Below are 144179 nucleotides of genomic sequence, written 5' to 3'. Positions count from 1 at the left end.
CACTTGCATATAGTAATTTAAAGAGACATCATAAAGTATTTAGCAGTATGATTGCTATGTGGAGTTGATCATTTTCAAATATAATACAGAATAATTGTGATCAAATTTGAACAGGTCTTTTACATTAGGCTTTGGAGCGGCAGTTGGCTGCTATCCACAGCAGCATAATCTTACAACTACCAGGCTTTGTGATTGTGTTTGTCTTAAATTTGAATTGAGTTTGCCTGCTAATGGGATTTTTCTGCCCATGTGTTTTTCCAGATGGTGAGAGCTCCAGCTGCAGGAAAGAGCCTCCCCAGCGCCGCCTCATCCAAACAGGCCACCATCTCTGACGACGAGATCGAGAGACAGCTCCGAGCTCTGGGAGTGGACTAATTGTCTTCTCTGTATTAATGTTCACATTATAAACCATGTGCAACATTAATACGAATTGATACGGACTCTTTTAGACACATTGGTTTTTGTTAGTGTTGAAATGCTACAGGTGTGACAAATGGTGCGCACACACACACACACACACACACACATTAAGACATTCAAAGGCATGCAGGCAGACATGTATATTAACACGCACATACTCACACTTTTTTTGGCAGGTTGCCTTACTGATCATTAGGGGCAGAACGTCTGATCTATTTATGCGAAAATAATATTTATTATTAAACTGGAGTGGCCACAGCCTGAAGGTGGATCAATAATAGATGTTTGACCTTAAGAGCTCTTAACCACCTACGCTGTCGTTCCCCACCCATCTATGTCTTCATAAGGGCTACAGTATATGAGACCATGGGACTGGCTTTTACCCGTCTGATGTTTTGGTAGATCAGCTTTTACGTGGCTGATGATTGGATTGTCTTTCTCCTGCAAGTTTTAATGAGAAAAACATGGTAATTAAAAAGAGTTTAGGGGTTGTGGGTAACCAGATGGAAATCTATACTTCCTACTCACACCATTTACGCGATTCACTTCCTCTGAGGCAAACTATCCTCTACTCCATGTGGATGTTCTTCATTGTGATGTGGGTCAAATATCCTGTGGTGTCAGAAATGGGACACAACTACCATGCAAGTGAAAGGGAGAAAAAGCCTCAACAACTGATCACTGTCTCCACACAAATGGCGACAGTGGTCAACTAGCTAATGAATTATCATGTTTTTAAAATCCTTAGGTACGCTACCAGTTACTGGAGGTGATGTAACTCAGACAAACATATGCATGTGAAATGTATAAGTGACTAGGGTGAGACCTTTACTTCATCATAATGCATGAGATGGTGAGATGGATTGATCATTTAATTTGCACCTCGGAAGATGTGATGCTGTACAGTTTGTGTGAGAAAACATAATCAAACACAAACTAGGACTAACGTAAGACTGGCGTATTGAAGAGATTTGAATCGATTGTTTGATGCTACTGAGTAATCAGTTCTTTTTACGATTCTTGGTTGATCTGATTGTGTATCTTAAATTGGACATGGGGTTAACAGTGATTGTAGGATGGTACTGGTCCTGCAGTCCCTCCTCTCTTTCAGCTGCTGTGCAGTTACTGTCATATGTTGTTTTAAGCTGCCTCGCTCACAAAAATACACACACACACACACACACACACACGCTACAGCAACAAAGTGATGGAAGTGTTTGCTAAAATTACACTGTGATCCAAGAGATGTTTCTCTTCTTCAGAGCTGAAGCTGGCTCTTCTATACAGTCATAAATCAGTGACAGGGATATATTAAGTCTTTGTTTTTCTCCCTCTGACCTTTTGTTCCCACATTGATTTCCATTGCCAAAAGAAATTGAAAATGTTTTCATTCTTGCATGCATCTGACATGTGCGATACACAATTCATTGGCTTTTTGTAAATCATTCTTTCCTCTACCTTTTTAACAGTCTATAGTTAGTGGAAACAAACACATTTCCACACTTTTTAAAAGGCGTATGTATACTCCTCTTTATTTGTTTGGTCATTGTAAAGTGACTCTGTAAAGGGTTTATGGCTTTTGTAATGAATAAAATTTCTTCAGGTACATGTTGATGAACCTCTGTTATGTTTTTCTCTTTACAGGATTAACTACAAATGATTTAGGCTACATCTCTACAGACTATTTTCAAATTCCATTTTTTTTTTTTTTTTAGTTATACAGATGTATTTTCATCACCATGCCAGCCACGTTATTGGCTCCAATTTATTGTAACAGTTTTGCCAAGTTCTTGCAACTTGATCCAGTTCCATCACAACGAGCATCAATCTACAAATACATTTTCATATCATACAGAGTATGTAAATAGATGCAATCAAATAAATAGGAAACACCAGCATGGCCACTGCAAAAGCATTAGCTGTGATGTAAAGTGCGTGTGATTTGTACTAAGTATGTAAGTAAGTAATTAACTGATGCAGAATAAAAGTTATATTGCTGTGTATATATATATGTTCTCTTAATACATAAAAAGTAAAGTACCAAGAGTCAGTTGTAAATTTAAGAGCTGTATCTTTAAGAGCAGTAGCCTTAAAGCATCTGTGAGACCAGCACTAAGAAGCTTCTTAGTAGTTTCATCCCATTCGTCATATCGTCCCTATAACTTTCCACCGTAGCGCCTCAGAAATGTGTCGGCAGCCAATGACCCTGCTGCGTTTATTTCCCCTGACAGCACTCCAGGGAGACAGCTGTACATGAATCATGGTGGAAACTGCTTGTTCCTGAATTAAGATGTCTCCCAGCTTTATTTATGAATCCCAAGTGTCATGCTGTACATATAACCTGACTCTCTCTCCTAATGTATGTATTCATAGGGTCATAAGATGACATTAGTAAGAATGAGAGATGGTACGTGTAGCACGGCGGGAAAACACAGTTCTCCTTTGTTGTCAGAAATTAATTAAACTGATTTACCTTTCATTGCCTGGGAACTGAAAGACAATAGGTCAGTACAAGTATAGTTTTTTGTAATAACCAGCTATGTATTTGGCATATTTACTGGATATTTTCAATCAAATGGAATGAAGGCATTTCATATCTACAATACATTCTTATAGCATATCATTTTCTGCACTATTAAAAATGTGGCAGTCTGCTTTCCATCGCTTCCACGCACCAATTAATGGTATCTGATGTCTGAACATAAAGGCCTGACAGGGAAGTTGTGTTTGCTTGTTTCTTCACTTTAATAAGACGTTTCACATCAGTCATCCCAACCAGGTCAGAGTCGTGACTGGCTGATGTTCTTCTTTGTATGACACTTTGTCAAGGCAGTGACAGCAAAAACATCAACAAATATGAAAGATTAAATCGTTCTTACAACAGGGAAACAGCAGACCTCAGATCCATTTCCTGACAAAAATGTCAGGAAGTTTCACATATCCCTGAATTCAAACCATGAATCAAAGGTTGCACTGAGCAAAGTAGATCAACATAATATATATATATATATATATATATATATATATATATATATATATATATACAGTGAGGAAAATAAGTATTTGAACACCCTGCTATTTTGCAAGTTCTCCCACTTAGAAATCATGGAGGGGTCTGAAATTGTATCGTAGGTGCATGTCCACTGTGAGAGACATAATCTAAAAAAGAAAATCCAGAAATCACAATGTATGATTTTTTTTAACTATTTCTTTGTATGATACAGCTGCAAATAAGTATTTGAACACCTGTCTATCAGCTAGAATTCTGACCCTCAAAGACCTGTTAGTCTGCCTTTAAAATGTCCACCTCCACTCCATTTATTATCCTAAATTAGATGCCCTGTTTGAGGTCTTTAGCTGCATAAAGACACCTGTCCACCCCATACAATCAGTAAGAATCCAACTACTAACATGGCCAAGACCAAAGAGCTGTCCAAAGACACTAGAGACAAAATTGTACACCTGCACAAGGCTGGAAAGGGCTACGGGGAAATTGCCAAGCAGCTTGGTGAAAAAAGGTCCACTGTTGGAGCAATCATTAGAAAATGGAAGAAGCTAAACATGACTGTCAATCTCCCTCGGACTGGGGCTCCATGCAAGATCTCACCTCGTGGGGTCTCAGTGATCCTAAGAAAGGTGAGAAATCAGCCCAGAACTACACGGGAGGAGCTGGTCAATGACCTGAAAAGAGCTGGGACCACCGTTTCCAAGGTTACTGTTGGTAATACACTAAGACGTCATGGTTTGAAATCATGCATGGCACGGAAGGTTCCCCTGCCTAAACCAGCACATGTCAAGGCCCGTCTTAAGTTTGCCAATGACCATTTGGATGATCCAGAGGAGTCATGGGAGAAAGTCATGTGGTCAGATGAGACCAAAATAGAACTTTTTGGTCATAATTCCAGTAACCGTGTTTGGAGGAAGAAGAATGGTGAGTTCCATCCCAAGAACACCATCCCTACTGTGAAGCATGGGGGTGGTAGCATCATGCTTTGGGGGTGTTTTTCTGCACATGGGACAGGGCGACTGCACTGTATTAAGGAGAGGATGACCGGGGCCATGTATTGCGAGATTTTGGGGAACAACCTCCTTCCCTCAGTTAGAGCATTGAAGATGGGTCAAGGCTGGGTCTTCCAACATGACAATGACCCAAAGCACACAGCCAGGATAACCAAGGAGTGGCTCTGTAAGAAGCATATCAAGGTTCTGGCGTGGCCTAGCCAGTCTCCAGCCCTGAACCCAATAGAGAATCTTTGGAGGGAGCTCAAACTCCGTGTTTCTCAGCGACAGCCCAGAAACCTGACTGATCTAGAGAAGATCTGTGTGGAGGAGTGGGCCAAAATCCCTCCTGCAGTGTGTGCAAACCTGGTGAAAAACTACAGGAAACGTTTGACCTCTGTAATTGCAAACAAAGGCTACTGTACCAAATATTAACATTGATTTTCTCAGGTGTTCAAATACTTATTTGCAGCTGTATCATACAAATAAATAGTTAAAAAATCATACATTGTGATTTCTGGATTTTTTTTTTTAGATTATGTCTCTCACAGTGGACATGCACCTACGATGACAATTTCAGACCCCTCCATGATTTCTAAGTGGGAGAACTTGCAAAATAGCAGGGTGTTCAAATACTTATTTTCCTCACTGTATATATATATAAAAATAAATAGGATGTTGTGAAACTTTAAATATATTACTTTTTTTGAGCATAGCTATATTAATTTAAATAAAACAAAAAATGTTCATAAGACAGTTAATTAATGAGAGAGCATCATCTCTAATCACAAATACACAAACAACTACAAAACAAAAAGTCCTGCAGTTAAATGCAGACAAATGTAAAACATTTCATCGACAACAAAGTTTCCCTTCTCTCTTAAAAAAAGGAATGAAAGTGGAGCCAACATCTGTTTTTAGAAAGGCACAGGGCTGATCTAAACGAGTGCTCACCTGCACTCTGGTGCTGGTAGATTACATTATATTTGATTTGTGTAACTAATATACTTTCAGCATGCATATAGCAAACAAGGCACAGTGAAGATCTAAATGTCAGGTCATGGTCGCTGCAGCGTCAAACCAGCAGATCATATGTGGTTAATGAAAGCCTTTTATCTTCACAGTATCAACTTCCAATAACAACAAAAAAAACTTACTGAGCTGCTATTTGGCATTCATATACTTTTTTTATAGTGGATTTTTCTGGGACGTGGAGATTAAAATACTGTAAAGACATATTTCTGGTAAAATGGCATTAAGAAAACTGCAGCAGATTGCAATAAGGGATGTCTCTTTAGATCAAAACATTTGTCACTTTGGAGTCAAGTTACAAACTGACAATGACGCATGTTTTCTTAGAGTTGGATTGTTCTCAGTTGTTTTTTTGTCAGGCTGACCTTCACAGAATATAAATTATCATGTCATTGTTATAGCAATGAAATAGTTTCAAGTGCGTCAGCAGCTGCTTAATGCAGTGTGAGGGCAGTTTTTATCATTGGGTGTTCCCTGATTTAGAAATAATCCATTTTCACTGGCTGTGGTCACGAAGGAGGCTCCATCAGACTCGAGGTGAGCGACACTAGCTGAATCTTCAACTATGTCATTGGTCTTTGTGTTTTACTCATCTGTACAATGCAGTGTGGGCTGAGTTTGCTCAAACAGGAGCTGAGGTTGAGGCTGGTTTTGACCCGTTTCTCTCTTTGGCGTCTGTTGCAGAACCAGACTCTGACCACCTCCTTCTCCAAATGGAGGCCTTTAGCTATCCGGGCTATTTCCTGGGAGGATGGCTTACTCTTTTCCACAAAGCTGTGCTCCAGAGCCTCCTTAGCTCCCAAGCTGCAGTGGGGAATAAGGGAAAGAGAGGAGAAGATAAACTCTATGACACTAAAACATCATTATATGGTATGCATTGCATCTTTGCTCCTCATAGTTAATACCTGATAGTTGTTCTCCTTTTCCTCTTCCGCTCATTCATTCCTATTTTATCATTGTACAATGCTGCAGGAAGGAAAACAAATATGCTGTTACTGTTGTTACAGATAAGAGAAAATCACTCTGCTCACAGCTCACAGGTGTATGCATCATGTAGATATTGGTTATTGGTTCTTTTTTTAAAGGGGTCATAAGGCAAGAAGGTTGGGAACCACTGTCCTAGACAATGTACAAGCCAGTGTTAGATCTTCATAATCATGCAAGGTGTCATGTCTATAATACAATGCATATGATTTTCTTACCAGCAGATTCTATCACACTGACTCAAAAGAGCACTTACAACTTCGATACACATTTTAGCTCATAGAGTAGACATCACGGTAAAGATTATACGAACAAATGCTCTAATTTGGGGTCGATGGAGTAGAGTGGATGTGTGTGTGTGTGTGTGTGTGTGTGTGTGTGTGTGTGTGTGTGTGACTCACCACCAGCCAGCTCAGCTTCATCAAGCCATTTAGCCAGGATGGCCTTGAGTTTGCAGGCGTTCTTGAAGCTCAACTGTAGATTTTCAAAGCGGCAGATTGTGGTCTGGCTGAACTCTGAGCCGTGCACTGCTGCAAGAGCCTCGCCTACATTAGTCTGTGTGTAGCCTAGAAGTCACAATGAAACAGAAATACTTCATAGAATAACCACGAGCAGAGAAGCAGCAAGGCGAGCACAAACACACAACAGAAACATTTGTGGTAATGTCTCTAATTGGTGCAGTTAGTGGATAGTGGGTCATTTTCATCAACATCATGTTAGTGATAATACTCACCAAGTTTGATCCTCCGTATTTTGAAGTCATTGGCAAACATTTCCAGCTCTCGTATCTGCGGGGAGTCCATGGCAGGGACATCTTCTGGGTCCCGCATGCTCTTCCTCTGGCCGTCAGTTTTCATCTCTCCAATACTCGGGCCCCCAGGAGCCTCATCAGTGGAGAGGAGGGCCGGTGGCAGTGAGGAGAAACCATGACTTAGTGCACACGAACCACTACTTAGACCATGGTCTGGAAACTTGTACAAGCAAGGAGTAAGAGACCCTAGAGAGAGAGAGAGAGAGAGAGAGAGAGAGAGAGAGAGAGAGAGAGAGAGAGAGAGAGAGAGAGAGAGAGAGAGAGAGAGAGAGAGAGAGAGAGAGAGAGAGAGAGAGAGAGAGAGAGAGAGATCAAGGTTGACCCTCAGACTGTCAGAGGGATGCCGAAAGCAGCATGGCTCCTATTCCCACCTGTATCCTGACAGCATTTATTTCCACAGCACAGCTAATGTTTTTGTATTGTCAGAATTTTACAATAACCACAATTTAATATATTTTTTTCAATAAATGTGACAATTTCCACCCTGTCCTGAAACTAAGGGGTATGCCTATTGAGATCTTTTGCCCCATAATTTTGTAAATGAGAAAACCACTTACAAAAACCTAATGTAGACCACACACCTGAGGCAGCTCCATTCACTGATAAATACTTAATTTAATAATCAAATTATTTGAATTATTTTCAACATAATATATTCTAGATATTCTACTCTGCTTTTTACCTGTAATTTAAATTAACATTTACCCATTCACATTTTTTTGCAGGTATTATCTCTGGCTTTAGTGTTCAGTGCCACACAACTCTGAGTTCACTTCTTTGTTTTAAAAGGTCTCTATTCAGTAGAAACAAGAAGAAAAAAGCACATTGCACAACCTTTTCAAACAGGTTTGTCATACTTTTAACACGGCACTATAACCCTAATATTAACATTCAAGATTAGGCTCCATTATTTCTACAAGTGGTTGTTATTATTTATTGGTTAGCTGCAGTGGAGCTTGTGGCTGCCAATTTCTGGTTTCTTCCTGTTGTTAGTATTAATGGCAGATTACTGCCAGAGTAACAGATGGGTGGATGACTAATTGTAATTTGGAATGTGATGCTTCTCAGTGCACCAACTGCATTGATTAATTTTACTACTGTAGGAACAGACAATAGGCAATACAATCATAGGCAATTGTGATTTATAGTCTGATGGTAACCAAATGTTGGCTTCAATCCACTCTGAACTATCCCAAGTTGCTGAAACTGTACCTACAATGAGCAATGCAACACTCCCCTCTTGTGTCAGGGGGATTGTAGTGCAGCGCTAACCCTGTCATACAACCATATATCATACAACTGATGTTACAGATCCAGTGATACGGGAGATACAAGACAGGAGGTTGCAGTGTGGTGACCATATGCTGCCAGTTTATCATGTACACCTGGCTGAAACTAATAGTCTAACACAACACCCCCGCAACAAATCCTACCTGAACTATAATGTTCAGTTTTTAACTTTATGAAGGCTGTAGTTTGTGTTGTTGTATTGTAGCTGACCTATTGTTGAGTTTGTATAGTGCCATACGGTTTGTAATATTTTGTATTTTGTTGAGATAACAACGTTGCCATAAAAGCTTCATCTGAAACTCGGACTGCTAAATATTGCCTACCAACAGCAGTGTTTGAGTCATTTTGGAGTCTCTCTAGAGGAATACACTGGCAGGAAATATTAAATGCACTAACAGCCCCCAAACCCCATTTACAAAATGTTTGTGTTTCCAAAAGTGGAGTGTCATTGACCTGCTAAATTGTTCGGCTCTATACACCAGCTGGAGAGCAACGTGGCAGATTTTGCACTAAAACTGTATGCATCAGTGATTTTCTCTTATACCCAAGGTGTCACGGAGAGGTTGGACTCACACTTTTATAATCTCTCTGAGGTAATATCTAGAGACAGTTGCCTATATAGTTCTCAAAGCCTTTTCCATAGAGCTTAATTGTCAGATGTCAGACTGGACAGTAAGCCCCATAAAAACACGTGTGGGTTCAGGGCATGTCTTTGCCCTGAACCCTCCAGCAGCTATACATGTGCACCATCCTAAGAGTGTGGCAGCATCAGCAGCTTCATGCTGAGCAAAGTTAGAAAGCAAACCAACTGGCAAGCACAATAACTCCATACTGTTGTCATTAATACATGTTTTTGCCCACTGAACAAGCTGAAAACACAGCACTGACCTTTTTCTATCAGCCTATAAAGAAGTCTTAGCAAGCAGTTGTCCAGTTACACGTCCAGCAGATAGGGAGCATTTGTTTGGGGTCGTGTTTTGGTGATGAATGTAAGTCCATATTAAACTTTAGTTTTAGCTCTGTTTTGGTCTTCACCAACAACTGATGAAAATATCTGACTGGCTCTTTAGCTAGGAAATGTGTGTGCTATTTTGTGCTGGACAGGAAGCGTACAGTGGGTTTAACAGTTGCCTGCTGAAAACAAGGTGGATGAGATAAAGGACGCTAAAAAGCTCCATATAGCTGAGAGGAACTCCAGAGTTGATAACTCCCTGTGGGTTCATGAAGTGACACCTTTCACATTACACTTAGTCATTTGAGCCATTATGAAGAAATAGATTAGTGCAGCTTTAAAAATGATAAATTAAAGGGCCAGTTTCTTCTGTGACCTTGTCTCATCCAGTTCCCATAATTACAGACTTTTGTGTAATGCTATTAACTCTGTTTCTGCCCTTTCCTCTCAAATATCCCTCTGCTGAGTGCTGTTGTTGACCACTGTGGAACATACAATTTTATTAGACCCTTTACAGGAGTGGATCGATGTCACCGGGTCTCTACTCCAGTAGTTAAAATCCTATAAATCTTGTCTGTTAAAAGACAAGCAGCAATCTAATTTCCTCTGGAAATGTTAATTGTTCTGTGCCAGCAGGGTTACATTTACCTCATATTCTTTTTGGTCTATAATATCACCCACTTGGTTATATTAAACACAATTGTACTATAGATTTTGTTTAACCAAGACATTAATCTGATTTTATCTACTCCAGACATTGGAAGGATATTTATGTCTTTCTAGTATGTGTACAGTAATAATTACTACTTTAAAGTGATTTCAGAGAAGAAGGGACAATGCTGTTATCGTAATTTTACTTGCATATTTATGTCTTTTGAAAGGCAAAATCCAAACTGGCGCATTGCAGTAATTATATTTGTCCTGAGAAATTATGATTTGGTGCAAAATGTGAAGGTCTGAGTTAAAGCCCCTGAAATTTTTTTTAAAAATAAATAAGCAACAATCAAAGTTAGTGCATGCATCCTTTGTCCTTGTTTGTTGGGATTTGATCAGATTTGATTGACAGCAGCCTGGCAACATGAGCATCACATCACATTTCCATTCCTGATTGGTGCTTAGAGGTATGTGGCATACCCAGAAGAGCCAAGACAAAAACAGAAACACAGAAATCTCTCTTCCAAATATCCAAAACTGTTTTAACTTTGCCAGAAAATGTTAAAATTGAAATTTAGGACCACATCACTCGTAGTAAGAAGCGGATTGAGAGCATATGTTTTCAGGGACTTAACCATTCAATACAACCAAGTTAGGTTGGCAGTATCAATAATTGGTCTGGCATGTTACCTTTAATATGAAATATTAGAAAGGCTATAATATCAATATAAGTGTGTGTGTGTGTGTGTGTGTGTGTGTGTGTGTGGGGGGGGGGTCTTTTTTTAATTTTTTTTAACTGTTGTTAATTACAAAAAACACATTCCTTGTTCAATCCATTTGGTGCTAAATGTTGACTGTCAAAAATATTTTTTGGCAGGTATAAAAAGGCTGATGACTGACTTGAATTTGATACAAGCATCTTGTGGCATGAAAACCATTTCCCGTATAAATTTTCACATATCCACTTCTACATTTATGTTTCTGCTCTCTCTGCACAATCGGGAGAAAGTGGCAAGACATCTTTGACAGTTAAGTTTAACAATCATTAGGTGAAGTAATCAAGTCTGAACTTGATTTTAACTGGTAGCAAATGTATGGGGATTGACAAAGTGTCTGCTAAATTTACTGTATTTAACTGCAGGGCAGGAGTGGGAATTATTGTGTGTGTGTGTGTGTGTGTGTGTGTGTGTGTGTGTGTGTGTGTGTGTGTGTGTGTGTGTGTGTGTGTGTGTCTGTGCATGCGTGTGATCATTACCTTGCAATGGGTTTGCACTGCCTACCATGTTGGGGTGAGGGACACCACATGTCTGCAGGATACGAGTCTGAGAAATACTGGCAGAAAGCATCTCCTGAGCTACAGAGAGAGAGAGAGAGAGAGAGAGAGAGAGAATCCTTTATTTTTGTCTGCACAATAATCATTTTATCATTGATTAATCACCATTTGCTCGATAAATAAATGTATAAAGGCTTATTTGACTATCAGAATTTTCAATGATTAATTGTCTTTTGACTGACTATTCATTACAGCCTTGCAATAGTTGTCACAAATACCATCACCACCACTCACCTGCCATCATGCCGTAGGTGGCCTGCTGGTTGCTGTAGTGACAGGGGGTGACTGGGTAATGTAGGCCGGGGGGGGCGTTGCCGAAGGAGGATGTGGACAGATGCATATGGGAGCGCTTGGTGGGCTGACCCAGGGACAGTCCAGATGATACTGATGGAGACAAATGTGGTTACAATCTGACCGGAGAACAAAAGATTAGTGCGTTTACTCGGATCTGATCTGAGTACAGGTCAGCTTTAAATACAGTTCAGACTAGCTAAGACTAGTTTGACTAATATGGGGTTTTGAAAGCGATTATATTACATTTTGAAATTGAAACAGCTGCTATGTGTTGGCATAAGCTGCAATAATATATTTACATTGGATTTGAAGTGGGTTCTTAAAGGTGGAAGTGTCTCTGAACATTAACACCACGGACATGTAGATTATAATACACACAAAAACCTTCCAATGAAAGCCCATTAAAGATAATCTTTTACTTCTCTGTTCAAAAATACAATGTAAATCACTTTGGCTAGCTTAGTTTGCTCATGAAGAAAGTTCCATCACATCACGCAGAAAGAGAGAGAAAGATGATAATGACTGCTAATATTTCAGTTTTTACCAAAGGCCAATATCACCATGTTACTCTGTTCTGTCTGCTAGTGCAGTTGGAACAGAGAGAGAGATGTGAGTACAGTCTGAGTTGAACACATTTACACTGGAGAGAAATAACAGCTACCGTCAATTTGGATGCTGGTACAGCTTCAAACTGCTCTGTAAATCCAGTCAAACGTGACAGATATCTTTCAAGACCTTCTTAAAAAAGTGGTTTGAAATGAACATATGAAGTGTAATAGCAAGCCAAACAAAATGCTTCTAAAACCAGAGACTCCTCTTTAAAACCTTTGCTTTTGTGGATGCTCTTCTCTGCTAAGTGTATTTAAATATAGTTGAATATTGCTCTGGCCATGTCCTCTGCTAATTACATAATTATTCATGTATTCATCTTTTTTATGCAACTTGATATTCACTTTAAGCACTAATGTGCTGGGATGCACTCTTAAGTTGGTACAGTACCACCAACACATTTATGTAGAGACTGTTGCTATGTTCTCTGTGTTATGTTTGATGATCTGACCAAGGCTTATGAGGTCTTAAAATAAAAAGACTGTGCCACTGTTTAGGGCTGGGCGATAAAATGATCTTGAAACTGGATTGCAATATAATTCCCGTTGATAACGATGATAAGCTTTGGACATATTTACCCGATAACACAACTGACAGAGTCTGTTCTGCCATTTCTGCTTGGATGCCGGACACGCCCACTTCCAATTGTGGGCATTTGTCTGAGTTGCCGGTGTTGTGTCAAAGTGTGTTCCCCCGTTAAATAGTGTTTTCCTCCCTGAAGACATTGTTAATAAAAAGGGTTACACAACGTCAGTTGTGTGGAAATGGTTCGGATTTCACAAAAGTGACAATGAGATTAAGCCGGTCTGCGAAAATATGTTGGTGGTGGTGCCAAGCAGGACACCTAAACAGGTACCATTCAATGACCACACCGAGGGTATTCAAAAAAGAATAAAAGTATAACCAGCGCTATTTCTTATTGCATATCGAAAGACACTTGATTACACATGCACTTGTTTACTTTGTTTGGTTTTGTGCTACCTCAACAAACATTTGAGATGCTTTTTTAGCAGGAGTTGTATTTACATTTAATATGTTGCTTTTAAGTAGTTTTAGGTTATTTATAAAATCAAAAGAAATTTAGCCAAAACTGACTATTCAGTTTTCACTTGTTTATTTTGCAGACACAAAAAAGGCAAACATAAAGGTGCTCTAAGCGATGTTGGGTGATGTCACTTCTTGTTGACGTTCGAATTATTGTCAAACAAAACGGAGGCTAGCTCGCCCCTCCCTCCTCCTCGTCCCGTCCCCTCCCCCTCCCTTCCATGCACTAACCTCCCAACCCCCACCCCCAAATCCTTCTTGTCAGTTATTGGCTGGAACACTGGTTTATTGTGCGGTGGTGCGGGTTGGTGCAGTTTGTTTTTGTTGCCGTTTGGGGAGCCTGGGCTGCCTACAGAGACCGCATTTTTTTTTACAGTGTTCAGGGGACAGGCAGCTCGCGGATAGTGAGGAGATGTTTGCTGTATGTGACAAAAAATGTTGTAGCCTAAAAAACGCGTGACATCGCTTAGAGCACCTTTAATTGTGAGATGACTGTAAAGACGGCTACGCTTAGTTTTCTTTTGCCAGTAGAGGGCACTACTGCTCTGTTGACCAGTGGGGCATCTCATAATGTGAACGTGTAATGTGTCATCAACAAAAACATTGTGCTGAATACTGTAATGGCATGTTTTTCATTATTTATTTTATATGTTAATAAGCTATTCTAAAATGTAATGAAACCTCTGGTTTATTTAGGCCAAAGGATAAACGACGATCAAAATGGGAAAATATATCGTGATCACATTTTTTGCCATATCGCCCAACCCTACCACTGTTGACACTACTACTAATTGCCAATTGTACTTCTTTAATTATTACAAATTGTACCTGTTATTCCATTATTTAGGTGATCACATTTCGTTCATAGACTCATTGGGAAGACAGAAAACAAATATAGGCCAGCAAAATTTCACAAGTACACAGTACTGTCTCAGCAGAGAAATCTATTTGCAGGATATGTTTAACCTGTTGCTATATTAATGTATTGTATGACTCATGTTCTGCTTTATCTAATCCAGTCTATTCTATGCTATAACAATCAGCAGGCACTTAAACCCCCAGGAAGTTTTCTCTGTGACGCTTCATCGTAAAAAAGACCTTGGGGAGTTTGCCATACTGATAACATATCCTCAAAGCAATTATCCACTGAGGAGAGACAGCTGGGCCAAACCAGCTGATTAGAAACATTTACATAATTTGAGTTGGCTTTGAATAAATGTACTTTTCAATCCAATTCATCCTCCCCATTCCCTAAAAACACAACTGTGTGTGTGTGTGTGTGTGTGTGTGTGTGTGTGTGTGGGAGGGAGGGGGGTCGTCGTCTATAGGAGAAACTTATAGCCCTACACGAGACATCACTCACCTGCAGCACCCATGGGACTTCCTATATAGTCAATAGTGTAGTCACTATGAACACGAGCACTACCACTTTATCATAGCACGAAACGACACAATGCCAACACCCTCTCTTCCTCACGAGGCTGAAGTAGAAGATTGAAGTAGTTGTTAGAGGTCTGACTTCCTGCAGCTGGGATTTAACATCACGACAAAACTATGTAGGTCATGGTCCATATCATTTAAGCCTTATGAACTCCCACTTTCTTCTTACGGTACTTTGCAGTAAAAGCCTTATTTTTTGACAAATTAACAAAGGTAAAGCACACAAGAGGAGAATTATACAAAGAAAAAAAAAATATATTTAACATTACAGGACAGAAGACCCAGTTTACCTGCAGAAACCATGCTGTGAGCATGGGAGCTGGCTGGCAGGCAGTCACCGGGAGAGGCGTGGTGCATGAGGATTGGCAAGGGTGAATCGCCTGAAAGTGGGGTGAAGGAGTCGCCGCTGAATGCCTGGCATGCCATTCTTCTCTGGCCTCTCTCGAATGGTCCCAATGGTACACTGAAGTTTGACGTGATCCCTTAACTGGTTTCCTTTCTTTGCCTTGCCCTCTCTTGCTTTAATTGGTCTTGCCTCCCATCGTTGCTTTCCTTGTCCTGTGTCTTTTTATCGTCCTCTTGAAATATCTTCTGTTCCCTTCCTTTCTTGAGTCTTGTTATGTCTTGTCTTACCTCGTCTTACCTTTTGTCTTTGTCTCGTCTTCTTTGGCCTTCTCTTGTTCTGCCTTGTCTTTTTCTAGCCGTGTCTTGTCTTTGTTCACTTCTTCTGTCGTCTTCCTTGCTTGTTCTTTTCTCCCTAATTCAGCCAAGCACAGTTCTCCCTTCAGTCACTTGGGAATTTGCAGGTAGAAAACTGTCAATGGTTACCTTTTTCTCTCTAAGAGACATAGATGTCAGCACTTCAGCCAGAACTCAAAGATGAATAGCGATGAGTTTCCGGTTCAAGTTACTATCACTGATGTATCTGCTCAAAGGTGTTTCTCAACTATCTAGCTTTCTCTCACTAAGGCCTCTGCAATGCATGTCCCTGTCTCTTTTTCTCTATTACAGATGCAGGTAAGCCAGTGTCTGTCATGCCCTCAGCTTTTTGCCGCCCCTGTCAACTGCAGGTATTTATATCCCACCCACCTACAACTAACCACCCCTCTCTCGAGGCCCCCTATTTCCTATCTAGCTACTCACCCCCCCACCTACCAATCCCATGTCAGTGCTGTTATTACTTGTGTTTGTCGTTCTCCTCATCCCGTTTCCAAATCCAGGATTAGGGTACAGAGCGGCTGAGAAACCAGATCCCCTCCTCTCCTCTCCCTCTCTCCCCCTCTCGCTATCTCTCTGTCCCTCTCCCTGATTGCAGGGTTGTGTTGTAGTTGCAATGGGAACGTAACGTTAACCTTTAGAGTGCTCATTAAAATAACAAAGACTCAGTTTAATTGTATGTGACAATACAGGAGCAATTATGGTGTGGCATGGAGCATTACCCGCATGGTCTCAAATCAATTGCTTTGTTTTGCGTGTGTGTACCCTCAAGTACGCTAACGCAACTTGAAAAAAATGAAACTGGTTTTACCACAGACATTTAATTGCCTCGCAGGGGCCTTTAGGTGTAAACCTGGAGCATTAGCTCAGAGTGAGCAGAAGAAAAGGTTAGTATTGTTTCCATATGGTGTCCATAATGTGTTGTATACAGAGCGCTCCAGGTAAAGACAACAGGTCTCATCTGGGAGGATAAAGGTTAATCTGAAGAGTGTGGCCACCATGTGCACTCTGTTGTGTCTGTTTGTGTTTGTCCTGGGCTCTGCTTCACTATTGTTGATGTAGGTGGGCAGCAGGTGGAAAATAGCTTGTGGGTGGCCGGCACGATTCAACTTGCTTAAGCAGGCAGTGTAAATTTGGACTGGATGCGCTCAGTCCTTTTGACAACGTCTCTCCTCAAAACAGATTTTAAACAAAACATTTTTCAGTTTGGTTGCTGAGTTGATTCATTTACTCATTTGTTAACATGGTAATTGTGTTTAAAAAAAGGGGGACACATTCCCATATTGAAATAATCATAAAAGACATGTATGTTAATTGTGGCTGGCATGTGTTGTAGGCATCAAAATCCAAATATAAATCCAAATGCTGATGCCAATTCTTCTCATCTCCCTTCAATCTGCAACCTTGATAGATGTGAATCCTAAAATCAGTTGTTTGATTATAGACATCACAACGAGCCTGAGCACTGATGAAGAAAGTATTTGTGACAAATTGCAAAGCAAATGAAAATGGACTTTCACAAATCTCATTTCACCCGACCAGGTTTGAAATGAACCGACACCGAAGCCCTAACATTAAGAACACCGCTGAATGTAATGGTGTGTGACAATGGAGAAAAAAAATCCCACCACCAGCACCAGTACTATCTTTAAAATACTTCTTTCTCTTCTTTTATTTCAGCCAACAACTCCCACTCAGGGTAAGGACCATCTTCCCAGCTGGCAAATGCAGGCTTATTTTTGCACAAAGAGACTGAACCACCGCTGTTATCAATCTGTAATATCAATCTGTATGCTGGTGTAACTCTCCCAAAATTTAGCAGCAGACAATAAGATGATTCTTCAGCAATTTAGACTTTACATTAAAAGATCAGACTAATATTTTCTCATAATTGTTGAATGTGCAGATCAGCCTGTGATCAGCAAATGTAGCGACAACATAAATACAGGAAAGTAGACTAGATCTAACTTTAAAATATCACCTTTGGTTTTAATATTTGACTAATTAGTGTGTTTTTTGATACACAGGTTGGATAATGGGTATTATCGCATCCTGAATTGGTTTCACTAATACTTTATTTTGCTGCAGACAAGCACAACATGTTTTATTGTTATTACTAGAAATATTGTCTCTAGTTGTGTTGGAGATGGTTGTTGTCCCACGATGTTCCAAACTGTTTCAGAGGTGAGTCCGCTAAAATTCAGGAAGAAACACACAAACCCTTGCCTATATTGGAACTACTGTATCTGGGAACAAATGTCATGATATATTGAATTGTGACATTTAAAAAAAACGCAAATGAAATTTGTTTCAAAGAGCTTGGATCAGAGTCATTTAGACTGAATGTGCTTTCAGACAAGTAAAAACTAGGCAATTAAAGGGTGAGGGAGTGGAAAAGGCAAACCTTTCCCATGGATAGATAAGTACACACACACACACACACACACACACACACACACACACACACACACACACACAGCCTACATTATGCACATAAATAGCCTAAACTTAATTAGTGAAGAGACCATGAGTCAAAGGGGTTCTCTTAAAGCACCTGTCCTAGATCCCCCTCCTCATCCTCCCTCCCTTTCACACAACACTTGATGAATTACAAACACACACACACACACACACACACACACACACACACACACACACACACACACACACACACACACACACACACACACATATATAGATACAATGTTCCAATGTAGACAAATGGACTACTGGATTACTCTAATATCTTATACAGATGAAAAAACATGCTGTAACAAGCACAAAAACAGAAGTAGCCAAGCACAGATATATTCCCTTCCCCACCACACACACACACACACACACACACACACACACACACACACACACACACACACACACTCTCCAAAGACCAGTGATCCATCCACCGATGCAGTGGGAACAGACTGCAGTGACACATTCTCACAGGTATCACATCCGTACATACAGTGTACCAGGTGGACTGTGTGTGTTTGTGTGTATGTGTGAAAACGAGATGGCACATCTTAAGGGTTTAATCTGATGTGTAATGTAATTTGCCAACATGTGTGTGTATGTGTGTGTGTGTGTGTGTGTGTGTGTGTGTGTGTGCGTGTGTGTGTGTGTGCATGTGTGTGCATAATTTCTGTTAAGACTGATCCCTGTGAAGAAAGCTGAAAAACTTAATTGTGTACAATAATACAATTGATTATTTGATATTTAATTTAGTCTATTACAAAGTGTTACCATACATGTATAATTTTAAGCTGACAATGCTCATAAATTATTACAAGAAATTATACACTTATTATTTAAATCAACCTTCACATTCCTTGGGTTTGCAGAGAAGTAAAAAGTTTGGACATGGCATTATTGAGTGGATTGCACCAAAGCTATTAACACACCTATAGTGAATATTAAAATGTTAAGCAGCTGTGTGAAGCAAAAAGTGTTTTCTAGGTTTTTACTTAAGAAATAATTTCCATAGCTGAGGGTGTGTGTAACAATACACACTGAATTGTGTTGATTGACCCTGCACCACTTTAGCAAATTCTTCAAATAGCCAACCTTCAATAAAAAACGATCAGCACACAGGTTTGTTCTACAAACCTTCACAAACACTGAAACTGAATTTTGCTAGAATATTCCTGTTTTTACCAAACAAACCACGAGAGAGGGGAAGTGGGCGTGAAACTGAGAGCTGAAAATGGTGTGTATGTCTTGTTTTTGAATTTCTGCACCTATCCATTATGCAGGGATGAACTCTGAGTGAGGTCTGTTGGATGCTTGACTACAATCATGGCAGAGGTCAGCACTCCTGATAAATATATGCACCACTCCGACCACCATCTGCCCGGAGCTGCGCCTGATTCACCAACCACAGCACAAACACTGCCCGAACGCACCCGGGAGGGCTAATTTCATCAACATATTCAACAAACCTTGTTCCAACAGCAAAGGTTAACCATCCAGAGGAGGAAACAAGAGCGGGTTCTGAATCTGCTCTCCTTGTCTCTCACAGATTACTATCCCTCTTCATTAAGTAAATGTCACATCAAATATTTGCTGATTGAAAGACATTATCCCTACGTTAATTTACAGCTCTCACTTTGTATAAACGTACCACTTCACCTTGTTGTGAAGTGTTTGCTGTGATCTTCTGAGATCCTGTTTCTCAGGAAATGTTTTTGATTTCTTTTCTGTATTTTTCTCATATAAGAGCAAATACACTAATACAAGGTCAAGTAACATCCATTTGCCCCATAGAAAAGATGTTGCAGAGCAAACAAATTGTATTATGCTCTCAATAGCTCCTTTCAACAAGTTCTCATTTCCTTCTGCAGTACAAAAATAAATAAATAATAATCACACAATGTCATCTTTGACCCTAACCTTTAGTTTTTTTTTTTCAAACATTCATTTTAAATTGGCAACTAACCTTTAATCCACAATGTGTGCACCAAGTCATATCTCTTCACCACTCACAAGGTTAAAATCAAACACATGCAACATCTAACATCTCTAATTGTATTATAGTAAAGGGTTAGGAATGGCTGCAGTATAAAAAAAAAAAAAAAAAACATAACATAAACCTACTGTGAAATTCCAGCTGGGAACTCCAGTTTCCTCCATTTCTCTTGAACCCAACAGCCACATATCAGCCACTGAGCCTCAGCAGTCAGCATACACTGTCCCTTTGTTCCTTCTGGAAAACACACAGACATTATTGGACTTGCTTAATACATTTATTGCACAGCATGCTGCATGTTTAAAGAGACTTTTATTTTACAATCCATATACAATTGTGGCGCCCGAGAAGTTACGGCTTCTGTCTTTACATAGTCAACAGTGCTGCTGCTGGCATACTGCGCTTTGCGACTCTGTTCTTGTCACTTTTCTCCTCTGCTCCTTGCAGTGCTCACAGTCTGAAAGACAAATCAACTGACAGGAAAAAGGGACAATTGACCAGATGTAATAAAAAAGAAAAGCATAAAAGAAATGGCACTGAAAGTGGTGGCTGTATGGGGGTACTGTAACACTGATTTATTCAGGACATATTTGAAGGTAGCACTTGTTGGTGTCTCAGCTCTGAAGTGGCAGTTGAATCCTTACATTTGAATTCCCAGACTTGTGTTGTTTTTCACTGTGAGAAATGAGTCTGAATATGTTATGTTAAGTTAATAAGTTCATCATCATTAGAAAAACTAGCTTGTCCCTGATGCACAGTGCCATCACGTTAGAAAGGTTGTTATGTAAAATGTTTAAATAAAGTATAGAGTGGAACAAAGAACTTGGTAGGGAAAGAGAAAAAAATAAGTAAATATAATTAAGTCATACAGGATGGATGCAGACGGTAGCTAGGCAACAGGCATTGAGGCTGGGCAGTTTATTCATGTGCCCTGTAAGTCTACAAGCTATATTTCCATCTATCCCCTCATTTGCTGAATAAGGGCTGTGCCTAATGGGCGCCCCCCAACTAGGGACGGTAAACCATCTTTATCTGCATGTCATGTAGGTGGGGTCTGCATGGAACAAAAAAAAAATAATTTCTGTTAAAACTGGATCTACCTGTATAGAGCCTTGCCCAATCAGGTTTTTCCATGCCGATTAACTACTGGTGCTGTGGCTCAATGGCCATGGGTGGATTCACCTCATTGGTCCAGACTGAAGTATCTTAATGCCTATTGAATACATTGAAATGACATTTTGTACAATGATTTAATCAATAGTCCCCAGAAGATGAAATCTCAATAACTATGGTGACCCTCTGACTCTTTTTCTAGCGACACCAGCAGGTCAAAGTTTTCACTTAATCATTGAGATATCTACAGTATGGATGTAAACAAAATCTAGTACAGCCATTCATGGCCCCTAGAGGATGAATCCCAATAACTTTAGTGATCTTTTAACTTTTTATCTAGCGCAATCATCAAAATTTCAATTTATCCAATTTGGTTGGTTTGGTTAACCGAATACCTGCAAAAAAAATGACGTTCCCATCTTTGTGTTACTAATTAACAGATGTCAGCATGTTAAGCATGCTAGCACACTGTAAACCCAGTTTAGTTGTAGTTACACTTTTTAGTGGTCACTACTTATTCTTTCATGTTTTGTTAAAAACCATATTCATTACTAAATTACATTAGCAGTTTGTAATAATCAGCTTAAGTATGCAGTGCACAGCTCATATTGAAGCAGAGATAACTAAGGATGTTAAGTTTCTGGATGGGAGGGGGGGTCATTTGAACTGTTCAGCGCTGAAGCGATGCAAAGGCTCATGGGAAAAATAATATATGTTCTGAATGGTTTCTGTCCTGGTTAAAGTGTGTTTTAATAATGTTATGTTAATGTTTTGGGTGCACATTAATGTTATCTGAGTTTTAGTCTTGTATGGTTAATTTAGTATTCATGTTTCTACATTTATTGTTGCACCATGACCGAGACCTGGGGGGGGGGGGACTGATGGATACATCTTAATAGCCAAGAGTGTTGTCTAGTGGGCAAAACATCCCGCACAGAATAACAGATTGGAATTATTAAATAATGTATGATAATTGATTTCCTTTCTGTTAAATGGAAGAATTTATTAAATACAATGGTATTAAAATCATACTGTTACAAAGGAAAAACAATATTTATATAAACATATTATTTCTTTGATAGAAATAGGTAGTTTAATGTTTTATATTTATAAATTTCTTTATATATGTGATTGTTTCATCACCTTATTTTAGGCAACATGTCTCCAGAAAAAAATTATTTATGTTTAGTTATGATTTTTAGTAATGACTACTAAAGTAAACTGGATTTGTCTACTGCATCAACTTACTGCTCTGTGTTAATACAACTTGATCTGTTAAGTTTCACCTTAGAAAATAGACGGTTTAAGGCAACGGGTTTCCACGCAAATTCCTAGTAATCAAAGTCAACTAATTTGGGATAACAGTGCATGATACAGACTTTTAGTTTTGTTTATCACCTTTGATGACACATTTGATCAATACAATTGGAGCTCCTTTGAAGTTCATCATCAGAGGAGGGTTTTAGGTCTAATGATTATTTTGAGATTATAGTTTTTTAAATGACAAGTAAACCATTGGACGCACTATTTTAATCAATGGAATGTGACAGGTTGTAAAAGAAAGTCATGCAAACACAGTCAAAACTTTGAAAAGAGATATTTTTCCCAAACATAACGTTGAAAATGAATGCCATACAAGCCAAAAGAATAACACTTGAAATATGTTTTTCTCTTGAACTCCAGAGCATGAAATAAATGTCAAAGCATAACGAAGGCCCCTTGTATCCCTTTAAACATAACCCTAAATAGATCCAGATGATAATTAAATCAAGGCAAGTGACATTTAATTTAATTAAGTCACACAGCTTTGCATAGGCAGCACTATATAATCCAATCCATACGTAAATCAAGTCAGAATATTAAAAATCTAAATATAAGATTATTTCACTGAGGGCCTGCTTAGAAATAAAGTTTTTGCATTGCATAATATGCAGTTTGATCAATAGCCTGAAATTCACAAAATCCCGAGTAATGGAATATATATCTCTGCTGCAATTCGTTTTGCCACTTGAACTTCTAAAACATGCTTAAATTAAGACGACATTGAAATGATCCTTGCACTTCTAGGGTGCTGCACATGTTTGTTTCTTTATTTAATATTCATTGACTGCTGTCTGTGGGCCATTTTTCCCTCAGGGACATTAACACTCTACCTTTCTCTAACCTATTTCACTCTACGCTACTCATTAGAGTAGATACCTAAACTGTTAACTTTCTCTGGAAAATGATTTGTTTTCAGACATGGCTCTGGTAATTTACTTTGTGAACGTCATAATAGTTAAGACTACAAGGTTCAATCTGGTCTTACCTAGGCTAAATCGATACGGTAAATGTCATGCCTCATCTGACCACAAGGAGGCTACAGAACAACAAGCACTGAAAGAATCACAAAACAAGAAAGAAAGACAGATAGAGAAAAGAATGGCGAGATGGAGAGCAGTCTTGTATAAAGTACTTGAAAGCAATACTTGAGCAAAAGTACTAGTATCTTACCAGAAAAAGACTTTGGTAGAAGTTAAAGTCACGTTTTAGAATATTACTTGAATAAAAGTCTTAAAGTATCTGATGAAGTATCAAAAGTATATATCTGATATTAAATGTACTTAATTATTAGAATTAAAAGTAAAAGTTAAGAAAAACCTTAATTATGAACGTTATTGTGGCTTCCTTGTAGTAAAGCATAACATTCAGGGTTTCTACACCTTTTCTAAACATCAAATTCAGAGCCTGACATCAACAAAGACAGAAACAGAAACCGGAAAGAAAAAAAAAAAATTGCGAGCAAGAATCTTTCACTCCAACGTACGAAAACATGTTTGCAAGTAACAAGTAACAAAGATGCTTAGGGGGAAATGTAGTGAAGTAAAAGTAAAAGTTTCCAGAAATATAAATAATGAAGTAAAGTACAGATACGTGAAAGACTACTTAAAAGTACAGTAACAAAGTATTTGTAGGCTACTACATTACAACACTGATGGAGAGACACCCTCTGACCCTTCCCAAACCCAGATCTTACCCCTGTGTCTTTTCACCTTAGCTTCATGTTTTGTGTTTGCCACAGCTGCAAATTCAGCACCATTCTCACTGCTATCGCTCCTGTCGACAGGCTCGTCTGTGTGCAGTACATAACACAGAGAAATTATAATTGGTCTTAGAGGGGAAAATCATTACACAGCTAAATGTATTTCAGATGATGACAGGCTCCTGACGGTCTGACTGATAAGCTGGTTAACTTCATGTTGGGTTATTTAAATATATCTGGATCCACTCAGACTTGTAACCTACTGACAGCTGTTCACATACAATAAAAGACAATGTAAACAAGAATCTAACTCAAATGGACGGAGTCTCTCTTCTGTCTGTCTGTATGTCTGTCTTTTGATTTTTTTTCCGTCTGCACTCGGCAGACGTGCAGTGTCGAGTGCGAGCTCTTGAGATCAACGGGAGATATTTATTATTAGTGTGTTTTGTACACGCCGTGTAGTGTATTGAGAGAGGACCCCTATTAAATGTTGAATGGCATGCTGGGTACAGCTCTCTATCTGTGGCTTTCAAAAACAGACATCACAGATGAAAAAAGAGAGACTGGAGAAGTTACATTGCAAACTCAAACTATTTCAAGCATCAGCAATTTAACTTTTGGAATGAACGCCTTTGTTCCCAGAAATAGCCTGGTCCCAAATTGCTAGCTGTTAGCAAATGACGCAAGATCTCTAGCATTGGGGACGCAACTATGTCATGGCAGCTGTATTGCTCAGGACCCAAGGAAGCCCAGTGTTGAGTGTGAAGTTGTTTGGATGAGCGGTTCTCAAGAAAGCAGCAATAACGGAGGCCAAGCAATCGGCCCGTTCTGAACAGGCACTGCACTAGTTCAAGTTAAAGTGTTGACGAAGGCTCAACACGCTCTCAGGCATGTTTATCCCTCCCTGGCAGACAGCATTTCATACTATAGTGTATTGTAAAAAAAATATTTCCCTGTTTAATTTAATCTGTTGGTGAACATAAAGAGCCAGATATTTCTCTCAGGAGTAAGTGTACTGTAGAGCAAAATAGAGCTTCCATATCAAATCCATATTCATAACAGATCCATATCAACTTTACAAGGTGATAATGTGTCAATATGGTGTTTATACCTTGTTCTGCTGCAACCAAGTGGCCATGTGTTTGTTATTATTACAAAATTTCAGCTTTTGTGCCTTTTATGTTTAACTGTTTAAGGTTTAATTTGCATTAACAGTTTGAGAAAGTTTTTTTTGGGACCTTTAGGCCTACAAAACCCTTACATATTTTTTAAATCCTAGTGATTCTCTAATTCAAAAGTTAATCCTAACCAAGCAATAAACCAAGCCAATTTCTTAATTCTTGAAAAGTGTCAATAAAAGAATGAGCTCATGATTTAGAAGAAATGGTCTCTCAGCCAAGCTCACTCTGGCCACATGGCATTCATTTAGAACCAGTGGGCCTATAGGCCATGTGTGCCCCTGGCTGTCTTTGATGGTGCAATGGGTGCAGATTAAACATGAAAGGATGACACTGACAGGCACTGGGTCTGCCACTGGTATATTGATAAGCACCAGACAAGGCAGTATGGTTGAACCTCTCTGGGTTTAATATGCAGACTATAGGGCTTGTCTGTAGGGACAGGAAGACAAAAAGCATAACATTTCAGTGGGTCTGTGGCCTTTCTCTGGTAAATTGAAAGAGCTGGTATGATAAAAGCAACATGGCAAGTAGATTAAAAGGAGCGATAATTACACAAATATCAGTAGAAAATGGGCAGCACAATACAATTTGAAAACAATGAGTCTTCTCTCCCTTTTGTCAGTCTCTCTCTGTGTAATAAAGACCAAAGCTCAAGGGCTCAGAGATCAAACAGCTGTGGTGATGAAAAGAGCAGGTCTCAGAGGGCTGATAGAGAAAGGAAGGGACGAGACACACAGATCAGAGAGAAGGACCAAATGAAGGCTAATTTGTCCTGATGATCTACATGTAATGTAACTAAAAAGCTTCAAAGAGTAGCAGCACAAACTTAAGATCATTGGTCAGATTATGTAATCGGTACACCGATCATCTCAATGCACCACAAAAGAGCCTGTACAATGGAGTGCATGTTATTCCTGATCATTTTACCTTTGAAGACATTAGTCACAACCTCACAGTTCTGCTACTTTTTATGGGTGTCGCCATCTTGAAGGCCACCTCTGCAAAACTATTTATAAGGAACTGAGCTAACTCGTCGGTATGCACTCAAGCCAACAGTTGATGTTTATGAGGGCCCTTCAGAACTTTAATATAATGAACATGTGGCTGTGTGAATGGAAATTTCATTAAACCCATGATTAATATGCTTCTATTATCGATTTACCCATATGCCAGCCTTTACCTTCAAGTAACAAACCTACTTATTTCTTACTATGTCTTATTAGGCTTTACACCAGCCTTCTTCAAAACTATTGAAGTGGATGGGAACAATTTATTTAGAATATGTTTAGGTTTAAAATGGTTATAAGCTACAGGTATATCTGCCACTGACAATCTTAGGTTTTACACTAAGAATATAAAATCTTAATAAATTGGGTAACATTGAGGTAACAACTGCAATGATATTGCAGTAGCAGTTATAGATTTGTTCAGGCATGCTCTGTGGTTGTGATGTTTCCAACAGCATTTGATTCTGTATCAACTGTTTGGGCTGAAGAACCAACACATACAGAGAATCTAAAGTAAATCTAATAAACTATTTTACTATTTATCAATAGTGCAATCGCATACTCAAAGGATTAATGCCACACTGACTGTCATAAACACAGTTTGTCCTTACTGCATCTCTAAAGGACATGTACCCACCTACTTAGAATTTTTCTGAGAAAAACTCCAGTATGGGGATAAACAATGCTCTGTTTGGCTCAGTGAAAAATACAAATGGTTGTAGAAATTGTAGAAGAGGTTATTAACTTTTATGTCACAACAACCAACAGCAAACACAAGGGAGCTCCTCCTACATACACATTTGGGAAACCAAGTAAAATACATAATTACCAAGGCAATAAGTGGAGAAAACAGTTTTTGGACATACACAGAAAAAGAAACAGTGTAAAAGGTTGCATATTTTATTATCGTACAAATTCACATTTATACTGTAGGTGTTTTTCATTTTTGTAATTATTTTTCAAATCAAATACTCATGCAAGTGTATTGATATTTAAACCTATTTTCAAGATTGTGATGTTGCTGCTGTAGCTGTCATGTAATGTAATTCAGGGGCCACTGCATTTTTCAACTAACAACAATCCAAGAATCAATGTTTTCTAAACTACAGAACTGAATATTGTTATATTAACGATGAATTAAATGACTGTGTGTAATATGAAAGATGTCGCTGATAGTGGCGGACCCAAAGTAAACTGTTGCCCACTCTGCAGCTCCACTCAACTCTCCTGAGCTTTTTGGTATTGATTTATTTTTTATGGCCTGCAAGTTGGGTTGCGGTTTTGGTTCACTCCCACTGCTCTCATCTGCGTTTCCAGACGCGGCAGACACTATCAACACCAAATAGCAGACAAAGTCAGCCACTATAGCTGAAGAACATAGTGGAGCTTTTAGCAGGATAAGAGCCAGGTATTTCCCTGGAGTAGAGCAAACACATTGCTAAATGTAAAGTGACTAAGGTTAAGTTGTGGTCATTTACAGTAAACATGTGACATGCGTTATGCCCTGTGCGGTAGTCACACTCCCAACATCTACCTCAAAAGGTCACTTTTCAGGAAAACATTATCATGGTTCATTTCCTTTTAAGTCTTTGAACAAAGACCACTGCAGTAGATTTTCTTGCAATTGTTTAGGCTTGTCTTTGAGTAGCAGTCACCTATAGTACATGTATTTCAGTTTTTCAGTTTTAGTTTATTTATGGAAGGGGACAGCGCAATTTAATAAAACACATGATTTCCCATGGGTTAAAAAAGGCAGAATTAGCCAAAAGGCTATTTTTCATCTGTAGTCCCCTGCCTTCGATGTTAAAAAGGCTTTTTAAAATACAAAAAAACAAAAAACAACACATGCAAAACAAAACTTGGCATAACACGTCACAGAGACAGAAAACAACAAAACAAAGTACAACACATAACTTAGCATAAAACAAGACACAACAGAAAAACAGAAAAATATACAACAAGGCAATACAACACTGTATAAAGTGAGAAAAAAAAACAATATGAATTAGAACAGACACAGCCTTTAAGAACAATAAAAACAGTATTAAACTAGGGGGAAACAATAAGTAAAATTCATATATGTTTACTCAAACTAACAGAATAATAAATAGTGTTAGTGCTGACATGTATATGTATTGACCATCCAGTGTTTTAGCTGCTTAGTAAAAGATGTATATGTGTTTAACTGTCTGATGTGGCTAGAGATTGAGTTCCACTCTCTTGACCCTCTGATGGACCAGGCTGACTGACTAAAAGAACTTTTCCGCAGCGGAATAACACAGTCTCCTCTTGAGGATCCCCTTGTGACTCGTGCAGTATCTGATCTTCTGTTGATATAGGCTCCAAGTGGCGGTGGAGCTAGGTTGTGAGTGACTTTATATATTAGACATACGTTTACATATTTCATTAGGTCTTCCCAGCTTAAAAGCTGGTATTTCAGGGTGGTGGCTTATTGTTTAGTATATCATGTAGGCTATATAAAATAGCATCAGCTGATTGAAATGCTTTACCGGGGTGAAATAAGACTATGCCAAAACGTAACTGAGTCACCATTGCAACAACAGATAGCACAGCAGCAGATCACTTGTCAATTAAAACATCTCATGGAGAGAGGCTTGTGGATCTAAAGGAAAGTTCTACGAGTCTCTATATAAACACCTGCTGGACACCTGGATGTAAAACAAGGGGAAACTAGCACAGTGCAGTACAATGTAGCCAAGACCTTCACATGTTTCACATTGATCTGAGCTGCACTTTCCGCTGGCTTAGTAAAATCATAATTTATAAAAAAAAACCTTTGAATTCAAAGTAAAGAATCAATATATTAAAGGCACACTATGCAATATTTGTACCTTGATATAACAGCTTCAAAGTCATTTTGATGCTAAACAAACTCGCAGTAGGGCGAATCATCCCAATAGCAAAGCAGGGGGGGACGCTGCTGGCAAAACCAGCAATGCAGGTTTGAGAGGTGGCACCCCGCCAAATCTCGCGAGAATCACGACTTGCCTTACGGCACGATGTCACATACATCAACAACATTTAAGAAGCAGCCTCGATGGAAGACACTAGCACGCATTTCAGACGTGAATCATGGCAGAGTCGACGAAGAAAATGAAGAAAGCGCGGTCGGAAGTGTCAAGGAAAAGAAAACGAGAAACTGACCGCGTGAGGAACCGGACAAGAGTCCCACTCGGTCAGGCTTTCACTTGTTGATGAGAGCTAAAAAGCAGCAAAGGTAACGTTAAATACAAGTACTCCACAGTGACTCTAGGGGTCGCTGTTTGACAAAAATGGAAACTGCACAGTATGCCTTTATTTTATATATATTAAAATTGCCTACATCACATCATGTGTAGGTAGCCTTAAGCTGCCTACACATGATCCGCGGCAAAATCGCGAGGTAGGGCACAGCACAAAGGAGCAAAGCGCAGCGCAGCAACGTTCTGGAATTGGTTGCAACTAGGTCAAAGTTGAAAAAGTTTGACTTTGCCCTAAAAAGAAGACAGAAACATGTTGCCTCCTCTGAGGCATTTCTATGAGTACAGGCACAGACTTTTCACGATAAGAGAATCCTTCATGAATCAGAAAAACAAATGGCAAAGGTAGAGTTTGAACTCACACCTTCAGACTTTAGAACTGAGTCTCTTCCAACTGAGCTGTCAGCACTCAGATAGGTGGGCTCAATATTTCGATTATGATTACAGAGTTGGTTGACGATCTGTGAAACAGGTTTCAGGTTATTTAATGGATTGATAAATGTATTACACTATATTAAAGTGGCCATATTATGCTCATTTTCAGGTTCATAATTGTAATTTGAGATTGTATCAGAATAGGTTTACATGGTTTAATTTTCAAAAAACACCATATTTTCCTCTATTCACCCTGTGTCAGGTCTCTGTTTTAGCTACAGAGTGAGACCTCTCACTGCTGTAACATCTTTGTTGTCAGTCGCACATGCGCAGTAGCTAGGTAAGGATTACATGAGCTAGCTAGCTGTTTCTGCAACTTCGGCCTGTACAAGGCAGGATTAGCCGCGAGACTTCTTCTAAATGAGGGCGCACTTCCAACTTTGTGTGGAATACCTGCAGAACAGGGACATGAAAGTAGTTCTATACAATTTATTTTGTAGATTAGGGTGAATTTGTGTGTGTTGTAGCAGTGTTTTGCCATTGAGAATGAGCTAGCCCCCTAGGCCCCTCTTCTCGGCTAGTTATGTAGAAAGCCGTGCAGATTTTGAACAGCTCACCCGGAGACTGAAGGCAGGACACATTCAGAAACCCGTATCTCACTCAAAACAGCATGGATGTTTTTTTTTTTCCAAAGTTTGTATGTGTGTGGAAGCACCAGAGACACAGAATAACACCCCAAATCCCAGAAAAAGTGATTTTTTCATAATATGGACACTTTAAATGGTTTTGATTGGTTATCACTTATGTCTTGGAAAGTGTTAAAGGGTTTTTTGAAGGATTATCGACACATTTAAGATGTTTTTTAAGGATTATCTACATGTTTAACAGGTTTAAGGGGCAACAGAAGGAAATGACAAACTGTGTTTCTCTGCAGGTTGATGAAGGTGATGTTTCTTCTTTCTCATCCCTGGAGATGGTCCAGTGGGGAATGAGGCTGACTGACATGCTGGAGACGTGGGTTCAAACCCCTCCTCAAGTAAGCCACACAGGAGTGTTTGTGATAGATGGATGGGATTTCATTTGTGGTTTTCTATTTCGACTTGCAATTTTCCAACATCGATTTCAACTTGTAAGTTTAAGAATTTCTATTTTTAGTAAGGAAAGGTCAGCAGCAACTAGGTCAAAGTTGAAAAAGTTTGACTTTTGAGCTCTTCATTATTCAGTCTGATATCATGTTCATGTTGGGGCTAATATGAACACACCAATTTTAAGTCAACAAAGAAGCTGCATTTGTGATTGCTAGAAGGAGTTGTCCATATGCACACTCAAGAGTAATTTCTGTGAGTCGGCTCACAACAACCATTTTCATAGCAATTTGTCATTTTTCTGGCTCCAGCTGGAAACACCTGTCAGTGAGCACACCACAAAATACATTTGAATTGATGATAAAACCATAGATATGGGCAGTTATTCAGAGGTGTTGAACAAGGATATTATCATATATTTTACCATGAACATTTATGTTTGTGAAACAAGAAGTGTTCTGTATATCAATCCATTCATCTCCAGGAGGCATCCTGATCTGATGCCCGAACCACCTCAGCTGGTCCCTTTTGATGCGAAGGCGCAGCGGCTCTACTCCGAGCTCCAACCTGATATCTGAGTTCTTCACCATATCTCTAAGGGTAAACCCAGCCATCAGAGATGGGGACTCACGTCTGAGACTCTGACTCGAGTTGCACTTAAGTCGCACAAACAGCTGACTTCAGACTTGACTCGGACTCGACCCAAAAGACTTCAGACTTGACTCGGACTCGAGCTTCGAGACTCGTCAACAACCTGTTTTCATACAATTATTGCTTTTTAAATCTAAATGTATTAATGTATTTCTATTTTCTTTTATTGGCGCATATACAGGGAAACGTATGATGAGCTGTATGTCCCCTGCCCTTTGCCATAATGTGCAACGTAACGCATGTGCCTATGTGCGCGCACATATCAAAAAATGCATTGAGGATGGCGACACCAAGTCCTCCTGGAGTTGTGCCTTTTGTCATTAGTTTTGCTTTCAATGACTTGGTAAACAGTGGCAGTAAGCGAACAGCTACATGCAAGGTGTGTGGCACCAAGATAAATGATGCCGGATCAACAACGTCGGACTTCATCAGGCATCTCAAAACGCACCCAGATAGGTCAGTCACTCACACGCTAATGTGAAAGAGACGTTACATTTAGCATATATTGTCACAGGTAACAAGCTAACCATCGCAAAGTGTTGTGCTAATGCTGGGAACAGGCAAATAGTATTTTATAGTTAGTAGTCGCTGAGGCTAAGAAATCCATGGCGCACAGGAGGCGGGACGCACAGATCCATCTCCCCAGGAACAAACGCTGTGTCGGGAGGGCAAACTCATGTGATGCGTAATTGATCCCGTGGATAATTTGTAGGCTATTAAGTGAACAAGGTGTACCCGGTCCATCAAACACTGGGCCGTGTTGACTGTCTTAATTCTGCACATACTTCTGTTACTGTAGTCCTATTTATTATTTCATTATTTCATCCATGTGTGGCGCAGCGGATCCGTGCGTACTGTCACCTACCGTGGAGACGCTGGCCTCACTAACCTCTCCTCCTCTGAGTCAGGTCTCCCTCGTGCTGGACTCAGTTTCACTGAGCATACTAACACTTAGAAAATAAATGGCATTACATCAGTAAGTTCAAACTGCTTATTGTGCATAATTTGGACTGACACTGAGATGCATGGTGTTCTGTAACTGGTGTGGCGCTGCCACTATTCTCTTGATTTTCACTTTGACATTTTTTTGAGTGAAAGAGATGTTACATTCAGCACATATCATCACAGGTAACAAGCTAACCATTGCAAAGTGTTGTGCTAATGCTGGGAACATGCAAATTGTATCTTTATAGTTGTATCCATATGATGTGACAGCTACAGGATATGCTTTGAATTCATAAGATTTAACAATACAGTGCTAGGGACAGATCAGATGGCCACAGACTTGAGACTTGACTTGGACTCGAGCTCAAAGACTTGAGACTTGACTTGGACTTGCAAAAAATGACTTGTGAACATCTCTGCCAGCCACCCTACAGAGGAAACTTGTTTCAGTCGCTTATATCTGTGATCTCATTCTTTCGGTCACTACCAAAAGCTCATGAATATAGTTGATGGTCGAAACATAGGTTGACTGGTAAATTAAGAGTCTTGCCTTCTGGCTCAGCTCCCTCTTTACCACAACGTCTTTGGCACAACTGCTTGGCATGGACCAACAACTCACTCTCAATCCAGAGGGAGAAATCCACCATTTTCCTGCAGAGAACATTGGTCTCAGACTTGGAGGTACTGACTCTCATACCAACCACTTCACACTCGGTTGCAAACCGCCCCAGTGCGTGCTAAAGGTCACAGTTTGATGAAGCCAACAGAACCACATCATTGTCAAAAAGTAGAGATGCGATTCTGAGATCCCCATTCAGTCTCAGCAAACACAGCAAACAAAAGAGGAGTTGCAGTTTTGTTCTCAACAAATTCTTTTTCACGTTTAGTGGAATGTGGTATTACTATAAGCTAGCACCTCCACTTTTGATAAATTATTTCAAACAAGCATCTGGTTGTCAGTGAATTTGAAAGTTGTTTCAGGTTCAAATCCTGTGTTTTGTTTACATTTAGATGACTAATTTGTGATTGTGCATTTTAAATTACCTTTAAAATGTTCACATATTCTGCAACAAATTATGAGACTGGTGTCAATACTTGCTAATAAAAATGATGTCACGTAAGAGGCAATTCCACTAACAAAAGTATGGTCCTGCTGCAAATTGCATGAAAATAATCTAACATTTTCAGCATGTCAATACAAATATGCATCCACTCAAATGAACTGATTTAGGATTGTGGTATTGTTTCTAGCTTATCTGTGGCCCCGACAAGGAGCAGAAACACTTGAGAGCACTTGATTTACAAAATGAGAATAACCTCATGGCTAGCTGCGCTGGAGACTTTGAAGTGTAAACGAGGAGTGGGAGAGGAAGAGGAAAGATATTTTAAAGTCAGACAAAATTGAAAGAGAGAAGGAACAAGGGGAGCTGATGTAACGTTGAGAGGAAGGTAGCCATCAAAAGATAGGAATAGGAGCAAATAATGAGAGCAATGAACTGCTGAAAGTGGAAGAAGGAATGTCATAAGCAGATTGTAGAAAATACATTCTATTATCTTCTACCATTTTCATGGCAAAAAGAGAATATCACCAGAACTTTACTTATGTTTCCTCAGAAACCAATTAAAAGTAGCAATAATATCACGTTTAATTATCCTCTCCAATCAGTGACGTTCACAGGTACAGGTTAATGTTGCCCGGGAGTTACCCCTCTAGAGAAAAAACCTAAATAAACTTGTCTTTACTTTCCTACTGTTTAAGTGAAGGTTGATGAGTGGTGTGTAGGGGATTGAAACTCTGAACCTCTCACTCTGAAAACCAGTATCAACCTTGTTGAGCTAGAGCTCTGTGTCTCTAATCCCCACAGCATAAAGCCAGAGTACACAGTGGCATGTTAACCTAGGGAACAAACTAATGAGCTGATCATTTCAGATAGGTGAGATGCTCAGAAACAAAGCACAATGGCTGAAAGGTGTAAGACACTCACATTGTAGCTCCTGGGGCTTGAACTCACAACCTTCAGGTCTGAAGGTAAGTGCTTATGTCAGTGCTCTATTAGACAGGTGATGACATTTCTAGCTTCTATGGGTAAGTCGGTCAGAAATGTATTCATCATGAGAAAAATTCTGAGAATGTGTGTACTTTGTCTAATAAGGTCTGTAATTTATTTTAAATCAATCCAGGTCAATATAATTTCAATGCAAATGCAGGTTTTAAAATACTGTCCAAAATTAATGGATCACTAGTAAATTCTTAGAATTTGTTCTTTGTCTAGACAACATATAGATGCCTGTAATTGATTGACTTTCCTAAACTGGAACTAGACTGATTGTTAATCAGAATCATGGTGTTAATGCAGACACATTTAAAATATGCAAGGCAGTTGTCCACTGCACAATGCCTGATTAGATATATGTATTATCATCTTGCAACACAGTACATATTTGCGGCGCTGAAAAAACATGGCCAGAGGTTACTTATAACCCCTTAGACCAGGTTGAAAACATCAGTGTGGCCTCCATCAGCATAAGAGAATCCTTTATGAAACAAAAAAACAATTGCCAAAGGTGAAATTTGAACTCACAACCTTCACACTACAGAACTGCTTCTCTTCCAACTGAGCTGTCAGTGCCCAGACAGGTGGGCTCAATATATAAATTATGATTACAGAGTTGGTTGACATCTGTGAAACAGATATCAAGTTATTTAATGGATTGATAAATGAATTACACTATATTAAATGGTTTTGATTGGTTATCACTTATGTCTTGAAAAAACGTTAAAAGGGTTTTTTGAAGGATCATCGACACATTTAAGATGTTGTAAGGATTATCTACATGTTTAACAGGTTTAAGGAGCAACAGAAGGAAAAGACAAACTGTGTTTCTCTGCAGGTTGATGAAGGTGATGTTTCTTCTTTTTCATTCCCGGAGGTGGTCCAGTGGGGAATGAGGCTGACTGACATGCTGGAGATGTGGGTGCAAACCCCTCCTCAAGTAAGCCACACAGGAGTGTTTGTGATGGATGCAAGTGATTTCATTTGTGGTTTCCTATGTCAATTTCAAGTTGTGAATTTTCAACTTGCGAATTTCCAACATCGATTTCAACTTGCAAGTTTCAGAATTTCTATTTTTAGTGAGTAATTAGTTGTTATCACTTTAAATTTGTTTTAGTCTGCAGGCTGTTCAGCGGAAATTATTAAAGTAATTAAAAGTGTTAAACCCTTTAACGTATATAGAATAACATAACATGTAACTACACTTTGTGTCATGTGACCTTTAACACAGAAAGAGAGATGATTAATATTAAAGAGACTGTCCTTCTCCAAGAAACTTTCCCAGAGGTCATTTGTGCAATTATGACCTATATTTATGTTTATATAGACGAACTGGCTGCACTAGTGTTCAGTTTTCTTAGTGCATTTTTTACAGCGTAAAATACAGTATACTGTATAAGTTATGTCATTCTGATTCTAATCATTCTATTTAAGATGAGGCCCTTAGAGCAATAGCCCCTCCAAATGTCTGTGCCCATCCCTGTCTCCAATACGTATTGAGTTGAAAGCAAACAACATAATAGCTGAAAATTGAAGACACTGCTAAAAGCTATATTACTATAAGACTATATTTATAATTGTCTTTTTTGTGATCCCACCTCAAGGCTATCTGGGCTTCCACCATTATATCTTGATTTATTACCTCAGTAAACATTTGAGAACATATGAGTTCATGCTCTAAATGGCTAGTTTCAAGTCTGAGACAGCATGATGTTCATTTTGTAAATTATGGTCCAATTTATTTTCAAATACAGGATAAAGCAGGAGATGCTTTAGGGCGTGGCTACACGCCGACCTGTCAAACAGGCTTAGCAATGCTTATCCATGGCACTGTGTAGCCTACATTAAAATAGCCATTAACTTGTTTTGAGGTGTTGTCCAGGTTTTCGTCTTAAACTTTGGCTGTTTATCAGGATGTTTTCCCTTCATCAAAGTTAATTGGAACATTTTGGTCGCCTAAAAATGTCCTGTTCTGTGGTTTATGGAATCTTGCCAACCAGGCAAGTTTCGGGTCCCGACGGGCTCAGGTCGGGTATCCATCCTCTAATCCTGTCATCCAAAAACCGTAAAGTCCGGTTTCAAAAAACCAAAATGGCGAATCCAACGGGTTCAAAATTGTAGTCCACAAACCAATGAGTGACGTCACTGATGCTACACACATGCTCCATTATTTTTACTTTCCACCAATGGATGTAACCCATGTGATGTAATTCTACCAGGGCTATCACGTCCCCTGTAGCAACCACTAGTATGTGGATGGAAACTACTGTATTTCCACAGGTGTTGCTGGTACAGTGCTGAAATGTGTCAGCAAGGAAAGGAAATGACAAAACCAACTGTCAAGTTCAGCAACAGTTACACATTCTCCATCAGATCTGCTAGATGTGGTTGGTCTGCTGTGACTGAGTGTCAATCATTCACCTTGTCATCATCTTTAAAGTAAATAGATGCAGACAGGGATCAAGATGAATGAAGACTTTCTTTATTTGGTGCTGCTGTAAAATGCCTCGAGCTATCTTGAGCAAAACAATTTAATACTGCCTTCTAACGGTTTTCTTTACAAAACATTTAGTTCAGCTTGATTCACACAGACACTGAAAATACAGTGTTTCCTGCAAAGTGTTCCTGCTGAGATCTGCTGAGCACTTGAGAGCAAATCACAAATTGTAATCTCTTTGGTGTATTACCTCTTTCTCTGAATTCAGTCACAGTCACGGAAAAAAAAACTCTCAAGTCTCATTTTTTATTTATTTCAAATCCCTGGTTATTTATTTGGTTTAACATTATTGGTACCCCTCAGTCCGGGGAACGGTAAGCTGCAGACAAAGGTTTGGCATGTCAAGGAAAGTATTTAACTGAGTTCTTAAAATACTTTAAAATTATATATTGATATGTTTGACTACTATGTACTTACCATGAAATAGTATTATAATTAGTACAATAAGCATCTAGTAGATAGAGAATGGTAGAAATGTGAAATGGAAGTCAGTCATAAGAAGTAGAGTCATTCAGTATCTCCTGAGAATTAATCACACATGTAAATTCACTTACCGTTTCATTTATGTTTTCAGTCTTTCAATGGGTTATATATTGCAGTAACTTTTGATATTTTTTTTCACTGCCTTTTTAGCCATGCTGACAGCATGACTCTAGGGATGGCATGTCAGTCCACCGCTTTGGTCCAGAGTCGGACCCAAATATTTCGACAACTATTGGATGGATTGACATGACTGACATTTTTTTTTTTTACAAACATTCACTGTCACAAAAGGATGAATCCTTATAACTTTGGTGATCCTCTGACTTTTCATCCAGCGCTATCATCAGGTCAAAAATTCACTATGTCAAATACTTTAGTTTATAACCAAATACCTGCTGAACTCACGGCATTACCATCAGACACAGCAGTTGTGTTTAGTGCTAATTAGCAAGCTAATATGCTAAACTAAGGTCGTGATCATGGCAATCAATACAGCTGCTTAAAATTAGCATGTTGGTAGCCTATCGTAATTATGAGCATGTTAGCATGCTAATATTTGCATTGGTTTCAAAGCAATGCTGTGCCAAGGGCAGCATCACAGAGCTGCTGGCATGAATGAATACTGTCTTGTTGGTATATCTACACTTTTCACAATGCAACAGCCATTTGAATTAAATCAAATTCTTTTGATAAATTTGAACTCAGCAGTTTTTAATGTTAAACTTAATGCTGCTTTTTGTATATTTTTTAATTTAAATTAAATGTGGCTGGTTCTGTTATTAATTGCTGCAACTTCTCAAATTTTCCACGGTGGTCAAGAAACCTTCATATTCTCTTACTACTGTATATGATCAACACATTTATTTTTACATTCAGGCCTAACAAATGTGTTAAATGCATTTATTTCCTCATAAAACATTCATGGAGCAAATTTTTTTGAATAGCCTATTTTGAAACCTGTATAATTTACATCTGTGTTTCCTACAATAGCTGCCAGTGTTCTTCTCCACTGCTGCTGCGTTGGCACATTTGCAACCTATTACCACCGGCAACTGTCAATCAGCAGAACAGTGTGAAATGGCAGCATGTGTCCTTGTGCATGCACATGATGCAAACCTGGTACCTTAAATCTCATAATTACCCAGGCAAATGTGGTACAACTAAAGAAAAAAAAACTCTTTGCTTACTATTTTCACCTCTTGCTGGTGTCACAAAACTGAAAATGATCACAGTTGGTGTTAGAAATAGAGTCAGTTGGTGTTGAGCTCCAGCAGTGCAGATACAGTACACTCTATTCCCGGCCCAGCTTGATGATGAACACAAACGTTCACACAACAACACATATTGACAATGGTGTCTGTTGCTATTACTGAAACAGAACGTGAGAATGAAGAAAATAAACACTCTTTTCCACTATGGTGGACACATTTCAAGTGCTCCTCCTTTTGGCATCGGTCTACGCACGATAAAAAGCTTCCACTATCTGCGTGAGTCCATGTGTAAGAATCCTGGATCACTAGAACATCTCATTCACATTTGGGACAGAAAATCCACAGACAATCCTGATTATCCCACACAGAGAAACCTACATCTTTCCACACTGTCTGACTGTCTCACAGACATAAACTGCATCTTGTTGTTTTAACACTTCATTTAGGCTATTTCTTTATTACTTAGCCACATTGTGATTTTTGACTTAATCTTTAAATGTTTATAGATATATCCAATATATCTGGTAGTGTATCTTTGGAAACTTTATCTTTGAACAGAAGTGAGATGCCTCACTCGGTAGCTAAAGCAGAAAGCTCAACACACAGGGGGAAAAGAGGAACTGCAGCAATGTGTAGTACAGCAAAAATATGGTGTTTTTTGAAAATTGAACCATGTAAACCTATTCAGGTACAACCTGTTTATACAATTATGAACCTACAAATAACCATAATATGAGCACTGTAAGTTAATCTTGTGTTACCATCTGTCTGATGATTACTTTATCAGGTGGGGGCCTTCCTTCACTGCTGTTACAGGAAAACAGGCCAAGAGTAAGTTCTGGTGTCCCACAAAGCCCAACTCTTCACACATGCTACATTATATTACATAAGTATACCTGCACAATTCATTGTGACTTTTTGTATTATTGATAGCTTTTGTACAAGTTGTGATATAAAGATATTGCCAATAGTGTGTTGTTGTGGTTGTAGAAGGCCAATAGAGATATAAAGATATGTAAGTCATATTGGTGTCATTATGTAGATATAACACAATCAGTATTAATTTTATGTCTGGTATTTGAAATACTTAAATAAAAAATGGTGTCTGGTATATTTATTAAAACATGATATTGTAACATATGGTCTAGAGACCACATATTGCAGCAGGTCTAAGGTTTTCTCTCTCTCACATGCCAACCATATATTCACGTTTCTCAAGACAAGCCAATTTTTCCTTGGTTACAAACCAGTTCTGGCTGATATTATGATGACTGATGTCTGCTCATTACAAAATGAATTAACCAGGTTTGAAATGTATCCGTACAATCCACCATACTTTGAATTCACATGACAACTCGCTGATTGCTGGGGAAATGAGAATTTTGAGGCCTAAAAATTAGGTCATGAGCCGGAAAAGACTGGGAAACGATTCAAGTGTTAATACATAGTCTTGAAGCCAGTGTCTTCTGGGACATTCTGATGTGTATGTGACATTGAAGTGTGAATATCACAGTTTTCTATACATAATCAATATGAAATAGTGTGTACTGTAATTTCTGTTTCATAATGCATTACTTCAGTTTTATTGTCATAAAGTATATTTGCATATTCTGGATTTCACGTGTCTTTTCTTTAAAGCCAGAGCTAGCAATTGTTTTTGTTGGCTGCTTCAGAAGTTTTAATCTCGACCATGAATCCCCAAACTCCCTGAGTAAACTGGTGGTGCATTAGGCTACAAATCCATGACAACAAGCTTCCAAGGGATTTACACAAGCAGCACATCCTCAGCCCCAACTGATCATTCTTTGCATTTTTAGTCCTGTTAGTCCATATGTCTCATCTGCTCCATCTTACAGTGTCACAGTTAGTTAGAAATGGTAATCATCCATAGAGTATTGGATCAAAATACCACATCAGGTCAGAGTGGTGCTGACTTTCTCTGAGAAGAAGTTGCTGCTCTGTGCCTGATTAAAACATTTTCAAGCAGTAGATTCACCAACTCATCCAATGCGAGAAAACAAAACAAAGGATTTTCTCGAAGGACTGTGGTGTTGTATATCAGTGCAACATAGACCAGACTGTACAAAACCCACTAAGACCTCCATCAAATACACTCAGTAATTGTATTAAAACAGACGTATTAGATGGCACAGGCCATTTACTGTAGTTCATAAAATAGTTAGGTAATATAAAATTCTTCACATCTTGACCTCATTCCCAAGGGTGCAGTCACAATTAGCAACACGGGTCAACAAGTCAACCGCTTGTCTGCCATAGAAGAGCTGAAGAACCTTTTTTCTTGACAATATTGCTTTGGTGACAAGTGTTAACAGCTAAAATTTCATACTTTTTTTTTTGCTTTTGTGAATTGATTTTTTGACTTCAGCTTCTCAAGTGCAAAATGGACAAAAGGGCGGATATACTGTAGCCATTTAAAGCTTCTCAGGTCTCTAGAACATTTATTTGAAAGGCTAAAAGCAAATGTCTCAGAAACTTGTACAATATGTTGCATTCAAATGCAATGCCATGTGGGGATTTTTTAGAACTTTATAAATGGGGTTTCCAAGGTTACTTTTGGGAAAGCAGAGAGACATACACAAAGGAATATAGGAAGTAATGAGTGGTTTTAAGAAAATGGTCCTTTTACTATAAAATCAAGCTAATTGATGAACTGAGCACTCTATTTTACTACTGCAAGTCTGTGACCACATACATGAACACTAGTTATCTGAAACTAGTTATCTGACCAAAATTATACTGTCTGCGTGCGCGAGGGTCCACCAGGGTCCGCATGCTGAGCATGTGTACAGTGGGTTTTTAGAGCCTTTTCACTGAAAACAGCTTTTTGCTGCAGCTGGAAAAGACAACATCACATTATGAGAACAGTAACGTTGCAGGCCAGAGGCCCAAACGATGAGCAGAAACTCATGAAGCTCCACAAAGCAGAGGGGAGCTGCAGATTGGGATGATAATTCTCCATAGGTTCATTACAGTAACTGCTCCAAATTACACAAAGTCAAGGAAATCATTCTTTTGAGCCAATATTGCTCAAAACACCCATAACCATTTTGATCAAAGACAAGTTTTGGGTGACTGAGACTGACACTTGAAAATGTTCAGCTGTGATGCAACTGTTGGTATTTGATTTAGTTTGCCTAGAATATTCTGCACTGTGGCTTTCTAATGAGCTCAGCAGAGTGTTGGAGCTAACAACGAGCCACCACAGCTATTATCCATGCTCACTGCTGCAACACACAGCGTGTGTGGTCAATTAGAGAAAGTGTTTTCTGTGTAGAAATGAACACCATTCTGTTTTTGTTTTTTTGTCTCCAACTGCCTCTCTTGGAAAAACAGACAAATAACACATACACCTTTACCTGCCCTATTATGGTGCAATGATGATACATAAAGAAATGTATTCTAATTTTAAAATGCTACAGTATGTTTAGTGTTTTCTTTGTGTGCAAGAGTGGGATGCCATGTGTAAAAAGCTCAATTACTCTTCCAGTGATGGAAATTTGTATGTGAAGCTTTTTCCCCCTCAGCATCACCCTGACACCATGAAATACCACCCTGCACCTGCACCTCTAACTTGACATTTAGAGCAACCGCAGACTCGAGAGTGTACATGTGTATTTGTTAATGAACGACAGATGAGATCTGATAAAAAAAGAGCTTGAATCTAACAACTCCCCCTCCGCACACACACACACACACACACACACACACACACACACACACACAAACTACTTGCAACTACAACTACTACTACTGCAACTAGGAAACATTTGACCTGGGGAGGTGCCCAACTTGACCATGGATGCATTTAGGATAGATAGCCATTTTTTGATGAAAAGGAGTAATGATGCTCATTTGAATTTCCCTGGATAAATTAAAAGTAAAAGAAATATTCCATTTCTCAGAGAAAGTTACTCCTTTGGGATTTTTTTCCTGTAATTGCTAGTTGTTTCATTCTCTTTCTGGGTAATAGGCACTGTGGAAATGAATACAGGTCCTATTGGGATGAGATTGGAGCACAAAGATAATCCTGCACCGGTGTGAATGAAGAAATAGACACTTACTCTCAGTTTTTGGCACACGCAGATAATAAGAGCTCAGTATATCCCCAGACATCTTACAGTGTTGCAGTGATCACCGTTTTCATCTCTTGTCCCTTCTGGGTTCTTAACCCTCCAACAATGAACAGGTATTAAAGGCAGTATTCAAGGTGCAGTAGCAAGTATATAAAACAGCATTCACTTGTGTGTGCATGCTGCTTTTTTACATTGTGTGCACTTCCTCAGAAGCATTTGTTTGTTCTCCCATGAAAAGGCTGTCATGTCTGTTTCTTGTGAGGAGGTAGCTGGCAACATGTGGTTCTCCCTCACAGGACACAGAGGGCCAGATGTACGTACATTTGCGAATGTAGCGTTATCAGCGCCATGTCCAACCCGCAAAAAGCGCACGCTGTGATACTTCAGCTTACGTCGTATTTACCAAACCTGCAGTTCATCAGGTAATCAGCGACTTTCTCCACCCACTATACCGTAAATTGCGCTGTAGCAAAGCGTTAAGTACTGGTGCTATGACACGGCTGAGTGCAGACTGCGATATTCCCACTGCTGATGCTATGACTGTTTGAAATGATCCTGATGCCAATATTTGTAATGTAGCGAGGAGTTTAACAACTGCTGGAATGGAATGTGAACGCTGAGTCGGAGATTCAATGTCATCTTTGATTTCTTCCAGTAGCCTAACTGTAATATTGCATGGCTGCTTAATCTGTAACGCTTAATGATTTTGTGTTCACTCAACTGAAAAAGTGTGATCCTTGTGGCAAACATCCTTTCAGCTCGTCTCCTTGACCGATGTCTTCGTCTTGCTCGGATTACTGCTGCCATTTCACCAGGAGGCATATGCGAGGAAACACTCTTACGGCTGGTTTACACTTGCTTTTAAGAGGCAGAGAATTTTCACGGCAAAATAGAGGCACGCTGTCACGGGCGGTTTTTGTACATACCGCGGAATACATAATTAGGCGCACTTTACGCTTCCCCTCCCATCTCTTTATGGGAAACTCCCACTTTCCCCTTGACCCTCCTGTGAATGCATATGCATGACACAGAAAAGGGCAATTTGCCATTTTCAGTCTCCGCGACAGGCAGTCTGCGCTTTTACCTCAGTGCAGCCTGTTTGTACATACCTTGCCATGCTTTTACATGCGTGTTGCAAAACAAATATGCCTGAAGTGGGCACAAAAGTGTTAGTACATCTGGCCCACAGTCTGACAGGGATTGAAGAGTTTTCTCCCACTAAAGCAGGATAGATAACATCCTACATGAGCATAAATTCTGACTAGTCTGGATCAACGGAAGTACATTTCTAGTGTAATTGCCTGACATCCCACACCTGGCTCACGCTCACAATTTTAACTGGACCCTTAATCTGTTTCTCTTCTTAACATCTTGCCCACAACCTCAAATGACTAATTTATCCACAATGGATTCATTTCACTTGTTACTGCAGTCAAATGGTGGCATTTTCAGTTGGACAAAGTAGGAAATTTTATTCACATCTTCAGGTATTCTTTCACATCCTCGGCTGTTTTAACATGAGGTTCTGACTCACATGGCAATACAATTACTTCATTTCCAGGTGCTTCCTCAAAACTCCAGTGGATAACAGTGGTTAACAGCAGTTATCTGCTACAATATATAATGCTGACACAAACCTAGACCTTAGACCCTCACTGAAGACAAGGTAAAACTCCCCCAAAGCCTCCATTTGAAGGCAAAACGGAATAAACCTTGGGAGGGCATGCTCAAAGCGAGATCCCCCTCAAGGCTCTGTCTCTGTCTCTGTCTCTGTTGTTGGATAGTGGAGGTCAGCACTGGATGAGGGATTCAGTTGGCTGCCTACAGAGTAGGAAGTGACTTGGTGTACAGGGAAGGTGGGATTTGTCAGAGTTGCTGTCAACACCTCGTGGATGTGATGCACCCATGAGGTGTAGAAGAGATGTTAACTTTATTTAAACATCACTTCATCACTCATCATCAGTGTAATCACTTTCAACATCTCTTTCGATATCACCTAGAGGGAGATCATTCCATTACCATTTGAACCTTTTTCTGTCCTCCTTACCCATGTCAACCTCAGCAACAACTTCCGGTTCTGTGTGCTGTAAATTAACTCAACACACAAAGTCCTGTCTCGAGCATCTAGAGCTTCTTTCTTCCTCATCATCATCATCATCATCCTCAAAGGAACAGTTGACAGCACCAAGATGATTGGCTCACAGAGGTTATGTCATGTAGATAAATAAGTAAGCATAAAGATAATCTTCCTGATTGAACTTACACTATGCTTCATTTCATTACATCTGTGTAAATTCCTTAGCTTGGTGTATAGGGAATGCCTGCATGCTTCCACAATCTAATTACATTGATTTTTTTTAATTGCAGAACATTGATTGGAAACAGTAAGTGACTGATAATAACAACATACAATTCATTATTAGAGCATTGGCTACTTGCCAGCTGGTTGCAACAAGGTTTTAAAATGTGTGCATTCAGAACTTGATTCATTTTCTTCCTTGGCCTTAGGCTATACTTGCAATTAATACATGTGCTCTTCAACAATTATTTCACAAACCTAGCAGCTGCTACTCCTGATTTGGCCGATCAGGGGAACTGGAGCAGTGCTTCTGGAAGTCCACAGAACGACCACAGAACAGCTGAATGGCTGGCTCGTCATAAAGAAGGGTTCCTCCAGGGTCTTGGCTAGCGTAAAGCATCCAAATTGAACTTAAAATAATCTTGAGTTATAACTAAAAAACTGTAAATAAAGATGACATTTACATGTCTTGTTTTTATATGTCTGTGTGGATGTCTTTTTGTGACTGGAGCCTTGTCAAAGAAAATGTTCTGTAACCCTTGTGTAACAGACAATAAAGTATTATCTTATCTTATCTTATCTTATTAAACTTGAGCAAACAAATGTAACTCCAAGAAATTCTACAAATAAATCCTATATGTGGTCAATGGTGTGTCATTACCATGCTTTATGGCATTGTGAAGGGTTCTGCCAAAAGTGCAAAGAACCATTTTAGTAAAGAGTGTACATCAGAGAGGAAGGCTACTTCAAACAAAGCAAACAAATGATGTGCCAGTCCCAGTCTGCTCCTCAACAGGCATTATCTGTGCCTCCATTATTTGATAGCATATGATCTAAATGAAAGTGGACAGCGAAAATGATTTTGGTGCAATTTTGCCATGATCCAGCCTCTGTTTACAGATCAGTACGGACAGGAGAATGTACAAGACGCGCAGAGGCCTCTTTAGAGAATCAAAACCATGCTAGGTTAATGCCATTTGATCCCATCAGTGAACAGAGCACTGAGTGACACAAGACTGATGTGATCAAGGGGGTAAGCGAGCCTCTGCAAAGCGTACCTCCTATCGAGCCATTTTGATGCTAATAAGCCATCACCCGCCGTTAGCATTCCATTGACTGCCATTCATTTTGGCGCCACTTTGACAGCGAATAACTTTACATCTGAAACATTTAAAGACTTTATTTGTCCATTGTTTATTTTTTAAAGAAACACGACAATGTATAAAAGGCTCCATTACCTTGTATCTCACGTAATGGCTCTGTAGCAGACGTTTTTGAACAAATAGGCTAACGATTGTGTCATAACCACGCAACTTTCGGGCGCATAATAGACAAATTACCGTATAGTACAGGAGAAGCTCGCAGGCAGTTTCAACGTACATTAGCTGTTTTAGTTTAATTACTAATGTTAACTAGCAATTTAGTTAGCAAAAATTAGTCTGTGCCTATTTTATTTCAGAATCAGAATCAGAATCAGAAAGGGTTTTATTACCAAGTACGTTTTTTAACACATAAAAGGAATTTGTTTTGGTGTTGTTGGTGCACGTCACACATTCTCTAAATGGAATATTAAACAATATAAGTATAAGTATATGTACACAGTATGTATTAAATTAAAAATAAAGATAGAAATAAAATAAAAAGAGCATTACATATACCTACGCTCTCCGTCTCTGCAAGATTCGGAATGATTGAGATTTCTCTTGGCACAGCTACCAGAAGACTTACAACTTTCAGACAGGTTGCTCATGTCACATCTATGTCTTCAAGCTCAGTTGGAGGCTGCGCAGTAACGCTCAGCCCTCACCGGAAAAGTGCTTCTAATATCCTTCACTGGTCTCTGTTGCAAGTCTACGGCGTGGCTTTGTCCATTCATTTTATGTCTGTCTATGGATGTGATGAAGAGCAAACCATTTAGATTTTCTTCAAGCATTCATTTGTTTAATCACACCTGAAGTGGAATTGTTTGGAAAACACACAAATTTGCTCTTGGTAAAAGTTAGATGGAGTTGCCTAGCAACCTTAGGACAACATTTCTTAGTTACCAGGGTTAGCTTAGCCGTCTAATGCAAGATTAGATCCGGCCCGCATATCAATTTTGGTTTACAATACATTTTGGCCCACCTAGTTTTTGTCGCTTTTTCTTCGTTTTTGTCGTTTTTTCCAAAGTTTTTGGGCGCTTTCTTCTATGATGGCTAAGAACATTTTTGCTGACATTTTTAGGACTTTATGTCGACCAAACTGTGAGTGAGAAGACTATATGAGACATGCATTAATACAGTCAAAGATATTTAACTTTTTGGATTAAATAAAAGCATGTCAATAAACCCTACATGTCTGGCCCTTGATGTGATTCTCATTTTCCAGTGTGGCCCTTAGTGAAATTGAGTTTGACACCCCTGGTCTAATGGCTATAACATCATATTTAATACACGGCGTTGAGAGTGTTATCAATTTTCTCATCTAACTCTCAGCAAGACAGCAAATAAGTATATTTCCCAAGATGTCTAACTATCCTCCTACTAGCACCTCCTGACTCACAGTTCAACAGCTGCTTTCTCATCATTTCTGTTATGCATTAAAGCTGAGTATCCCCTCCATCCATCAGCATGCAGTCACTTTACTGCCCTTCCCAATCACACACCTTTGTGAAGCAGGTTCCTTCTTTATGTTAGCCACAAAGAAACATTATTTTGAAAAAATGTATGTTGGAAAAATTGTCCCATAGCGAGTTTTCCTCACATTGACAGATCAGTAATAAGGTAAGGCCAAATTTATCAGTAAGAAGTCAGTTTATTTTTTATTTTCTTCTCTTTGTAATACTGTATGAAATACTTAGGTCAGATGCAACTTACATTATAGCTTAATTAAGCATGTGTGTCTCTCTCTCTTTCTCTCTTGCTCCCCCCTTCTCCTCCATGACATATGTATTGACCCCAAATGAAATAGACCTACCTTTGATCTTTGATTAGGTACTTTCTATCACATATTGTACCTAGTCGTTTTGGAATCATCATTTTACTAAATTTTTAAATTGTGTTGTTCTGAATTGCATGAATGAATAGACATGGGGGCAGAAAGAAGAGTTTCTGGAGGGAAATAAAAGAAACTGGTGTTTGAAATCTGTCTGTTTGAGCTGTCACACAGAGCTACTGCTTGTTGCCAAATGGCAGTTAGGGAAAGCTATTGACTGCTTTTGGCCAGAAGATTGAAATTGCTGCAGCAAGCTGCAGCAAGCTGCAAATTCACTTCATACATTTGTGTGATATATCTGCTACAGAGAGAGACTTTGCCCAAAAGCCAATTGAATTTTGGCTAAGACCTCAATGACATGGAGCTGGTGGTAATAAAAACCACTCGAGCCAGATTTAGAAACACAGAATGCCAGGTGGTACTATATGGTTTTAAGGCTTAAAAAATTATTATTTCTCCTGCAGACAAATACAGCCACCTCTCTCAGGGACTATCTTCTCCAATCAATGCTGTGTGTCCCTGTGCCCATAATAAAATGGCAATGATGGAAGATGCTCTTGTTCCTCCATTCAGTGAGTATGTGAGTGTGAGTGTCTGTTGGCATTAATGGCAGTTCATTAGATTGGACTAGTATTATCTGTATCTGTCTCTGTTTTTTAGCACCCTTGTGAGAGTGACAGCTATTCAAAGAGTGACTCTCTCCTCACAACTGAACTGGACGTGTATTTGTGGTTGTGTAAGTGGGCTTTTGTGTGTGTATGTGTTTGCATGTGAGTGGTCTTTTTAGTGTGTGGCAGCAACTTCTATTATCCTATTTGTGAACTCACACGTGGCACTTTCCGTCACTGCCTTCCCGTTGTTTGACTGGACTGAGGGAGCACTGAGCGAAAGCCAGAGCCACTGCACTCTGCGGTAATGTGTCGACTGGCATGGACTTTTATAGGGTCTGACTGAAGTGCTTTTAGACACCTGACACCCATGTCAATTTTTAAACTGATGCTACCAGGATTTTTGTGCTGACACACAATATATTTTGACTATTTCTATTTTAAAAACTCTGAAACACAAGGATGTATGAGCAGTGTTAAAAAAAGGCCTCGTAAACAGCTTTTGGACCATCAAAGGACACTTAAACATGCCAGGGAAAGCCAGACTAATGAAGGAAGACCCTTCCATGGGTTTTGCAGCTCCATAAGGCATAGTGACACAGGTTTCATTAAAACCTCCCACACAGTTAGTTAGTAAGAACAAAATGCAAACAGTTACTTAGAGATAAATTATTTGAAGTAGTTAGGCTGTACTTGAGAACTGCCGTATCTGTTCAGACAAAGGCTGGACAGACTGCCAACATGTGTGATGAATGCAAAGTGAGTCTTGGCAGTGTCACTGAACAAAATAGCTTTGCTTACCTTCAGACCACTTGGAGAGTGTGATGTTGGCTGGCTTGGAGCTTTTCCCAGCTAAGTATTATGTATAAAAAAGATTTTAAGCCATGCTAGTAACATCTATTAGATGATTTGCCATGAAATTTGGAACAGACATTCATGTTCCCCTCAGGATGAATTGAACTTTAGTGATCCCTTTACCTATCATCTAGCTCCATCATCAGGTCCAAATTTTCATTTTCCCAATACGGTTGACGAAATACCTGCTATAACTAATTGCGTTATCATCAGCCTCAACTGTACTTGTGCATGCCAACAGCATAAGAAGGTAAACATAGAAAACATTATATCTTCTTAACATTAGCATGTTAGCATGCTCAAAGCACCACTATGCCCAAGTACAGCCTCACAGTGGCTGTAGACTACAGTATTAGTCTTGTCACAATGTTTAAATGAAGGCAGAAGAACATTCATGCCCTCCACGTCTATGACAATGCTTACACTAATCAAACTATAATTACAAGTCTGAGCAAAAGAGAGAAAATAAGGGATGTTTTTACCCAAACTATAAAAAAAACACTCTCGTTATTGAGCTACAATACTGTAGGAAATGTGGCATGTGTCAATGCCTGCACAGTATAATGCGATCAAAATGCAATTGCCCTGCACTATAAAGCTAATAATATTCGATTTTTGTTGAGGCTGAGCCAGAGTGGTGTGATTCAGCTTGTTGGTAATTTTTGAAGCTGTGGTTTGTGGTGGTGGTGGTGGTGGTGGTGGTGTTGTATAAGGAGATTTTGAGAATGAAAGCTGTTCATGCAAATATTTCACATCAGAGCAGCAAAGCAAACAGCAAGAGTTGCAATACAACATCACCTCTGAATTAGATTTAAAGATTCACCGTGTTCTGTGCTTTTTGTGTTTGCAAAATCATGATTTATTTGTGTGTGAATCTGCCTCTAGAGCTGCCCCACCAATTCTTTCAAAGCCTGAGGCAGAAATGTGGGGAACTGGCTTAATTTCAAATGTAAAAAATCATTTCAGAAGACATTTTTTGTGGTTTTCTGTGCGTTTCTGTGTACACCCCTGTGTGTGTGTGTGTGTGTGTGTGTGTGTGTGTGTGTGTATTTCAATATTCTCACAGTTTCATAATCCTATCCAAAGTTAATTAGAGCTTTTTTCTCTTACTTTTTCAGGGACATGCTGCTCTCATGTAAAACCTTGCCACACCAATATATATATATATCATTTCAGCTACTTACATAACTTATCAATACTGTTATAATTGTTTGGGTTTTAGCTAAAAAAGAATGCAGCTTTATCTTTAGATGGCCCATTTGTAAAACTACAGCAGCAATAACTTTACTTGCCTGTGGATGCCACACATCTGCTTTTCTACACCTCTAAACTGCTGTTGCTGTTGCTTTCATTTTTGGCCAGTTTATTTTGGGTAAATCCCAAAACCGTCTACAAAATGTGTGTTGACCTGCAGTTAAAAAGTCTCCAATGAATGCACTATTTCCAAAGGACTTTCACCCAGGAGACTATGTATCCCGTTTTAAAATAAACTTTACGTAGGAAACATAACTTTGTCACCTTCTCTGTCACGTGTCATGTACGTACTCACAGAAGTGAAGTATGTAACAAATGTACTGATTTTAATCCAAACCACAATCTTTTATTGAACTTAATTAAGTCATTTTGTTGCCTAAACCTAACCAAACTGCGACCGTTTCATGGCTTTAATGACGTCTTTAAAACCCTGACCGTTGTGTTTAGGTATGAAGTTGGAATTTCCTGCCACTGCGAGGGAGCGCTAATTTATAAAACGCAACTATGGGTTGTATTAAAGGGTAGGAACAAATGCCCCATGTGGTTGTATGGTTTGGAGTACTTGTGGCTAAATCACGTTAACTTTAGTATAGGTAGCACAGCAATGATTGCCAGGGAACAACATCATGGTGGTGCAAGTTGTTCTGTTTTGAAAGCCCAAACAAAAGAAGATAGTGCAGATCTTTTGTTGCAGCCTTCAGAATGCATCATGTGTCATTGTTGCCTTGGCCAGCTCTACCAATGCCTGCTTTACCGCAAACCAGAGGGCTGGAATTCATTGGGTAATGACTATGTCGTGATGGCATTGAAGAAGCCGTGCCACCCATCTGTCTCTCTTAATGACTAATAGCTGATAATGGAGAGCACAGTTCTCTCATATTCTACAAGTGTGGCCCAAGGTTGCCTTGCACAGTCTACCTTCACTACTGTTCCCACACTCTGGATAGAACATTTGGTTCGAATTATTTGTGTTGCTCTTGATTTGCAATTGTGTAGGTGGTGAAATAGCTGGTTTGTTTTGGAACTAATGGATTGAAGTTCAGAAAAATGATATTTGAATGCTCTTTTACCAACTGATCCTTCATTCCCTAAAACCTCCAATTTATTGCTCTTGTGGAATCTCAGGTGAAATCACTGAAGCCACACAGTAGTAGTTTAAAAGTGTGTCTACAAAAGAAAGAATTGAAACAATGCTAAATGCAGATCATCATTTTCTTTTAAATCTACATGTGGATCAGATCTGACACGAGGCACACGCTCGCAGAAACACTCTGATGATTCAAATGAGCCCTAGAGCTGTGTTGTGACACAGAGGCTGCCATCACTGCAGGGGTGTCATCACAACTTCAGCATCTTGTACTGATCTGATACTATGCATCCACCCAACTCCTACTTTGCATCAAAAACCTACAAAGCCAGAGGAATGAAAAAGATATCAACACCGACATGAATCATGAAAGTGATGCCAAACACCTATAGAGCATCCTCCCTTACTTCTCTCAAGCTTTTGTTAGAGGTTGCTTAAAATCTACACATGTGAGAAGTCTGACATTGTGACTAAGTGATTACAATTTACAGTAACAAGTTCCTGAGTTCAAATGTTCACCCAGATTCCTTGTGTATGCAGATGTATGTTCTCTGTGCAAGTTTGTTCTCCTGTTATCTAAAGATAAGTCGTAGTTGTGAAACATGAGCATAAGTCCTGCTTGCATTAATTTCAGGAATATTTCCCAGGATGTGGAATGGAGAATGTGTGTACTATATAAAATCATTAGATGCTTATTTTTTAAGATTGTGGGTTTCCAACCTCCACAGTGTGATGAATGCAAAGTGCTGGTCTCTCCATTGGAAAGGTGAGTAGATACGGATGTGTTTTTACTTACATACAGTACAGAAAGGCTTTTTGCTATCTCTTATAAAAGTGGGTCGTTTCTTATTCCAGCTTAATTACCTAAAATGTTCTCAATCATTTCTATTGTGCTACATAGCTTTGCAGCTTGAGACAATTCCTCTGTTTTTTTGTCTCCCCGTTTCAAATCTTCACAACAAGACAAACATATTGTATAGCAACAAAAATAGCACTGAATAAAACATAGGATTCTCAGTGAGAAGGCCATACTGATGTAACCCCTTGTTATTCCAAGCTGTCTATTCTATCCTAGCTAAATGAACAGCAGACAACACAGTTCCATAATCTTGCAGAATACAGAGCTTGAGTGGCAAATCTGCTGACCTTGTTGCATAACTTGCATGATAGCATAAAGGAGTGAGTAATGTACTGTATTAAGAGGAGACATGCAAATCCTGTATTTTTATTTTGTTGTTGCAAGCTTGAAATAATTAGAAGCCTTGGCTTTTATCCGCTGCTTTCTACCTTATTACAATGTATATTTTGTTTAAGGAAACACATAGAATTATATTTTGTTTTAGATGCAATGTTGTTAATAAGCAAGACAGAATTCAACTGGCTGTTTTTGTGGAGTGATCATAGTTCATTATTTCAGCTGTTTCATCTTTAAAAGTGACAAGATAAGAAATGAAATTTCATTGCTAATTAGCAACAACAAGGGTGACTGTCAATCCTCTATTAACGGATCCTAATTATGTCTCTTTGTATTACAGAATGAACATTGGTGTGAGTGGGAAGGTTTAGTGTTTCAAAACAATGAAGCAATAAAGATGGGAAGATAATTAGAAGCAGTTTGAAGGTATTAGGCAAATACTTTTGGTTCTCTGCTGTGAAGGATGGAACTACAGTTTTTTTTAGTTGACAGGAAAATTAGTCAAACTAAAACTCATGAATATTATCGTGGATTAAAACCCCTCAAAGCTGGTGCCTAGGTAGCTCACCTGGTAGAGCGTTCGCCCATTTACAGAGGCTTAAGGCCTCTTTACAGTCGCCGTTCTCGAACTGTTGCGCGACAATGTGACGTCAAAATGTCGTAGATCTCGCTGGCACGGCAGGATTTAAAGTGCGCGACTAGGACTCTCAGAGTGACTGCAAGTCTCTCTTGTAAACTTGGTTAAGATGAGTTCTTTTATGGTGAATGAAAGGCTTGATCCGACGAAGTAGGTCATCGAATCGTTGTGCAGACATTCTGAAGTATTCAAAGTGCTTCTCTTCGTCTATCATCCTCATTTGTTTCACGAGGATATTTAACTCACCATATTTATGTCTGGCGTTATTCAAAGGACGAACATTCCACCTTCTTTTTCTTCGTTTCTTTGCAAGCAGGCTCAAAAGCAGCTGTTCTTCCTTCCACTGTTGACATTGACGTCAATGCTGCTGCCAGTTCTGCCATTGTTTACCTTTTTCTTCTTCTTCTAGTTCGTAGAAATAGCAAAGTCGGTAGCCTTTCCTCAGTTGCGACACCTCTGTTTAGGAGTCGACTGTAACTAGTGGCTCGCGACCACCACGCACGAGTATAAATAGTAACGGCGCTCCCATAACGTTACCATGCGACAGGTCGGGAATGGGGAGTATACCGCTCGCTTTAGTCCTCGACGCAGTGGCCATGGGTTCAGTTCCGACCTGCACCGCTTTGATGAATGTCATTCCCCCTCTCTCTCCCCTTCCTTGTCTAAACTGTCCTATCAAACATAAAGGCCATTAGATTATTATATCTACCTGTATGTCGAATCATGTAGAATGCAACATTATGATCTAAATACTCCTGTTGAGGTTGTGGGTGTCCTGATGAAAATGAAGCTCAGCACAAATTCTTTCAGGAAGACTTCTAAATTACTTCAATCACCACTATCTCTCCCTAAACTTTCAGCTGTTAAGAGGCATTCACTCTTCAGTAAACCAACCAGAATTGGCCACAAAATTCATGATCCAATCACAGCATGACATCCTGCTTTAAATGTCTTCTCTCCTTGCTATCAGCTGTCTTTTCAGGCAAGCGTGCAACCCTCCTCCTCTCCTTCCACTTCCGGGCATCGTCAACCATTGCAACCTGAGTCCCTTTCCCGCAGACAGGTCCTTCGTTCGGTCTCTGGGTTCTCTCTCCACCATCACTAGTGTCTAGGCTCCATCGGGGGGAATATGTCTGGCTTCTGTACCCCTTTAAAATATTCTTAATGATGGAGTCTAATCCCCAAAGACTCTTTACATTTCATATTATGCTTATGTACAATAAATCTTTGCATATCTGCAACGAAGTCTCTCCTGATTGAAATGCCTGTGCTGTCTAACTTGGTTGGTTGATGACATTTGCACTGTTTGAATATGCATAAAGTTACGGATTGCAGCTTTTTATTAATGCTCTTATTTTAATAGATATAAGAGACAACTACAACATTTGGTTAAAATGAGGGAAAGTTTAAAAAATAGTTACATTTCCTTCCTCTCTCCACATTTACTCTCTCTCTCCTCTGTGCTACCCCCTGCATGCACTAACCTCTCAAATGTTAAAGGTGCTCTAAGCGATGTCACGCGTTTTTTAGGCTACAACATTTTTTTTCACATTCAGAAAACATCTCCTCACTATCCGCGAGCTGCCCGTCCCCTGAACACATAAAAAAACGCCTGTTTCTGTAGACAGCCCAGGCTCCACAAACGGCAACAAAAACAAACTGCGCCAACCTGCACGAAACATAACAAACAGTGTTCCAGCCAATAAAGGACAAGAAGGATTTGGGGGTGGGGGTTGGGGGGTTAGTGTGTGTAAGGGAGGGGACGGGATGAGGAGGAGGGAGGGGCGATCTAGCCTCCGTTTTGTTTGACAATACTTCGAACGTCAACAAGAAGTGACGTCACCCAACATCGCTTAGAGCACCTTTAAAGGACAATTCCAGCGCAAAACAAACCTAGGGGTTATTAACAGATGTGTACCCACTCTGTCGCTCTCTGGGACATGTTTTCATGCTAATCGAATGAGTTTTTAGCTTGAAAGACGCTAGCGCGGACCACCGATTAGCTTACAACGCTAGTATTCGGGGCACAGGGAACGTAAAAACAAATCGCTATTTATTCCACTAAAAAGGCTCAAAATATCACCACACTTCAATGGTAGCATAATGAGGGTCCCTAAATGTTAACCGAAGCATTGAGAACTGATTGAGAAGTGTACAGACAGTTTATTGAAAAGATAGATTATAAAGACACTTACGTTCATGTTTACATCCGTCTTGGAAACCAGTCATGACTTACAGCTGGCGATGCAAACTAAAATCAAAAGCAATTTGCTCAATATATCTGAAATAATCGCACTCTGCATAACTTGTCTAGTGTACTTACTCAGTGGATAACTGTCCATCTGGTCCCTCCGGTCTGGTTCGCTGAAAAAGTTTCAAGTACAGCCCTGTTTATTAGAAAGGGTAAATCTTCAGACTGTACAAAACACTGCGTCTCTTGGGCATTGCGACGCAACAGGTCACACTCCGTGCAACACAGACACTCCTGTTCAGTGGCCATAGCTTCACAATGTCCCCAGGTACACCACCAGTTTCCCAAAGTACGAGGCTGTGTTGCGGCATTGACTACCGGTAGCTCTCTCTCTCTCGTAGCCCTTTCACGGAGCTCCCGCAGCTCTTCGTTCAATAACCTGTCTGTACACTTACAAAGTTCTCAATGCTTTGGTTAACATTTAGGGACCCTCATTATGCTACCGTTGAAGTTTGGTGATATTTTGAGCCTTTTTAGTGGTATAAATAGCGATTTGTTTTTACGTTCCCTGTGCCCCGAATACTAGCGTTGTAAGCTAATCGGCGGTCCGCGCTAGCTTGTTTCAAGCTAAAAACACATTCTATTAGCATGAAAACATGTCCCAGAGAACGACAGAGTGGGTACACATCTGTTAATAACCCCTAGGTTCGTTTTGCGCCGGAATTGTTCTTTAATAGCATATGTTATGCTATTTAATCACAATGTGTTTAGAGATTACTTATTTATTTACAATAACATTATATATATATATATATAAGATTTGCCATTTTTAGCATTTATTTTCTTTTGGTTATGTTTGAAATACTACATTTATTGGAATCAAACCTTGCTTGAAATAATTGCTTCCCCAGCAAACACAAAATGTACCGAGTAAGAAGACACAGATGTGACAAGGCAGCATATTTTTGAAGGATTACTTCCTGGCAGAGACCATAAATCTGAAAGCTTTTAAATGCACTTCAAACACAGGAGAGGAGCAATAATGATACATGATGATGAAGTTACAGTTTTCGAATTTTCTAGCTGTGGCTGCATTATTATAAACATATTTCATTTTTGAGTGAGCACTTACTTCCCAAACAATATAAGCATGAATATGAATCGGTTATCGTCTGCTGGGTTCTTTTGGCCTCTCTCTTGTCAATCCACAGTGCACATCAGCCCACACATCACACCCAACTGTCCACATTTTTATCTCCATAGCACGCTAAAAAAAACCCAATCTACATCCTAACAGTGAATCAAGGGAATTTGAACATCAACATAGTGTCTACTCATTTGCATAACACCCAGCTCAATAAACAGCAGAGAGCTGCAGCGCTCATGGGAGGTGAGCTGAGAGATTGATGGAAAATGTAACACAACAACTCCAACTCAAAGACAGGAACCAGCTCATTTTATAACAAGCCCCTAATGTAACCAAAATGACATCAACTCCTTTTGCATTAAAGGATTTTATGGTGCCTTCTTTGTTTCAACTCTTTAATTAACCTTCCCATTGCCTCTGGATGAAACCTGCACAGATTTCACACTTTCTCTGTGAAATAAGGGAATGTGTTACTGTGAACTAACTTGCTAATGTGAGCAAGGTGCACATTTCACACATTGTGTATTGCTATTAAATTCACACATCCTCTTCTAAAGGGCATTTTTATGTACCCCTCTCATGTTCGACACAAATATAGGTCCAAAAACAACTTGAATCCCGCCTAACCTGCTAAACATGTACATCACACGAGGACATTCAGGAGTTTGTCAATAGATTATGTCAGACTGAGTGGAACACTTGGTAAAGGTTTGGTGTAATTCCCCTCTTCTTGATTACATGAAGAAGTGTCTTAATTTATCCTCAGGAATTCTTCTGAATCCCCTATTGCTTAAATATAACAAATGTTGACTTATCCTTTTCATATTAAATACTTGAAAGATTGATCACAAAGATGTATTATATTAGGAATTATGAAAATATAAGAACTTTTAGAAAAGGTAGGAAATCACTTGTTGGGGATAGTAACATAAGGGGCTTAAAACTATTAGTTTTCAATAGCTTTCAAAGTCAAAAACTACATTCATATTTGTGTATGATTACACATATATTAAACTGCACTAAATATCCTCTATTTGACATCTCTTTTTAGCCCAGTTCCACCATATGGAATCCCAAATTAACCTTCATGAATAATATATTGTGAGATTAAAATACGGTCACAATGAACCACTGACACACATGCGACCTTTATGAAGTTGCCTATCACAGAAAATTATATTTTGACTTGCTAGTAAAAGCGCTTGTCTCCTTATTAGCCTTGGTTGCTGGAGGTCTGTTATTACACTTATCTTGTCTTCACACCTCCTCCTCACTGACGCACCTCGCTCTGAGCTCTAGCTATCGCCAGTAAGCGCGCTCCCGTCTGCGCCCCCCCCCCCCCCCAACCTTTCCGTCGACACTGTAAACGGGTGTCGGCGTGAACGTCGCTGAGCTGTGAATGGACATTAGGGAATGTAATGTTCCTCTGCCACTGCCTGGTTTCTTCTATCATTTATTCTCTGCAACGGAAGCCGGGTAAGTTAATATTTTGCAGATTGCACATTTATTGACAGTAAGGCTGTCATGCAGTTTCTGAATTCATGAACCGAAATTGGAAAGTAGTTTATAGACGGGCGCTTTATGTGTACGTGCACATTAGGTGCAATTGATATGGCATACATTTTCAGTTGTCATCTTAATTGGCTTTTAAACATTGCACTCATCAACGTTGTAAACCTAAGCAGAGCACCTACACTGCCTCCACCTTTGTGCTGAGTATAACTATTTTACTGCGTGTAATAAGATACAGTCTGGGCTTGATGATTCCATAGACATATAGTAGCCTATAATGCATCTATGCATCTGTATCTTTCTAGAATTTTTTTGTCAATGTGTCCAATCCAATTACTGTTTTTCTCGAATACTGTATGATAATCAGAAGGTGATTTAATTATGTAAGAGAGAAAACAATAGCCTATAGCTGCGTACAGAGTGATTTGTATTGACTGACTGTTGTCAGGATCTTTACCAGACCTGAATCATCAAGAGGGATTCATGATGAGGAGATTCCTCTTCTTCTGGAGGGTTAATCTCAAAGCAAAGGCTCTACAGTGGCTGCACGTGTTTGTGAATGTTCAGTAGCCTATGTCCACGTACTGTATCTGCTCAAAATGAACTTCACATCTGGTGTAGACTTTATTAAAAGTAAGCAACGTGCCCCCCTAAGACCCATTGGAATTTACCTGGGAATCTGTTCTGCTGCAAGGAAATGGTTATTTAAACCAACAGCGGGTCCAATTCTGGGACTTTTCTGGACCAAACCCACAAAATGATATGTAGTGTGTTTAAGAAGGATAGTGTGTGCAGTAGAAATAGAATGTAAAAGGGAGAGCATTGCATGTGATGGGAGAGTGTGTGTGTGTGTGTGTGTGTGTGTGTGTGTGTGTGTGTGTGTGTGTGTGTGTGTGTTTGAGCATATGTGTAGGATACAGTCAGACTGGGTTGGTGTGATGAAGACACAGTGAGGGAATCACAGGGGTGAGTGACTCGCAGGCTTTTCCATGTACATTCCCAGGAAAGTTAATAGAAATTTTGTGTCTGTGGCAGGATGCAAACTCCGGTCTTTTGCATGGCAGTGGACGCTGTACACGCCCATCCACCATCCTAGCTCTTTGTACCTCACTAAATAAAGGAAACACCACTGTGTTATCACTGCACACTGATATTGGATGTAAATATGGACATATACTGGGCAGGCCCATGCATGCCTACAGCAAACATGTATGTAAATGTATGTACAGTAAAGCTAGGAATTTCACTGCAGTGAAGGACATATTATTGAGGACACTTTCATTTAATGACTTGAAATATTGAAGAAGGGCTCCACAGTGAGCTCTTTTTGGCCGAGGAGTCACATTTACTCATGGTACTTAATTCAATGGGGGAGTTATCTCTAAAAGAAAAATAATGGACACCAGTGATGGGTAGCAGTGTGAAACCAAGGACACATCGTGGCTTCTGATGATATGAGGCCATGAGCAAGCATTTACTGCAGTTCATCCTGTAGCACCCTGGCTTTTTTATGGGGCTCTACCAATCCTTATTTTCCTCTACTGATAGTGATGATGATACTTGTCTAGTGACCGATACCAACAGATCTGATACCAATGGTCTTTTTTTCCAGTTGAGTGGAACTGGATCATTCTTTTATGTTTTATTTTAGAGTTTAGCTCCACACAACAGGCGTTAGTATTGGTGCCAATACCAATACATTTTTTATGTTCAAGACATATGGAGACCAGAGTAGTGCCTGTAACTATTATGAAAAATGCACCTTGTTTGCCTTATTCTTATTTAAATTCAAATGTCCTTGTATTCCTTCCTTGTTTCTTCTCTTAATTGCTTTCCCTTAGGGATCACAAAACCTTAATATCTCTTAAGATGGCACATTTGATGTCAGTCAATTGCAATGAAATATTAGTAGCCATTTTATAGAGGGGGAATTTGCAAGCTCACATCTTCCGTAACTTAACTGCAATAGATTTGCAGATGTACTAATCTTTATTTACATATTCCTTAAACATGTTAGAAAGTGCTTTACAAGGAAAAACAGCAATAAAAAGCAAGCAATAAAAATAGAGGGAAAAGCAAAGAAAAGCAATAACAACAATCATGAAACTCTAGGAGGGTAAAAGACAGATTAGCAAAAGCAAATGGGGGTGCGACAGTTAAAACAGAAACACATGTCAAACATTCACAAAGGCTCTCCACTCCACTAATTCTCTACTAATTCGACTAACAGTCGTCCAGGTGAAAAAAGATAAAAGCATCCTTGCAACCTTATTTAAACCTGCATATGACATCACCATTTCATTGACACCAAAAGTGAGAGGTAGCTGAAAAATGTGACTTTGAGAAATCCTGAGAGGTGATTTTAGTACAACATGCTATTTACCAATGTATGCTAAAGTAACAAGAAAAAAGAAAGAAACAATGCCTCTACTGAATCTCCTGCTAACTGGGTGTTGTGGCATTGTGCTATGAATATTTCACAAACTTTGACTAGTGAATTATAACCAGTGACAGCCAATTGGCAAACAAAATACTGTAGCTGAGCCAATTTGAAGGTGTAGAGGACATGGTTGCTTATTTTTACAATGATGTTGAACAAGTGTTTCCCCTCTATTTATTTTGTTTATAGCCTGCTGGATCTAAGTGGTGAACTAAAAGTTCATTGCTCTGAAATAACACTAAGAGGTTTATAATATATGGCTGGTACATGGACAACCTACACAGCTCCATATGTTTAATTAGGCCCACTGTTTCTGTTTTTATTCTGCTGGTTTTGCTCATATTTGCACCACCGATAACATCACAGAATGCAACCAAGCTTAAATAACAGGGCCTTACCTTCTTTGACTGGAAGGGAATGTTTAATACATTTCTGTTTGTCCTTTCTTGTGACAGAGCTGTCTTTAGCGTTTAATATAATTTCATTAGGACAAAGGAAGTTTGTGCGGCTGGCATGCTCTTATGGTCCAACCACGTAAATTAGATTGATGAGATGGATACATTTTTTTGTAAAAAACTTGGCTTGTGTAAGCTCTTGGTGCCTTTCTATTTTCCCCTGGCTCTAACAAAGCCCAGACAGATAGGCTATCTGATGTAAAGCTTTTCACTGACAGTGGCGAGGGCCTCAATCAAAATCTGTCTGGATACATCTTACCATTTCATGTCAGACAATGGAAATAGGCCTTTCTGAACTCCGTCTTTCTCTTATGTGTCTACTAGAACCGCCTATTGTGAACGCGTCTACATACATGCTTCTCAGCTACCTTTAAAGGCCCATAGCATTCAAGAATCAATGTTTAATTCATTGTCACCAATCCATGACGGATGAGAACTCAAATTCTTCTGCCAACGTTAGCTGCCAGAATTATGCAAATGCTTGACAGTTCTCATTGTTTTTTTTCATGGATCTTTGAAGAGGGGTCTTCAAAACAAAGACAGCATAGAGCGAACATACTGGTACTACCTTAGGGATTTTTGTTTGTGTGTCTGACAGAATGAGAGACAGATGGAGAGAGTGCCTATTTGCCTGCTGTTCTCTTGTTAGCAGAAAGGAATTGTGGCATTATACAGTAACTGACTTGTAACTTTGACAAACCTGTAGGGGCTGAAGTTGACCTTAAGAGACCATCTAGCTACATCTAAAAGAGTGGCCCCAGTCTGGTCTTTTCCTGTGGCTTCTTACAGGAAATTGACTCCAAATGGAACAAGAGTAAAAGCCTAAAGCCCCACTAGCAGCACCTAGAGGCTGCAAAGTCCATTATATTTCACAAACAAGAGTGATAGATGAAGCAACATTCTGTACTCACATTTTTGCTCCTCTTACAGCCTTACCAGTTGTGGGGCTAAGATACAAAGCTTGTCTTGAGGGTGCAATGGAGGAAGTACCATTCTGTTATTTACATCCATCCATCCGCCTAACCGTCTGTCCATCCGTCATCCGTTATTCACCTGCTCATCCTGTTGAGAGTAACTGAATCTTCATAGCCTCACTAGCATCACAGCAAGCTTGTTAGTTTTTTTAATCGCTCTTTGTCAACTTGTAAGGTCAAACATTTCTATTCAACAAATCAAATTTCTGGTACCACTGAGTACCACAAGGATGCGCAGAGTGGACAGCGGAGCTGCCGTGGAGACGGAGGAACACTAAGTCTCCTCTGCAGCTTGTTCAAGTCACTGTGAGTCAGAGCTATGCTGATAAAGCAGTCGCAAGTGTGGTTAAACTTTTCAATACTGTATAAGATGGCATGCCAAAAGTGGTCGCGGTGTTACACCTCCTCTGAGACACTGGTGACAGACTGACAGGCTGGAGATTGTAGGGATGGGTTTGGGAGGGAAAAGGGAGGTAAGAAAAGGTTTTTGTGTATTTTGTGTGGTGTGAAAATGCTCTAAATAAATAACAAAATGTTCCCAGTAAACAGAATGAATAGGTTTGGACTTATTTTTACAACTGTAATTAAATGTGTGTTATTCCGAGAGAGAATAAATAGAGAAACAAAACACCAGTCCCCCAGTATGAGGCATAGTTGAGGCGCAAACTATAGAACTAGAAACTATAAAACTAATGGGGAAAAAAGCATCCACACACTCAAGTCTGTGCAAAAATCTTATTTACAGTAATTAAGCAAGCTTCTGGTTAAATCAATCAATCAACATTTATTTATAAAGCACTTTAAAAAAAAAAATAAACATTGCACAAGGTGCTGTACAGAACAAAGTAGAAGTCAAAGTCATTTAAAATATTTAAAACATTTAACATTTAAAACATGAAACAGTATCACAGTAAACATTTTTGCACAAAAATGTCAGCCTCTGTTGGGAAAGGCCAAGGAAAAAAGGTGGGTTTTAAGAAGAGATTTAAAATTAGACAGTGAAGAAGCCTGTCTAATAGGCAGAGGTAGGTCATTCCATATTTTTGGAGCTGCCACAGCAAAGGCACGATCCCCTTTAAGTTTCTGCTTCGTTTTAGGGACACTCAGGCGCAGTTGTTCAGCTGACCTGACTGAGCGGGTCGGTGTGTAGGGGTGAAGCAGCTCGGACAGGTAGGATGGGGCAAAACCATTTAAGGATTTAAACACAAGTAAATACATTTTAAAATGGATCCTAAAATATACGGGCAACCAGTGGAGTGAAGCTAAAATGGGGCTGCCTCGTAAGATTCAGCTTTATTTTGGCTAACTGCCATAGTTGGAAAAAGCCTGCTTTAACCACTGCCCCAATCTGTTTGTCAAGCTTAATATCGGAGTCAATTTTAACCCCTAAATTGATAACGGTTGGCTTGACATATTGAGCCAAGGGACCCAGGTCGACAAAGGGGATCCCAGTGTGGACACCAAAAACCATCACTTCCGTTTTTGTTTCATTAAAACTTAAAAAGTTAGAAGCCATCCAGGCCTTTATGTCATCCAGGCATTCGAGCAGTGGTCTGAGAGAGTTGCTATTTTTAAGGGGCACATAGATCTGGCTGTCATCAGCATAGCAGTGGAATAGAATGCCATGCTTCCTAAGTATGGAACCAAGCGGGAGCAAATAGAGAGAGAAAAGAAGAGGTCCTAAAACTGAGCCCTGTGGGACCCCACACGAGAGAGGAGCAGAGGAGGACACCGAGTCACCACAGCTGACACAGAAAGTGCGACCTTCCAAATAGGACCTGAACCAGCTGAGAGCTACGCCCTTGATGCCCACCCACTGCTCCAAACGAGAAATCAGGATTTCATGGTCCACCGTGTCAAATGCAGCAGCTAGATCAAGAAGCACCAAAACAACACAGTCACTGGAGTCAGTAGCTAAAAATATATCATTAAATACTCTTAAAAGAGCAGTTTCGGTGCTGTGCAGAGACTTCAAGAATGTTGTGTTCTTCCAAAAAGGCCATTAATTGACTGTAAACCAACTTTTAAAGTATTTTAGATAGGAAAGGTAGTTTAGATATTGGCCTGAAATTTGCTAGATCTGCAGGATCGAGTCCAGGATTTTTAATTAGAGGTTGGACTACTGCATTTTTAAAATTTTCAGGGACCACACCCGAGGAAAGGCTACTATTAACAACTGCAAGAACAGATGGACATATAGTAGGGAAAACATACTTAAAAAGTCGAGGAGGGACACTGTCACTTGGAGAACCTGAGGGCATCAAGTGATGACAAAAACAATCTTCTGTAGTGCAGACTGAGTAACAGGTTCAAACTTTCCAAAAACAGTAAGAACAGACAACAGAGATGGAAGAATCATAAGTAGAAGGTGTCATTTTAGCCCTAATAGAAGTGACTTTTATAGTAAAAAAGTGAAGAAATTGTTCATACACAGCATGAGAGGCGTCAACACAGGCAATTTGCTGGCCATTAAGAACAGAGTCAATAGTTTTGAACAACGTACGATGGTTGTTAGAGTTAGACAAAATAATTTCAGATAGATATTGCCTTTTTGTTGTCTGATAATGACGCCAGCAATCTTGTACTTTTTGAAACAACACATGCAGTTTGCGCTCAGCTTTACGGCACTCACGTCTTACAGCATGAACTGTGTCATTAAAGGACAATTCCAGCGCTAGTATTCGGGGGCTCTGTTGCAGCATAGCTCTCTCTCTCGTAGCCCTTTCACGGAGCTCCCGCAGCTCTTCGTTCAATAAACTGTCTGTACACTTACAAAGTTCTCAATGCTTCGGTTAACATGTAGGGACCCTCATTTTGCTACCGTTGAAGTTTGGTGATATTTTGAGCCTTTTTAGTGGTACAAAATAGCGATTTATTTTTTCTTTCCCTGTGCCCCGAATACTAGCGTTGTAAGCTAATCAGCGGTCCGCGCTAGCTTCGTTCAAGCTATAAACACAATCAATTAGTTATCTAATAACATCTGTTATTAACCCCTAGGTTCGTTTTGTGCCGGAATTGTCCTTTAAGCCAGGGCTCCGCTTTTGCTTTAGGCTGCCTTCTCTTCAGTGGAGCTAACCTGTCTATAACCATTTGACAAGTGGAGTTAAGCCATGAGCTGAGCTCCTCTGGATCATCACAAATAAAGTCTGGTATGGCACTATTCTGACTGAAGACAGATGAGAACTGAACAGCAGTGGAAGGGTTAATTATCCGACAGCGCCTAGCAGCAGCGCAAGGCTTAAATGTATTACAGGCAAGAACAGACTCAAATAATACAGGCATGTGGTCAGAAAACACTGCATCGCAGATCTCTAAGTTAATAACAGGCAAACCAAAGGATAAGACAAGATCAAGTGTGTGCCCGCGTTCATGTGTGCCAGACACATATTGCACAAGATTAAAAGAGTCAATAAGGTATAAGAAGTCTTTTGCCATTGGCTTGTCAGCACACATGGATATTAAAATCCCCAACAATAAGGACACGGTCATATTTAGGCATGATTTCAGCCAAAAGACCGGCAAAGTGATGTATAAAATCCTTATTATATTTGGGAGGCCGATAGACCACTGCACACAGCACTGTGTGAGAGCAACCCAGCTCAAATAAGCTGAGTTCAAAGCTTGTGTGCGTGGATTCTAGCGATAGCTGTTTACATTTATAGTCATTCTTGTAGACAGTCGCTATTCCTCCTCCTCTGCCTGATATCCGTTTGGAGTTAAAATAACAACAGTCATGCAGCAATAATTCAGAGAAAGCACTAGACTCACCAACAGTCATCCAAGTCAAGTCAAAAAAGAAATCCAATCCACGAGACGTGAAGAAATCATTCAGGATAAAAAAAATTTTCACTAGCAATCTAGCGTTGACCAGGCCGAACCTGGCAGGAGCCAGCGGGTCTGCGGCGTTGACTGCCCTGGGAACCCGACACAGAGGCCGCAGGTTTCGCAAATTCACCCCGCGCCAACGGGGACGAGGAGAGCGTGGGCTTTCCCCCTTTCTGGTCTACATATCCCTGCCTCTGCTGAATTACTTTTAGAAAATGTATCCCCCCCCTCAAAGTGATCAAGGCTATTTTATCAATAGACCATATATTATATACCTAAAATAGAAGTATTTTTAACTAAGTTAAAGGTGCCGTAGATAGGATTGTGAAGATCCAGGACTTAGCCAAAAAATGTGAACATCGACAACTTCTCGGTCCCTCCCCCCTTTCCACTAAAGCCCAAAACGGTCTCCTAAGCCCCTCCCCCCACAAGGGAGAATGAATGTGTGTGCCTGAGCAGTGATTGACACACAGTTAGACACCCCCCCCTGACTCTGATTGGTGCATCTGAATAGGGAGCGGTGGATTTTTGCAAATCGCACTACAGGCTGTAGGTGGTGCCAGAGTTTGCCAGATTTTTTTTTTTTTTTTTTTAATGACCTGCTTCATGTAGTTCTACTGGAACGTAGGGTCAGTTTCAGCAAATATGACAGAATGTTAGTTTTATAAGTCTTACCTACTGCACCTTTAAGCGCTGTGACTTAAACAGTCTATTGTGCCATAGAACGATAAAGTCCAAGCAGCAGTTGCTGGTTGTATTTAGCCGCTACAGAGCTCCGGGATGCTGGCTACCAGCGGCAGTTGTTTAGCTGCCAATAGGTGACTGCGAGCTGGCTACAGGCACCGCCAGATGACGGTCCTTTCAGGGGCCATGGAAGTTGAGTTTAGCCAGAAAAGGTGATCATTATGCAGCGATGACAGTTAAGTTTAGGCACCAAAACAACTCGTTAAGTTTAGGAAAAAGATCGTGGTTTGGATTAAAACACTCACACGAACAAGCGTTTTCTGGGTGAAAATATTTTGTTTTCGCCGCGAAGTGAGCTCCGCTGTGCTTATGTTGACACCACATTGTACTATTTCATTTTAAGATTATTTTCCATTGAATATTGAAGTTCATAAATAAGTGTTTTGGCATGGCTGGCCGAGTGGCACTATATCTATGGTATTGAAAGGGGGATTTAATTATTGCATGTTTTGTTTTGTTGTGAATGATCAAAAAACACCCTGTGGGGAAGGACAGACAGGTTGACCAACCAACATCACCATCCTTAAAGCTGAGTTGCTAGGATGGCAAAAAGGAAGAAAATCTATTTATCAGAATGGAATTAGCAGCAGGGCAATGTACATCATTCACTTTTCCTACATACAGAATATGCTTTTATTTAAAATAGCTATTAAAATGGGATCCACACAAAGGACTCATCTCAGAGCGTCTGCCATTATCACAAACTTGACATCTGTGAAAGATGGTGGTTGAATCTCTCTTTGCTTTCATTATTGAACACAAAACTGTCTGTACTCATTCCCCCCTCACAGATATTAGCGTGATGTTTCAAAGAGATGCAAAGGTAGATTTGTCCTTTGTGTGACTTTGATTACTTTTCTGTTGGTGCTGACATTTTGAGCAAGCAGTGCCATTCTCACAACCACAAAACATTGAATGCTTATTTGCTGAATGTGTGGGATAAGTCAAAGATCAAAGCTAATATGTTAGGTTATTGCTTGGTGAATTTGGGATCCAGGCATCACTCAGGGGCACATTGTAGCAAGTCAAGCTTTGAATGATAGATAATGTAAGCAATGCACACAAAGGCGGGCTAGGAACAACTTTCAATTTTTCCTCCCATTTGACATTAGTCTTAGCTGGGGACAGGCACAGAAGTTATGTGTCAATTCACCAGGTCTTCATTGACAATTGAGGGTAAAACTGTTGAATAAATTCTGAATGGTTAATAAATGAGCTTGATCACATGTTGCAAAAGTAGGGCTATCAAAATAACGCGTTAATTTCAATTAATTAATCTGAGAAAAAATAACGCAGATTACTCCATTCCATATTGACGTTTGACCCAGAGCCGTTCTAGCCACCATTGGACTGTAAAATGAAGGAGGGAGACGAGAATGTGCTGCCTGGATCATTGATTGGAACATTTACTTATACAAATCTTCTTCCTGAATAGGGTCTTTCCAGCTCTCAGCGAAGGCGGTCGCTTTTTCTCCCTCTCCCTCCCAGGCCTACCCTGCTTGCTATCTTGTCTTGTGTTGTCTGTTAACTTTTTAGAGACTCTCCCTGCAAGGCTCTACAAATACCTAAAAATCATGGAATTGATTAACTGGTCTAAAGAAAAATTGACCAGTTGAACAATTGTACAGTTGGACAATAGAATGAATGTTAAATTAGAGCAGCCATTCGTGTAGACTAAACAAATTTAATCTTTCGGCTCCCTTATCCTGAACGGCCTTGCCAAGGCCGTTTCTTGGAACAAACAGTCACCCTGTTGGGGCTCTGCAAGCGAGACTCTCTTGGTTCCTCCCCCGTCTTCCCCATTGCCTGCTGATTGTCGTATCGGTTCTGGACTGTTCAAGGGTGTCACCACGGCAACGTGCTGTGTTATCGCTATAACATTCTGCGGACTGGGACACTAGTAGGACTGCCGGGCTGTGCGTTTCTCAGCAGGCCAAACTCCCCCAACCTACCCCCTCCCCAGTCCCACGCCTTCGCCGCTAAATGTGCAACTGTACATTTATGTTATGTTATGTTATGTTCAGCAGTGCAAATGTACTGCTTGTGTGCTTACGTGCTGTGGTGTTTTTTCCTGTTCCCACACTGTTCTTATCTTTATGAGGATAGTCTGAGAGTTGCTTTTTTTTTCCCTCTCCTCTCCTCATGTTATGCTGTATTGTCCCTGCGAGAGTTAAGAGAGAGTTGTGATGGCGCCGCATATGGCGACTCGGTGTGTCTGTGCGTGTTGCTTTAATGTGACATGCACCTACAACACCAGGACAAATTCCTTGTTTGTGTAAACGTACTTGGCAATAAAGCTTTTTCTGATTCTGATTCTGATTCTTGGGTACCGAAATCTGGTGCCACTGATATGTCTGCACTTCTCTCTGATGCTCTGAAACAGACGATACAGGCAACACAAACACCGCTGCACGTGACGCTAGTTAACACTATACTCAACAGCAGCTAACGTTAGCCTACCAGATGGGAGGGATGGAGATGGGAAAAGGACATTTAACAATAACTTTGAATGCACCACAAGGCTGTAAATTACCAGTTTCATTGAACACACCGTCTGTGTTTTTCCGACGTCGGCAGCTGCAGATTGCAGACTCCAGGTCACTACACTGTAAGACATTTCATGGTAGTTTAACTTGGAAATGCAAGTTCACCTGCTGCCTTGAAAATCGAAGACCCAACTTGAAGACTGCCTTTGTTTCAACTTAGAAATTAAAGTTAATGAGGTTGATGTAACTACAGTGTTCTAGTTTTGTTAAAGTTGTTCTTTTAGTTGATTTAACTTTTTTATTACTTGGTTTAACGTCATACTTTAAGTTAAAACAAATCATTTATTTTCTTTAATAATGCAAGAAACCTTCCTTGCCTAGTATAACAGACATACTTTTCTGCTTTATTACAACTCACAGTTTCAAGTTAAAACAACATAACCACATTTATAGTGGAGATAGCGTGGGCACTTGGGTGCGGCCGCCCCAGGGGACCCGTGCGAAATAGGAGACCCTCTAAAGCCGCTGATCTTGCGTCACTTGACATAAAAGGTCCGCTAGTGAAGTAATACGCTGCTGATTACTAGCTGAAAGAAGCCTATTACTGCTCCAAGTCCAACGCTGCAATACTCCAGCTCTTCTTATCAAACGTAACCGTCACTTAACTCATGGTTACAAATGTAAACCAGCACAACAATGACAATTACCAGGCAACAAAACACTACATTCTAAGCAGACATGTTTAATAAACGGAATTCATAAAGTTAAATTTGTATTTCAAACAAACTGCAAACTTTTCAGCAAATTTTAACACAACTCTATTTACCACCTTGCATCATGGGAATTGACCAGCCAATGAACCAATTGCACCTGACTGCAGTACGCAGATCGGGGTTGGGCTAAATGTGGGCGGAGCTAAACGTTTGACTTTTGAAAAGTACTTTCCATTTCAATTTGAGAAGAGTGAAATTCCAAAATCACAAGTTGTTGACAGGTACTCCCTCCGCCGGTGGCACTAGTGCTTTCTTGTTTGCCCCAACACGTGTTATATTTTAGTTGAAATATGAATAGGCTACATCACTTATCTGCGGTGTATAATTAATTTATTGTGTCCATGCTTTAACTTTGCCGTGAAAGAAGAACTCTTTTTTGTTGCAACACACACACCCGCTTTTTTTTCAACTAATAACTTAACTTACATACCCAAGTTCAATCAACACATACATATCTGACAAAAAATTAAAATAGTCGACCCATTGAATAAATGCAAGTTTAACTTTCAAAAACTCATAAAGTTGAGTTCAAAATCCACAACTTGTATAAGCTCGTTCAGTTAAAAATAAGAAATAAGTGGACATAACTAAATGGGTCTGTAATGTTTTACAGTGTACCGATTCAGTGACCAATTCAAATCACTACCCCCTTAATTTGTTATTTTGGGCTTTTGTTTTGGGAAAATAAACAATCCAAATACACCTTCTGAAATCAAATTAGGCCCTAAGTAATAAGCTATTCCTAACTTTAAAAACAATTAAAAAAAGAAACCAAAGAACACACTGTACATCATGAATCTGTGTGTAATCTAGCGTAATGAATGAGCCACCATGCTTGACCACATCTTTTCATCTATGTTAGGAACGTTTTTAATGTATGTTATCTGCTGGTGAGCAGAGTAAAGGCTGATGGACCTTCTGAAAAAATAGTTTTGAAAGCCCTTAATCTCAACACTTGATAACATAATTCAATTGGAAGTTCGTAATATATTCAAGCCCGGCAGCTATGTTAGTCATTCTCACACATATTTAAATTATAAAGCTTCATGCTGCTGCACTCAACGCCTTTTCTATCACCTTGCAGGTTTTAATTACTGATCTGTTTCCAACAGTGGAGAGCATGCAGTTTGATTCAGCAGCATATCAGAAGAAAATTCAGTGTTGTAAATTATCTTTTTTTAGAAGGTTTTATAATGTCTTTCTATAAACATGTCACTAATACAAATAAAGCAAAAATCCCTTCCCATCATATTCTCTCACACACATAGGTCCACCTTGAACAATCATATACAGAGAGTGAGCCAAGACAACTACTTATCTTATTTTATCACCCAGTTTCTATCCTGCATTAGTAGCTACATTTTTTACATTGTTGTCATGCATGTTGTCATGTTGTATGTTTCATCGGTGTCGCGAGCTTACTGGCTAACCGGCTGAAGTTATGGATATAACAAAGTTTTTTATACGGAACAGGAACACTAGTAACAGACCTCACCGGCCGGAGAGTGATTCAGAAGCAGCGTCAGATGAACCGCGGACAAGTGTTGCAGGTTTGTGAATCCGCTGTTGTAACACTTGAGTTAAGTGACTGTATTGCTGGCTAGCTAGCGAGTTAACATTATTAGTTGTTATTAAGAGAAATTAGTTGCTAATAGAGACATGTACACAGGGGGGTAGGCCATAGGCCAAAAAATGTCCCCTAAAAAGGTGTTAGGTTAGGTTTGTTTGATTATTAGTTGTATGTTTTGCCTCTGATTGATTTGTGCTTATCATTTCTTGCAGGATTATTAGAAGTGCTGCCGCTCTTCTTCCTCTCGACACCATCACTACCCTCCTCACCTGGCCTTCATCCTCACCTGTATTGCTTTCTTTCTAAGTTTCTATTTTACCTGTTAAGGATAATTTTTGTATAAATTGAAATGCATGACTTAATAAATTGTTCTTGTTTTAAAACAGATTTTTATTGTTTTATTATATTACATTATTAATACTTGTGTATTGTTTAAAAATACACGATAAACCTTGTTGTGCAGTTAAAGCTTCAATTGTTCTTTTTTCCATTTCATGGATTCTGATGTAGCAAATTTATCAGCTAAGCACAAACTAAACAGAACTGAACTCTTAAGATTAGTAATGATGTTTACACCAAATTCCAATTTTACCTATGTAGGCTAACTTTAAAATAGTCAGATAATGGTTGCCTCTTTTTAGTTGCCAGGGGTGAAAATGAGTCATCCTTAACATTTTTGGTGTTTTGGATTCATTACAGCTGGAGAACAATTAAATACAAAATAGGTTGTAGGCTCTACTGGGTGATTTTTTTTTTTTTTACTGAGTAACTATCATCATTTTCCCAGATAGTGTATAGAATTTTAGGCATTCTATTATCTCAAACAGCCTGAAAAATAGTGCATTTAGCTGACGTAATTGGGAAAAAAATCTCCAAAAATCTTGGAGCTAAGCCCCGAATGTTTATATCGTCTGGCTCCGCCCCTGTTTATGTGGCAATATTTATGTTATTACATTGCAATGCTGTTGATGCATTCAGGGACAACCTGACTTCTGAGACATCAGAGTTTGCTGTTGAACAGCAAACTTTTTAAATCAAGAAACGTCAATCCACATTATTCTTCTCATAGTGTTGATGTTAGTCGTATGAGGACATGCCATTAAAGGCCATTAAAAATTCCCTTTCCACATGAATTATGTATTTTTACATCGACCTCCCATTAGTTTAGCCATTTGCTTTATTGGCTCAACCCAGTCCATAATAAGGTATTAGCTCCTGCTGGTTTAGGGAACTATGCATGAGGTACACTGATTATGACAGTATTTTAGGCTTATGTATGTGTGTGTGTGCGTGCGTGCGTGCGTGCGTGCGTGCGTGCGTGCATGCGTGCGTGCGTGCGTGGTTGATGTTATTTTTACATAAGGCACTTTTTAAATGAAGAAAAGATGTTTAGTATGTGCATATAAATACAGTATGTGACAATTCTGAATTTGAGTATACATACAGCCACAGTGTATTCATCTGACTGAGAGAACGGTTGCTGTACAAACTCATGTTTGATGTTTGCAAAGAGTCATTGTTTATGCTTAAGAAATAATATGAGGTTAATACTAACATATTGATTTATGCACTAACTTAAAGCTACATTAATGAGTAGTATTGTGATATTAACTTCAATAAATGACTGAGCATAGCACCTACGCAGCCATTTGGAGCTTTTTAATCACATTAATTGAGTCTCAGGGCCCTATTTTAACGATCTGAAACGCAAGTATCAAACGCCAAAAGCAAGTAGCTTTGTGTGCGGATCTCGGGCGCTGTTGCTATTATACCAGCGGGATAAATGACTCTCGCACCCGACGCAAATCTAAAATGGGTTGATAGTTTTCCTTTGTTATATTTGGAACTAATATGTTGAATATATCATTTTTAAACTCATACCAACATAAAGGAAAATAATTTGTATACAAAGAAGTTATTTATTTAGTAGTGATAAGTAGCCTAATCTTTTATATCTGTTGTTTGTTTACATGTTTAACTTAACATCTTATTTCAGACAACGTGACTCCAGAAAAAAATAAACTATGTTTACTAATGATTTTTAGTAATGACTACTAAAGTAAACTGGATTTGTCTACTGCATCAACTTACCGCTCTGTGTTAATACAACCTTGTGTAACAACAAATTTCTAGTGAAGTCAACTAATTTGGGATAACAGCGTATCAGACCATTAATTATATCAAACTACACACCTGCTGTGTTAAACATTCAAAAAAAATATCATTTGGTGAGATATAACAACCTCTGCTCTTTCCTGGCTGTAGAAAAAACGATTTCTTTGAAGTAAATAGCTCCGATGTGTCTGGCTGGTGTTTCAGCCTTCTGACAAGTTTAGTCTTTTGAAAACTCACATTTTTATCTCCAAATTATATCCAATTTGGCAATTTAACACTATTCCCAGAATGTATTAACTCATGCCCACCTGATTTAATATATTATCTGATTTATACCGAGTTCATCCTAATTTGCATTGTGTGTTACGGGCAAACCTATTCATATTACATTGACCTTGTCTGTCACAGTTGTATTGGAGAAGAGCGGAGAATTAACCGACTAGTATTATGTTTGTGTGATTGTTTTGCTGTACCTTGATTTAAAGACCCTTATGTATTGCTGTCTTTGACAAAGTTAAAAAGTGTAAAATCCTGTAGGGGCTTTTTATCAGGGTAAACTGTACGTCAGCCTGTTAATGGCAGCTTCAAAGGGACTCCATCAGCTAAAAGGGAATGCCTGCTTCATGGAGTCTAAAATAAACTGTTGATGACGGACACCAGTAACAATTACCCATTGATTTTAAACTCAGTACACTGCTTTTGGCATGTATTGCTATAGTCACACTTGTATTGTTAATGTGGCTCCAAACTCACTGCTCGCTAGATAAAGGCTTGAGCGGAAGCTTTTTATAATTATGGAGAATGTCTAATCAGAGTGATTTTTCACATTATCTGCTGTACCACATGCTGTATGTGTGCTTTCTAGTGAAATCACCAAAAGTATGAGCTGATAGCTGCTAATTGAGGCATTCTCACCATCATCTGTTGAAGACAGATAACGATAAATTCTACCATGTTTTGCGTCTAAATGCAAGGGGTTTTAACCCTAACCCCTAACCCTTTGTCAAGCTCGCTTCTGATTCTGACCTGGACTCAACTTACAGTTTTTTTAAGATTATTTTTTGGTGAAATTCATGTCTTTCAGTCAAGTCAAGTTTATTTAAATAGCACATTTAAAAACAACCGGAGTCGAACAAAGTGCTCTACAAGTTAAAGTGAACGGCACAACAATAGCGAGTGAAATAACATTGACAAAAAAAATTATATATAAAAAAAATTAAAAAAAAGTGACATAAGCTCAAATAAGATGTCTCTCAACGTTTGAAAGAATTCATCCTCCTCTGTAAATGTGCTTTTTACCTTCTCCTTCCATACTCACGCATGACGTGACAGCAGCAGAGCACTGAGGCAAGATTTATTTACACAAGCTGGATGATCATACTGTACGTCACCAACAACTTCCCAGAAGCATTACCAGTCTTTCACGGTGTAGATATTTGTAATGGCTGTCCTGTATGTTGCTTCATTGAAATGAGTCAGTTTAAGCTAATGCATGGATGTATATTAATCAGCCTTAGCCAAAAGTACAAAATAAGGAAATTCTATATATATCTTCTAATATCTATACTGCATTCACATCCCAGGTTGAGTGTAGGGGCACACATTAAGCAACTTCACAAAAAATAGACGTACAGACCCACAGATACTTACAAGAACCAATAGATCCTTTTCAGCACTGTAGAATACTGAAAGATGATTAAACGTCTCAGTCAGCGCCGACCACTAACTTACCCAGTGGAGTGTGCGCCCCATGTAGGCCTTGGCAGCCAGGGTTCGGCTCCGACCCATGGGTCTTTGCGTGTCGTCCCCCCTCTCTCTCTCCTCATGTCTTCAACTCTATCCTGTCAATTGAAGACCATGAAGGCCTGGAAAATAATCTTTTAAAAAAAAGGGTTCAGTCAACACAAACATTACTAAACGTCCTCCACTGAAAAATGTGTTTTACTTATTGTTACTTCATTCGGATGTTTCACTGTACAGAATGATTTATGTGCAGACTTTGACACTAGAAGGCTGTTTTCACTTTTACCTGCTGAAGGGGGAAAGTCTCTCCTTATTATCTAAGATGTGTACGCACAGCACAAGCATAAGCACGATTTTATGACATCACAACTAGTTTGGCCAATCAATCATGGTCCAATATCTAGTATAATTAGAAGCCTCCAGTGCACATACACTGATGATGGTGATGATTTTGAGAATCTTTACAGTTAAATTCCAAATATTTACACACAGCACACCACAAAGTGCGAAAGATGAGGTAAAAATGACCATTCGATGTGATGCACTGAGGTGTCTTAAAACCATATCATTCAACACTAGAAATCACTGAAAAAGAATGTTAAATATGAAAACATCCAAATGTGTGCAGCGTACGTCATGAAGTGATCCAGTCCAGCTTGAAATGAGGACACAAGTCAATGAGTGAGAACAGTGCATGCTGCAAAGTGGGCATGACAGCAGTTTAGCCCACTCAGGGTAATGGGAATGATATCAACCCTTTTGTGAAATGCAGGACAGTGAGTACACACATTAGCAATTAGCACATAGATATTGTCTTTTAGACACTTGTCATTATAATCCCAAATACTAGTCACTAGTACTTTTTTTTAGTTTTTTATTAATACTTGATGTGGACTTGCTAGTGGTCTCATCTGTAAAAATGTGATTAAAAATGAATAGCAGTTGAATGGGAAAAAAGACTATTAAAATATTAGGGGAAGGTTTAAGTATTCAGCCCTCTACTGAGCCTTTTACTTATTCAAATCCTCCCATGCCATTAACATTCCAAAAAAATACACTTTATTATGTTACTTTATCATGGCCATGTTTTTATGTAGGGTGTTTTTCTGTACCAGAATGGTATAATTCATATTTACCTTCACTTATGTATTCCACTTCTTTCCACTTTAGTTTCAGGACAAAACAAAAACAGTATTTCATGTTCTTAGAGGAAGCACTTTGCGGTATTACTACCTGCCAACTTTGTCATTTACCTCCCCAACCAAATTAAATACACAGCAGATGAAAAAAGATAAAGAGACAGATAGACTGGCAAATGAATGAGAGTTGCTGTGCCGTCAGGTGCTGCAGTAAGTCATCTACTTTGCATCTTTCCAGAGGCTGTCAGTCAGCTTTTTCACAACTCTCCTCCTTAACAACTACACTTGGCAGCTTGATGCCCTGCTTAGGAAACGCGTTTCAGAGATTGTACTTCATGTGACGGTTGCAGCTTCCCTTTTCTTGTAAGAGAGAGAGAGAGAGAGAGAGAGCGAGAGAGAGAGAGAGAGAGAGAGAGAGAGAGAGAGAGAGAGAGAGAGAGAGAGAGAGAGAGAGAGAGAGAGAGAGAGAGATTGAATGTCGGGGGGTTGACATTCTTTTCGGTGACTGCAATCCTTTTGAAATTAGAGTAAAGTTGGGGTTTGTATGTGTGTGCATACAGTATACTGTATGTATACATGTCTGTGTGAGTTTACAGTGTATCTAAGGGTGTTTGCTTATGTGTTTGAGCTGTAAGCAAGAGTTGAGAATGGAATAAACTAATCTTTATATCTTCATGTCTGAATGTGGAGGACATATTTGACACGTTTCTGCTTTGTCAGCCTCCTCATTATCTGCACAACCTTAATCTGTTACTTGTAGACTGCAGAAGCATCATCATGCAGTATTTCTGTAGCTTGATATTACAGTCCCATAATAACCAACTCAAATTGATTTTGAAAAGTATTATTATTTGAGTGCTGAATAAATCTGCCAATATCGTAAAATCTACTGAACAAAATCAGGGTTTACTGGTTCTTATCTCTTATCACCTTCTCCATAATCAGTAGATAATTAATGAAGAAAATAATGTTCTGTAGCAACACCATACAAAACAAACTTGAAAGTTACTATATCATTTAAAAACAATGTGACCATCAGTCAGTGAATGAAGCTGTTTTCCCTGTTTTGCTGAATTCATGCAAGGGCACTGGGTTTTGTTCTGAATAAAGCAGAGAGCCGACTCACTCTGGCTCACTGGAGCTTATCTTAAGATGGCCTTGAACAGAACGCCTGTGTTTTAGAACTTTTAGAGACAAAAGCAGATGATTTTCTTTGTTGCACCTTATGACACTGTTAACGCATACTGTCAATCTCCGCATATAGCCTAAATACTGTACATGCATACACACGCCCCGCTGAGCCCATGCTGTCTATTTAAATATATGTTTGTGCACAAAAACCTAAAAAAGAACTATTTTCAGATGCATGGCTCAGAATATGTCAGTGCAGTGACATCGAGCACAACAGATGTGCAGCAGTAATTATATATCTATCTGAGCAAAGTGATCTGCATATCAAGTACTGTTTATTTCCAAATTCATTCGAGGGTACTGTAAATGGGAAGGCATGTATAATTGCATCACACTCAGAGGAAGAGAATTTTGTTGTCTTTAAAGACTTAAATTACAGGTATGAAGAAGCAAATACTCTTTATTGGTCCACACCAAATTGTTCTAGAATAGCTATGAAACCATTTACATTTTGAAAGTATTTTGCAGTGTAGCGTAATGAACTGTGCCCGACTCTTCTCAGCAAAGAGCTTAATTAAAGTGTTTGGTGAGACTTCACTTTAGGAAGTCATTTTCTTGCACCAACCCTGAAAATCTATTTGAAAACCTTTGCTAACAGGCCAGAGCCATTGTCAGGAAAAATATAAAGTAAACATAATTTGTAGTTAAAGAAATATAATGTAAAAACAGTGCTATGGTTCTTCAATAATCTAAAAGGTTGTGTCAGTATGCTTTACAAACACTTTGTTTCATACAATAAAACCAACACACTAAGCAAAGAGCACCTAGGTGACTCAGTCAGGCTAAGGGATAGCCAGTGCCCACACCTTGAATGAAGAAGGGAAACAATACTGATATGCCTCTGCACTGCTACTACACATTTATACTGTATAATGTGCTCAATATTGTAATGATGATGAGAATGATATACCATATATGGGGTTAGCTATGGTCCAACAGTAAGAACACATTTTTGCTTTTAGCCTTTTTGTCAAAAAGGGGTTTTCTTGGTAAATTATATTAGCTGATACTGCCATCTGTTAAGGTTAAGTGAACTGAAATCTCTCATCTCATTCCGTTGTCATGTAGCCTTGGTACCCCGCTCACCCACCCATCTACCCCCTGGACCTACTCTGGGGATCAAACAGTCTCAGGAGAGACCCAACAGTCAGAATTTGGCTGCTTCTGCTCCATCGCCACATTAAGTAAAAGTACTGTACTTCTTGTTGTTTCTATAGCAACAGTTCCCACTCATGTCTTCAGGATACTGTGAAAGGCGGAGAGTAAAGGATAGCTGCACTGACAATAATACTAACAATCATAGTGGCTGTTCGACCAATATATTCCCCATATAAAAAGAGTGATATTTTTGGATTGAATCAGCTGACAGAATATTTCTCTGATGTTGTATGGCTTCAAATGTAGGCCTAAGTATGTTCATGGAAATAATTCCAAAAAAAGTTATCCACCAAAGTGTCGTATTCTTATTAAGTTTGAAAAGCCTCTGAAACAGCATTACAACTGTGATGTTATGAACTCAGGGTACTAATATTATTATGCAAGCCAATGAGCTATGTAAGACTGACCCTAATCGGAAGAGCAGAAGTCACATTGGTGAATACTCAATTGATCATCTTAAAATAAGAGCCACAGATTCAGAAAGCAGTTCACATGAATTGGAGAGTTGACTGAAATTCAAAAAGAGATGCAAACATTAGCTTTTGAGAGAGCATTCACGATTCGTTCATCTGCTGTGTAGGTGTACTCGTCCTTGGCTTGTTTTTTTACTGTATTGCTTCTAAGTCTTTTTTCTCTCTTCAATCTTACCTCCCTATTCTCCTCTCTCTTTCTCTCTGTCTCTATCTCTTTCTCACGCTGTCTTTTTTCATTCCTCTCTCTCTCTCTCTCTCTCCCAGGTGTTAAGAGTAACAGAGGTTATGCGATGGCCGAACTAGCAGGCAGGACAGATCCTGCTGCACACTGAACCAACTGGATGCAACACATTAGAGTCTAGACAGGTAGGACTGGATTGCTAGATTTTGACTTTTTAGAGTTTTTGGAAAACTTTTGTGGGCAAGTTAAAATAAAGATGTTCAACCATTTAATGTTGTCAGGCCTTGGGCACAGTCTTTAAAGTGCATAATCTTTAAAAGCACATTCTGAGTGAAAACTTACTTTTTATCCACTTTGGCATGTTTTATGTATGGGGTGCAGAAAGAAGATGAGGAAGAATAGTACAATTCTTGCAATCATTTTATAGCGCTAAAATGCTGAATGACTGATTAAATTACATGCCATATTGTAACCAAATTAACTAACAACAATATACACAGCACTCCAAAAATTACAGACTCAAAAGGATTTGTCATCTACTGAAAAAGGATTTTTTGAAAATACTTTTTCCCTAAGCTCCCTGCTCCCTTATGTCTAATGTCCAACTCCCTTTCCATTCTGCTTGCAGAATGGATTTTCCCAGTTACACTGAAGGGGTGTTTGCCACAAACAGCAGTGGTAATGACACACTGGAGACTACTAAACTCCCTCCCAGTAAGATCCTGCTTTCACTGACCCTGTCTGTACTGGCTATCCTGACTACATTCTTCAACTGCCTGGTGATCACAGCTATTGCAGTCACGCGCAAGTTGCACCATCCAGCCAACTACCTCATCTGCTCATTAGCAGTAACCGACCTGCTGGTGGCTGTGCTGGTCATGCCCTTCAGTATTATGTACATCCAGAAAGAGACCTGGCACATGGGCCAGGTGGTGTGTACCATCTGGTTGAGTGTGGATATCACCTGTTGCACATGCTCCATCCTGCACCTTGCTGCAATCGCCATTGACCGTTACAGAGCCATTACTGATGCAGTGGAGTACTCCCGCAAACGCACGGGAGCCAGGGCTGGGGCGATGGTGGCAGTGGTGTGGCTGTTGTCCATCCTCATCTCACTACCTCCTCTAATCTGGCGGCACTACAGCGGGGATGCAGAGCAGGAAGACCAGTGCATCATGATGCACCATCACATTACCTTTACCTTGTACTCCACCCTTGGAGCTTTCTACATCCCCCTGCTGCTCATCCTCATCCTCTACTACAAAATCTATCGGGCCGCTCAGACCCTGTATATGCGCAGGGAGGCCAGCCGGGCTAGCCGTCACTCATGCATGACTAATGGGAGCATGATCCCATCATCCTACCCTGCTGGAGATGGTGACGACGCTGGGGGACCTCGAAGTCCAGAGCCCATAAGCCCACCAGAAAAGTCTTTCTCTGAACCCTCAACTGAGGAGCCTCCACGTGAACGGGTGCGAGTATCGGTAAAGGCTTTCCATTGCAAGAAGCGCCGGCATGAGTCACGTAGTGAGTCACGTAGTGATTCACGTAGTGAATCACGTCGGAGCCAGTTTTACCAAGGACCACGGATCTCAGGCTCACGGGAGCGCAAAGCGGCATCAACGTTAGGGTTGATAATAGGGGCCTTTGTCATCTGTTGGTTGCCATTTTTTGTCAAGGAGGTGATCGTTAACACCTGCAGTTCTTGTAGTACTTCGATGGAGATGGCTGACTTTCTGACATGGTTGGGCTACCTCAACTCGCTAATCAACCCCCTCATCTACACCATCTTTAATGAAGACTTTAAAAAAGCTTTCCAAAGACTTGTTAGGTGCAGTCATTACCTCTGATGGTTACAATTGTGCATGATCATACCCATAAACCACCACACGTACACATGTAACTGGCAGGAGGTCAGAGAATACTGACTCTATACTGACTAAATGTGCCTGAGAGACAATAAGGATTGACTCCCATCTCCACCAAACACCCCAACAGCCTAAATGGCACCAGCTCAGCAATGAGCTTTGAAGCAAAGTCCCATGTTGAAATCCAAGTCCTGCTATTAATAGAACAGCCTGAGATTTCCTTGATGTTAATTGGTGTGTTTGAAAGGACACAGACATGTTGGTTTTTAGAAAATAGGCCATCGCTGACCTTTGAGGTTTGGGTTCTGAGCATTAGGATCAGCCCCATTAAAGGAGCTTGAAATAGCTGACCATTATAGCTATACCATCTAATGACCTCCCTTCTATCTACTCCAAGCTGCTGGCTAACGTGTAAAATACCACAGCATACCAAGTTGTGATTTCCTGTGGCCATTATATTATAGAGGGTGATATTTATCTGATTGACTGTCGAAGTGGTTGTTAACAAAAAATGTTGAATGTGATTTGTCTTCAGCAAAACACTCCAACAGATATGAATTATACATTTGTAGATTGTTAAAGGTTTTTGTCTGGTAATGGCAATGTACTGGCTTAATTCATTTGAGAATCCGAAAGCAAGAAGTTATTGCCTGCCATTCATAAATTTCACAACGCTGAACTCAACATACCATGATATAAATGTGTAGGATAAACAGCTAAGAATGCCTTCAATGTGAATTAAATGTTTTATGATCTAGGACCAAATCATACTATTAATAAAACATTCACAATTTTAAAATCAGATTTACTTGGGGACCAATAAAAAAATTGAGCTTGTTATAAGTTTGCAACAAAAGGTTACCTTTTGGAGAGGGCTTAAGGTATTGGGGTTACATGTTCTATAAGACACTGCCACTTTAATTGATGTTTTGCACAACATTTTATGTTTCTTTAACTTATTTAGTGCATTAATTTATACATCTATCCTGGAGCCATTAAACACCCCATCCCATCTCACTCCCACGCAATAGCCAGCATTAGGTCAATGAATGTGAGAATCACCGGTGCAGAAATCCTCATTACATTGATCCCACTCAAGTACTTGGAAATAGAACTACTATTTCTTTACTGCCTCCAAGAGGGCACACGATATGTTGATGGAAATATTGTGGATGAGTCATGTGTGAGGGTGTACTGTACGCCAGAGAGATAATACACAGTTTGTTATACACACACATACATCAGTGACAGTATGACCAGTATTTGTAAACTGTTTCTTTCTTTGTCTCTCTCTGTCTCAATAATAAATAATTAACAGCCCACATATGAATGATCTTCCCCGTTCTTCTGAGTTAATGATCATTTTCTGAGTGACGATTTGGTACAGTATGTGTACGCAGAGAATGATAGCAGGAACAACATAAATTATAACAAACTGATAATCTGTATGTGTGAATGAACATTGATAGGATATATTGCAACCCCATATTTCAATCTTCTGACTGTTAAATGTGAAGAGACCAGTTATTTTCCATATTCTGATGTGATGGCGCCCCCTTGTGGATAGCAGAAAGACTGCAGACATTCCAGTTGGCTGTGGTGAACTACATCCCTCTCTCTCTCTCTCTCTCTCTCTCTCTCTCTCTCTCTGGGTCTGGACATATGGTATTGCTCATATGGCCTCATACATCAAACAAATGAAAATAATTTAAAAAAAAGACATATGCATCATTGAGCAGGTCCTCTCTGTCACATAGACTGTTTCATGGAAATATATATTTGCTTATTATTATACAAGAAATATTCTAAGAGTACATTGAACCAGAAACTGAATGCCTTAATTCACTGTAGCCTATATGTGATAGTGAACCTTTTCCATTGTATCTAGCCCTCCCATCATAGCCACTAGCCTTCAATAACACCAACATTCTTTTTTAGTTCTCTGTCTTGTCAAACTTATTGTTATGGGGATCATGTTCAAATGCCGTTTTCTATTTTAAAAATGAGGAAAGAAAAATAGCTCTTTTATTCCCACCTTTTCTCACCAGTTTGAAGTTCTCAGTTCCACACACCATTGTTGTGGAGCTGATGCAGGCAGGAAAGTGGTTCCTTTGATACACATATGGTGGGGCCAGCCGCTTCTGTTTTACCTGTCGGTCGGTAGATTTACTAAGGTAAGATAAGATAAGATAGACTTTATTAATCCAACACTGGGGAAATTCCTGTGCTACAGCAGCTCAGAAGAAAAAATGTACACACATCAGAGTAACACAAATACACAGTAGTATAAGTAGACATAGGAGAAACAATATACATGAAGTATAGGAAATGGAAATGGAAAAATAGAATATAATTAGTTATAATAATAATAATAATAATAATAATAATAATAATAGTAATAAAACAACCGTATTTACACAATAAACAACCTTATATAAACAGACAGTACATAAACACAGATATACAGATGAGTAAGGTGCGGATGAATAGAGATGACATATTGCACAGTTGGAGGTAGCAAAGAGTGATAAATAGATAAATGTGCATAGTGCAGGATATTGTCCAGTGATGGCTCATATTGCAGAAACAGCTAGCAGTGCTACATTATGAAGTTGCATTAAAGAGTCTGACTGCTGCTGGAATGAAGGACCTGCGGTAGCGCTCCTTCTTGCACTGAGGGAGCAGCAGTCTGCTGCTGAAGGAGCTGCTCAGGGAACTCACAGGTAGGCTGTAGAAGTGGAAGTCCACACTATTTCTCCTTAATTAAGGCACCCTGTGCAGGAAACCCATACAACTGGTGGGTGTCACTAGCAACTAGGATGAAAACAGGGACTTCACACTCTTCTCTTCTCCAGAACACACCACTGGCAGAAATAGAGTCCTAGGTCCCAACAGTGGTTTTTGCCCCTGCACCACCTATTAACCAAACTGAAGTCTGCAATTTGTTTCAAAAAGTTTAAAAAAATAAAACGTATAGGTAGAGGGTATATGTGCATGTACACACAAGCTTGTGGAGTGCTTTCACAAACCCACTGAGCCCACATCTGTTATGAAAGGGGCTGCCTAGTCCCCATAGCACACATACAACAGCAGCAGCAGCATAGCTGTAGGCCTAAGTAATGCAGGCATCAGGCATAAACAAGGCAAAGTTGTTTCTCTTTTTCCAACATGGCAAGGAGAACAGGATGCCTTTCCCTGAATCACCTAGGCAGGCCCTAAAAAAGTGGTTGATGTTCTCAGAGGTAAAGATGTTTTGCCCCAATTTCCTTCTCATTGACAGTAAACAACAGGAATACTTATGCTCTTTACTGAAGTTGATGTTACCAGTATTATTTTAATTGGCAGCAATTTAAGAGACATTATTTGGCTATAAAATGACTCCTTGGAGAGGGCTTTGAAAAGTTAAGGCAAGATGCCTCTTTCACAGAAGAATATGTAAAAGTAAGCTTTTCTTAGGCCTAAAATAATTTATAAGACAATACTAATCTGATCATTGTGAAATTACTTTCACAGACAGAAATTATGAAGATGAAGATATTTACAGTTTTTGCTCAATATTATATATCCGGCTCAAATCAATGGCATAATGTGACAATTTGACTTTTACCTCCTATTTACAGGGGCCAACATAAAGCTACCTACACATATTTCCTCAGTGTGATTCTGTCAATAGGCCCATTTCATTAGTCAAATAATATTATTTAAATCAGTATTTAATCTATAACAGGCATTTTAAATGGTTGGAGATGATGGTTTGTTGTGTATTGTCTATAACCCAATAAACTTTATTAGTGCGTTCCACTGAGCTGTGGAGATAGGTCTGGCAATGCAGACGAGTTTGTAATTACAGGGTTGCCAGGTTGGAAGTGTTTTGTCGTGGGGGATAGGAGGATGCTACCTTACAAACCTGGCAACTTTGACTATGCGCTGGATACAGCAGACAGTATGGCGGACCCCGAAAGTGATTTGGAAACAGACGGGCTTGAATTAGCTCTGGACACACTGTGTGATAGACACTGCAGCGATGAGGCGTCTCTGAAGAGCAAAGGCTATTGCTCTGAGTTCTGTGAGGTATGTTATACTCCATTTTGCTTGATGGTCTCTCCATAGTCGGCGTCTGTTTATTGCTAATGCTACTAGCTTCGCTAGCTAACGTTAGCCTCCAGACTAGCTTTAGCTATGTGTAACTAAGCTAGCTACTGTTGTATAGCCCGTCAGAAAAGCAACAGAAATAGTTAACACAATGTAGATATCGACTGTGCTCCTTGCTATGTCACTTCACGTAGTACCCGTGTGTCTCGATATATCTGCTTGACATTTGATAATGCTTAACGTTAGCTTTATACGTTAGCTAGTCAATTAACGTTAAGCTAAGCTTATTAACGTCAACGGTATGAGCCGAGGTTAACATACATTTAGATGTTCTAGCGAGAAATAGCAATCATGTTATTAGCAGTAAAGTTAGTAACGTAAACACTAACGTTAGCTAAGGCTTACCTTAAGACACACGACTGTGAAATCATTGTATGTGCACTGAACATCCCTACCTCACTGAACTTACAAGTAACTTCAATAGTAGGCATGCTCAGGCAACCAACCATGTCCGAATGTGCTTAGTTTATTTATTTATTTTAAATAAAACAATGCAACTGGTCAATTAAAAAAAGGTGGTGATCAATTGTAGCCCATTGAGTTAAATTGTACGACTTTGTAAGATAAACTATTATATTTAATATTAAATAATATTGAAATGACAAAATATTTCATATTTCTACATTTTGTGTTCTTCCTGCACAGTTGGTTGAGGAGTACACGGGGCAATGGCAAGTTCCTCTCCCTCAGCTAAAGGTGCTGCGCACTGCACTCTGCAGTTTCACTAAAGCCACTGCTGCCTTCCCTGATGACTGTCAGCACATCCACTATGTTCTCAGCAGTATGGCCTTGTAAGTAGTTTGTTACAATGCAAATTGAATATTCAATTTCATTAACAGGCGTACTTTATTTTTGCATTTTATTTTAGTAACTATTACCAGAAAGCATGATGTGTCAACTTCAAAGCAACTATATGAATTGAATAACAATGATTAATCAGTGTTTAAGAGTGTAAGGTATTTAGCTACCTTTTTCCTTGAAACAATGTTTGTTGATTTTTCAAGGGGCAAATTAGCCTTAAAGGGGTTGTACTCAAAATACTGAAAAAAATAAACCTCTATCTTTACATAGCAAATATGTGTTTACTGCTATGGTAATGTTCTAAAAGTCGAGTACAGCCCCTTTAGAGTATGAGTTTTACTGAGGGATTCTTAGCCTACACTTTGTATATCCACACAGGTAATATAAAACTAAACCATATACCGTAGTGGACATGGCAGCCTTGTTTGCTTATTGTTAAAGCTATAGTGCGTAGTTTCTGTCGCCCCCATGAGGAATTCTAAGTAATGACAACAACATTGTCGGCGTGTCCATATGATACATGCCTTACGTGATCGTGCATGCGCTACCACCCCTCCTCAATGCAGTTGCTAGCAGCTAAGGAGGACAGGAGGATTAAAAAAACATGATGGACTCTTCAGAAGAGGTAATTGTATTCACTTGAGTTTCTGCGTGGGAAAGTCACCGGACGCCCCAATCTTCTGAACGTAGCCATACTGAGAAATACAGAGAGAGTTGTGTGGAGCTGATAGTCTTAATTAGCTTTGTAGCAACTCATTTGGCAATGGCTTGAACGTAACGGACATTTATTAATATCAAAAAGTTACGCATTAAAGCTTTTAGGAAAATGCTGGAGCATACTAATAGTAGACCAGTAGAGCTACAGCTAAAAAGTGTTTTGCTTGGATCAGCTGCTAATAGTGGCACAGCAATGTGGTCATTATTTACTTTTTGACAGTAGCACTTGCATGGAAAATAACTGCTAAGGGTTTGATGAGCTGAATTTATGGTTTAAGATGTCTCACTTACTGTGAAATGTTTTTTGGCAAACTAATGTTCCTCTCATTGTTTTGCAGGAGCTTCTTTGAACTGATGCTGTTTTTCAGCAAAGAAGAATTTGTGGAAGAGCCTTTAAAAGACATTCTTGATTCCTTTCAGGTGACAGAAACTGACAAACTCAATCCTTACTTATTCACACAACACACTTTCATAAGACCCACTGCCATACCTGCCATTAGTTAGTTGTGAGTGTTTAGTAAAAGTTACCAGCACCCAACCGACAGTAGGTCATACCGCAATTAATTTTGTTTAAAATAACGACTTGAGTGTTTACTACTGCTACTCCGGCTGTCCATTCTAACTTAGATTATTTTAGTACGCAATAACCAACCAAGAAATCCTAAAAGTCATTGTTGTGATTGGCCATTTCACAAAAAAAGATGTGTGTTCTTTAAGAAAATTTGAATGAACCAGTTTTTTTTTTGCCACTCTTTGCAGGAGTGCCACTCGCAGCTCCTGAGGCACAGGAACATCTACCTTCAGCATGTGAAGCTGATCATCAAAGCGGGAGGCCCATGGGAGAATCCAGTGCTGCAAGGAATCCTGAAGGAGGCAGACTTGACACCAAAAGAGGGTAGGCTCATCGCTATATTTAATAGCTGATATAGCATACACACAGAAAACACTGCGTTGTAAAGTGAGTCACCCCACTCCTGCGACCATACTTGCTACTGATAAGACCCGCTGAGGTTGTGTCACCAATAAACATAATGGAGAGATGCAGGGAGAAGAGAAGAGAAGAGGTGAGCACGCAGCTTTGTGGAGCAGCAATGCTGATTGATCATGTGCGTAACTAATCAAGTGGTTAGATCGAATTGTAGTCACCACTATGCATTTTCTTGTCTTTGTTTTGGTAGTTGTGGTGTTTAGTGTAGCTTCATCGTCTGCTTTTCATTTACCTGGCACCACTTTAACAAATTTCTCCATGCTTTTCTAGCAGTGCAGCAGAACTATGCATTATTTAAATTCAAGACACCCCCTGTTATAACTCTGGGCCCCCCAGTTTGGGAACCACTGCCCTTATCACTATCACACTGTCAATCCACACACAAATGGAGTTGCTGTTTTCTATTGACTTGTTCAAAAATAATTTTGCTTGCAGGCTGTCATGGCTGATAGTCATGTGTCATTTACAGTATTTGATAAATAGCTGTTTCAAAAGTCCAGTTTCTCCTAAAAATGTATTGAGCTCATCAGCAGTTGACAAAATGTTTTAAGCAAAACCATTAGCTGATTGTAAGCTGTGTATTAAGCTGTTGTTTATGTAATGCTTAAAAAATAATATACCTAAGATTTTACAGTACAGCAAACCCATCACCATCATATCGAAGATCAGTAACACTCAAGGGCCAGTATAGGATTCTAATGACACCAAAATCAGACAGTGTTACTCTATTTGACATTACCCAAGCCAACATGTAAACACACCATATCATATACATTAACTCATGTAATTCCCTCCTGTGCAGTTGAGGACTACTTAAGCTCAGAGTTGCCAGTATTCTTTGAGCTGCGGATTCGCTATCTGCGTGCCTGTGAACGAATGCAAGAGGCCATGGCCCTGGCTAAAAGCTGCCTGGAAAATCGCGAGGCTGCAAAGCATCTGTACTTCCATCAGGTCTACCTGACCTGCCTCTACAAGGCCTCACTGCATGAACACCTCCACAAGGAGGTAAGAGACAAAGAGTGGCAAAGGATTTGAAGTTGAGGCATTGTGGGGCTGTGTAGGTGAAAATGTTTCTCCCTCAGATGGCAGAGATGTGGTTGGTGGAAATGATTATACTTAAAAACAAGAAACAAAAATAGTTAACACCAGTCAAATGGGGAAGAAAACAAATTGCATTGCATGTTCTCTCCAGATAGCTATAGGACTATGATATCAATAGTCTAATATGTATATCAGCCAGTGATAATCTAATAAATGATTCAAACTGAACTCATGATTATGATGGTATACAAAAATGAAATTTGTCAATGCTGTGTGATTGAGGTCAGTGGACATTGGAATTACGAGCAGCCAGTTGAACACAAGTTTCTTGTATTCCCTGTATCCCTGATAGTGATGCATTTTGATTTATTTTGTAGTCGGTGTATTTTTTATGCATGTATATGCTTCTACGTATCTCCTTCCTCAGATGGCAGAGATAGATGGCCGTGATGCAGTGGAGATCATCTGCAACACAGAGAGCGTTGAAAAAGATGAGCTTCCATTGTCTCTCTGTAAAGCTTTCCTCACCCAGCAGCTACACAACGGAGACATGTACTACATCTGGTAAGAATGACCTTCAGACATGTACATCACACTAATACTACATAGGGGTGGAACGGTACACAGAAGTCACGGTTCGGTTCATACCTCGGTACAGACATCACAGTTCGGTTTCGGTACAATGGAGGGAAAAGCAAAACAAAAATGCAGAAGGCAACTTTTTTTTTTTTGTGCATGTCTCAGGCTGTACCACCTAGTGTCATCCAGTCTCTCCCCTGAGCTAGTTGCAACAGCCTGAAGTGTGTAAAGTAAGATGTAAACAGTAAACAGTAAGTACCCCACATCATCTCCAGACTCCATCTGTAACTTGTAAACAAAATAAGACAATCAGCTATAAAACTGGAAATACAGCATCTCTTATTTATGAAAGTGCAAATTACATAGAATAATAACAAACAAAAAAATTCTACTTAGGTGAGACCTTCCCCCACTAAAAGTTAAAAGAAATTATTCTCGCTATTAAGTGCGACAGGCATACCTTTCTAGTTTCCACTCTGCCACGACCTCCTGCAGCTTCTCAGCTAGGTGAGTGCTTGTATGCTGCTCATACAGGGGCCGCGTCGGTATAACTGACGCTTTCATTTCCCACTCAGTCAATAAAATGAGCAGTCACCGTGAGATAGCTTTCCGTAGCACACAAAGTCCAACCATCAGTCGTTAAAGAAACAGAGGTTGCAGCTGACAGCTCGTGCTCCATCAACGTTGGTTTGGTTGTATATGGAAGGGACTAGTTTCCCTCATGTGTGGACGGGATGGCATGTTGTAACAAGGTTTGAGTACATGCAGCAAATACTTGAAGCCAGGTTCCTCTATGAGTGAATATGGGCGCATTGAAGATGACATGTAAATTCCGATTGCTTCAGTGATTTTTTTTTTTTTTTTTTTTTGGCCCTATTTGTATGTGTATCTAAAGGCTGGTTAAGCACTGTATGGAGGAGAAGTTGGACAGTTTTTTTTTTTTTTTTTTGTCTCGTTCCAGTGATTGGCACATCTGGGTGATGGCGTCGGATATGCGTTAGCATGTCAGATGTATTTCCACTCACATGCCCAACAACTGCTGAACAACGCCGACACACAGTCCTCGTTTTATCCACCACTCTCTCGCCTGTACTACTGTAACTGACTGGGAGACCGAAGTTTTCCCAAACTTGCGATCTTAAAGAGGCCGGCGGGTCCTCTAACTGTTGTGGGTCGCCACCACTCACCACTGGCTAGGCTACTTGTCCTTAGTGCTGCTAGCTCTGACTCACTCACTGGACCGTCGACATGTAGGCGGAGCTCGGGAGCTTCAGAGCAGAGGGGGCTACAGATTAGGTGTCCTAAAGAAACGCGTATCTAACAGTAGTTCTGCATTACATTAATTAATTTGCACACAAGTTTTTTATTTATTTTTATACCGTGTATTCTCCATGTTCTACCGGTTCAATACGAATACATGTACCACCCCTAATACTACATCAGACTACCTTTACTTTTAAGTTCTTTAAATTTACCCAGTGTCTGCTCAGTATGTGTACGATTAATCTTGTAGTATGAAAGGGGAGCTGTTGTCAGGATGCACAGTTTGATGTGATGTGATGTGGTTCAATCCCGCCTCTGATTACTGACCTTAAGAATTAGAACAGGAGTTGCTTAATTAACACATAACTGATGTCTTTGGCTTGTCATCCACTGCCTCCTGCAGGGACTTGGTGTTCATCTGGAGCAGGTTGCATCTTAGGGCCCATCCCTCCAGACATGGCTTCCTGGACGAGTGCTTGCAGTTGGCTTCTTCGGCTACTAACGCCAGAGCCATCTTCCCCTTCATCAAGCTGGTCACCACAGAGGTGCGAATGACATCTCGGCATCATGTTTTTTTTTCTCAGGACAAATGATGAGAAAATATTTTGCACGTAGTTTGAAGCTTTCATCTGAAACATGTATGAACAAACTGACAAACACTTCGATCTGACAAGGATCTTACACGCTCCTCATACCTGAGGAAGATGACTGTCAGATGAAAACACCCTTTACACTGTTGGAAGCACACAGCTTCAGTTTTGTCTTGAGTCAAATTGAATATGTATTTTTTCTCATCTTGGCCCTAAACATTTCATTCTCTTATCTACCATTTTACCTAATTATTTGTATTTGGACAGCTGGGGGTTGACGGAGTCCAGGTCTGTGTGGAGCTTTGTGCCAGGGCCTTGCAGCTGAGTGACATGCAGGTAGACAGTGTAACCCGGTCCCTTATCTGCAAGACCATCGCCTTCCTGCAACCTCATGACCTGGAGATCTGTCGGGCGTGTGCCCTGCTGGTCTTCTGCCAGGAACGCAGCCTGGAAGCTTACCGAACTGTCTGCCTGCTTTACATGCATCCTGACCAGGAGCCGCATCCCCACAACAGCCCTGTCCGGACCAGTGTTCGCTTCCACATTCTGCAGGTGGGAGGGGATGAAGAGTGGCATATATGATCTGATATAATGACATATTGGATATATTAGCATTATGATTTGTGGCTAAGACTTTTACATCTTTGTTTTCTTTGTTTTCCAGATGCTCAAGGAGCGCCTGTGTTTTGACCCTGAGTTTTGGAACCTCCTGACCCTCAGGAACCGCTGCTTGGAGTTGATTAGTGACAAGGCCATGAAGGCTGCTGTTCTCATTGAGATAAAGGAGGAAGAGGAGAAGGAATACAGTGAAGAGCTGTTAATAAATAGGTGTATAAATGACTCTTGCACTCAAGGTTTCAATTCTTGCCAGTGCACTGAAGCTGCTTTTGTGAACCAAGACCTCCTAGAGGAGCAGACTGTGGATGGAAAGACAGAAAAGTGTGTTGACCCATCAAACAATGCTCTTCCGAAGAGGAGAAAATGGAGGAAAAGCCTGAGAACCCAAACTATGTCTGACGATGAGGCTGACCTTGGTGATGATCCAGAGATCAAATACAATCTCAAATCCACCTCTTTAGGCAATAAGCCTGTGTATTCACTACGACACGATCACACTAACATGGAGAGTTCATCTTCTGTAAAAGTCCCCCTAACCCGCAAGAGAGAATACTTGTCTAGATATGTGAAGAGCCAAATTTTGAAACGGAAGGGTCAGAAGAAAAGATGGTTACAGGGTGTTCCCAGGCTGGAGCAGGTGCAGGCCGTTAAAGAGAAGAAGGTGAAAGTTAAAGAGAAGAAGGTGAAAGTGAAAGGGAAAAAACGGGGACGGAAGCCTTTACAGAAACTGGAACTCTCCTACCCTGATAATGAAATGTCCCTTACAGAGGAGGAGTCTGGTTTTGAGGAGATGATTGACACAGAAGACAAGGAGCTGGATATGCCTCACCTGGAGAATGAACTTGAACAAATGAGCAAACCGAAAGAGAATCATTGTGAGCAAATGGATGATCTTGAGAAGGAAAATGGACTTGAGAAACATCCTGACTTGGTCTGTGGTAGCAGTCTCAATGAACAAACCCAAATGGAATCTCAAACACAGTTCTGTGAAGGTCTTCCCTGTGAGCCTCAAGCTGCTGTTCCTGCTGTTGAAGCTGATCCTGAACTTGATGGTCCGCCCTTAGACTTATTGGATTGTCCAACAATGTTACACAGCTACTCTCTTAAGTCCAAAAAGCCTGATGGTGAGAAACTGCATCCTGCAGAATCCTCGGCACCAAATGAGGTTAATGGCGACACAGGACAGGAGCCCAAACCCACAGTACCAACAGAAGCGTCAAACACTGAGGTCAGTTGTTTGTCTGTAATTATCCTCCCAGGAATTTCATATTTGTATATTCATAATTACCAGAATGTCTTAGAAATGAATGTGTCTGTATCTTGTCTTACTTGTTAGATGATGCATTAGCAGGATTTTGCTTTGAATAAACTACTGCAGTGAAATGTGCGTGTTAACTCACATTTCTTGTGAAAACGGTTATTCAGGGAGAATATTTTGCATTGACTGCATATAAGTAAGGAAAATATAATGACATGAGCGGATTGAAGTATCTTTTGTTTTGAATTTGATTTGATATTCTGCTGACTTTTTCTGTTAAACTAGTAGCACTTCTTTCAGTGGTTTGTTTTCTTTTCCTCCAGGTAAAAGCCAAGAGAACGTGGAAGGACAGAGTACTCCGTACTCAAAAGTATGCCCACTTGATGTACCACTGCAACTTCTGCCGCAAAGACTATAAAGGCCTGAATGTTATGAGGCATGCGCTCTCACACCTTAAAAGTAGAAAACTAAAATGTATACTCTGTGGAAAACGCTTCAAACAGTTCCCTTTTGCCGAAAAGCACGTCCTGGACCACATTGATGAAATGTGCAGGCAGAAACCCCCTGATAAGGAGCCTTGCACTGAGGACACCCCAGCTGCTAATGGAATTGTAGATGATATGAAAAAACCGAGTCAGCCTCAGGATGAAATTCAGACTCCAATTTCGGATGAGAAAACTCCCGAACAGAAACCCGGAGGCAAAACCAAAGTGTCAAGCCTCAAGAGGGAAGATCGAATCATCAGGAACCTCCGCACCCTCATCAAAAAGACATCTGTGCTTCACAAAAAGTGCAAGAACCCTGACGCTAATATATTCAAGCAGGTAGACTTCAAGGATGAGCAGGTGGTCATTAAAGATGGCCTGGTGATTGTAAAAGATACATCGGTGTTGGTGAAGGAGGAAGAAGGGGAAGGGGAGGAGAAGCCAGCAGGAGAAAATGGCTACGGTGTGGACATCACGTATCACCTGTGCCCCTCAGAATCCTGTGACAGAGTATTCTTGAGGATCAGCACCACACTAACAAAGCATGCCATCAAATGCCACATTAACGAAGAGAAGGTGCTGGAGAAGACTTTTGTGTGGGCCAAACACAAGTGCAGTATATGCTTTAGGTAAGACGTACAATATGGTGGGCATCACAGACTTCCTTATGTGGAGAGTTTAACATGATTATCTTTACACGTTTATCTGCTCTATTATTCTTTTTTTTTTTTTTGGCTGTGCACAGGTACAATTAAAAGGTGGGAAGTTGGATGGCTTGTACATCGCAACATCCATTTTATCTGGCATAGCTGGCAATAAATAATTTCCCAGTTCTGCATCTAGTGTCCATCTAAATTAGGAATGGTGGAAATAGACTTAAGTTATGAATCAATTAGACTTGCCAGACCTTCCTCCACAGCGCTGCGGAGGAGGAAGGAGGAGGGTCTTATTGGCATTTCTTTTAACCAATCACAGTCGTCTTGGCAGGCGCTAAGCGTTGCACGGAGCAACGGCGCCTCTGCAAAATAGCCTCGGGAAGGAACTTGTTTTGGTGGAACGCGCTCGTTCAAAAGTTGTTTTAGTCGTGCAACAGAAAACTCAAATTGGACAGATGAGGGACATCTGGCGGAACCTCCGGCGGCACCGGACAATCCCGTAAATGAAACGTCGTCGATATAGGCTATGAATCAATCAACAACACGCTTTTCTGATGGGGCAGATACTGTAAAACGTGGAGGGTGATGACACCCCAGTAGAGATTAGAGCATCTTCCTCGCATAAATAGAAGTTTTGGTGCCTTTTTGGATTCCCGAGTTTTAAAGACAAACCAGTGGTTGATGTTTGTAAACTGGCAAAGTTCACATGATGCAAATTCAGGATTACAACCATTATTTTCTTCTCCTTAGATGCCAACTGTACAATAATTGTTTTCAAATTCCACCATTTTTGCACATTCAATAGAAGTTACTGTTATTGTGAGTTTGTTTTTGAGGGGAGCTTATTGTGCTGACTGTTCTTTCCTCTAACAGGCAGATACAGGTCCTCCAGCATTATAAGGACCACATGAAGCTCCACAATACTGCTCTCCAGCACTTCTGCTACCACCTGGAGTGTACCCAGCGCTTTTTGACGCTGCAGGAATTAAAGGACCATGTCAGAACTCATCAGCCCTTCAGACCTCAGTGTTCAGTCGCAGACTGTGAGAAGCTATTCTCGACCCTTCAAGGTCTCTATGACCATGAATGGAGACACTACATCCCAGCGCCTCAAAGAGAGGAGCTAGAGATGGGACTCAGCAGACAGATGAAGCAAAATCCTGAAGCTCCGTGGAAGCAGAGAATGAAGGTTGAGGAGATGTGGCTGCCGAATAAAACGGAGCAGAGGGAGAGTCCGGCCCTTGATCGTGGTGTGGCCTATAGTATTGAGGATTTGAACGTAATTATAAAACCTGAAGCTCAGCTTTGTGAAGTCTCAGACAGTAATCAAAACCTGTCTGAAAACTGTGTGAAAACTGAGATCATGGATGAGAGCATAGCCACCATTAATGGACATGAGGCTGAGACAAGAAACCAAGTGTCAGAGGGGAAGATCTCCACTTCCCGGACAGGGAATGCTGCAGCAACTCCAAGTAAGAGCTGTCGAAAAAGAAAGCCCATCGAGTGGGACCCCTTGAATGTCCGAGACCCTGAGGATTTGTCCACTATATCTGAGGGAGTGCAGCAGAAACTAGGAGAGCCACACATCACTGAGCACAAAACCTTCAAACCTGAAGATCCAGCCTATGCGACTTTCATCAAAGCCCCCTTCATCCGGCCGCCACCCTCCACCTACCTGGATGAATCTCGGCTCTCGATGCGCAAAAGGAGGTCCACTGATGAGGCTTCGCCAAGGAAAAATGCTTACTGGAGCAATAAGAAAAAGATGGAGCCTGTCCCAGAACAGCAGCAGGTGGAAAATGTGGCCTCTGCACAGAAGATCAGGCAGCGCTGTGACAAATGTCTTTCCTCCTTCAGCAGCTTAGAAGAGTTACAGAAACACCAAGCCCTTAACACCTGCTCTGCACTCTTTGGCTTTGAGTCCGACGATGAAAGTAAGTGTGCTTGATGCACTGATTATAAAGTGCAACAAGCCGTTGAACCACTGTATAATCAATTTGTTCTTTTTTTTATTTTTTAGGTTAGGAAGAGGAGCTGTAACTGGGGTGACAACTGTACTCATGAAAACCAGCCAGCTGGCTCAGGGCAAGCATTCAAGATAAAGGAACACTGGAACCCTTTCCTAATACTCAGATACAGTACTTATTTAATTCCTGACTACCAGTTTGTAAACAAATATGTGCCAACATGGTTAATTGGAGGTTTATTTCATTGATAGAACCTTTTTGAAGCAATAACTTTAATAGCTAAAACTCGTGTTGTCACATTGTTTGCCTCAAAGCATCACTTTGTGTGTCACTTTGTCAAGTAGGTAAAACAAAAACAAATCTGTGATAAATACACTCACCGGCCACTTCATTAGGTACACTTTGCTTATATCAGGTTGGACCCCCTTTTGCCTTCAGAACTGCCTTCATTCTTCATGGCATATATTCAACAAGATGCTGGAAACGTTCCTTCAGATATTTTGACATAAGAGCATCACACATGATGCGAGTCTCCTTTTCTACCACGTCGCAAAGGTGCTCTATTGGATTGAAATCTGGTGACTGTGTTAAACGATGCTCGATTGGACTAAGGGGCCCAACGTGTGCCAAGAAAATATCTCCACACCACCCCCAGCCTGAACTGTTGATACAAGGCAGGATGGATCCATTCTTTCATGTTGTTTTGACCATGTCTACATGCCTAAATGTCCTTGATTGCCACGTGATTGGCTGATTAGATATTTGCATGAACGAGCAGTTAAACAGGTGTACCTAATGAATGGCCGGTGAGTGTATATTCTCTTAATCTATGATAAGTCTTCAAACTTATTGTTAAAACAAATTTTGTTTTCTAAGCAAGTCTAAATGTAACGCTGAAAAATGTCTGACAAACCAAATATGGCCCAAGACAACCTCCGTAGAATAAACAAACACAATACTCTGTTATGTACCGCCTTAAAATAACTTGTAATCCCAGTATTTCTATTTTAGACTACAGAATGCCAGTGTTGTGATAATGATGAACCATTGCACCATACCGTGGTAAAGTTACAGTAACACGTGGTATATGTAACTGAAAGATGTTTGTTTTTGGTTGTCTTTCCGTTTGACCTGTTGACACTATCAAGTACATGTCCATTTGGGCCACACGCTGAAGTCTCTAACAGTCGGCTGAAGTGAGCCTGAATGAATGTCATTTTTAATCCCTTTTTTGATCAAGTGGTTTTAAACCATTTAAAATCTATTTGAGCCTCTGATTAAGGTTTTAGACAAGGTTCCCCAACTACCTTCTTTCATGGACAACAATCATTTATTTTACCCTCTAATAATGTTTTGGAAAGAAATGGGTTGGCATTAAGAATCTGTCTTTGAATAGTGTTTTTCTCCTCTTGCCTCGCTGTACCCTTGGTGTCCCATCATGCTCAGAGGGACTTCTTAAACATCTGGCTTTCCCAACTGTGGTGTTCAAAATTCTGCCATTAATGGCTTCCACTTATGATTTGAAAATCCTATCCTATTTTGTCCTTAAGAGTGTAGATTTACATGCAGTATATCATGAGCAGTGTTTGCAACTGTATGACATTTTCCAACTATGAAATATCATGTTAACTGGTGGAAAGATGAGTTCAATGCTGTTTAGCATGTTTGTTTAATTATTGTGGTCTTCCAACTGAATCATGCACAACTCTGAGCGTTGGTCTTTGTAGAGAGGATGTATAAAATATAAAAAGTCTCACAAGAAATGACATTAATAGTGGATATGTGGTGGTTGCGTCCTCTTTACCTTCTCTATACTGTTAAGGTTTCCAACCGAAGACGAGGTGTTTTCAGCATACTTTTTGTAGGCTGTTTTATTTTTTTATTTTTTTTTGTGAAGCACGATTGGGTTTGCCTGTACGACAACAGGAATCACTCATTGAAGTCGTGACCAAAATGTCTCAAAATCTGCCTTCTTACTGTCACACTATTATTCTGTACAGTATACAAATTATTCACAATTGTATTAGTGCCAAGACTAAATCAGTGTTACACTGTAGGTAAAGATAAACATTAAAGACAGTAATACAGTACCTTATTGCTTTGAATTTCAAGTTTTCTATTTTTACTCCGTTTAACTCCATGACCTTGTCTGCCATGTAGAATATTTCACATGGGTCGTTTATGTATATACTTTTGAGACGGTTTGATCTGTTTAATAACTTTTTAATGTAATGTTTTTATGGGACTGTGCACTTAAACGTGCTTATTTATATGTAAAGATGTTAATAGATTCAATTTGTAAAGGTATTGATAATGCCCCATCTATTTTCTTAAAGAAAGTGATTACATTTGTTTGAATAAACAAATTGAAACTAAAGCTGTTGTCATGGATGATAATTGTTTAATTTTTGTTGCACGTAAATCAAGAACCAAGGAGTTTTTCTTTTTCCTTCCGTGGCATCTGCTTTAAAGCAGATATGTTGCATGCAATGATATTATAAAATAAAAGACTGTAGACAAACTCATACATTTTATTTTTTTGTTCAACATTGCATATTTACTATTCATAAACATATTGCTTTATTGTTAACCCCAGGAAAGAGGGAAATGAATAGAATTGTTTAAAAAACTTTTTGCATCACTTTTTCCTGATACATGAGGTAATTTTAAAAAAGTACAGGGATGAGTAGTATACGTAAATAAAACCTTTTTTTTCTGTCCATTTTAGCCCACAAAATGCCTTCCCCTTTTCTTTCTCAGTCACTCAATAAAGGAATTGAGTGTAGTGAAGCCAAGAGTGCACTTGTCACTGAATAAATGTACTGACAGATAAAATACAGTCAGTTTTAAATCTATTACACATATTGTATTCCAATATTAGGGTCTAACTGACACTTTATTTGTCTAATTGGGGGCTACGTGTTAAGGTCCCACTATTTCTTATGGCTGACTTTACAGGCTTGAAACAAAGCAGTAAGAGAGGCAGTCCTGCTAGAGGCCAGCATTCAAGATAAGTTTTCCAGTATCTCATGCAGCAAAATGCATTCCAGTTTCAACACATGCTAATTTAACCATATGCTTTGGTGCTGCTTATCGCTTACGGACAAAGAATCCTGACAGTTATAGTAATGTGCATGACACAATGTCTGGGCAAAGGAATATGGACTGTGCAGACCGAGTTGAAATGGTTATACACAACATGCAGCATAGAGTGCATCGATGACATCAAACAACTTCATATTGTTTTCACTCACATACATTTTCCTTTGACCTGAGATAAGAAAATCCTTGAATTATGGAAACAGAGAAAGGCCCTTAAATAGTTTTTCTAAGCCACACACAATCCTTATAATCATATCGAGTAATTATATGCACTTAATGTGTGTCCATCACACTGGAAGATTTATTTTTAAATGAAGTCTTACAAACGTTTAAGGCCAGGTAAAATGGAAACTAATAAAATTAAATTCCAATGTTGGAAAAATAAATGAAAAGCATCCTGCACAGTTTTGTAGGCAGAAACTCAACACACCAAAAACCTGCAAACTCTAATCAAGACTTAAACTGCTACATTTAATTGTTTTCATGACTACTGATATGGGTAATGAAGTTTCTGCAGACTCCTTGGAAATAGCTGGATAAATAAACACAGCCCACCCCACAACTCTCCTACTGACCAACAGTGAGCATTTTCTTTGTGAAAAAAAGTACAAATATGTCTCAACAGCATTCAAAGTTGGTGATAAACATGCAAAGTGTCAGAGTGCATCCCAAAGGGGTGACGTTTTGATACATATTTCTATAATTCAAAATATTACTCTCTTTTACCAAATAACTGTGCCAAAAATACAGCAGTAGCACTTTTCCTATTTAAAATGGAAGACCTGGATCATAAAGATGGGTGAACAACCATGTAGCTTCACGTGAAGGAAGGGAGAAAAAAAAAACGGCACTAGGGGTTAGAAATTAAACCTGATCAAGACACGCAAAAGTCTGAGCTCTGCATCCGTCTGTGCGCTCTAAACAAGTAACACTTCCTTTTCTTATTCAGGGACTGGATCCTACAAATACGGGGGCTTCAGAGGATACAGCCCCCTCAGAGCCACCGCACCACGCTACAGTTCCAGTCCAACCTGTGCCAATCGATTGGCAAAGACAAGTGACAATAGCAGCACCTAACCAGATTTTGTTTGTCCATTGAAAAAGAGCTTAACACCTGGATCATAGATGTTTAGGAAAGGAAATAAATTACACATTTCTTTAAAAATCTTTAAAAGGCTTAACATCTTGCATTTTACAGCCACAAGCAAAGTCGTGTTTATATTTTAGTATTTAATGTCCACGGCATAGGATGATATACTAATGTTCCATTACCATTAAGTGTTGCAAACTGCAACAGCTGTTCCTCTCGTTCCCTGTAGAAAACAAAGTCCGCTTGTCTACATCTGCAGGTTAAATGATGGACCAGCATTGTGGAGAGAATGAGTAGGTTTGGTAAGTTCAAAGGGTTTTGATATGGCTTGTCAAGGCAGTGTGTTTGTATCATCTCCATCTGCTCTGAGTAAATGCTCCACATAAATAGCCCGACGAGTGTTGTATTGAACCGAGAAGATTGTGATAATCTATGACTCCTGAGTTGCTGACAAGTGTAAAGACAAGGACTGGAGAGCATGGAAGCCATATTGATAAATGTTGTTATTATTATTATTATTATTATTATTATTATTATTATTATTATTGTTATAATACAGTATGCTTTTGGTTAGCTTTCTCCTCGTTTTACTCTAAGATAATTTGGGGAATGTCTGTCAATTTTCAGGCTTTGACATTTTACAAAGGACATTAATAACGGAAGTCAATAACACGGTTAATGTGCATCTCATCTTATTAATTATGCTGCTGCAGTACAAAGTTTCTGTGTGCAGCTTGATTTCTATAATAGGCTCTCTGTTGTTACTTCAAACCAATACAATTTGAATGTACAACTCATATACAGTTAAGACTTCCAAACAGAAGTTATCTGAGCTCACAGTAAGAACTTAAAGCTAGGATAAGCCTACAAGAGAAGTATGACTTGATGGTACAGTGCAAATGCACCACTATCACCACTTGGATTTACAGTTTGTTTTCGCATTAAAAAAAAAAAAAACATTAGCATGGTTGCGGACCAGTGGATTGCATTTGACAAGCACGTCATCACCAACCTACTGGTTTTTAAGTAGATGCAGCTTAGTAGAAAGTGGACAGATGAATAGAGACATAGCATATAGCTGGATGTGAATGTGTTGGTGTGTGCATGCTCAGTGGGTGCTATTGGTGCTCCAGTCATAAGGGAGGAAGCTGACTTTGGTCTTCCCAGCAGAAAGGACACCCTGCAGGCTGGTCTTCTTCGGAGAGTCCCCCATGTGCTCCACCACCCACTTCAACAGCTACAGGAGAGACAAGATGGCAGAGAAAACAATCGGTGAGGTTCACGGTCGGGTTAGTCTATATCCTCAACGTTCCGGGACTTCCGGGATTGCTCCGGTGCCGCAGGGAAATTCCGCCGGATGTCTGTCTGTTTCCTTCCGCTTTCTTTGTGTTGGAATTTTAAACTCTGGTGGATTCATGAGGACTATGGTTAACTGCTCCTCAGATCTCTGCATTGAGACAGCTAGCTAGACTATCTGTCCAATCTGAGTTTTCTGTTGCACGACTAAAACAACCTTTGAACGTACACACGTTCCACCAAAACAAGTTCCTTCCCGAGGCTATTTTGCAGCGGCACTGTGCGGGAGCTTAGCACCGCCCATTACGATTGTGATTGGTGTAAAGAAATGCCAATAAACCAGAGCATGTTTTTCTCCCATCCATGAATGCTGTGTGGACTAGCCAGACCCTCCTGCGCAGCGCTGTGGAGCAGAGTCTGGCAAAGCGAGACTACAGTCGGGTTGATGATTATTGGGTTTTTAATATCACCATCTCTTTCCGCCAGTGTATAGCCATTTTAACCATGGATTGTGACATTAAGTTCATTGACTTAAGTACTGTACTTCAGTAAAGTACCTCAAAATTGTACTTAAGTATTTTATTTTGATGATTTCGACTCCACTACATTTTGGAGGCAAATATTGTACTTTTTACTCCACTACATTTATTTGATAGCTTTAGTTACTTTGCAGATTTTGATTAATAAAAAATCTAAATCAAGAAATTAATGTTGCAGCTGGTAAAGGTGGGGCTAGTTTTATTAATTAACCTATAATAGATCATATTTTAAGTCATGTACACATTAATGCATCACTAATCATAATCTAGTAATGTAATATAGATTCTGAAATGGGCCATTCTGCGTAGTGGGTACTTTTACTTTTGGTACTAGTATATTTATAAATAATATATAATATATAATTTATAAGTATAAATGGGTTTGAATGCAGGACTTTTACTTGTAACAGAGTATTTTTACACTGTAGTATTGCTATTTTTACTTAAGTAAAAGATCTGAATACGTCTTCTACCACTGCTGTTGTCTGTGAAAAAGACCACACGGTTAGCAGTCATAACTACCTTTTCATCAGTTCCTCCAAAGTCAGCTTTGTACCACTTGAATATCTGACTGAGTCGCACTTCTCTTTTCCCAGAATCCACCATACAGGCGTCGTCGTTCTCCAGGAAGGCCTCAGCTGCTGTGCGGAGCTGGCTGTCAATGTCCTGATAGAGTTGAGTAGATCAAAATTGATTTCAGACCATTCAAGCCCTAAGTATTTATCAGATATGTATATGACCAATATACCCCATAAGTATTTTTGAAATGTGCTTACCTGTGGAGTGTATGTTTTAATTGGTGGGCAGCCCTTTGCGCCACAGTTCAAGGCAAAGTGAATGAGGGGCTCAGCATCCGGAAGGGCCACCTAGTGGATAACATTACATTAGTTGTTCTGCACACAAGTGTCATTGGTGAATTAGTGAAATGTTCAGCTGTGATTTCACAGAATGTCTGAATACTTGTAGTCGTGGGTCTGTTTTGGAGAAGGGCCTTAGAAGCTGTGCGACACCTTTTCTGTTCCCCCTCAGAACACCATTCTCAATGTCCTGTAATGTAAACACTTCTCCTCCAATCAGGTAGCTCACATAGTTGAAGAACTGTAAATAGGACAGGAAACAATATTTTAATGTAATGTCATCCATTCCTGCTTAAATACGATGTAAATTGAATCAAAAAGTAAGACAATCTTAATTAAAGCTGCAAGCAGCGATGGACGGGCCCTCGCGCCACTGCGCGTGTCAGGGTTACTGGCGGACGCCACTCCTTGCGACCGTGCATTCTCGCGGCACTCAGACACCGCAAATCGTCACCAATGAAAAGGGAACTCCCTGCTGAGTTCAATGATACCTCACACAAGACTCTACATCATACAGTTCATGAGGTGTGGCCAAAGCATAGGGGGCGGGGCAAACCTTTACCAATAAAAAACGATTTAGATAACGTTCCCGTAACGTTGCACCCTTTAGAGAACGTTCCCGTAATGTTGCACCCTTTAGATAACGTTCCCGTAATGTTGCACCCTTTAGATAACGTTCCCGTAACGTTCCCCTACCATTGCAGCCTTTAGAGAACGTTCCCGTAACGTTCCCCTACGTTGAACGTTCCTGTAACGTTGCACCCTTTAGATAACGTTCCCGTAACGTTGCACCCTTTAGAGAACGTTCCCGTAACGTTGCATCCTTTAGCGAACGTTCCCGTAACGTTGCATCCTTTAGAGAACGTTCCCGTAACGTTGCACCCTTTACATAACGTTCCCGTAACGTTCCCCTACCGTTGAACGTTCCCGTAACGTTCCCCTACTGTTGCACCCTTTAGATAACGTTCCCGTAACGTTGCACCCTTTAGAGAACGTTCCCGTAACGTTGCATCCTTTAGCGAACGTTCCCGTAACGTTGCATCCTTTAGAGAACGTTCCTGTAACGTTGCACCCTTTAGATAACGTTCCCGTAACGTTCCCCTACCGTTGAACGTTCCCGTAATGTTCCCCTACTGTTGCACCCTTTAGAGAACGTTCCCGTAACGTTGCAACCTTTAGAGAACGTTCCCGTAACGTTGCAGCCTTTAGAGAACGTTCCCGTAACGTTCCCCTACTGTTGCACCCTTTACATAACGTTCCCGTAACGTTGCATCCTTTAGAGAACGTTCCCGTAACGTTGCACCCCTTAGATAACGTTCCTGTAACATTGCATCCTTTAGATAACGTTCCCGTAATGTTGCACCCTTTAGATAACGTTCCCGTAATGTTGCACCCTTTAGATAACGTTCCCGTAACGTTCCCCTACTGTTGCAACCTTTAGAGAACGTTCCCGTAACGTTGCATCCGTAACGTTGCACCCTTTAGAGAACGTTCCCATAACGTTCCCCTACTGTTGCACCCTTTAGATAACGTTCCCGTAACGTTGCACCTTTTAGAGAACGTTCCCGTAACGTTCCCCTACCGTTGAACTGAGTTACTGAGTTACTGAGTTACTGGCGGACATCGCTTCTTGCAACCGTGCATTTGCGCGGCACTTAGACACCACAAATCACCAATGAAAAGGGAACTCCCTGCTGAGTTCAATGACACCTCACACAAGACTCTACATTAAACGGTTGAAATGTAATGAAAGGGGGCGTGGCCTGAGTAAGTGGGTGTGGTTATATTATAGGGGCCGGCTCAGTATCACATGTAGACCACACATTCTAAGTTTCATGTAAATCTGATGATGTTTGTCATATAAGGCTTATTTCCTGTTGCCAGCGGGGGGCGCTATGACCAAAAGTCAATATTGGCCTGTATATGTCCTCAGGCCTGGACTGTTGATTCTGTGAAATTTCAAGCAGATATGACAATGTACACTGTAGTTACAGCCACTTTCTCGTTCATCGCCAAACACTCAAAATGGCCGCAATGCCACACCCACACCGTTTGACGAAAAGTTTTTCTTTTAATAACTTTTCATCTTTAAGGTGTTGAGATAGTACAGACCAAGTTTGAAGTCCGCCGGATGAAATCTCTAGGAGGAGTTCGTTAAAGTATAGCACCTTGACTTTTAGGCCTACTTCCTGTTGCCACTAGGGGGCGCTATGACTTTAAGTAAATATCGGCCTTTATTTGTCCTCAGGGTTGGACTCTTATGAATCCTGAAAAGTTTTGAGCCAGTTGGACAATGTACACTCAAGTTATAGCCACTTCCTGTTTTGATGGTGAAACGCACAAAATGGCCGCCACACCACGGCCACGCCCTATGACGAAAAGCTTTTCTTTTAACAACTTTTCATCTTTAATGTCTTAAGGTGGCATGGACCGAATTTGAAGTTGATCGGATGAAATCTCTAGGAGGAGTTCGTTAAAGTACAACATGTGGAAATGGCCAAAATCGCACTAATTTCGAACTTTGAAATCAAAATGGCGGACTTCCTGTTGGGTTTAGGGTATAGCTCCAATGACGTTTTTTGTACGTCTTGATATGCTACATATGTGTACCAAGTTTTGTGAGTCTACGTTAAACGCTCTGCAGGGGCTAAATTTTTTTAACATTGTAGGGGGCGCTAGCGAGCCATTTTTGTGCGCCTATTGCCGGATTTTCACCAGACATGATGCGACCGCTAATTTTGGTGAGTTTTTGAATATGTTAAGCCCCTCAAAAAGGCAATTCATTTGCAGAAAATAATAATAATTCCTTCAGTTTCAATAGGGCCTTCGCCGCTGTCGGAGAAAATTAATGATATGGGATTTTTACTTCCGGAACCACACTGTTGAGCTCTATAGGGACTCTGTGGAATATGGTAAGGACTGGGGATATTTATCTTCGAGCGCAGTTGTGTGATCGTACTCTGTATCTTTGCCACATGTTGGTGGGGGCCCCCAGGCGTAGGTACCCGTGGATGACCAAGGCATTGTAGATGTTGATGAAGAAGGCCAGCTTCTCCTCCCGACTCAGCGAAAGCAGCTCCACCCTCTGCAGCTGAATGGCTAGCTCACAGTAATGCTCAAAGGCAGGGTTGACTGACATGCCCTTGTAGTCCACAGACTGTGGGAGCAAGGACAACACATAAAGTACAAAAACTTGCAGTTAAAAACAACCAAACATACAGATGAATACACCCTGCGTCAGAAGCCCAGAGTGAATGAGGACATTACCTTGCCATCAGCAGAGAGATGCTCGGAGAACAATTTCAAAATCAACTCCCGTACAAGCAAAGAGAGCTCAGCAGCTGAGAGAGACAGAGAGAGAGAGAGAGAGAGAGTGTGTCAATGTTTAATAGGTTTAATAGCGTTTTGAGATGAAAAAAAGATCAATAGCTGAATGGTAAGAGCAACTGTGTTAGCATGAACCCCTAAATCTTAACAATAATTGGATCTTTTTATAAGATATACTCAATGTTTTGCTGTAATGTAAAATCAACACAGTTCATAGCCCAATTTCAAAACATTAACCCCTGAGCTGGGACAACATTTTGGGGGTGTTACTGGGTGCTCTTACATAATCGGTAAGTGTATATATAAAGTAGCTGTGAAATAAACCCAAGGAAAAAAAAACTTAACAGCATAAAGATCAGGCTAACCTTGATGTTGTACAAATGAGATTACCATTAGGAAACATTAACTGTGAGAAAAGCATGTTGCAGATAAGTCCAAGAGAAAAAAAAAACAGCCAAGCATAATAACACTAACACTTACAAAAGCAGTGTGACTATAATCACCTCTGTGTTGTACTGCACGGATTAGCTTGTTAGTTAGCCTCTAGAGGTGTGCAACATTCAGGTATGAATATAATACAGAGCCAGGCAATACTGTATGTCTTACCACTACCACAGAACAAGAAAAAGGGTTAATCTGTCAAAAAGATGACAGCAAACCTGCAGAAACACAAACGTGGTTTTGAAATAGGGCTTCAATGATATATATTTTCAGGCCAACTTTTATATTTTTTCTTCAGGTGCTATCAGAATCAATTCAGGAGTTCTTGATACATTTGATAACAGAAATGATAGCACTGAATTTAATTTACCAAACATGTTTCTTATACGATATATTATCAAACACACTGCATTTTTTGCTTCAAAATATGACCGGTATTGTCACGGTCAAGCATAGACTTTCATGCTCATACTGCACCATAGCCATCATACAGGAGGTGAAGGTTACTCAGGGAATGAAGGCCATATATCAGCTACATCATTAAGCTCTACTTCAGTTCTTCCCGCCACAAAGCTCACGGACATAATACACAAACCCAAGCAAACCCAAAAGTCATATACCAAGCCAGCAGCAAAGAAATGACAGGAGTTTAGAGAGCATTTAAAGGACACCAGTCAGCGTGAACCTGGAATGCAATGTGTGTATGCCCCAAAGCCTGATCCAGTCCTGACCTACCCTGGATGGGACTGCAGGCTGCCGTCTGTCCTGCGTTGAGGGCTGAATGAGGGTCATCCTCCAGCAGCCTGTACAGTGTGTCTTTCCCTTCTCCAAAACTGCCATCCTGCTGCCCACAGCCACGCACACTGACCATGTACTTCTTCTGCAACAATGCTTGGCCAGTATTATAGGCCTCAGCACTGGCTAACACACACATGGCCACAGTCAAGAGTTGGCAGATAGTTCAATGAGTTTCCAGATTGTTCTAATAACTTCTACAAAATCAAAGTGACACAACACTAAAAGCCCGTTTTACTGCAGGTCTGCAGCCTTACTTACCCATGCCCTTCTCTTTCTGCAGCCAGTCAACGAGTTGAGCACCTGAGAAGCTCTTTTTGTACAAAGTCAGTCCCCTCCTATGACTGCCAATCACAGTGCCATGTTTCAGGTCCTCTACCAGGTCCGCCAACTCATCCCTCTCACACATATACTCTGTGAGGGCAGGAATATGCCAAGCCACACATGTACAAACACACAAAAACACACGTTCATTCATACCCACATGTATGAAAAACGAGTATGTGCAGTCCAGCATGTGCACAACAAAAATATGTAGTTGGTGGGAAAGGAAGCGCCAAAATAATTTATTCAGGTCATAGCTTCTCCTTATCCAGTATGGTGGAATTACATTTTTCAGAAAGGACTACAGCAACAAATTGCTTATGTTGCTAATGTGTAAGAACAGTTAAATAAACATATGGCATGTTTGTCATAAAAAAAAAAAAAACATTGTGCTATACAGGTATAATGGAGAAAACAGAGAAAAACAGACTAAGTATTGCACACAAATAACTTATGCATCTTCTCAAATTAATAATTCATGAGCACAAGAGAACAGAAAATAACATTAATTTTGTTTCCATTTTAACATAAGGAATGTCAAAGCTAATACAAATATTGTTCAACAGGCAAAATCCTTAGTATGTAATTTTGTTTCTATTCAAAATCCAGACAAAACAGCATTGAATCCAAGTGAGTCATTTAGATTGACAACTTTGACTATTTTTTATTTATTTTTTATATCACCACATTCACTTTGGGCTATACAGTGGCCTGTATGTACCCCATAGTCACATAACGTATAATCAAGACTGGTGAGAGGGCAAGGACTAATGGAATGAAAGCTTTGACATAATGATACAAATACATTCTGTATTTGTAGGTCACACCAAATTCAAATATTTCTCCACAAAAGGAAGTTTAAGCACCCCTTTGGACTGACTTTGTTAACACAGTAGGGAGCTTAAAGGGGTGATTAAGTGATTATATAAGGTATCTTACACTGTTCCTTAAGGTCTCCTAATAGGGTATGTAACATTGGTTGGGCTAAAAATTGCCCGAATGCTATTTTATTAGGCCCTTAACTACCCTGTGAATATGGCTCTATTTGGAACAAGAGCTTTTCAAATATGGTATGCTCATGAATATTTAGATGAGCTGCGCGCTGATTGGTTTGAGCGAACCCCATAGAAACACATTGGAGACGAGACAGCAGGTCTCATATTTCAGACACTGCAAAGTTATACATTGTTTGTCGGGCTATTTCGTTATTAAATTCACTTCTGAGACTTTTTTAAGCAAGAAATCAACTATATAAAGCTCAAATATGGGCCGTTTTACGAAAATTGATAGCTAATTGCAAATTTGGTAAGACGTGTCGGACTTTAGGAGCTCCACACAGTGGACAAAGCGGCAACCTCCATACCCAGTGAAAGTCACCGTTTCTCGGTTACTGGACGACCGGGCTTCGGGGCTCCTCGGGGCTCCGGAGCTGCAAGCTAGGCTATGTGTCCCATTTAATCCTATGGGAAAAGATTGTTGCTACACTTTCGGCATAACTTTCGTATATTTACAGTTTGAATTTCGTCACGCCACTTACATAACATATACCCCAAGGTCTTATAAAGCTAACAATGGTGTCCGAGTTCAATTTAATGAATTTTTGTGAACTTTAGGGGTTTCGTTAGCTGCAACTGTCCCTCCAACCTATGTGTACAGGTAGCGGCTAGTTAGCTTCATTTTCGCCGTAATTCGAGTATATTTACAGTTTGAATTTCGTCACGCCACTTATATAACATATACCCCAAGGTCTTATAAAGCTAACAATGGTGTCCGATTTGAATTTAATGAATTTTTGTGAACATTAGGGGTTTCGTTAGCTGCGACTGTCCCTCCAATCCTATGGGTAAAGATCGCGGCTAGCTGCAGGCCCTGGAGCTCCATCAGGGCCTCGGCATTTTGTAGTCCAGTAACCAAGAACCGGTGACTTTGCGCGGGTATGGAGCGCCATGGGCTTCCCTTCGTGACGGAGATCCAGCTAGCTCACAGCGAGCCAGGATCTATGAAGTAGGACACGCCGGGCGGCGAGGCAGCACCGGCCGCTGTCACGTAGCCTGCTGAGCTCCTGCTGAACTGCGACACACAGTCGGACAAAATTTGCAATTAGCTATCAATTTTCGTAAAACAGACTCCGCCCCGTCCAGTCTGCGACCATAGGTGCTTTCCGATCGGATAGTACTTGTACTTTTTAGAGGAAAAGTACACTTCTAAGCAGTTCTAAGAACTACTCTCCCCAAAAATCTTTTTCCCGTTTGCATTCCCACTGGCCAAGTGGCCATAGGGACTGGTAGAAGGGGTAAGGGAGCGACGCAAGCACGGCAACGGTCTTGATAGCATCGTCCCTAGACCTTAGCGTCACATACAACAACAACAAATGATGCTAATACTTGTGCACTTTTCCTATATTAAATGCACGTCCATTCTCGTAGTAATTCACGTAATGTTTTGCTCAACACAGACGGGGCTTTATTATACTCAGAACAGACCTGCCTGCTGCGCTGTGGATGTGTGTGTGTGTGTGTGTGTGTGTCTGTGTGTGTGTGTGTGTGTGTGTGTGTGTGTGTGTGTGACGGCCGGTGAGCCGCAGGACACGCTTGTGGAGTTTAACTCTGAAAAGACAGTTAACCACAGGTTCCCGTTAATCTTATGATGGACATTTATTATTTATTTTCTACATTTTTAGGAAACTTTTTTTTTTTACATTAAAACTTAAATTACTTTTTTATAAGACGTTTTTATTTCATTGTAAAATCTACTGTTGTAGATTTCAGTTCAGTTGTTTGAAATATTTAATAAATAAGCATTAATTGCTATCTGTGTGTTGTTTCCTTATTTTAGAATCACAAAGATAGGATTATGCACTCTTTCATTAGAAAATATAACCGAGAACATATTTACAGTATAAGAAAAGAAAAAAATGTTTAAATAATCGTTCAATAATCGTAATCGAGGTAACTTGTTCGATTAATCGTGATTATGATTTCAGCCAAAATCGTCCAGCCCTAGTGTAGCCTATGTAAATGTTTGGGCGTGACAAAGATAGAGACTAGAGCCAAATGAGGAGGAGCCGCCGATTTGACGTCAACTAGGCGGCTTGTTGAGATTTGCCCGTATTCAGAGGCAGTTTCAAATTGTGGAATTTGTAGAGGAAAGAGGTGTCAATGGGATTTTTAGGTTCTATGTATGTCCTAGTTACCCACTAAACTGTCATCAATCAACTATGACAAGGTGAAATCGGTTTTGCATTCAATCACCCCTTTAAAAATCACATATCATCAGGAACTGTGAGGCAACCTGGTGCTGCTGGGCTCATCCAAAGTATCAAGTTTCCTATATCAACTGTCTGTGTGTGTCGGCAGTAGTGACAGGAGATGAGCACACACATCTGCTGTTACCCAAACATACTGTATATGCCAGCACTTAATGTAAACTACAGTTCCAAGTATAGTTCATCTGAGTCTGAGTCAATGCCTCCCATTAAGGAAGATTTCCCCAGTGTGGTTCATTTCAAAACCCATTTCTGAGCAGATTAAACCAATCTGAAACTGATCTTGTTTTTAAACTAATCCTTATGTGAAAACAACAGACCAATAAATCCCTCACCTCCATCAGTCTCCCCAGTCGTGTCCTCTGGTTGATTTTCGTCTGGTAGTGGTGGAGCATCTGCTGGAAGAGGCTCTTTCTTGACCACATTCACCAACCTCTGAAGCTCCTCAGGAGCCTGAGATAGTGAAACACATACAGTGCATACAAGTTGAAACATTATTTTGAATTATAGTAGATGAAATTCATTTTTTTTACACTGTTAAAAATATACATTACAACAAGTTCAACAGTCAAGTGTTTCCACTCCTCACCAATTTCTGTAGGTCATCGTTGCCCCCAACATGAATGTTGTTAAAGAAGATCTGAGGGACTGAGCTGCGTCCTGTCAACTCCTTCACTCTGGCTCTTAGCTCTGGATGCCTTCCCACATCCACATCACATACCGGTACTCCCAAACGCCCCAGGGTGGCTTTGGCCTGCACACAGTGTGGGCAGCCCTGGATGGAGTACACTGTTACCCGGCCCAGTGCACTGCTGTCAAACTCCTCCATCTGCTGCAATTATGGAAAGACAAGAGGGCAAATTTTAAGCTTTAGCTGTCCAGAGAAAATTGGCTGAGCTCCGTGTTACAAAAACAGTTTAGTGTTCCTCTTTCTGCTCTTAGCCACTGAACAAGTGTGGATTACACAGTAGGTGTTTTATCCAACACATCCTAACTATGTTAAGTTCCTATTTAAATGTTAAGTATATACATAGTTTGGCCTGAATGAAGCCTTAAACGATTGCTTTCTCTGGGTTAGTTGGTGGTTTCACATGTAGAGAGTATTAATATGTTTTGGTCTTTATGTGTATGTGTGTAGATGTGTAAGTGCATACTGTATGTGTTGTATATTCATGCATGCATACATGTAAGTTTATGTGCATACATGTGAGATTACTTTTGTGTATAAACACACACACACACACACACACACACACACACACACACACACAAAATGGTGAAACCGTTTGTCTGATTGAGATTAACTGGTTCCAGTATGAGCAAGTGTCGTGGGTTTGGTTCATTTGTGCTTTGTGTTCCCTGAGGAAGGAGACAGTTCTCCAAATGTTTTTGCACGATACTGAAGGATTCAAGTACTTGTCTTCAAGTTTCTGTACTTTGAATGATATCTAATAGTAGTTTAGAGTGATGTTCTCCTGCTGAGGGATTTCAACCAGCAATCTCACAGTCCTTTATAACTTGAGAGGTGATTTAAGTTGAGGAACTTTTTTTGCCTGACTTGCCTCCTCTCAGCTCATTTCTACTGATTTTGTATGAAGTTAGCCAATGACACAGTTCCTCATTGATTGTTACACAGCTTTGGGCAAGCAGTCAGTCAATATTAGTCTGGGCTTATCAAGTGTTGGATCACACCTCATGTTGATGAAAACAGGGCAAGGTACAAGTCGTCCTAGTTTCTCAACAATTTTGATTCCTTATTGAAGTAGATAGTGCAGTTAGTATACCGAATATGGAAGCGAGACCATACAATAAGCATATAAACTGTCCCCAAGTGACTTCACAACAAATGTTCTAATTTTGGAAGTGGTTTAGTTAAATTACCGTTTTTTTCGTGCAATTATCATATAAAGATGACTGCAGCTAAACCAAGCAGGAAATCTGGAGATTTTTAAAATGAAGAAATGAAACGCCATGTACGGTTGTATGAGAACCCCGATTTGTAGATTTGCTTTTTTAAGGGGTGTAAAGCGTTACGAACAAGCAAGACTAAAGTTATATTAGATTCCTAAAGTTTGTTATGGAGTTTAGCAAGGGGATACATTTGTCTGTTTCAATAACTGAAAAGCAATATAACTGACAATACTATAACAATTATTAAATCATTACACAACTAATTTAGTGGCATATGAGTATATACTATTTAACGCTGAATATACGTTAACGTTAACCGTATACAACTAAACAAGGGAATGGCGTTAACAAGCTAACTTAATGTGGATATAACGGTACGTTACCTTTCAGCGATTGACTCCCTTGCTAAATTCGGCAATACAATTTTAAAACTCTGCTCCCCTTAGTCCTGTTAATGAAAACATATTAGTTAATACATATGTTCTGCATAACGCCAGCTGAGAGGTCGCTTATCTTGCAGGAAAATTACCCAGTTGCACTGGCAGTACAGGCAGTACATCATCATTGCGCAGGCTAGCCCATATTAGCTGCTTTGGTTAAGCTAGCGATCTTGTTTTATGATGCCTTCAGGTGCTCCTCGTAAACTTAATATTCTAGCGTGCTTGAATATAAATGTTAACACCTAACAGTCTATGGATAACACCCATAATATCAATTGCCATTACAAACCGCAATCACTTGTTTTGACATGGCAGCAGATTATTTCTTCTGTTAACTCCATTCTGTCTTTTCTCCTGGATGAAATTTGCTCTTTTTATGTGGCCAATACAAACATTACAGAATAGTATTAACTATCGTCTGACCATAAAGGAATTACTTTAAATTGTATTAGTAGACAATTCCAGTGTATCCTAAAAGACAGTAGAAGATGTGGCACACTGTATTTATGCAGTTTGTGCTGTCAGCCCTAGACCTCTGCCACCAGATATGTTGAGCCAAACCATGCTGGTCTGTTGTAGGGTATGGTTGCAAATGTCTTTTCAATATGTGGCGTATGTCATTACTCCTGGACACACATAATGCTCGTTGATCACATTTTGGTTAAACTGGGAATTGATTAGCAAGATCCTGGTGATTATTATTATTATTGTTATTATTATTATTATTATTATTGGTAAGATGTAACGTGAATGCCATGGAAGGAAAACAATAGACAGCCAACAAGTTATAACACAGACTGTATAAAATAGGTTAGAACTGAGTAGTTAGGGTTGTTTGTGTGTATTTCAACCTGAAACACCGACAATACCTATCGGTATAAATGCAGCTTCTTGTCTTTTACTGGACATACGGAACGTTTTCCCACTAATACATGTTCCTGTACGGATACATTTCTAGTAGGACACGAATGGACGAGGAGAACAGAAAAGTTGCTTTCGGGTGTCGAAGATGTCAACACTGTCAGGAACAGAGCGCGCAGGATGTACAAAGATACTGAAGTCTATGTCAAAAGGCGACTTACTCTCACTTTGTGACACAGTCACGAATAAGTTGATAGTTGTGGAAAATGTTACAGGTAACGTTAACGTTATGCTTTCAATCTGTTAACTTAGCTACGTTACGAGACAGCAAGGAGCAAGTTAGCTAGCATACTATTGGCTAGTTTACACTTCATTTCCTGATATGTCAACAGACAGGTTAATGTCAAACATATATTTTATAAGTAATTTATTTCATAAGTTAAAAGTTTATACGAGCGGTTGTTAAGACATCCACAGCTGCAAGGGTTAGCTCTCGTCTGCTCCCAACGTAACAGATGGGTTGGCACGAACTAATTCTAAAACGCGGAAGTAGAAGGTTTTTATTTATTTTTATTGCAAATAAGGGTACAAATCACATGTGAATAGTCAAAACATACATAACATACAACAATAAGAAAATAAACAAAATATAAAACAAGATTGCCAGGGGAAGCTTATAGGCCATTACAAAGAGAAAGAGGACCATATGTTGACAGTTTTAACAGCCTTTTTGTTGTTTGAGCCAGAAATCAGATTAATATAATGTTCAACTTCATGGAGAAAAAGTACAAAACTAGGTTTTTAGTGCTGAATTTACACTTATGAATGTGAAAAGTACATCTTTTCTTTACTATGGCTTTTATAAAAGCAAAAAATAACATCCTTCCACAATAAGGCAAAGTCTTTATAAATATGGTCAATGATGAATCTGCTGAGGACGGAAGTAGAAGGTCGTACATTTCAGATCAGCGAGTCACAACAAGTTTACCAATAAGGAAAGAATGCATTTTCGAAAATTGACTTAGGCATAAGCTGACACCAGGGACACCAAAACCAGGACTGCTAATGCTGTTCAACGTCTGCCTAAAGGATATTATGTTCAGATAAAAAAAAAAAAAAATACAATTGTCTTAACCTTTACGTTCATCTGTTCACATAGAGGCTATGGAAACAATTCTCTTATACACTCAAAATGCTGAGGAGCTCCTGAAGAGGAAGAAGGTTTATCGCGAACTCATATTCAGGTACCTGGCCCAAGAAGGTGTGGCGATGCCCCCAAACAGCGAGAAACACCAGCTTGTGAAAAGGACACTGGAGCTTTGGTCGTCTGGGAAGGTAGGGACAGGAGGTCAGGTCAGACATCCCAGATATGTTAACATGGTTGAATATATTGAAATAACGTTTAAGTAAGATGGTGATAATACGTTACGGTGTCAATAGTTAGCAGTTGACAGCATGTGTTATTTGAACATGACTACTAAAAAGTAATCCAGGCACAGCTTGGCAATGTATTCGAGTAAGCTATATTAATAAAGTCTCATTTCTTTAAGACCGTGGTTGACAAAAGCCTTCCAAGAGAGACAGATATGGCTGAGGTGGGCTTTGACCCAGTGGTCCTCGGCCAGCAGTTCTGCCAGTGGTTCTTCCAACTCTTAAACAGTCACAACCCCTTGCTGGGCCAGCCGCCTCAGGACTGGGGACCACAACACTTCTTGCCAGATGTGAAACTACGCCTCTTCTCTGTGTAAGAAAGCCATTATAATCCCATGTAAGGCAATTGAAATTAAGCTACTGGTGATGTGTGTGTTGTTAGCTTCTCTGTGTTCACAGCAGTTATATGTTTTGGGCAAGCCTCAGCTGCACCAATTGTCTCATTTTTCTGCAAATAAAAATACCATGATAATAATTTGAAAGATGTGATAAGCACGTACAAGCTTGAACTTGACCTGTGTTTTACAACAGTTACAATTAAATTGAGGAAAACTCCAAACTAAACTGTAATGACAGAGCTGTGTCCCCCTTTTCAGAGCCGGCCACGAACAGATGGACGAGTTCCTGGGGGCTGAACTGGTTAGCAGTCGTCTCCTGGCCTTGACTGGAGATGAGCACCTCATCCTCAGTCCCAACATGCAGCCTAATGGCCTCAGGACGCTAACCTCCCCCCATGGCCTGGTACTAGTGGCTGTAGCTGGGACCATCCACAGAGGCGAAGCCTGTCTGGGCATCTTTGAGCAAATATTTGGCCTCATCCGCTCTCCGCTGGAGAAAAACTGCTGGAAGATCAAGTTTGTCAACCTGAAGATCAAAGGGCAGGATGCTCTGGGTGGGACAGACACAGTAGCGCCTGCCTTGAGTTACAACTCCACCGAATTGCAGCTTCTCTGCAGTTGATGACTCATCTAACTTGCCCAAATGCGTTTATTCAGGCAGTTGTTTCAGAGATTAGAACACGCCATTTGTACTGGCACAAACCACTCTCCTAACTTATGTTTAGCATGTCAGGATGTAGAGGTAGGTGGACATCGTTGCATCTAAATGTACTTGGTACATCATTGATGTAACATCAACACATAACGAAGCTTGAGAAAAGGTTCCCTTATTGTTTTCTGCTTTCCAGAAAATGGAAATCTGCTGCTTCTGGATGTGGAAACATTTTGCTTCAAATATACTGTACTTTGATGCAAATTGTGTTGCTTTTGCATCCTGTGCCTTACCTAAGAGAAAATGTAAATACAGACATGGATGTGCTTTTGTAAATATGTATGATATCAAATATAAAAAATATATTAATACTTGTGCTCTATACAGTAATGACAAGTAGGGAACTACTTGCAAATAGAATAAATAGTATGTGTTCAATTGACAATACAGTCTAATAAAATTGATTTTGAACATAATCTAAGATCGCTGTGCTTTCATGTGTTGAGTAAAGGTCAGCTCGTAATGTTTAGAGGTGTACTGGATTAGGATAATGTCAAACAAGCTCACAAAGTGAGAGTGTAATCATGCAAAGGTCTGTTCTGGGTATATCAAGCCTCCCGTCTCATGCATAGACAGTTAAAGAAATGGACCAACAGATCCCGTTGCTCTGGACGGAGACCAGTGAAGGATATTAGAAGCACTTTTCCGTTGAGGGCTGAGCGTTACTGCGCAGCCTCCAACTGAGCTCGAAGACATAGATGTGACGTAAGCAACCTGTCTGAAAGTTGTAAGTCTTCTGGTAGCTGTGCCAAGAGAAATCTCAATCATTCCGAATCTTACAGAGACGGAGAGCGTAGGTATATGTAAGGAGATAACATAGGCACAGGCTAATTATTGCTAACTATAATGCTAGTTAACATTAGTAATTAAACTTAAACAGCTAATGTAAGTCGAAACTGCCTGCAAACTTCTCCTGTACTATACGGTAATTCCTCTACTATGCAACAGTAAGTCGCGTGGTTATGACACAGTCGTTAGCCTATTTTTACAAAAACGTCTGCTACGGAGCCATAATGTGAGATACAAGGTAATGGAGCCTTTTTGTCATGGTTCTTTAGAAATAAATAATGGTCAAATAAAGGCTTTTTAAACACTTCAGATGTAAAGTTATTCGCTGTCAAAGTGACGTCAAAATGAATGGCAGTCAATGGAATGCTAACGGCGGGTGAGAGCTAGGTAGCATCAAAATGGCGCCATAGGAGGTACGCATTGAGGAGAGAAGCTTACCCCCTTGGTCTCATGCCTGGGCTTGTCCAACTGCAAATTCAGAGGGTCAAAAATACGAATACATGTAAATGCTGGGGGTAAACATGTATCTGCATTATAATGGTTCAAACCTGTATGATAAGGTACACACTAGTCTGTAACATTGACAGTTCTTAATTAGGGGGATACAATCCTCAATTATCCAATATAATTGATACAAAGTGAAAATATCTATACTTATCGTCATCTTTAAGATGCGCCTTTATTTTAAAATTCACACTTGAGATTTATTACTTTTATTAAAAAGAGTAGTTTGGTTTTAATTTAAACGTCTGGAAGAGCTTAGTAATTTAATTATTTTTGTAAATATATAAATGCAAATGTAACTGATTGTGTTCAATGGGCTTATTGTCTCGTATGGGTCGCAGGCCCCTGAATTGAATCAAACTGAAATCATATCGTGGCAGAGTTTGTGATATCAGTAAATATTTTAACGTCTTAAGAATCGATATATCGTATCATGATAAAAATGTGATTTACACCTTTACTCTTAATAAATATATTGTGAGTAATTTGTGCTTTTTATAATTTGCCACTATAGTTCTCTGTTGAGTTAAGCAGACACTTTTGTGATGTTTCCTTGATGTTTCACTGGAATTGTAACTCGTACGATTCCATGTGACAAATAACGATTGATTGATATTGCATATTGCTGAATTATGTATATTGTGACACTACCATTATTCTGGACAAGATATTGTTACATGAATGAGTTATACTGTGATTCCCAGCAGTAGTGTAGAATAGCTTCCTCAATATACAGTAGAGTATCATTCTCGCAGAGGTGGGCCAGCAAGGCCTTCTCTGCTGGCCAAGAGATTGTCAGAATCAGAAAATTATATTTGAATAATTATTAATTTTATATATATATTTCTACACTACCGGTACACCCCATTTCATAAATCAGGGCTTTTATCCAATCAGATTTCCCCCTGTGCTGTCTCCGAATGAAAAATCTACACTGAGGCCTTCAGAATTTCGAGTGAATCCTTCTGCTGTTTAAGCATGTTGATTGTCTTATTCTTTAGCCAATCAAATTTCGAGTTTGCCCTGATGGACGTATGGACATTGACATATAAAATGGACCAACAGATCCCGTTGCTCTGGACGGAGACCAGTGAAGGATATTAGAAGCACTTTTCCGGTGATGGCTGAGCGTTACTGCGCAGCCTCCAACTGAGAGAGACGACGTAAATGTGACGTGAGCAAAGTGTCTGAAAGTTGTAAGTCTTCTGGGTAGCTGTGCCAAGAGAAATCTCAATCATTCCGAATATTGCAGAGACGGAGAGCGTAGGTGTATGTAAGGAGATAACATAGGCACAGGCTAATTATTGCTAACTAAAATGCTAGTTAACATTAGTAATTACACTTAAACAGCTAATGTAAGTCGAAACTGCCTGCGAGCTTCTCCTGTACTGTACGGTAATTTCTCTACTGTATAGCAGTAAGTCGCGTGGTTTTGACACAATCGTTAGCCTATTTTTACAAAAACGCCTGCTGCGGAGCCATAACGTGAGATACAAGGTAATGGAGCCTTTTATACATTGTCATGTTTCTTTAGAAATAAACAATGGAGAAATAAAGTCTTTAAACGCTTTAGATGTAAAGTTATTCGCTGTCAAAGTGACGTCAAAATGAATGGCAGTCAATGGAATGCTAACGGGAGGTGATGGCTTGGTAGCATCAAAATGGCGCCATAAGGAGGTACGCGTTCCGAGGAGAAGCTTACCCCCTTGCGTATGGACCTTTTTTTTTACAGCAGACTAGGAGGAAAAGCACAGCTGAAATTGCTAACCTTAATGATGGCTCAATTCCATCAAGTGTCCCAGTAAGCTATTTCAGTGAGTCAGCATGCACAATACCAGGGCCTCTCCTAAGTGGAATGCAGCCATCATTAATGGTTTTGAATACACCTGTGATTTTCCTACTATGACATGTCAACATGTCTGCCGTGAAAAAGTCTAGCTGGCCCATGGATGTATTACGAGAAACCAGCCACCTACATTTTTCAGACCGGTTAATATACGGTGGCCGGGAAGCAAAACTAGCTAGCATCACATATGCGTAGCAGTAACGTTTGTTCAAGTTCGTTCCGAGTTTCAGATGTAAAGTTAATGAAAGAAAGGAGGATGCACTTTTTCCTCAAATTATGAGCAGCTTTTTGGTAAGTTTCATTGATTTTTCTGCATTTTAGTGAACTGATTTTACTAGCTATTACTGCTTGCTTTAGATTGTTGCTGCTGGTGTTAAATGCTTGAGCAGTGTCAGTGGCCGCTGTGCCTTGTTGAGCCCCAGCAGCTTGGCTGGAATTTGTGGGGAAGCCTGTTGATTGCCAATTGTGTTATTTGTCTTTTTGATAACTTTACGTTCGTCGTATAAGTAAATGTAACCGGTTGTTGTGGGTTTGTTTTTGTTTCTTTGGTAATTACATTCATTTGGACTATATGTGATGCAGCATCCTGCCATACTGCGTAAAAGCGATGGCTTAAATCACTGTGTATTCATGTCTCTGCAATAGTGTATTGAAACTCTCTAGGTGTTGAGCCTTGTGTTACCGTACATCACTTTATTCCACAGGATTATGTCCTGGTGTCATGGTGAGGTTATCCAAAGTAATTGCTGTAGGATAGTACTGAAGGCCCAGGTGTAAAATACACGGCCGCCACTCATAACATTTTACACTTTGATAGCATCGTGCACAGCTGTGGCGAGAATGACAGCCTAGTTGTTAAGTGCTTGTTTGTTTTTGTGTGTTCTATTTATCCTTGGGCACAGTGTAATTTGGCACAAAATGCATGATGGATGTAAGTCTCATTGGGCCTTAACCAAAGCAGAACAATGATTACTTTGAATCACTTTACTTGTTTGTAGGGAGGCCAGATGCTGTGCACTCCCATGGCTCAGAGCTCATGCTGTATTGAAGGCCCTAGAAAATCGGCATAATCACATCATTCACCAAAGTATTGTCCAGATCTCTTTTTCCAAGTCCAAGCTTTTCTCACAGATGTGATGTTCATTTTGGCATTGCACTGCAAAGAAGATATGTGTTTTTTTTCCCAGATTTTCATAGTCAGAATGTATAAGTAGAATGCATTTTTTGCCACATTTGTTTACTTTTTGTGACTTACATCCCTCATACACCAGCAGAGGACAAACGTGTACAACGTGTACATACCATAGCCTGGCAGCTCTGTCAGTGTCTCTCAAAATGTATAAAGCGGCTAATAATGGGCCCAATGCTCTCTAGACAGGTTTGATTATAGGTGTCATTACAGACCGAAAGCCTCCCACACCACACTGGAATGGTTTCTCTTAGAGGTCAGACATTTGTGTATATAAAAATTAACAAATTCACTAGCTGTGGTCAGGAAGGAAATCTCCATCATATTTGACATTTTATTCTTCACTGGCCAAAATAGCATATGACATTCAGATGTATTGGTCCAGCCCTTCTTGAAACAGCAACAACTCTGCATTTTGCTATTAGAAGTGAGAACAACCCTCCTCACTGCATGCGTGAAAGCTCGAGCAGTACAGGAGGTTCAGGTTATCTGCCCCACAGGACAAATATCAGAAAGATCAGGGTGATGAGGGCAAGAGTAAGGAGAGGATCCAGCCGCTTCATCATTAACACAGGACCTCAGTGTACTGTAAAACAGCTGAGCAACAACCGATGGGAGGCCTTAACAGACTCCATCAGCTTTGAAAGTACTTGATTTATCCCCATAGCAGCTTTTCCTTTCTCACTAACTGGTATTTTTAGCCACATTTCACCTGCACAACACAGCACACATTTTTACTGATACTGTGTATTCTCCATTAATTGGACAAAATTAAAAAACTAAGCTCTTTATACAAATTGACCGGATTGTGATTAGGGCTTGCACGATATGAGGAAAATATCTAATTGTGATTCTTTTGACTGATATTGTGATTGCGATATGATTCGCGATATCGGAGGGAATGATCGTTTTTGTATAATTATTCTCATTTTCACTGAAAACTATTAACATTGAAAGAAATTAAAATTATTATAGTGTGATTTTTGCGAGGATCTGTACCAAACAAAGATTTTTTTCTTTAGTCTGTAGGACGTCTCTGCAGCACCACAATACTTTATTCAGAATGGTTTGACGCATATTTTGCCATTAGCAAATATTGTGCCCCCCTGCGATTTGGATATTGCACTAGTCCATATTGCGATTTCGAATACATTTGCGATTAATTGTGCAGCCCTAATTGTGATGTGGCTCTGGTTTTCCATTGATTCTACTGTGTCATCGTAGTCAGGGCCCATAGGGTCTGGTGGGGCACAGAATATGCCAGTATGACTCTGTGGCTTTGGTGGGAAATGTTACATGTGGGAAATTATTCTTGGCAGCTGTTTTCAAAGGCCCCTGGAATAGTTAATATCTGTGACTGTATGGGTCGGAGCCGCATGGCCTTTTGTGCTTTACTGAGCCATAGTTGTGGTGAGGAGAAACCACTGCAGCCATTGATCTCAGCCTGTTCACCTCTCAGAAAGAATAATAACAAGCTGCTCGCCTTCTGTCTTTATGGCACTTGGCTTCTCTGCGTTTTAATAAGCGGTTTGGCCACGGGCGCAGCTCTGACGCACAAGTTCAAAAATACCGCTGCAGTGGCGTCTGGTGATGGTTTTGACTATGTGAGCTTTTTTCCCCTTCTTTTTTCGTTCCCTACCTCTAATAGGGAAGTGTGTTTCTCATAAAGAAACATGCTCAAACTTAGTTCCATGGTTCTTTGAAATAGCTTATGGGTGGTGAACCATGGAGACTGCTTCTTTGATTGTCAATCCATTTTCTTTCACCATTTACTTTGATTGTGACTGATTGGATGCTAGGTTTGTTCTTAGAAACCTTAGTTAACCTTATTAGTTATCAACGATTACTTTATTAAATGCCTCACGCTACAGGCATTTTTCACTCTCTGACAAGCTGATGGCTTTACAGATCCATTAATGCCAAAGTGCATTTTTTTTTAAAATAATGTCTACAGCAGTTATTCTTAAAGTGGAGCCCAGGGACACCCAGGGTATTCTCGGGTAGTTCAAGGAGTTCTTGAAGTGGTTTTATGCAAAATTAGTAATAAATCTCATCTTTATGTTTATTAATTTAATAGAAATGATCCCAAAAAGACGGCTAGAGTAAGACATGTAGGTTTCTCTGTTCCTGTTAACTTCTAGCTTTTAAAATAGACATTTAATCATTTGCCCATATGGGATAGTTTGAGGTATGTGACATCTTATTTAACTTTTTAACAATGTGATTTAGAATGACACATATTTATACAAAAAATACCATGTTAATATTTATTTTCTTTTGCTCAGTGATGCGTCAATATGACTTGACCTAATGACAGCCTGAGGCCAGAAGAGGGCAGAGAAGCTACACCAAAGAGAAGAAAGACTTTGATCCCTGGCCAAGAGAAGAGTGGGGAATCCTTTTAACACTATTACGTGAGGAAACTCATCAATTCCTCAGAGCAATCTGAGTGAGCAATTTTTATCTGGCCAATGCCATGAGAAAAACTGTAAATTTTTCAAGTTTGAATTGTCTTCCATTAAAGTAATGGGGTTCTTAAAGAGCAACACGTTAAACTGTTGCCTTTCATAGGCACAAGAGCACGTATTTCACAAGTTATTGAAGTGTCAGTAATTTATCAGGACCCGTGAAGGTGTCAGAGACAATTTTAACACAATACTCTGCAGTCTGCACTCTATGGACAATAAAGAATAGGATTTATGAATAGGAAAGGACTCAATCAATAGGCAATGGTATTTCTCCTGCTGACAATACATGTTAGAGGAGAATTCAATCAAAGTTTGACGGAGTTGTTTTGTCATTTTGTTGGACTTGCCCTCCAACCCAGCAGTGTTTCATAAACCAGTACACACTAAAAGTGCACAGAAACAACCACATAACTCAAGGAGGAGGGATTGAGGTCAAAAGTGTTTGGCATTGGCGTTAAAGCCACAATCCACAATTCTCCAACCACAACCACAACACTTTATCATTTGCTGAGGAGGGGTTACATCTTTACTTTTTGTTTGGTTTATGGAATTGACAATCTGCTGTGGCTTATTGCAAGCTTTTGATTAAGATGTGTATTGCTCTGCTGTAGGCTACTTCTACACAAGTTAATTATCACATTTTAAGTTGATCGTAACAACAATATTGATGTTTGCTATTTTTCTATACCCAAAGAAAGAGACATTACATCACAACGTCTTGACTGGTCACTTCTTGCCATAAAGTAGTGGTAATTTCCTGGAAAGGTCCACTTAGACTCAATATGCAAGCAAAGTAATAACATTTACATTTTAAGAACATTACACAAAGAGGGAATGAGTTCAACAACATCGTGGCATCAGTAGAATCAGGTTTGGCCTCATGTTTGTTTGACCTTACGGGACCTTTAAGTCTTTGTTGGGAGTGTGCCTGAGCCTTTACTTTCTGCGTGCATCACAGATCTGCCCCTATAGCATCACTCTTCATTACATTCCCTGATGTCTGAGCTGACATCACTGTTCCGTTTCAACACAAATTGGTTTGGACCGACGAGGCAGCCGTCACAGTTCATATCAGCCCCTCTCTTTGCCTGGCGGTGTATCCCTTACACATGCATCATTATCTCACGTAAACAGTGGAAACGCGAGACCGCCGGGGGAACGAACGCCATTCAAGGCAACAAAGCGAGGGCTGAGTGAAAAGATCCTGGGCGGTGACACTCTCGTTTAGCGTCAATTAAAGAAAACAAGAAGCAGAGCCGTTTCTGAAGGCAGCTGGGTCAAATATGTTTATTTACACTGAAGCTAATATGCATGTTTGAGGGAATGCATGCAGCCAAGGATGTTTCAATCAGAAAAACATGGAGGGTAACAACAAATGCCCCTCACATTGAGATGTACTTGAGTTGAGCCTGCACACAATGCCTTCCCCCCCATCTCTCTCTTTATCTCTTTATGTTCCTCTGTTTCTCTCCCCCTCTCACACATAGTGGCTCCACTGTGAAAGTCCCTTTCGTATGCAGTGCAGGGGCCCCCGTGAGGGCCTTCTCTTGGCTCTCGAGCTGAACAGAGAAGATGGTGTTATCAGAATGCTGCCAGGAGGTTGTCAGCTTGTATTGGGCCGTGCTGACCGAGTGGCCGGTTGGCGAATGCGTGTCGATGCCAGGCTCCCAGCGCGTTCCCTCTGTGGACATCTGCTGTGTGTGGAAAAGCTGTGGAGTTTGTCTGTGGTTGCATCTTAATCCTCCATCTCTTCGGTTGCAGCCATGCCTGGCCGAGCAAACCAGCAGCTCTGCTCGCCTTGCTTGTATTAATTGCCCTTGCCTGGCTCGCTGTTTGCTTCTGATTACACTCATTAATTTCAATTCCCCAGTAAGCCACCACCACCGTAGCTGCCTTTAGACACGCTCTCACACACACACACGCACGCACGCGCGCACACACACACACACACACACACACACACACACACACACACACACACACACACACACACACACACACACACACACACACACACACACACACACACACACACACACACACACGGCATGCACTCACTCCCACATACATGCATGGAAAGTGTGGGCACAACCTTGCATTTCATGTACAGTGTGAAATATTCAACATTGTTCAAATTGATTTCTTTGTCTCAGCATGTTCTCCTCATTTGGCCTGCCCACATAATACTGCAATTATGGTTCAAATTAAAGGGGAAGGCAGCTATAGATTAATTACATTTGGGTGGGTGGAAAAGTGTGTCTGTTCTAAGCATTACACTCCATATCTGTCATCTTAAATCTTTTTTAATGTAGTATTTTTCAATGACAAACTGGATAATTAATAAGATGATGTATATCATTAGCGTACAATGGGATTTTCAGGTCAAATGTGCACTATGTCTATGCAGAGAGTCACGGTGTACATATGTTGACTATCATTAGTTTCATGTAGCCAGTTTTCTGTGATCGTATACATAGATGCAAACACCCTCTATGTCATATGTTTGTATGTCATTAGCAGCTGTGAGCTGTGTCCGCTGTCTACTTCAGCTGGTCTCTCTCTGTAATACAGGGGACAAGAAGAAAGTAGTTCCGACCTGCTGGTCATAAGTCATTGTCCTCATCCCAGCAGGTGGACCACATCTGGTTAAGCTCCCAACATCTGGGCCGGCAGGGTGGCCTCGTAATTACAGCCGTGCTACAGACTTTACTGAAAATTGCTAGGAAAAATCAATGTCAAACCATAATATTAACTTTGACTTATTACATTTTCAAGCTCACACACAACACTTTCCTCAGAGCAAATATATCATTATCAGCGAAAGTGCAGCAGCTTAGTGGCAATACTGATAAGAGAAAATCTGTCCTTAATGAACAAACATGAAACGTGAAAAGTGTGTGTGTTTATCTAAAATGCACAAAATATTGAGCAATTTACGTATATAAAACAGGACCACAAGCACTTGGTCCAGGATAACATATTACAGTCACATTTTAAAATGTGTGGCTGCATTCTGTACACATTGATGTCCACAGAGTGCATCATCCACAGTACTATCATCAGCTTTGTGTTTTTTTTTGTCCTGTAAAGTTGAGAGTGATGTACTGAGTGTGGCGGCTACTCCTCCTCAGCAGCAGCCGCTAAGCCGACCCAAGTGGCAGTAAAACCCTCCCATAATACCAAGCTGTGTGGCCTCTTGCTTTCTGTCACCCTATCACCTCAGAACCTGGGATTTTCTGGGAAAGCGGGGCTTCTGGACTGACTCATCAGACAGCTGTACTTTAAAGGGCCTCATGGGGGCGTCACCCCAAGGGTCAGTGCCTTGGGCTGTGATTTGACGGCCAGGCACAAATAAAAACCCCTGAAGCTTGACAACTTCCTCGCTGAGCCCACGTAACCCAATTAGTCAACCAGTCCTCAGTCGGAGAAAATGAAAACATTCCGTACTCAAATTCCCAAGACGGCTGTAGTCGTTTATTAAATCCATTTCTTGTTTCACCTTCTTCCTGAGATTTTAATGGTCCACCAAGGAGTGACTCAACAGATTTAATGTCATGCCAGTGGGCTGCAAATGTACTCCTGGCTGCGCTGAATCCTGCAGACAAGCTAGAATACCTGACATCATTATGTTAACCCATTGCTATCTTCTTAAAGGATAACCTGATAATGAGATTGCCTCAACTCTGTGGGTGCTGAAATAAATAAACGGATAAACGGAAATACATTCCCAGGATAATTGCCTGAGAGCCACATGCCGGATATTCCTCACCTTCCGCTCTCTGTATGCTGCTTTGGGAAACAACAATAAACTTCGAGCTAGCAAGCTACATGCTTAAAATGGCAAGAAAATTTGGATCGTGCAACAAGAGGGGCCTGCTTGGTTCTTTTGTGAATTATTGTAAAGATTTAAAAAAAAATGTCTTTACAGTATTTATTTTCTAACTGGGATGTTTTGGGACCGATTGGTGGGGATTGCTATGGGCGAAGTACACATGGCGATACACTGGTAAGAGCAAATTACATCTAATCATTTATCCAGCTAATTCAACGTTACTTAATTGTGTGGGCAGTTAACTTCATTTGATATTGTATGTGGCGTTTTCTTTTGCGGGGTGCAAATGTTCCACCAAAACGAGTTCCTTCCAGAGCCCATTATGCAGAGCCACCATCGCTGCGTTCAGAGCTTAGCACCGCCCAAGACGATTGTGATTGGTTTAAAGAAATGCAAACAACCCAGAGCATTCTTTTCTCCTATTCCAGAATGTATGTGTGGTGTAGCCAGTCTTTACTCCACACTACTGTGGAGATAGGTCTGGCAATGCGAGACTACCCAGTGGGCAGTGTAGGGTGTGGGGCTAAGATGCTGGAGGGTGAAGGCAAAGACGAAGGAAAGAATCAGTGCTCTAGCAGAAGGTCATGTTGATTGATAAAGCACCCTGTGGATTGGGCTGTGGATTGTTCACCCCCCATAGCGTGTTTGTTGTGGGATACCAGACTGCTGCCCTGAAGGCCCTGAACAAAGAGACAGGCCGTGAAAGACAGTGAAATCAATGACCGTCTCACATAGGACTCTTATACGTTCTTTCAAATCATCCAAAGTGGCTCCCTTGGCAATTCTACTTTCACCTTCCTCCACTGAAAAAATAGTATGATTGACACTAGAGTTCAGGGAGGAACAGCACTAAAGCAATTGATGACTGAAGAAAGATTCAATTCTTTAAAAAAAAATAAAGACATCGTGGCATTATAAAGCAACTCAGACACAAAAATACCACAAATTCCACCTTGTGAAAGATGAGGATGATGAGGAATGCATGTGAGTAAGGCTACATTTGCCTATTGAGACCAGGCCCCTAGTGTCTTTTCTCTCCCTTGTGGGCTCCTGACAGAGCCAGATAGGCCTCCTCACTGCTGACAGCCAAATGTCCTCATCCATCCTCATCCAAGAGGCCCGCAGGCGTCATCAACCCCGTCTAGATTTCCCCCGACGAAACCCCAAAGCAGAAATCTCTTGCCCTAAGCCCAGCACAGCGATGGAGTTGGGAGTGTCCCCGTGGAGCCTCTGTCAATATGTCATCATCGTCATAGCTGCCAGTTGGCAGTAACCTGCTGCAGATGTGTCAGCAAAACAGCCTCCACTTTATTATTATTTCTTTCCACTGAATATCCATTGCAGGACACATACTTCTTCTCTGTACACAGAAAGGGTCATAACTCAAGCAGCCCATGATGTGCTTCCCATTCCTGTGACGGAGAGGTATTTGTGATGATGAACGGACACATGGGGGAGCGTTTGTTTTGTGCAAGAGGGGGACTCTTAGCCGGTGTAGCCGTACACAGTAAGCAGACGTAAGCACTTATGGTCCAATTTGGCTGTGCTGACAACACAATTTTATCCCGTTTGGAGTACAAACCGATCGTTTCATAGGATGATACACCTTCAGTACAAATGTAGCATGTGAATTATTTAGTTTAATCTTTGTGAGTGAAGCTACAAGGGAAATTGTGGTGCTTTGGCTCTACAGAAATACTTTATAAGTCTCCTCTTTGCTACAGAAAAGACGGTGTTTATAAAAAAGCTTTAAGAAAAGCCTGTTAAGCATCTAGCACATACACTTTGAAACAGAAACAAATGTGTCCTTAGCAATGTTCTGACTATGCTATACAATAGCTGTTCTTTTTTCATTGTCATTATCCATCCTCCACAGCAAGCTACTGCGATTTGCAATCATAGTCCACAACAGTATCACCATACAAAATTTCACAATATGTATTGATTCAGACCAGAAAGTGCACTGTAAATATGAGGCGCGTTGCTAAAAGCCAGGAAATTACTGCAATATCATGGCCATTTAGAGAACAGAATCATACTCAGTGGAACATTTCTGGGCTTCATATCATCAGGCTTGAGACGGTAATTGTCTATACTGCATTTAGCGAGGGTCACAGAGGAAGGGACGCATTAAGAAAAAGTAGAAGGCAGAAGGAGAACAAGTGACAGCTATCTTCTCTCTACAGTCCCAAAACAGAATGTCCCTTCCTCGCAAAGGATATTGCAACTTTGCAGCTATTGCTGTGAATTAATTATACGTCTCAAGGAGGAGAGCAGAACTAGTCTACACATGTAATGTACAGCTAATAGGGGACGAGATGACGCTGAGATTTCATTTCAGGAGCAGCAGCGGTAATGGCAGAGTTGATGATCATGACTGCATTACATGCAATTGGATTTAAAACATCTGATATTTTGTCCCTGAGATGTCAATAAATAAAGCTTTCCTCTGGCTTTGGGGCAGACAATAAGATTTAAATTTGCATTGATATTTTTGAACATTCTTTTAAAGCTGCTTTCTAACATTGACTTGTATGGGATGGTGTTTGTATTGAGTCTAGCCCACTGGATTATGGGTGGGGAGAGTCAGAGGCTGCATGTGAGGTGATGTGTGATCTTTGACCGAGGAATGTTTTTCATAGCCAGGTCATCCATCTTAATTTTCTCCTGGCGGTTACTGTTCTGTACAGCATTATTAATTCAAACTGTTCGAGATGTTTGGATAGCTCATTCCATTGGACTAAACACACCCAAACTGTCTGAAATGACATCCATCAGTCAAACTTTTTTTTAAATGAAGGATCAAGTTAACTTAATGTTATCACTTACTGTAATTGAGGGATCACATTCTTTCAGCTCCATACAATACAGAAACGGGCTTTTTAGGAATGAATCCAGATATCCTGAAAAGCCATAGCAAAGACCAGGCAAATACACTTCAGCGAAAATGGGAATTTAGGTCCTATGCAGTTTTGTATAATGCTATCTTACACTGTAACCTCAGCGGGAAGCATGCAAGAGTTTCCTTGAGGTTGGGAGCAAACTAACCAACAGGGTGGATAAATTAATACTTTTTATTATGTGTACAGTAAGCTTCACCCTAATATACTTATAGGAGTGCAGAGCATACATGAAACTTTTTTTTTTACATGTTATGTATAATATTATGAGTGATTTTGCAGTCTGCATTAGCAAGGCCAACTACAAATAAATGTGCGTTTTGCTGCCAGTTATTGAGCCAAACGATCTCCGACCAGCACTGGATGTTCTGAAAAATGACACTTGCATAAATGACTCTTTGTTAGTAGAAGAGATTACCATTATTTGCAGTGTTTTCTTTCTTTCAATTTGTCTGATATAAAGTCGACCGTCCTTCCTGCCTCCATAGATGCTGAGACACTAACAAAGTGAAGGAGCATTCAAATCAGCTCATTCCAGCAGCAGTCGATGGCTGGCCCCTGAAGGACGCTGATTGACATTTTATACAGCTACTGCAGTTCAGTGGTATTGATGGCATTCAATTTAACTGTAAATTTTTTTAATAAGGGTGCTGCCAGATGCCTGGTGCTTTCAAAGTGCTCTTTAAGAGACAGTGAGTTGTGGAGAAACGGAGGGAGACACAAAGAAGGTCAGAATTAAGTGACGTGCTTGCTCTAAGCAATTATTTTAAGATGGTGGCTTTTTTCACTTGGCTGGGTAAATGCTGTGATCAGACAGTGACACTTTTTAATCATCTGGCTCTGTACTCCAGGACATTAGATTTGTAATTAAACAATGGCTATGAGGATAAATTGCTTACTGTCAACTTTGATTTGCTACAGTATATCCACATCAGATGAAATTGATATAATTGACATTACTGGAGGATAACATCATTCTGTTGTACATCCTTTGCAATAATAAAGTCCTTGCTAAAGTCTACAACCAATACAGTAGATATCATCAGTGGTGGGATGCAACTAAGTCCATTTACTCAGGTACTGTTCTTAAGTACAAATTTGAGGTACTTTTACTTCACTGTAGTCTTTTATTTTCATGTCACTTTTCGACTTCTACTCCACTACTACTTTTTTTTTTCTGTTATCTGATACGAAGGAGCTTCTGGCCGGGTCAGACAGGAGATTTTGAGCCAGGCTAAAAGGTGTTCATACAGTATGTCATTTGTGTCATATGTCCTGGAGATATTTTCAGGAAAACTATTTTAGATTCGCAATATGTGGTCAGTTTTCCCAAATCACACCTTTTTGGAAATGTCCTGCTAAGTTTTCAGAGATCAGAGACCCCAGTCAGACCCACCGCTGGCGTATTGGGTGCAGGTCCCCAGGAAGCTTTGAAGCCAATTTAACATAGGGGCCAAACAGTGGAATTACAACTTCCGTGTTTGTCACGAGATGCCATGGGGCCCAAAAAGAGATGTCTAGAAGAGCAGCACGATTACATCATTTAATTCCCATTCAGGTTAGCGGCGCGCTAAACCGGATGTAGCCGGCTCGGCCGGCAGAGGTCTCCACTGCGCCTGCTCTATAGGCCCCATAGTGCGGAAGCAGCGCCGATCATCCGGTTAATTTTATATGCGGTAGTTGAACTTTTTTGGCTTCATGTGCCGCTGAGCATGGAATGAATGAGGAATGAACGGGCTCCGTCTCGAACGCTCAATCCATTTTTTTCCTCCATGCTCTTGTGATACTGCTGCCAAGATTCAACAACAAACTTGTTACGTCTGTTTACGTAAACGCCATCCATGACTACTAATTACGTGTCAGGGTCTTAAAGGGTTGTCCCATTTCATAGGGGACAATTTCAACCACTACCCCTTGTAACTCTCTTCCAAGGGCAAGTCAAAAAGCGAGGGGCACTCGAAAACAAGGGGTAGGGGTAAAAATAGGAAATTGGATTGGGCCATGGTTTCATGTGAATTGTAAGTGCATGGGTGGAGACAAAAATAATTAATATAGGTATATTTGAAGAAGTAATTTAAATGATGATCTTTACTGTGCTTCTTGAGCTAGGGTGCTCTAAAACTTCAATGTGTTTACTCTGGATGGTGTGAGGGTCTACGGTACCTACTGTATAATCCAAAACATTAAAAGTGTTGAAAGGCGACTTTGTCCTCCTCTGACTCTCCAATCATGTCTAGGGTACAACATCTATTCCCAGCCATGTTTTATTAATCCATCAGCATTCTCAAAAACTAGGCCAGTCACACAGAGCCCAGACTATCCACTTGTCCTTTGCACAGTTGGCATTATTGCTTTTTTCTTCTGTTTTTATACTCTGGTCAAATGCACAGAGCAGTACATTCTTTCATTGTTGTAATGAGAGCTGTCTATCGGGGACACAGAGCAGCAAAGAATGGGCTACAGACGCACAACATGTTGTTGAATGTCTCTGCTGTTCAAATACACATTCTATCAATATGACAATATGCACTTTCAGTTTTGGACAGTAATGAGCAAAATAGTTTGCAATGAGTTTGAGAGGCTCTTGTGTCCAAACAACAGTGAAATACTGCTTTTATTCATAAGACTCTCCAGTGCCCTTTCCTCAGCCATCCTCTTTATAAATGCCATCGGGCATCCACTTAGTCTAGACGCTCGACCACACAAGGCGACACTGGTTGCCCCCAGTCGAAGACACTGCCATGTGTGTGCGTTCTGCTGAGTCTGTATACCAAGCCACTTACAGGAAAGGAAAAACAGATTCATGTGGCACACATGTGCACCACGTGGCTCTGACAGAAAGAGAATGAGTGTGCCGCCCCCCCTCTTCCCATGGGTACAAGGAATCTGTGGCAGACAGTGTCACCCACCCTGGCTACTGCTTTAATTAAAGCCCTGATGATAGGCTTTCAACTGAGAAGCAACTTATCATCACACATAATGGCTCGCTGCTAGTTAGCGCTGGCAGAATTGCAACCATCTGCTCTGCTAAGAACACATTCTGATCATTCTTTATATAGCACCAGATAGTAGTTCACTTACAGTATTTATATTAGGAGACCCCCATTATGTGAAAGTCTGTTTAAACGTTGTAGATAATGGGGCACATCTGTGTTCGAGGCGCGAGGATCAGCAACGCAGATGAATAGCCAAAAATCCTCCTTTTAGTATGTCATCAAGATAATATGTTATAGGTGACTGCTGATTAGGTGATACTGGGGACTGCTTTTGGTTTTCTTTTTTTAATGTTAAGCTTTCATCACTTTTTTATTTGCGTAGTTTCTTCATCCCCAGTGCTGCCGTTCACCAGTTGTCATCAAGAAGAGGATTTTAGTCCTGCAGTGAGCACTGATATATGAGCACAATCAAAAGTGTTTTCTCTTTTCACACACAAAATGTAATTCGGAAAATACATTTTAAAGATGAAATCTCTAACTATTCCTGCACATTGCCAACCTCTCCACAAGACTATTTTTGTTATGTTTATTTGGATTATCCATCTTAAATTGTCCCTCATATAGCCCATGTAAAACGGCGAATTGTTATCTTTGTACAGATTAAACAAACACGATGTAATGTGTTAGGGTGAGTTTAAGAGTTTCTGGTAGGATTAGCTACCTTTGGACAGAGCCTGTTTCCAGTCTTGATTCTAAGCTAAGTTAGCCGGCTGCTGGCGGTAGCTTTAATTTACAGTACAAACATGACAGTGTTATCGACCTCCTCATCTAACTCTCAGCAAGGAAGCAAATAAGTATGTTTTCCAAAATGCCTTTAACTTTACCAACACAACCGTATGTGGTGTTCACATTCATTTAGTTTGTCTAGGTATGTGTCTGCACACTGTGACCCCTAAACAAGATGATGAATGGATGGTGGATGAATAGACGGATGGAATTTCAGTGGATATTCATTTTCAATTATAAAAGTAAAAGACTTACAAAATCTGAAAAGAAACATTTACAGCTAAAAAGGAGAAGCATTTTCCAATAAGAAGAGAAACTGTCTTGTCTACAAAGAAAGATAACAAGATTGGCTTGTGAAGAATGTCTGTAAACTGAATATTTAAACGGAATATTTTCAAAGATTCACTATGGTGAGGAAATCAGAGCCTTTAAATTAAAGCCTCATAACATCCTGCTGTTTGATCTACAGCATGAGAGAAATGCTGCTGTTATTTTAAAAGTCTCCATTTCACAGGGGGATTGCATTAATGTATATAAACACCATTTACAAAGCAGGTTTTTGTGATTTATTGTTTTCTTAATGTCTGATTTGTTGACGTAAACTAAATTGCTAAGTTACAACAGACTGTTTTCACACTTTCATTAGAGCGCTTTCATTTCCGTGCACACGGCAACGAGATTTACTTCCAACAAATCAATCTGAGGTCAAATAAGGAGCACTTAGGGATTATTTAGTAGCGCTGAGACACAGTCATAGGCTCGCTGACAGAAAAGCTGCACCCTAAGAGCTGATGTAATTCTCCTCCATGTTGGGTGCCTCAGTGCTCCGCTGATAGAAAAAGCTTTGGCACTGCAAAGTGATGAGAGCAGCTTGCCTCCACTGATGTAAATCCTGCCTCTGTTTAGGGTTTCTGATCAAAGGACGGAAGGGAGAGATGGAGGGTTGCAGGGAGAGACATGAAGTAAAGTTGCAGAGTTGCAAAGCTGAGTCACTGTAGGTGTGTGTCTGAGGTTAATAGTGTGCGTGTGTGTTGGGGTTTAATGTGGCAGCCTAATGGCCCGCATTAAACTGAGAAGATTATGTTTGGAGTTTTCATGCCGTTCTGATTTTATATTAGAGCAGGTCACTTGTCAGGGTATTTTAAATATGCCTGTACAATTATAATTCTGCTCCAAACCTTAAACCAGCTCTTTCGTGGTGAGATAAACCGTTCTTTTATCTCTTATATTCTCAGTTTATCCTACTTTTTTTTTTGCAAACGTGTCTGGTCTCCTTCAAGTTCACCCTGTGGCACAATATCTCCCTCACTTTCTCTCTTCTCTTTGTGTATCTCCTGCCCCTAGCTGAAAGTGAACGGAGGATGACACAAATAAAAAAGGTTTACCATCTGCAGTGTTTGACAACCTCTCCCTGCGGGGCTCTTTAATCATTCATGCTTCATTAACTGGCTATCTGTTATCATTTTGCATCTCTCTTTTGAAGACGATGAGAAAGGTGGAGGGCTATGTGGCAATAATCAATTTTCCTCTAACACAACACTGGCATTTATTTATCAAGCTGAACAGAATAACATTCAATAAAGCAAACTTTTTGACCTTAAAGCAGGCCAGAGGGTCCCAGTATTTTGAAAGGGTTCCTGCCAGGTACAGATTTACACTATTTATTACAGCATCATGACAGAAAATTGTTCACAATTCTTTATGGTGCTGTAAATAACAGTTTTAGAGGTTTGCTGTAGTTCTATAGTTCTCAGATTTTTATGGTGCTGTAAGGAAACAAATAAAATGCTAACCACCACCAAGTCTCATGTTGATCTATGTCCACAAAATGCTTGAGTGCTGTGCCATGGCAGGTTGTATTTTTTTAGAGTAACTCACGGAAAAAAGAACTTGTTTCAGAACTAACAACCAGAATCAACAGTGATATCAAGACAAGGATCTTTCCAAATATCGCATGGTGAATACTGGCATCTGTATGGGTCAACCATTGCAAAAGAGAACTTTTTCTAGAGCAAGTGCAGAAATAATGTGTGTAAAAATGAAAGACATATGTAGTAGGCTATTGCAGCAATATAGTTTCACAGTTCAAGACATTGTTTGAAAGAAACACAGTGGAAGGAAACAGAAGGTTTCAGATCATACCAGAAGACGAGAACCTTCTCTGTGTGTTTTCCTCCCACTTTTTTCTGGGTAAGAAAAGTATTTTATATGTCTTTATTTTATTTATCCTTTCAGTTAAGATTGATAATTAAAAAAAGAAAAAAAAGAGTATTATTTCAGGTATTTTGTCCTGAGTCATAGAGGGTAATGCAAACCAAAAGTTATATTAAAGGACCATACCAGTGGTGCTGTTGGCCTTATTTAATTGATAACTAACTAATTTTCTTCATTCTTTCTCATACTAATTCTTATCCTGGACGAAGAATATGTGTATCTTTATGAACAAGCCACACAGATGTGACATACAGTATATGCCATATTATTTGAAGTGTTTTCAAACATTTGTGCCAGTTTTATAAGAGAAGAGGCTTTAGGGTGAGGACTTAGTTATTGTTTTGGCAAATGTACATCTTATTAACGTCTCCAAATAAAGAGCAGGACACAGCAGCTCTCTTAATTTGGTCTAATCCCAGACAGAACAAGAGGTGAGTGTCTGAATGGGATATATAGTAGCAGCAGAACACAGAGCAGGACCCTAATGCACAGCAAATATCACAGGTAGATACTGGCTGCCTTAATATCTTTTTCATAAAGCCCACTGAGCGTTACTCACTTTCTGATGTCATGACTGTGCTCTTTGGTTCGCTGCCAAAGCTGTGCTCCAGCCCTTGCTTCAAAACACGACTTCTGACTCATACATCATGTAACTGGTTTCACTTCATCAATTTTATATCTTAAAATCTTTAAGACAAGGTCTTTATTGGTGAAACCTGTAACCTCAGGTCATCTACTCACAAAGCTGAAAGACTGCTCTTACCTGTTTAGTATTATCTCGTAATATTAGGCCTTCAACCTTTTCCTTGAAATATTATGACTTTTACTCTTTAAATTCTTCACTTTATTCTTGAAATCTTAGATTTCTTTCCAGTTGCCCGTTAATTGGTAGAGCAAAAGTGAATACTTATGTAGTTTTCATACATTATCTGTGTGTCGTTTTTATTTATTCAAGTACAAATCTGACGTGACCAATCTTAAATGACTTGAACGAATGTTTATGCCTTTCTTGCTCGCCACATTAGATCTCCTCTGACCATTTACCACTGTGTTGCTCCGATTCAAGTGTGTTCTGCTTGTGAGCCATAACATACATTACAACCATCGGTCTTCAAGGCTGGCTCTTAACCAATGTATCATGACAGGCAATTGACTCTGTGTGATCTCCCCGGCTCCTCCTGTTGAACTGCAGAGATATGATCAGAGCTGGGGTGCAGATGGGAGGCTGGGAAATGGTGGCAGTTCACTGGAGTTGAATTGTGCCCTGGAGAAGAGGAAGTGTCATTTTTCTATCAGATGGAAAGATCAGAGGAGACGGATAATTCAGTAATCACATCTGCAGTGATTAGGGGGACAGGACGCAGTTTGCCGATAAGGATCTGCGGGCTTCTTGGAGGCTCTGTTCGGTTAATAAGAAACCCGAAAAGACTCTGTCTCAACACGGTGTCCTCTTTCTGTTATCTGTCTCTTTTTTTTCTCGCACCTTGGTTAATCTTGTTTATTTTGTCATTTCTCATTTTGTCTGATTTATTATTAAGGGATCAGTGAACTTGCAGGAGTCTACATATCAACAGACGTCGTTTTGCTGTTTCATCTGCTCATGAGTTGTCACCTCTCATCTTGACTCATGTTGACTTGACTTTGTCTTTTGAGCCCTTAAAATCGTGTTTCATTTATACGGTGTCAGAGGAAAACAAAGACCAGTGCTGCATCCTAATAGACAATTCATCTTTTTGCTATTTCATCATGTTTAATTTTCAAACAAATGTCATGCAAAAGAAGATCCCATTGTCATATGAATCTTGTCTCATACCACAATTCATCTTAGTCTGCCCTCATTAATGTTGTCTCACCTTGTGTTATCTCATCTAATTCTGACAGCTCATCTCATTTTGTCTTGTTCTGCTCAGTCTCAATTCATATGTTGTATATGGTCTTACTGATCATGCATGATTTGCAAATCGCACTACAGGCTGTAGGTGGTGCCAGAGGAGCTGGATTTTTTTTTTTTTAATGACCTGCTTCATGTAGTTCTACTGGAACATAGGGTCAGTTTCAGCAAATATGACAGAATGTTAGTTTTATAAGTCTTACCTACTGCAACTTTAAGCGCTGTAACTTAAACAGTCTATTGTGCCATAGAACAATAAAGTCCGAGCAGCAGTTGGCTACCAGCGGCAGTTGTTTAGCCGCCAATAGGTGACTGCGAGCCGGCTACAGGCACCGCCAGATGACGATCCTTTCAGGGGCCATGGAAGTTGAGTTTAGCCAGAAAAGGTGATCATTATGCAGCGATGACAGTTAAGTTTAGGCACCAAAACAACTCGTTAAGTTTAGGAAAAAGATCGTGGTTTGGATTAAAACACTCACACGAGCAAGCGTTTTCTGGGTGAAAATATTTTGTTTTCGCCGCGAAGTGAGCTCCGATGTGATTTATGTTGACACCACATTGTACTATTTCATTTTAAGATTATTTTCCATTGAATATTGAAGTTCATAAATACGTTTTGGCATGGCTGGCCGAGTGGCACTATATCCATGGTATTGAAAGGGGGATTTAATTATTGCATGTTTTGTTTTGTTGTGAATGATCAAAAAACACCCTGTGGGGAAGGACAGACAGGTTGACCAACCAACATCACCATCCTTAAAGCTGAGTTGCTATTATGGCAAAAAGGAAGAAAATCGATTTATCAGAATGGAATTAGCAGCAGGGCAATGTACATCATTCACTCTTCCTACATACAGAATATGCTTTTATTTAAAATAGCTATTAAAATGGGATCCACACAAAGGACTCATCTCAGAGCGTCTGCCATTATCACAAACATGACATCATGACACCTCTTTGCTTTCATTATTGAACACAAAACTGTCTGTACTCATTCCCCCCTCACAGATATTAGCGTGATGTTTCAAAGAGATGCAAAGGTAGATTTGTCCTTTGCGTGACTCTGATTACTTTTCTGTTGGTGCTGACTTTTTGAGCAAGCAGTGCCATTCTCACAACCACAAAACATTGAACGCTTATTTGCTGAATGTGTGGGATAGGTCAAAGGATTTTTTTTAAAATTAACTATGACAGAAAGTTAGTTTTATAAGTCTTACCTACTGCACCTTTAATGATTGTTGCCTCATCTCATGCCATCTCATGTCATGTAATAATGACTTCTAATCTCTAATATCGTCTTGCATATTTAGCATCCTCTCTTATTACATCTATTTTTCTTTCATTCCTGTTGCCTCATCTCATGTTATTCCATCTCATCTTGTTTCACACATTTTGCCTTGTCTTAAATTCCATTTCTTCTCGTCCCATCTTGACTTCTGTTGCCTCATCTCACCTCATCTCATCTTGTCTCACACATTTCTTGTTGCCTCATTTCATCTCATCTCATGTAACTTCATTTAAATTCATCTTGTCTTATTTTTGTCAGCATATTTACCTTTGTCTTATTTACATTCCTCTCCTGTATTATCTAAATCATTACTTCCGATCTTGTTTTGTCTGATGTTGTCAGCTAATTTTCTAAATGTCTCATCTTGCCTCATTCTATCTCGTCTTGTCTTCTCTTGCCTAATTGCTTTATTGTCTGATTTGTCTTGTGTTTCCTCTTACATCAGTTGTTTCTCTTTTCTCTTACCCTCTCCTATCTTTGGGTATGTCACCAAAGGAATATTTTTCAGTGGGTTGAGATGAACCCATAGACATACACCTTGCAGCCAGACAGAAACTGCTTTGGATGTTTTTACAAACAGATAATTTATTCAGTGTTTATCCAGATTTTTTTCTCATATTGAGACTTAAAGTCAGACTTTAAAAACTTCCACTAAATAACGTTTGAAACACTCACCTCATTAAAATTCTTCGAAACTTAGAACGGCTCACTCCGTATATTTTAATTTTTCAATTTTGCTTCATGGTTTTGCTTGATAACATTTCAAATTAAAATGCAAGCTGTCTCAGTCTGTGTTTTTCATAATGAAATGTTACAAAGACAGGTCAACATCAAGAGACAATAACAGAGGATGTGTACATATAAATGCCCACAGACGCTCCCTCTCTCTTTCTCTCTGTTGCACACACACACACACACACACACACACACACACACACACACACACACACACACACACACTACTTTGCAAGGCATAATCATCTTTTTCTACCTGATGAGCCCTCCACATCCTTCCATCATATCAGTCATGTAAATCATCTTCTATTGTCAATGCCACCCGGTGGCTAACGTGACAAGCCTTCTCTCTCTCTTTATCACAGTAATTAACAGCCTCCACTGTCCGCTTGCACACACGCACGCGCAAACACACAAACACACACACACACACACACACACACACACACACACACCCTGAAAAGATCCAACATCCTCCTCTTTGTTTTTTTACCCATTTCTGTTTCTTGTACTGCTCATACTTGTCAGCCTAGTCATTATCCTGTCATGTTGGCCTGCCAGATCTCATCACAGATGGATAAATTACTGTTGAGAGCAGATGACACAATGTGAGTGTGTGTTCATGCGTCCCTGCGTGTCTGTCTGTATGCATGGGTCTTACATTATCATATTAGTGCATAGTGACTGCTGTCAGCGGAATCAACTGAGTTTGAATTTCAAACTTTTCGTCTCAAGGCCTGTTGAGTCTAATCGCTGTATTATGTAAATTCTGATGAATTGTACCACATGAATATTAATTGGTGCAGATTTTCACAAAATGTCTGTGTGTCTGCGAAATGCGTGTGTATATATCCATTTTAGTTTAATTTGCAAATAAACAAAATCCCTGTATTACAATACCAAAAACTCTTTTGCATAAAGTGAACTAGTGTTATAATTTACATCAATATCAAATGTTTGCTCCTATTTCACATTTGAAATGAAAACCCTTCACATGTGTTAAACAGTGTTAAATCAGATTTGGGTGCTATGAAATAACCAGAAACCAGAAATCAGGTGCTTTTTAGTGACTCAGGTATGAGTCTTTAATACAGTATATACTGGGGGTTTGACTGAATGACTACAACCTGGTTTTAAGGCCATGTTTGTTTGCAGAAGGTGGTTTACACTAAATCCCCACTAGTTGCTGGGATACAGACATGAAGAGATCTTTACCTTGCAAGGCATAAGAAAGGGAGGTCTCCCTAAAGGCTCTGACACACCAACCCGACGACCGACCTTCGGCAGAAAAGGCAGTCGGATTGATCAGTCTCCCCGAGTTGGTCAAAAAAGTGCCTTGGAACACACCGAGGCGACGCCGACTTGAGCGTACGTTCTGCACGTGCGCGAGACGTAATACGTCTCCATAACAGCAGGCGGCGCTAATCTGTATTGTCGCCCAAAACATGAAAACTAGCAGCTGATTGGACGAATGCTTCACGTGGGTCTGGCTTCTCCCGAATTTCAAAGCCAGACCATAATGGCGGCTCGTTCGGTATACAATCTCGTATTTTACGGAAATAGTTCACCGAAATGTATTTCTGAAAAACATTTTAAGCGAGAAATAGGCCATGCAGTTACTGATCTGTCTTCATTTCATATCGACAAAGGTCAGTTTAAAAGATTTTCGTCAGATTTTGAGAGGCATTCATCATGCTCATCCCGCTCGTCATTTCCGGTAATTGGTCATTGAGTCCGACTGCCCACTGGCCAATTCAACAAGTCAAATCGGCCCAAATGAACGCTGACGGCTCCTCTGACTGATGACAGCACAGAACACACCAAAGAGACTCGGGTCAGCCAGACTGTCCGACGGCCGATAATCGGGTTGGTGTGTCAGTGCCTTAAAGGGATGAGAACATTTTAAATTCATTAGTATCATAAACATCACAGACCTAATGATACCATACAGTGAGTCATTGCTCCTCATATCCTCCCTGTGACAAACTTTTCAAAACACACCACAGCTGTGTGGATGTCCCAGGAGAATCCCACAAGACTCAGGGCTTGGACGGGGGCAAATGATAAGAACTGGTTTGCATTATGCTCTTTAATGTAACCAAAAGGCTTTTGAGTTAAGAGCTTGAACACAGCAAAGTGGTGGTCATGTTAATGAGAATAAAATGTGGTCATCACTCATCAGCTATGCAGGAAATGCATTGGTTGCCACAGTAACAACTACTGTGGATCCAAACATTGTCATATTATTGCTTTAATTAAAACTCCCTGAAAGCTCAGATTTGTGATTGCATCCATCCAAAAATAATGACCTTGCTTTTTGCTTTTGTATGAATTATCATGGAAACTGTTTAACAATTGATGCTCCAAATTGTACTTTGGCTTGATGAAATGAAACCTAAAAGTGTGTTCACACTGACCACAAAACCCTTTTTTGCTTAGCTTTATTTTGCACGTTGTGCTGCCATGCAAATGCACCTAATAAGCATTACACATTTTTCTTCAAAAAACTTACTGCAACTTCTTAATACTACTTTTCTCTAGTCTTAATACTCCAATGGATTACTCAGTAATTTGCTGAAGCACAGAAATACACACTCCTTCATACTGAGAGGTTTCACTCAACTGGACTACATCAAAGTAGGAAAGCATTATCTGCTCCTTCGTTCTGTGCTGTGTCAGTGAGAACAGGCTATTCAAAGAGCGCTTGGGTCTCTGTGAAACTTTCCTGAATAAATAAAGGATATGTGCTTTGGAGCTTTTTACAGGCATCAGACATACAACAGTAGACAAGCAGAGGAGTCAGTGGACACGGATGAGGCAAAAAAAAAAACATACAGAGCAATGACCAAACATATGGTTTGGGGCTGACTAAGCACTACAAATGGGGGCTGCCAGCACAGATGGCACTCCTACTGTCAGGGAGGAAAAGGTTGACAATCAAATACAGGGTGTTTGAATACTGTGGAGGCAGCTTGGTGTCACAGAGGGGAAAACTAATTTGTGCACACAATTTATTAATTCAAACTCACAAATGGCTTTTTT

At 40.0% G+C, this 144179-nt stretch overlaps 6 protein-coding genes and 2 long non-coding RNA genes across 13 annotated transcripts in view; 5 read left to right on the top strand and 3 right to left on the bottom strand.

Annotated features, from left to right (window-relative positions):
* Positions 1-2038, top strand: part of chmp2ba (charged multivesicular body protein 2Ba) — a 13410-nt gene extending 11372 nt beyond the window's left edge. The window contains exon 6 of the mRNA XM_031281731.2: positions 262-2038. Within this exon, the coding sequence (XP_031137591.1) occupies positions 262-375 (114 nt within the window). The 3' untranslated portion in view covers positions 376-2038. The remainder of the gene's footprint in view (positions 1-261) is intronic.
* Positions 2039-5105: 3067 nt separating this feature from the next.
* On the top strand, positions 5106-5552 carry LOC116037742. The gene is made up of 2 exons (XR_004101940.2): positions 5106-5414; positions 5445-5552. It is a non-coding gene; the product is annotated as an uncharacterized LOC116037742 (long non-coding RNA).
* On the bottom strand, positions 5362-16002 carry pou1f1 (POU class 1 homeobox 1). The gene is made up of 7 exons (XM_031281730.2): positions 15153-16002; positions 11710-11859; positions 11398-11496; positions 7169-7432; positions 6837-7001; positions 6357-6417; positions 5362-6255 (listed from the first exon to the last, which is right to left on the bottom strand). Exons 1-7 carry the CDS (start codon positions 15286-15288, stop codon positions 6015-6017), a joined length of 1116 nt encoding a protein of 371 aa, XP_031137590.2. The 5' UTR covers positions 15289-16002; the 3' UTR covers positions 5362-6014.
* A 42617-nt stretch (positions 16003-58619) lies between these two features.
* htr1fa (5-hydroxytryptamine (serotonin) receptor 1Fa) lies at positions 58620-83250 on the top strand. Of its 2 annotated transcripts, XM_031281667.1 has the most exons (4): positions 58620-58744; positions 79304-79425; positions 80131-80232; positions 80676-83250. In XM_031281667.1, the coding sequence occupies exon 4, from the start codon at positions 80677-80679 to the stop codon at positions 81895-81897; it is 1221 nt and encodes a 406-aa protein (XP_031137527.1). In that variant the 5' UTR covers positions 58620-58744; positions 79304-79425; positions 80131-80232; position 80676; the 3' UTR covers positions 81898-83250. The 2 variants fall into 2 exon arrangements, with proteins under 2 accessions (XP_031137527.1, XP_031137529.1); XM_031281669.1 differs by lacking the exon at positions 79304-79425.
* Positions 81262-90738, bottom strand: LOC116037697. The gene is made up of 3 exons (XR_004101930.2): positions 90516-90738; positions 87036-87042; positions 81262-81272 (listed from the first exon to the last, which is right to left on the bottom strand). It is a non-coding gene; the product is annotated as an uncharacterized LOC116037697 (long non-coding RNA).
* On the top strand, positions 85793-99092 carry LOC116037694. Of its 2 annotated transcripts, none has more exons than XM_036003967.1 (12): positions 85793-85986; positions 86713-86858; positions 87924-88005; positions 88345-88480; positions 89376-89578; positions 90042-90178; positions 91860-92001; positions 92314-92598; positions 92711-93892; positions 94246-95036; positions 95937-97008; positions 97088-99092. In XM_036003967.1, exons 1-12 carry the CDS (start codon positions 85807-85809, stop codon positions 97163-97165), a joined length of 4434 nt encoding a protein of 1477 aa, XP_035859860.1. In that variant the 5' UTR covers positions 85793-85806; the 3' UTR covers positions 97166-99092. The 2 variants fall into 2 exon arrangements, with proteins under 2 accessions (XP_035859860.1, XP_031137519.1); XM_031281659.2 differs by having other exon boundaries at positions 85795-85986; positions 95937-96997; positions 97084-99092.
* Positions 99093-102142: 3050 nt separating this feature from the next.
* Positions 102143-114642, bottom strand: zgc:152951 (uncharacterized protein LOC569013 homolog). Of its 3 annotated transcripts, none has more exons than XM_031281661.2 (12): positions 114507-114642; positions 114361-114425; positions 112656-112898; positions 112402-112519; positions 108739-108891; positions 108418-108603; positions 107182-107255; positions 106874-107071; positions 104018-104155; positions 103834-103923; positions 103580-103723; positions 102143-102459 (listed from the first exon to the last, which is right to left on the bottom strand). In XM_031281661.2, the coding sequence occupies exons 3-12, from the start codon at positions 112893-112895 to the stop codon at positions 102331-102333; spliced, it is 1470 nt and encodes a 489-aa protein (XP_031137521.1). In that variant the 5' UTR covers positions 112896-112898; positions 114361-114425; positions 114507-114642; the 3' UTR covers positions 102143-102330. The 3 variants fall into 3 exon arrangements, with proteins under 3 accessions (XP_031137521.1, XP_031137523.1, XP_035859861.1); XM_031281663.2 differs by having other exon boundaries at positions 112656-112895; positions 114507-114612; XM_036003968.1 differs by lacking the exon at positions 108418-108603.
* Positions 114643-115347: 705 nt separating this feature from the next.
* c8h3orf38 (chromosome 8 C3orf38 homolog) lies at positions 115348-118175 on the top strand. 2 transcript variants are annotated; one of them, XR_004101952.2, is made up of 5 exons: positions 115348-115553; positions 116438-116613; positions 116829-117022; positions 117306-117921; positions 118000-118175. XR_004101952.2 is itself a non-coding variant. In XM_031281830.2 (4 exons), exons 1-4 carry the CDS (start codon positions 115427-115429, stop codon positions 117667-117669), a joined length of 861 nt encoding a protein of 286 aa, XP_031137690.1. In that variant the 5' UTR covers positions 115348-115426; the 3' UTR covers positions 117670-118175. The 2 variants fall into 2 exon arrangements, 1 of the variants encoding a protein (XP_031137690.1); XM_031281830.2 differs by having other exon boundaries at positions 117306-118175.
* Positions 118176-144179: the final 26004 nt, after the last annotated feature.

This window comes from Sander lucioperca, chromosome 8 (genome assembly GCF_008315115.2).
Source record: "Sander lucioperca isolate FBNREF2018 chromosome 8, SLUC_FBN_1.2, whole genome shotgun sequence".
NCBI lineage: Eukaryota > Metazoa > Chordata > Actinopteri > Perciformes > Percidae > Sander > Sander lucioperca.
The sequence above is the reverse complement of the archived record's forward strand: the minus strand, read 5'-3'. Positions and strand labels throughout refer to the sequence as shown.

Excerpts from the sequence above, each read along its gene's own strand:
- htr1fa (XM_031281669.1), top strand. The coding sequence starts at position 80,677 with ATGGATTTTCCCAGTTACACTGAAGGGGTGTTTGCCACAAACAGCAGT.
- pou1f1 (XM_031281730.2), bottom strand. The coding sequence starts at position 15,288 with ATGGCATGCCAGGCATTCAGCGGCGACTCCTTCACCCCACTTTCAGGC. Across the intron at positions 6,418-6,836 it reads TGAAGCTGAGCTGGCTGGTG|CATTGTACAATGATAAAATA; the intron begins GTGAGTCACACA and ends TCCTTCCTGCAG. Across the intron at positions 6,256-6,356 it reads AAAAGGAGAACAACTATCAG|CTTGGGAGCTAAGGAGGCTC; the intron begins GTATTAACTATG and ends TCCCCACTGCAG.
- c8h3orf38 (XM_031281830.2), top strand. The coding sequence starts at position 115,427 with ATGTCAACACTGTCAGGAACAGAGCGCGCAGGATGTACAAAGATACTG. Across the intron at positions 115,554-116,437 it reads AGTTGTGGAAAATGTTACAG|AGGCTATGGAAACAATTCTC; the intron begins GTAACGTTAACG and ends CTGTTCACATAG. Across the intron at positions 117,023-117,305 it reads AAACTACGCCTCTTCTCTGT|AGCCGGCCACGAACAGATGG; the intron begins GTAAGAAAGCCA and ends CCCCCTTTTCAG.
- zgc:152951 (XM_031281661.2), bottom strand. The coding sequence starts at position 112,895 with ATGGAGGAGTTTGACAGCAGTGCACTGGGCCGGGTAACAGTGTACTCC. Across the intron at positions 108,604-108,738 it reads GCAGAAAGAGAAGGGCATGG|CCAGTGCTGAGGCCTATAAT; the intron begins GTAAGTAAGGCT and ends TGTGTGTGTTAG. Across the intron at positions 107,072-107,181 it reads ATCTCTCTGCTGATGGCAAG|TCTGTGGACTACAAGGGCAT; the intron begins GTAATGTCCTCA and ends TTGCTCCCACAG.
- LOC116037694 (XM_036003967.1), top strand. The coding sequence starts at position 85,807 with ATGCTACCTTACAAACCTGGCAACTTTGACTATGCGCTGGATACAGCA. Across the intron at positions 86,859-87,923 it reads GTTCTCAGCAGTATGGCCTT|GAGCTTCTTTGAACTGATGC; the intron begins GTAAGTAGTTTG and ends ATTGTTTTGCAG. Across the intron at positions 90,179-91,859 it reads GGAGACATGTACTACATCTG|GGACTTGGTGTTCATCTGGA; the intron begins GTAAGAATGACC and ends TGCCTCCTGCAG.